This window comes from Coptis chinensis, chromosome 8, assembly GCF_015680905.1.
Source record: "Coptis chinensis isolate HL-2020 chromosome 8, ASM1568090v1, whole genome shotgun sequence".
NCBI lineage: Eukaryota > Viridiplantae > Streptophyta > Magnoliopsida > Ranunculales > Ranunculaceae > Coptis > Coptis chinensis.
This window is the reverse complement of record NC_141463.1, coordinates 94,541,517-94,646,403: the sequence shown is the minus strand read 5'-3', so window position 1 is coordinate 94,646,403 and position 104,887 is coordinate 94,541,517. Positions and strand designations below refer to the sequence as shown.

At 37.2% G+C, this 104,887-nt stretch overlaps 11 protein-coding genes and 1 pseudogene across 11 annotated transcripts in view; 1 reads left to right on the top strand and 11 right to left on the bottom strand.

The window, feature by feature from the left end:
- LOC147484637 (uncharacterized) overlaps positions 1–3,546 on the bottom strand; it is a 3,972-nt gene extending 426 nt beyond the window's left edge. Inside the window, exons 1-2 of the mRNA XM_086580367.1 lie at positions 763–3,546; positions 1–612 (exon numbers count right to left, since the gene is read on the bottom strand). The exon at positions 1–612 is cut by the window's left edge and continues 426 nt beyond it. Coding sequence (XP_086436493.1) covers positions 239–612; positions 763–3,448 — 3,060 coding nt within the window. The 5' untranslated portion in view covers positions 3,449–3,546 and the 3' untranslated portion in view covers positions 1–238. The remainder of the gene's footprint in view (positions 613–762) is intronic.
- Positions 3,547–9,969: 6,423 nt separating this feature from the next.
- LOC147484636 (uncharacterized) lies at positions 9,970–10,967 on the bottom strand. The gene has a single exon (XM_086575337.1). The coding sequence runs from the start codon at positions 10,965–10,967 to the stop codon at positions 10,296–10,298; it is 672 nt and encodes a 223-aa protein (XP_086431463.1). The 3' UTR covers positions 9,970–10,295.
- A 2,798-nt stretch (positions 10,968–13,765) lies between these two features.
- LOC147484635 (putative receptor-like protein kinase At3g47110) lies at positions 13,766–24,227 on the bottom strand. The gene is made up of 4 exons (XM_086579782.1): positions 22,578–24,227; positions 22,192–22,243; positions 15,255–16,250; positions 13,766–15,109 (listed from the first exon to the last, which is right to left on the bottom strand). The coding sequence occupies exons 1-4, from the start codon at positions 24,027–24,029 to the stop codon at positions 14,772–14,774; spliced, it is 2,838 nt and encodes a 945-aa protein (XP_086435908.1). The 5' UTR covers positions 24,030–24,227; the 3' UTR covers positions 13,766–14,771.
- Positions 24,228–32,641: 8,414 nt separating this feature from the next.
- Positions 32,642–33,726, bottom strand: LOC147484634 (uncharacterized). The gene is made up of 2 exons (XM_086579781.1): positions 33,662–33,726; positions 32,642–33,153 (listed from the first exon to the last, which is right to left on the bottom strand). The coding sequence occupies exon 2, from the start codon at positions 33,149–33,151 to the stop codon at positions 32,642–32,644; it is 510 nt and encodes a 169-aa protein (XP_086435907.1). The 5' UTR covers positions 33,152–33,153; positions 33,662–33,726.
- A 4,948-nt stretch (positions 33,727–38,674) lies between these two features.
- LOC147484633 (uncharacterized) lies at positions 38,675–42,864 on the bottom strand. The gene is made up of 2 exons (XM_086577181.1): positions 39,863–42,864; positions 38,675–39,712 (listed from the first exon to the last, which is right to left on the bottom strand). The coding sequence occupies exons 1-2, from the start codon at positions 42,546–42,548 to the stop codon at positions 39,339–39,341; spliced, it is 3,060 nt and encodes a 1,019-aa protein (XP_086433307.1). The 5' UTR covers positions 42,549–42,864; the 3' UTR covers positions 38,675–39,338.
- A 572-nt stretch (positions 42,865–43,436) lies between these two features.
- Positions 43,437–47,223, bottom strand: LOC147484632 (putative receptor-like protein kinase At3g47110). The gene is given in 4 exon segments (XM_086577182.1): positions 43,437–44,250; positions 44,382–44,621; positions 44,624–46,523; positions 46,525–47,223. Coding segments are annotated over 4 exon segments (3,051 nt in total). The 5' UTR covers positions 47,086–47,223; the 3' UTR covers positions 43,437–43,900.
- A 9,326-nt stretch (positions 47,224–56,549) lies between these two features.
- Positions 56,550–57,253, top strand: LOC147484631 (protein MIZU-KUSSEI 1 pseudogene; annotated as a pseudogene).
- Positions 57,254–63,801: 6,548 nt separating this feature from the next.
- On the bottom strand, positions 63,802–70,396 carry LOC147484630 (uncharacterized). The gene is given in 7 exon segments (XM_086579780.1): positions 63,802–64,443; positions 64,600–66,424; positions 66,427–66,951; positions 68,501–68,748; positions 68,869–69,420; positions 69,533–70,090; positions 70,393–70,396. Coding segments are annotated over 7 exon segments (4,167 nt in total). The 3' UTR covers positions 63,802–63,988.
- Positions 70,397–73,571: 3,175 nt separating this feature from the next.
- Positions 73,572–89,217, bottom strand: LOC147484628 (uncharacterized). The gene is given in 10 exon segments (XM_086579779.1): positions 73,572–74,025; positions 74,146–74,472; positions 74,475–75,365; positions 77,484–77,500; positions 78,902–79,268; positions 79,389–82,033; positions 82,539–82,642; positions 85,296–87,223; positions 88,630–88,642; positions 88,786–89,217. Coding segments are annotated over 10 exon segments (7,092 nt in total). The 3' UTR covers positions 73,572–73,657.
- LOC147484629 (putative LRR receptor-like serine/threonine-protein kinase At3g47570) lies at positions 83,658–85,263 on the bottom strand. The gene is given in 4 exon segments (XM_086577183.1): positions 83,658–83,983; positions 84,142–84,305; positions 84,307–84,496; positions 84,631–85,263. Coding segments are annotated over 4 exon segments (909 nt in total). The 5' UTR covers positions 85,169–85,263; the 3' UTR covers positions 83,658–83,966.
- Positions 89,218–89,351: 134 nt separating the features above from the next.
- On the bottom strand, positions 89,352–97,972 carry LOC147484627 (uncharacterized). The gene is made up of 3 exons (XM_086579778.1): positions 95,173–97,972; positions 94,652–95,022; positions 89,352–92,012 (listed from the first exon to the last, which is right to left on the bottom strand). The coding sequence occupies exons 1-3, from the start codon at positions 97,856–97,858 to the stop codon at positions 89,352–89,354; spliced, it is 5,718 nt and encodes a 1,905-aa protein (XP_086435904.1). The 5' UTR covers positions 97,859–97,972.
- A 766-nt stretch (positions 97,973–98,738) lies between these two features.
- Positions 98,739–102,496, bottom strand: LOC147484626 (putative receptor-like protein kinase At3g47110). Its single transcript, XM_086580023.1, has 2 exons — positions 99,690–102,496; positions 98,739–99,557 (listed from the first exon to the last, which is right to left on the bottom strand). The coding sequence occupies exons 1-2, from the start codon at positions 102,391–102,393 to the stop codon at positions 99,208–99,210; spliced, it is 3,054 nt and encodes a 1,017-aa protein (XP_086436149.1). The 5' UTR covers positions 102,394–102,496; the 3' UTR covers positions 98,739–99,207.
- Positions 102,497–104,887: the final 2,391 nt, after the last annotated feature.

Below are 104,887 nucleotides of genomic sequence, written 5' to 3'. Positions count from 1 at the left end.
TTTTTCTATAGAAATAAAACTTACCTTTGAAGTTAGTAACTGCCTTTTCCTGCTTTTCTCCATTCAAACTTGCAATAGTAGTTATTAATAAGGTTTAAACTCTTTTTTAGCAGTATGAAGAACCTCCTGTCGCTTATGAGGATACTGAACTGATAATGTTAAAATACATTATTAGTGTCATCATACTATACCATGCAACAAATTGTATGTGCTTTTATAATAAGCAGAAAGTTTATTCTTATTGCTGAGCTCCAACGGAAAGTGTTTCTTTGATTGAATGCAATTCCTTGAGGACATTTTTTATGTCCATTCTCTCATTCATTAGTTCCTCTGAACATGCTACTCCAACTCTCAATATGCGACTTAAGCAGTCAATTGTTCCATTTACTGGATTACTGCTGGAAACTTCTTTCTGAGTATCTTCCTCTAGCAAACGCATGTCGATGATGTCCATCACCTGTTGAGGTAAAGCCTTTTTCGAGAAGTCATGCAGAGTGAGTCCTTCGGTAAACATGTGATCTGTTGGCCTCTTTCCTGTGAAAATCTCTAACAAAAGTATCCCATAACTATACACATCGCCTTGTGCAGACACCTGCGCACCCATGCCATACTCTGCAGTTCATCGATAGACTTGTTACTCATAAATTGAATTGGTGAAAATTCTCCGAGCGCTTTATACAAAACTTAAAACACAATTTCTTCTCTCCGTAGTATGTAAATTAGAATCAGTGACAAATTATTGATAGTAATAAAAAAATGTACCTGGAGGAATGTACCCGATGGTGCCTCTAATAGCAATTGAATTACTTTCGTTTTTGTTGGATGTGCTAGTGCTCTTGGACAGAAACTTCGCTAACCCAAAATCCCCAACGTTAGAAGTCATGTTTTCATCGAGAAGAACATTGCTTGACTTTAGATCACAATGAACAATAGGTCTTTCACATTCGTTGTGAAGATAATCCAAAGCAGAAGCAACATCAATTGCAATATTTACTCTTTGGAAGAGGTTCAAAGTTCTCATAAGATCTTGTCCATTATTTGAACTTGTATGCAACCAGCTTTCCAGACTTCCATTAGGCATGAACTTCAAAACAAGAGCTTTAAAATCGTTACCATTAGAATCCACACTTGAACAAACTGTTAGGATCTTGAGTAGATTTCGATGACGAATTTCTCTCAAAGCTTCACATTCTGCCATGAAACTCTTAGACGCTCTAGGTTCTGTGAGGTTGAGTACCTTCACGGCAATAGGACCTTCATCTTGCTGGAGAATTCCTTTGTACACAGATCCGTAGCTTCCTGTACCAATCAAATTTTCTAAAGAAAATCCATTTGTTGCGTTATGAAGATCATAGTAAGAAACCCTCTTGATATCTCCCATAAGCTGTTCTGTTGGTGGTTTTTTGTCAGGTTTTTTCTTCAAGTAGAACATAAGGAATAAGGCCACCACTATTACCGAAAGCACAAGTACGCCAGGAACCACCTTCAAAGAAAGAGGACTTCCTTTTTTCTTGAGCACACCAGACTTTTGAATGTTGCATTTTGGTAGCTTAAGTTCAGAAATTCCCCCACAGAGCTTGTAATTTCCATCAATTGAAACTGCACTTGCATTTGAAAAGATTCCTTTGGTTGGTACCTCCCCCTCAAAGTTATTAAAAGATAGGTTCAGACTTTTTAAGACTGCGAGGTTCTCTAATTCTTTAGGAATTTTTCCAGATAAGTTGTTGCGCGAGACATCCATTACTTGAAGGCCTTTCAAAGAACTAAGAGAATTGGGAAGGGATCCTTGGAAGAAATTACCTTGAATATAAAGGTACTCCAAGCTCAAACAGTTACCAAGTTGGTTGGGTATTTGGCCAGACATTTTATTCTCAGAGACATCTAAGCCTTGAAGATTTTGAAGGTTACCCAGTTCCAATGGTATGGATCCATTGAGTGAATTATGTGATAAAGTGAGGGTAACTAATCGAGTGGATAGACCAATCTCTTGGTTAGGTATGGGGCCTGTTAAGTTGTTATAAGAAAGGTCCAGTGTTTGCAGAATTTGGTTGCCTAGACTTGAAGCAATGCTTCCTTCCAAGAAGTTGTATGACATATCAAGATAGAATAACTGAGACATGTTCCCTATGGAGGAAGGGATATACTCTGATAACCGATTCCCGTACAGATACAACATTCCTAGCTTTTGAAGATTCCCAATACCAGCCGGAATACTTCCAGTGAAGATGTTATTAGTCAAATCAAATGCAATCAAGTTTTGGAGATTCTCAATTTCAATAGGAATGTTTCCAGATAATTGGTTATCACCTATATACAATTCACTAAGAATGCTTGAGAAATTAGCTACCGATGCAGGTAGCAGGCCTCCAAATTGGTTGACGCGCACACTGAGAAATTCTAGACTGGTACAATTGGACAAAGAAGTAAAGAAATCTAAATCCCCAGAGGTCCCACTTCCAAGACGATTTTCTTCGAAATTTAGGAATTGGAGGTCTATCAGATTCCCCAGATTAATAGGAACTTCTCCAGTGAATTGGTTATTACCGAAATCAATTTTTTGGAGTTTGGAAGCATTGGACAGGGAAGTAGGAATGGGTCCAGAAAATTGATTTATCCCGATGAGAAAGTTTGTAAGACTTGGAAGCATAAAACCAATATTACTGGGAAGACTCCCACTCAGTTGATTATCTGCATTGGAAATAATCTCTAAATTTGAAAGATTATAAAGAGATGCAGGAAATATACCAGATAAATTGCATACACCAAGTCCAATAGCTTTTAGGCTTTTTAATTCGCCAAGAGTAGTTGGAATGGTTCCTCCCAAATTATTTTCAGATATTGAAAGAGACTCAAGCGATGTGAGATTCCCCAGGGAATGTGGGATCCCTCCGGTTAGTCTGTTCCGGTGAAGTGCCAAAGTAACAAGCTTTGAAAGAGACCCGAGTTCCGTGGGTATCTTTCCAACCAGATTGTTGTAACTCAGAAAAAGGTTTTTGAGGTTGGAACAGTGGGAGAGACTGTTTGGAATTTTTCCAACCAAAGAGTTATTACTCACAATAAGATGTGTGAGTCTAGACAAATGACCAAGTTCTTCTGGAATTTCACCTTGGATCCTGTTGTCATAAAGGACTAGCGTTGTCAAGAAAGAGAGATTTCCGAGGTGAGGCGACAAGGACCCTAGCAGACCATTGGAGCTAAGTTTCAAGACTGTCACTCTTTGATGTTTATGATTGCATTTGATTCCTTCCCATTCACAAAAATGAAGAGAATCATTCCATGAACTCACAACGTTATAAGGGTCCAGAGCTATTTGAGATTTGAAGGCGAGTAAAGCTAGTCTATCTGTTTCATTTCCTAATATTTTGGCTGTGGACGGCCTCACTGGAAAAGATACACAACAAACAAGAACGGAACATAATAAGATAGAAAGCCTGAATACACTCGTCATAGAAGAAGTGCAGTGAAAGCTGGATCAGAGAAAGAACGTTCAGTTTCAATTAATACTTGTCTTCAACTTTAAACTCATTTATACAATGAAACTGTGGACAAGGTGAATGCTTAAATGTGTCCACAGTTTAAATTGGACAGCAGTCACGGCACAGGTGTTATTTATAGTTTTCCAAGAACAGCATTCCCTGTTCCCTATATTGGCTTCCGATCCATTGACTTGTGCACCTTTTTTATATGGATTCATTTCCTTGAAAGTTACATTTTCATTGATGGGGAGGGGCCATGGTGGGGATATCTATCTTAGCATCCAGCTTGTAATTGTCCTACAAGTGATGTCACTCTTCTTGGTGGGGCTTCCCATAACTACTTCAAATTAGAAAAATCTTCAGACCAGGCAACTTCTCTCCGGACTCTCACCATGCCTGAGAAATTTCCAGTGAATACATGGAAAAGGCCACTTCTGTGACTCCAGGTGCACAGGCCATTAAAGTCATTAATAGGTCTACACTAAATATTCTTATTTGGGTATATATTCTTATATTTCTGCTCTGTTCCTCAACCAGCCATATATACCATGCCCATATCACTTCTTTTCTTCAGTTCACTACATACTCCCTACTCAACAAACTCCCAAGTCAAGAAAGTTGATTAGCCATTGCCAAAATATTTTACAGTACACCCCAAGACACTTCTGAAAGAATCATGCAGCTCTTGCTATTTAGCTACAAGCATGGGCAAATCTCTAACACTATTGTCTCATATGATCATATCTACATGCCTGGGGTACGTATTAAGACTTCTGCTGTATACGCCCAAGGAAGAATTTCACCGATTAAGACTTCTGCTGTAATACACGATTATTAACGATAAGTTATGTTAAATGCATTTCAATGGAGGATGAGAAAAGTCGAAAACACGTCAAGGGCATCGGTAATCTGCTCTTAAGATCAAATTCAAAGAGTCCAATTTTGTTTATAGTGTTTTCAGTTAAAATTGGAATGTCAGCATTTAGACCATTTAATATGAGGGCCCTTAATTTGATCGATATGACGATATGGATGGCGAGTGAGAATTTGGTACACAAATTTAATGAGGGCGGACAGTTCAGCATTTAAAAAAATCCGTTGGAAATTTTCAACATTTAGTTTCTCTGGTTCATGGAGCTACTACATCAGTCAACAGTTAGACCCACTTAACTGAAGTAGATGCCAAAATCCTAAAAGAGTTGGCTGACTTTGGACACCGTTATTGTAAACAATGACATGGTTTGAAATTCCAATCCAGTCTAGAACTGCAGCATCCCACTCTATACGGCTATACCTCCATCTACTCGTTCATCTTAGTTACCTTTGCAATAGTTATGGTAGTACGTCCTTAAATATGAAATTCTAGCTAGGTCTGTCGTGAAGTTTAATATGGAAGAATTACTAAAATAATATTTGAACGCTGTCAATTAGAAGCATAACCGGAATCTGGAAGTAAACTGTACGTTAGAATTTGAATGCTTCAGAAGCTGCATGTAGATAGAAATGAACTCGATTCAGGATATACCAATATATATACCACACGCTAACACGGCAGACACGCAATAGGTGTACATGGCCAATTATGCCATACATAAGCCAAATTTTGCTCTGACGTCTTTGTACTTTGAATGGCCTATTGAACTTCTATTTTGAGAAGCATCTTGCAACAAAATTGAACTTCGATACTAATATTGAAAAAATAACATTAACATTGGCAACATTCTTCCCAATCATACGACTTCAGTAGGAAAATAACCAATTTTATTGTCCAATTGATTTTCATTTGCTCCGATGAACTGAAAATGGAAGGAAAGTAAAGTAACTCGAGTCACATGACATGGAACACCCAGAAAAAAGAATAACAGGAATAGTGATAGGACTAATCATATTTAGAGTATCTAGAATACAAAAACCACACCTATATGAAACTTCATCTTTAGTCATCACTTCCTACCAGAGAGAAAATTTTGGTTGATTAAGTGCATCTCCTTGAGAACATCTTGAATCTCCATCCTCTCAGTCGTTTGATCTTCTAACATATTACTCCCATTCTGAGTATAGAACTCAGGCATTCCCTGATTCCATTTACTGAGTTAGCAGATTTGATATGACTTTCCTGGGTTACCAAGAACATATCTATGATCTTCATCACCTGGTGAGGTAAAGCCATTTTAGGAAATGTATGAAGGCTGAGACCATCCCTGAACATGTCATCGGTTAGTCTCTTCCTAGTGAACATCTCTAGCAAAAGTACACCATAATACGTAGTCACCCCTGCTCCCATGGCATACTCTGGCATCCATCCAGTTATAGATTTGTTAAGTTTACAAATCAGATTTGAGTAACAATTAAGATTGTGTCATGTATGTTTAAGGTATAAATTTTGTTTTACATTACAACTTAAAGTCATACATACTATGAAATAAATTTTCCAATGAAATTACATTGATGAATAAAAAAATACTGTATGTAGCCGATAGTTCCTCTTACAGCAATCCAATTAGTTTCATTTCTGTTGGATTCTTGGAAAGGAATTTTGCTAAGCCAAAGTCACATACATGACCAGTCAAATCACAGTTCTGAAGATATTGCAATGCAGAAGTGTAGAATTAAACAACTAATTAAAGAGACAAAACAGAATGATTTATAGTGGTTCGGTGCCAATGCGGCGACCTACATCCACGGGAGAAGAAAGAGATATTATTGCTTTGTTGGTTTTGTTTTTGTGTTACAGAGATGTTTATTTAGCACAACATGAGTGCATATTCGTGTCTATAGTTTCCAAAAGGATTGGAGACTTTCCTTTATAGAAAACATACGAATCTAGCAAATCTCTGTCAAAACCGATTAGGCCCCAGCCTTCAATTAGCCTTGCTCAAGCGAACACCGGCCGACTTGGCCTTGCCTTGACCAGCTCCTCTTCTCTTTCTTCTCCACATTCCCCTCAAGTTGGTGTGAAGATATCCAGCGAACCCAACTTGGAGAGAATATCATGGAACTTGGAAGTTGGAAGCCCCTTGGTAAAAATGTCTGCAAGCTGTTGGTCACTTCAAACAAAGGAGGTAGTGACAATGTTAGGGATCAGTACTTTTCACGACAAAATGACAATCAATTTCGATATGCTTAGTTCTCTCATGAAACACCGGATTTGCAGCAATGTGCATAACAGCTTGATTATCACAGTAAAGTGTAGTTGGCAGATGCAACCCAAAACACAAATCCTTCAAAAGAGCGTGAAGCCATATGATTTCACTGGTGGTGGAAGCCATATCCCTGTGCTCAGCTTCTGCACTAGAACGAGCCACTACATTCTGTTTCTTGCTCTTCCAAGTGACTAAATTACCTCCCACAAAGGTACAATAACCAGAAGTAGACCTCCGATCAACTGGACGTCCTGCCCAATCAGCATCTGTGTAAGCAGTAATAGATGTATACCCATTTTTCCGCATCTAAATACTTCTGCCTGGTGACCCTTTCAGATACTGCAGTATTCTAGAAACTGCATTCATATGTGGAGTCCTTGGAGCATGCATAAAACGACTAACCAAGCTCACTACATAAGAAATATCTGGTCGGGTAATAGTTAAATATATTAGTTTACCAACTAATCGCTGATACTGACCAATGTCAATAAGAAGATCACCAGTGTTGTCCAACTTGGCTCCACTGTCAGTTGGAGAATCAGATGGTTTTACCCATAGCTAGTAATTCGCCGAATTATAAGGTTTGGCGAATAAAACGAATAATTCGGTGAATTTTTGAATGATACGATTTAATTCGCGAATTGGTTGGGCCTGGCTTATAATTGCCGAATTATTCGCGAATTATAAGGTTTGGCGAATAAAATGAATAATTCGGCAAATTTTTGAATGATACGGTTTAATTCGCGAATTGGTTGGGCCGGGCCTTAGTTGGAACCAAAAATAAATGTGTTAGTAATAGTAAGTAGAACCAAAAATTTGACATTTGTATTATTTTTTCATGAATAAAATTGTAAAAATAAAAATAAAAACGTTATATACTTATATATCAAAATTTTAAATATAAAATATATAGCCGAATTTTAAAGAAATGCATTCATATTATACCCGTTTAAAACACGTATATCGTATTTTTACCATTAGCGTTTTATTGGACCGAATATTTAAAAGTATTATTGTTAAAAATTTCGAATCTTAGGCGAATAATTGCCGTATTGAACTTTTTCCGTCCACGAATTTACTAGCTATGGTTTTACCCCCCAGCTTTCCTGCTTCACTCAAAATATCCAACACATACTTTCTTTGATTTAAAAATATACCCTTTTTTGAATAAGCAATTTCGATCCCAAGAAAGTACTTCATAATACCCAGATCCTTGATGACAAACTTCTTGTGCAGTAACTCCTTGAGCTTAGAAATCTCGATAAGGTCATCACCTGTGATAACTATGTCATCAACATAAATAAGAACAATAACCAAGCCTGACCTGCTAGATTTAACAAATAAAGAAGGATCAGCATCACTTCATTTAAGGCCGGTCATAGCTAGAACAGAATTGAGTTTGGCATACCACGCTCGTGGAGATTGTTTAAGTCCATAGATAGCCTTTTTTAACTTGCATACTAATCCGACCTTAGTCTCTTTCGGATGTCCAGGTGGAATGCTCATACACACTTCTTCTTTAAGATCTCCGTGTAAGAATGCATTTTTCACATCCATCTGAAATAATTTCCAGTCTTGATTCACGGCTAGAGATACAAGAACTCTAAACGTATTCATCTTTGCAACTGATGCAAAAGTTTCCTTGTAGTCTTGACCATAAGTTTGGGTGAATCCCCTTGCAACAAGTCGAGCTTTAGATCTCTCTAAGGAACCATCATTGTTGAACTTGTTTCTGAACACCCACCGACAATCAACAGTTTTCTTTCCATACGGTAGCATAACAATATCCCAAGTGTTATTCTCGTCTAGAGCATGAAGTTCTTCTTGCATCGCCTTTCTCCATACTAAACGAGAGTTAGCTTCTCTAAAGTTCTTGGGTTCTTGCACGTCATCAACTGTACTTAAGAAAGCATGATGAGATGAAGTGATATTGGCATACATATATACTCCTGTAGAGGATATGTAACATTATGCAAAGAATAAAAATTCCTGTGAGTCACTGGAGGATGTCATTCTCTATCAGATTTATAGTAATCCTTAAGAGTTACTGGAGGTCGTCTCTCTCGTTCAGATTGTCTAGAAACTGGAGGAGCTGGAGGAGCTAGAGAAGCACCAGAGCGCGCCCCATCCTCAATATACTCAGTCTCTGAGCGCGCCCTTGCTTCAGTAAAGCTCAATTCTTCAGTGGCAGAAACTATACCTTCACCAACCATTGGGACATGAACAATGCCTTCACCAACTGCTGGGAGAGGAGCCAAATCAGCCGTAATAACAGATGGGAGAGGTGCCAAATCTGCCAAACACTCCCCCTGGGACCGATTCCCAGGCACAACTGAAGCATGAAAGAAAGCTTCAGATTCCACAAATCTTACGTCACGAGAGACAACCAGTTTCCTTGTTGCAGGATTGTAACATATGTAGCCTTTCTGTGTGGTAGAATAACCAACAAACACACATCGAGTAGCCCGAGCATCAAATTTATCTCGATGAATAGCTTGCTGATGCACATAACAGACACACCCAAACACTCGCAGATGAGAGAGATCTAGTGGCCTAGCTTTGAGCACTTCCAATGGGGATTTAAAACCAAGAACCCGACTGGGAAGACGATTAATCAAATAGGCAGCAGTTAAGACGCCATGAGACCAATAGTGCTTAGGAACATTCATGCCCAATATAAGAGCATGAGTGGTCTCCAAAAGGTCTCTGTTCTTTCTTTCAGCCACGCCATTCTGCTGAGGTGTGCCAACATAGCTAGTTTGATGAATTATCCCCTAGCTACGAAGATACTCAGGTAACATACCTTTACAAAACTCAGTGCCATTGTCAGATTTAAACGTCTTGCCATTAGCACCAAACCGGTTAGTAATCATAGTATGAAAATCCTTGAATCTGATCCACAATCTCGGTTTTTGATTTCAATAAATATAACCATGTAGCACGAGATTTATCATCAATGAACAACACAAAATACTTATAGCCATCATAAGAATTAATAGGAGCAGTCCCCATAAATCGAAATGAATTAACTCAAACAACTTATTTGACCGCGTAATTCGAAGTTTGGAAATGATAAACGAAGTTTGTTTAGAAAATTGACAAACATCACAAACATCATCGAGTTTAAAGAAACATCGCGGAAACAAATTTGACAGACATGACTAGATGGATGCCCAAGTCTTTTATGCAAAATACGACTCTCAAGTAAATCACTAGCTTGACATGCCTTCTTATGCGACTTCAGCAAATAGAGTCCATTGGAATAAATTCCTTCACCAATCGTCCTCTTCAACTTTCGATCCTGAAAGACGACAAAGTTAGGAGAAAAAATGACATCACAATTTAAAGAATTGGTAAGTTTTCCAACATATAGAAGTTGAACAGGGAATGAAGGAACAACTAGAGCATCACTCTTGAGTTTTTGATCAAAAAAATTCACTTGACCACTACCTAGAATGGGAACGGTGGAACCATTTGCTATGGAAATATTATGATTTTCAGTTTTTGACACAAAATTATGGACAGAGGCAGGGCAATTAGCCATATGATCAGTAGCCCCTGAATCAATTATCCATGAGTTACTGTTTTCTGGCATAGTAAAATAGGCATGTAAATTACCTGACACATGAGTTGAGGCAAACTGGCCTTTGCTAGAAGACATGGACTTAGTGAGTTGTTAGAGAATTTGACTCAACTGATGACTAATATCTGAGTTGGACATTGATGTCTCGGTAACAGCAGCATGCTCTTTCTTGGACAGTTCCTTTTCCTTATTAAGATGTGGATATAATTTCCAACAATGATCCTTGCCGTGCCAGTTCTTTCCACAATGATCACAGTGAGACGGTTCCCTTTTTCCCTTACCCTTTTCAAATCCCTGTGACTTCTTTCTAAAATCGTTTTCTGCAAGTAATACAGTAGATTCAGAGATTGAGGACTTTACCTCGGAGTTCATGGCTTTCTTCCTTGTTTCCTCCCTCTGAATAGTTGCACAAACAGCAGCAAGTGATGGAAGAGTGCTTTCCATTAGAATGTTGCTTTCCAGATTTTCATATTCTGGTTTAAGACTACGAAATACTGTGAAGATTTTATCCTTTTCAGCCCGTTTCAACAGAGTCTTCGCATCAGTGGTGTGTGGACGATATATGTTTAACTCATCCCACAATTTCTTCAAATTCCCAAGGTGTTCAGTAAAAGTTTTCTCACCTTGTTGCAAAGCACCAATTGCGAGTTGAAGTTCAAACACACGGGCAGAATTGTTCTGATTTCTGTATAAATCTTCAATTGAAACCCACATCTCCTTCGCAGAATCAGAGAAAGTAAAAATCCCAGTAATAGTAGACTTCATAGAATTGAGTAACCAAGATCGAACAAGCTGATCATTGGAAACCCAATTCTCATATTCGGCATCATCAATGGCAGGATACACCTTTCCACCATTAATGAACCCTAATTTTCTCTTTCCACCAAGCGATAGAGAAATCGCCCTAGACCAAGGTGTATAGTTCGTTCCATTCAAGAGAACTGATGACTGCTTCCAACCAGGATTAGAATCAGTCTCTGTTGTAACAGCAAGCTTTGGGTTTGGTTTTGGATCTGACATAGTGTATTGTGTTTATCTAGATTGATTTAGAGAGAGATTAAGTGCTCCTCTCTGATACCATGTAAAATTAAACACCTAATTAAAGAGACAAAACACAATGATTTATAGTGGTTCGGTGCCAATGCGGCGACCTACGTCCACGGGAGAAGAAAGAGATATTATTGCTTGGTTGGTTGGTTTTTGTGTTACAGAGATGTTTATATAGCACAACATAAGTGCATATTCATGTCTATAGTTTCTAAAAGGATTGGAGACTTTCCTTTATAGAAAACATACGAATCTGGAATCTGGCAAATCTCTGTCAAAACCGACTAGGGCGTGCCCCGCGCTCCAATTAGTCTTGCTCAAGGCGCGACCCTCGCTCTTGCCTTGGTCGGCCTCCAATAACTTCAGCGCAACCCGCGCTCGACTTGGCCTTGCCCAAGGCGCGACCCGCGCTCTTCTCTTTCTTCTCCCACAAAAAGCAATATCAATTGCTATGTTTAATCTTTGGTAAAGGGTTCAAACTTCTTGGTAAGTGTTGTCCATCTGAGCTTTTCCAGTTCTTTTGGTAAATATAGGCAGACTTTCTCTTAAACGGACTGTCCGTTTACAGACATGTTACATAGTGTGTTGAGCAGCTTATATACTGTCTTGCACAGCTTATATAGTGTCATATATAAGCTGCCCACGAACAAGTCAATAAGTATAAATTAAAAAGTTATTTAAGACACTATATAAGCTGCCCCACAAACATGTCCGTAACGGATATGTCAATTTAAGAGAAAGCATGTATCAGTTCAAAGTTTGTAAAACTATGAGCTTTGGTATTTTCCCAGTTATGGTGTTTTGCGATACATCCAAAACCGGAAGGCCTTCCAAATCACTAACGGAAGTGGAAAGAGTTTCTTGGAAGAAATTACCATGAAGTAAAGATACTCCAAACTCAACAACTGCCAACTATGATAGGTATTTCACTAGACAATTTGTTCTCAGAAACATCAAACATCTAAAGTCTGAAGATTTTTCAAGTTACCAACTTCCAATGGTATGGACCCACTAAATGTAAATCGAATTCAGTTGGTATGATTTCCAAATTGTTTTTTGAGAAACGGAATCGGCGTCTTCACAACTCGTCTCAAAAAAAGGGGAAAAAAAAGTCATAGAAATCGAGAGGAAGAAGATAACAATAATGGTGACTGGCTTGGCTTGGCTTGGGCTGAAAGGAACAACAAAAAAGAATTGATTTTGACTTGCCACGTGGCTAATTCGTAGTCCTTGATTTTAAGCCCATCTTAGGGTCAGCAACTTAAGTGAAACTAAGTGTCACGTATATATGTCTCTTAAGGGGTAATTTTGGTATTAGGTGAAATACCAATGGAACTTGGATGGAAATCAGACGGAACGGGGAAAAATCGTGATATTTACAAATATGGGGGTTTTATTATAAAGTGGCGACAAAAGTGGGGAGTTTGGACTAATTTCCCCAAAGATAAATGCTCCAAACTTCGCAGTTGTGCCTTGTGAAGACACGACTACACTAATTTGACTTTGTTGCTTGATATAACGTATTTCTAATTAATTATGGTACTCGCTATGGGCATCTTCTATTTTGTGTTGGGCGGATCCCAATTTTTTTTTTTTACATTTTGTGTTGGGAGGACTCCAAAAAAAAATTTATTACAAAATTACTATTGACCTAAAAAACATATTTTCCAGTTATCATTGTCAGGAAAGGAAAGTTGTTTTCGGTCGGAGAGTTTTAACTCGTTGAAGGAGAAGAAGATGGAGTTTTTCCAGTTTAACTTGTTTTTCCAGTTTTGTTAATAAATCGATTTTGGGCGTGGGGCTGTATTGGACTCTTGGTAGTGCCCAACACAATTGTAGACACCAAATTGAATCCGGATCTGCCCAACACAAAATGAGGTCCGTCAATAACAGGACCTTTTATTGTTAGGACATGACTACTTTGAAGTTTGAAATAGTTGTAATTTTAGTCAGTGCATCATATCACATAGGTCACATCTAATTTCTTTCCCTGTCCATGTCTTTTTTCTTTGGAAGACATGAAGTCACTGTCAGTTCTTTTTTCTGTTTTTAACTATTCCATGAACTCATGAAAACTAGAAAATTCGTGTAAAAAGCTGAAAAGGATTTGCTTGGTATAGTTTCTTGGCTTGGCCAGGCCAGTTGGCCGGTAGTTGATGGTTATGCTTAAAATACACTGCGAAATGCTATGCAAACTCGAGCAAAAACTCTGCTACATCAACAAAATTTTGAAATCAAAATTTAATCACATTATGCCATGACTTTGGCTGAAAGCTGGAAAGTTAGACCAACTTTGCTCTTGGAGAGTGGCCAACTTTGCTGCCGGCGTATGTGACAGTAAAGGAGCTTCAATGAATATGGACAGCAGGTAATGGTGGGACAACAGGGTTCCATTTCTCTCCAGAATTGTGGACCTAGCTAAAAACCTGCTACAGCTTTCTGAAATGATGTATATAGGGTGTTTAAACTCTAGCAGAAATGTTTTTTTTGCATTTCATTTTTTTTTTTTTGGTAACCTTATTTTGTTATTAATGCATATCACCCAAGCCTTAACTAAAAAGAAAATATATTTTTATTGATATTAATCTGAACGAAAAAAGAAAAACAATAATGACTTTCGCTAAGATATTTTATAACAGGGCATGACAAAACTTAGATCAACATATTACTTCATTGCTTGTGTCAAGAAAAGTGTCGATTAATGAATGTGCATAAAGTGAGTCCTGTCATTTATAGTAACAGGGAACCACCATTTTCACATCTAGACCATGACTATGAACAATAGACATTAGTCAATATATGTAAACTAATATCAAATGAAAGTATCTTAAAGCCTTGAATTATATATGGTGCAAAGACGAGCAAGTCAACAAATTAAGCGTACACCAGTGTCCTGTTCTCTACTTTACATTCAACACTCCATTGCCAAATTTTCTATATACATAATTACATATTGTATGCTGTGTGAAGGGAAAAAATTTCTTCCCTTTGGGGTATACAAAATTGTAAACGATATGCTCAAAAAAAAAAATTCAAGCTGATTAGGCAATGTGTGAATGACAGAGTATGCCGAATAGGTCGGCTGCTATTATATGCAAGGTGATTTTTGTAGTTTTTTTGTGCTTTTGCGAGTTAACGCTAGGGTGATTACTGAGACCTGACGATGGCAGGTTTACCAAGTTTACATCAAACCCGAATGCAGAAGAAAAGAAGATGATGTTTTGGATGGAATGCATCTCCGGCATTGAGCACGTCTTCCATTTCCATTATCTCCTTTATTAGATCCACAGAACATGCTATCCCAATTCTCATTACGGGCCTCAAGCATTCTTAGAAGTTTCTATCTACCTATGTTCAGCAGGTTTCTATCTACCTATGTCCATCACCTGCTGAACATCAGTAGTCATGAAAGGTTGAGTTCATTCTTGCCTAGGACAGTTGGAGTCTGAAAGTGCACTTTGACCCATAAAACTGTGCATGAAGTACGATTCCATAAGAAAATTCATCTTTAGTAGCTTTTATTCAAACCTGAATGCACAATTGTTTGATTGAATGCATCTCCTTGATGACATCTTTGATGTCCAGTCTTGCACTCATTAGTTCCTCTGAACATGCAACTCCTATTCTGATTATGGAACTCAAGCAATCTTTTACTGGACTTAGCTTGGAAGCTTCCTCTGGAGTTTCTTCAGATAGCAAGTGCATATCAATGATGTCCATCACTCTTTGAGGTAAAGCCATTTTAGAAATCATATGAAGGCTAACTCCATCTTTGAACATGCAATCGGTTGGTCTCTTTCCAGTGAACATCTCTAGCAAAAGTACGCCGTAACTGTAGACATCCCCTTGCTTTGACACCTCTGCACCCATACTCTGTCATATCCATAATAAAGTAGTTAGGCGTACAATCTTGATATGAGTGAAACGCAAGCTCTAAGGCATATAACAACATGCATTATCCAATGAAGGTACGGAAAATATTTTCTTTATAAATTGAAACCATACCTGGAGGAATGTACCCAATAGTTCCTCGTAAGGCAGCCGAAGTAGATTCATTTTTGTTGGAAGTGCTAGTGTGCTTTGAGAGAAATTTCGCTAATCCAAAGTCAGCAACATGGGCAGTCATGTCACTGCTTAGAAGAATATTACTCGACTTCAGATCACAATGAACGATAGCCCTTTCACAGTGGTTATGCAGGTAATCCAAAGCAGAAGCAACGTCAATTGCAATATCTACTCTTTGGAAGAGGTTCAAAGTTCTCATTAGATCTTGTCCATTTGAACTTGGATGCAACCACCTTTCAAGACTTCCATTAGGCATAAATTCGAGAACAAGAGCCTTAAAATCCAGACTTGAGCAAACAGTTAAGATCTTGAGTATGTTTCGATGTTGAACTGCTCTCAAGGCTTCACATTCAGCCATGAAAGTTTTGGAAGCTCTATGTTCAACGAGGTTGAGTACCTTCACAGCAACAGAAGCTTCATCTTGCTGCAGAACTCCCCTGTAGACAGATCCGTACTTTCCCACACCGATCAAATTTCCTGAAGAAAAGCCATTTGTTGCTTTGCGAAGATCATTGTAAGAAACTCTCCTAAGATCTCCAGGAAGTTGTTCTTTAGGAGTATTTCCTTTAGGCCTTTTCGTAAAAAAGATTACAAGAAGCAAGGCCACAACCGATAATAATGGGAAAAGTACGCCAAATGTCACTTTTAAAGTAAGAGAAATTTTCGTTCTCTTAGACTTTTTGATGTTGCATTTCGGTAACTTGAGTTTAGGAATGCCTCCACAGAGGTTGTAGTTTCCTACAACTGAAACAGCCCTTCCATTTTGAAAGATCCCTTTGTTTGGTACCTCACCCTCAAGGTTATTGAAAGATAGGTTCAAACTTTGTAAAACTGAGAGCTTCTCTAATTCTTTAGGAATTTTTCCAGTCATGTTATTGCGGGAAATATCCAAAACCTGGAGGCCTTTTAAAGAACTAAGTGAAGAGGGAACAGGCCCTTAGAAAGAATTACCTTGAATATAGATGTACTCTAAACTCAGACAACTACCAAGCCCAGAAGGAATCTCTCCTGACAATTTGCTCTCCGATACATCTAAGCGTTGAAGGTTTTTCGGCTTATCCACTTCCGTTGGTATGGGCCCAATCAATGAGTTATTTGTTAAAGTAAGCGTAATTAAATTTGAAGATAAGCCAATCTCTTGTCTGGGTATTGTTGGAATCTCCAAGTGTATTTCAAAACACTTGTGTGTTGTTTAGTCCCACATTGGTGAACCACTATAGCAAGTGAGGTATATGAGGTGATCCTCTAGCATAAGGGCGTGCACTTAGGGTAGAAAGATTTTTGTGTTAGGAGGGAGGACTCACCCAAAGCCACCCGCACCGAGTCGCGTCGGGTCGGGCTTGGGCTTGGGCTTGCTAACTAGTGGGTAGTGGATTACCAATTGCCTAATTTCTTTTTGAACAAGTGCGAGTTGGACTCTGTCTCATAGCTGTTTTGGGAGACCGACTTTTGAGGAGTCATTCTCAGGTTTGGTTACCGACTGAAGCCTCTATATAAACACTGCAGTATGTGTCTATAGAGGATCATCCATTACAGAGAGAGTGAGAGACAGAAGTCGTGCTGCTGTTGCCTCCATACACCTGCGAATTCAATCCAATCAAAGAGAGAAACAGAAATCGTGATTACCATAAAGCCTTCATCCCACTTCACAGAAACAGTAACTCACCCCTATTCTTCTCTTCTCTTTTTTTCCGTACCGCCGAGGGTTATATTGCTTTCTTCTAGGGTAGTCCGTTCTAGTGCAAAATCGGGCTATTGTTAACCATTGAATCCTGTGAGGAAGACGCCACCGTTGCCTTTACTCGCACCATTGGAAGGGGCGAAATCTTTCCTTAAGGACAGCCTAATCCGCGCCTTGGTTATTACCTTTTATTCTGTCCTTGTCTTCTATTGTTTTCTTTTATCCGCATACAACAATCTTAAGGAAAGAACAAGATGTCTATACCGCTGACACCACGCCCGATCAAAGAAACCAATGCAGAGTCATGGAAGTTACTTCGTCCATGAGAGATCTTTGCACCTCTACCTAATGCTCGCGAACTTACCCAATGTGTCAAAGATTGAATCCTTGGCGGTTCACACTTCAAGAGATGGAGAGAAAGGGGTGTTCACAGCCCTAGATGTACTCAACTATGCAAGGTATCTCATCGATCAAAGCACCCATGGAGGGTTCTAATGATTTCAAAGAAATCAAGCCGCTTGGCTCATGGGAATAAGGTATGTCGTCATGCTATTTTGAGTACCTTGTCCATGAAATTTTTGATATTTATTGTTCAAATAAGAATGCACATGATATATGGGAGAGTTTGAACAAGAAATACATAATAGAAGGATCTTTGGTACTTTCGAAATATGCTATTGGGACTTTTCTAAAGTTCCATATGAGAGAGATATAGATGTAACGCCTCAAATCCATGATTATCATGTCTTTGATTAATGATTTGAAACCGGGGTATTAATTTACCCAAACTTTTGTTCTTGGATGTTTGATTGAGAAACTCCCCGAGTCTTAGAAACACTATAAAAATAGTATGAAGCATAAGCGTAAGCCATTTGACTCTTGAGGATGTGATCATTCACATTCACATAGAGAAAAGAACAAGACTTCGGGATGAGGTGTTGTCTAAGAATTCCATTCTAAAGCCAATATCATTGAAGGTAATCCCAAAGAAATCTAACAAAACCTCTAAAAAGCGAAGTATACAACAAAATAAGAATTTCAAGGTCAAAGGGGACTTCTTTTAAAAGGAGTGGTACTTGCAATGGAAATTGTTATGTTTGTGGTAAACCCGACATAGGGCTTTTCGGTCTGGACACAAGAAAGACACCGATGATCCTCCCAATGCTAATTTAGTTGAGGAGATGATATTATTGTTTGTTGTGGTGTCACAAGTGTTCATAGCCAATCGGGAAGAGGAACCGGGTACTAGATTCGGTGCCACCATGCGCCTGTGGGTGATGTTGAAGCCTTCTCGGACTACATACTAGTGAAAGATGAAAAGGTCTATATGGGTGACTCTAGGTCCGTTCTGTTGAGGAAAGGGCAAGGTTTTCTTGAAGTTAACTTCAGGAAAACCCTTTCACTTAGTAATGTTCTTCATGTTCCCGAGATTAAATTAAATCTGATTTCTATGTCCTTACCGGGAAAAGTCGGCCAAGGTGACTTTTGAGAGTGACAAGTTTGTTCTGACAAAGAATGAGGGGTTTTGTTGGTAAAGGTTATTGTAATAACAGTGGTCTTTTCATGTTGAATGTACTTGACAACATTATTATTAATAAGAATGAATCGATACGCTTTACTTGCTTGACTTTTTAATATATGGCATGGTAGGCTAGGACATGTGAATGTTCAAGATATGAAAAGGATGAAAGCATGTGGTTTATTGTCCGATATTTCTGATTTTTCTAATGACAAATGTGAGATATGTCTTTGAGACTAAAGCCACGAAGAAACCCCCTCAGAGAATTGTTTCTAGAGATAAAACCGGATTACTAACTCTTATTCATTCGATTTGGGTGAATTCGTAGTACCATGTCTAGAGGGGAAGTTTTATTATATTACATTCATAGATGACTTCTCTAGGTACACCATGGTATATTTACTTAGAAACAAGCATGAGGCAGGTGAGATGTTTCTCAAGTACAAAGTCGAAGTTGAAAACCAGCTTAACTGTAAGATTAAAAGACTTCGGTCTGACAGGGGTGGAGAGTATGAGTCTAACCCCTTCCAGGACTTTTGTGACAAGAGTGGAATTATTCATGAGACTACTCCACCATACTCTCCTGAGTCTAATGGAGTAGCCGAACGGAAAAAACGAACACTAAAAGAGATGATGAATGCTATGCTTGTAAGTTCTGAGCTTCCAAACTTGTGGGGAAGCAATCCTATCTGCTTGCCATATACTGAGAATAGGATACCCAACAAGAAAACAGGGAATAAGACACCATATGAGTTATGGAAAGGTCATGTACCTAACCTGACATACTTAAAAATGTGGGGGTGTCTTGCTAAGGTTCTTATGAACGAACCTAAAAAGAGAAAATTGGGACCTAGAACTGTTGATTGTATGTTCATTGGTTATGCTCATAATAGTGCTGCATATAGATTTTTAGTAGTAAAATTTGATAATAACCTTGTCGATGCTAACACTATTATAGAGAGTAAAAATGCTGATTTCTTTGAGAATTTGTTTCCTTTGAAAATTGGCATTGAGAGGTTGGTTGCTCTTAGTGAACAACAATCAACAGATCCTGAAATTTCTGAACAAGAAATTCGGAAGAGTAAAAGAGACAGGAAATCCACCAATTTTGGTGATGACTTTTACACATTTCTTCTTGATAATGATCCTGTGACGTATAATGAGGCAATCAGTTCTCGAGATGCACCTTTCTGGAAGGATGCTATACACTCATAACTAGATTCGATTATAGCTAATCACACATGGGAGATAGTAGATCTACCTCCCCAGGCATGAAACCTATCGTTACAAGTGGATCTTCAAAAAGAAATTGAAACTAGATGGTTCCATTGAGAAATACAAGGCTAGACTTGTAGTCAAGGATTCTCCCGTAAAAAGGCATTGACTATTTTGATACTTATGCTCCGTGAAACTAGGATTTCTTCTATAAGAGTTCTAATGGCTCTAGCTGCTATTCATAATTTATTTATTCATCAAATGGATGTAAAAACTGCATTTTTGAATGGTGATCTTGATGAAGAAATATATATGATGCAGCCTGAGGGTACGATAGTACCAGGGAATGAGCATAAGGTATGCAAGTTAGTTAAGTCTTTATATGGGTTGAAACAAGTGCCAAAACAATGGCATGAAAAGTTTGACAGTGTCATGATGTCTAATGGATATCACATAAATGATGCTGATAAATGTATTTACTTTAAATCTTTTGATGTGAATACATATGTGATTATCTGTCTATATGTGGATGACATGTTAATCATGAGTCCTAGCCTTGATGTTGTGAGAAACACCAAGATGTTTTTATCCTCCCAATTTGAAATGAATGATTTGGGAGAAGCTGATGTAATTCTTGGAATCAAAATCATCGAAAATGATGATGGCTATAATGCTTTCAAAGAACATTATGTTGAGAAGTTTTGAAAGAAGTTTAACTTTTATGATAGTAAGCCCGTAATGACACCTTATGAGGCAAATAGTGAATTTCAGAAAAATGCTCAACATGGTGTCCTTCGATCTAGATATGCCCAAATTATTGGTAGTCTCATGTACTTGATGAATTGCACTAGACGACATTGCTTATGCAGTTAGCGTGTTAAGCAGATACACTTTCATTGTCTAGCCGGGGAACATTGGAGTGCTTTAGAGAGACTAGCCAAGTACTTGAGAGGAACAATGAATTACGGCATAATGTTTAGACAAAACTCCACCGCGATATAGGGTTATTGTGATGCAAACCGGATATCCGATTCTCATGATATCAAGTCCACTAGTGGTTATATTTTCACCCTCTAGGTGGAGGTGCGCTGGAAATCTTCTAAGCATCCTTGATAGCTCGTTCAACCATGGAGTCCGAGCTTATTGCTTTAGATAAAGCAAATGCCGAAGTGAAAGGGCTTAGAAACCTCTTGCATCTTCCTATTGGTACAAAACCGCCAAACCGTATGCCGATGCATTATGATTTGTCGGCCGCAATAGCAAAGGCAAAGAGCAAATTGTATAATGGGAAAAGCGGACATATTATTCGGCGAGACTACGATCTATAAAGCGGTTCTTTGGAATCGGAGTTGTGGCTCTAGATTATGTGAGGTCGAGTTAAATTTGGCCGATCCTCCGACAAAACCGCTTAACAGGAGACAAGTGGTTGATACGTCGAGGGGGATGATACTTTTGCCTTAGATAGAGGGCGACACCTATGTGATTGGAGATCCCATGAAGTAGGTTCAAAGGGAAAACAAGTCACCTCGTTAAATTCGGTATGCTATTGTCTTTCTTTGAGACGTCCCACCCTATGACTAGATAGCATTTTTGTATACTTTGTATAACTTGAATAGCAATGAGAAAAGGATGAGTTATTTTACTCTTAATGGAATCCATAGTCCATTATTTTTATGAGATAGTGTATTCTAACTGCTATGTACACTTGATGGATATCCACCTACGTGAATGTAGAACTGGTCGGTTTTATGAGTATTCGTGCAAGTACTCTAGAGCATTCACATAACACAAAATGAGGGCCCAAAAGTGCAACACCGAGCATCGGGCATATAATGAAGGAGCAATGTGGGTGCATGTCCTCTATTTTACTACAAGGGAATGTTGGTTCAAAGATTTTTAATCCACCACTTTCACGTATTATAAGACATGTTACCCTACATGACCGCTCAAGCCCGAAAAAGCACCAAGATTATCTTATGCATTGTTTTTTCGATTCTCTCTGGCATTTCGTTAACCCATTTCTTTTGTAATATCCTATTCCAAAATAGTGGGGGACTATTAGTATTTTGAAATAGTGGGGGATTGTTGGAATCTCCAAGTGTATTTCAAAACACTTGTGTGTTGTTTAGTCCCACATTGGTGAACCACCACTAGCAAGTGAGGTATATGAGGTGATCCTCTAGCATAAGGGCGTGCCCTTAGGGTACAAAGGCTTTTGTGTTAGGAGGGAGGACTCACCCAAAGCCACACGCGCGCGCGCCCGCCCGCCCCGTACCGAACCGAATCGAACCGCGTCGTGCTTAGGCTTAGGCTGACTAGTGGGTAGTGTCTCAGTGCGAGTTGGACTCTGTCTCATAGCTGTTTTGGGAGACCGACTTTGAGGAGTCATTCTCAGGTTTGGTTACCGACTGAAACCTCTATATAAACATTGCGGTATGTGTCTATAGAGGATCATCCATTACTGAGAGAGAGTGAGAGGCAAATCGCGTCTTCGCTAAGCATCGCCTCCATACACTGCGAATTCAATCCAATCAAAGAGAAAACAGAAATCGTGATTACCATAAAGCCTTCATCCCACTTCACGTAAAACACGAACTCACCCCTATTCTTCTCTTCTTCTTCCGCCCCGCCGGAGAGAGAGTTATATTGTTTGTTTTCTAGAGGGTAGTCCGTTCTAGTGCAAAGTCGGGCTATTGTTAACCATTGAATCCTGAGGGAGAGGAAGACTTGTTGCCTTTCTCACACATTGGAAGGGGCGAAATCTTTCCTTAAGGACAGCCTAATCCGCGCCTTGGTTATTACCTTTTATTCTGTCCTTGTCTTCTATTGTTTTCTTTTATCTGCATACAACAGGTATCTCGCCGGTAAATTTGTTATAAGAAAGGTCCAACCTCTGTAAAAATTGATTGTCTAGACTTGAAGCAATGCTTCCTTCCAAGAAGTTGTATGACAAGTCAAGACAGAATAACTGAGACATGTTCCTTACAGAAGAAGGGATGTGTCCTGTTAGTTGGTTCCCACCTAGACTCAATTTTTGCAGGTTTTGCAAATTCCCAATTCCCATAGGAATACTACCAGTGAGATAGTTTGAATACAAATCCAAATAAATCAAGTTTTGGAGATTCACAATTTGAGTAGGAATGTTTCCTGATATTCGATTGTTATCTAGAAACAATAGGCTGAGTTGGTTTGAGAAGTTAGCTATAGAGGAAGGTAGCATGCCCCCAAATTTGTTAATATTTATACCCAGTTGTTGTAGATTGCTACAGTTGGTTAGAGAATGAAGAAAATCTAAATCTCCAGGTTTCCCATTTCCAAGATAGTTACTTCCTATAGTCAGTATTTTAAGACTCTTTAAGTTTCCCAGATTAAGAGGAACATCACCGGTGAATCGGTTACTACTTATATCAATCTGTTTGAGTTTTGAAGCATTGACTAAGGAAGAAGGAATGGGTCCAGAAAATTGGTTTGCTCCGATGAAAAGTAATACAAGATTGGGAAGAGTGTGACCGATATCTAGGGGAAGATTTCCACTTAGTTGGTTCCCTGGAACAGAAATAATTTCGAGGGTTGAAAGATTATAAAAAGAGTGAGGAATCATACCAGATAACTTATTGGAATCAAGTGAAATAAACTCCAGCCTTTTTAAGCGGTCTAGAGTCCCAGGAATACTTCCACCAAAATTGTTTCCAGCTACAGCAAGAGTTTGAAGAGATGTAAGGTTCCCTAAGAAAGGCGGGATGCCACCAGTTAGCTTGTTATTCTCAAGAATCAGTTCAACAAGATGTTGAAGAGAGCCAAGTTCCATAGGAATTTTTCCAACAACAGAGTTGTAACCAATATCGAGGTTTGTGAGTTTGGAACACAGAGAGATATTCTCTGGAATTTCTCCAACCAATGAATTCTCTCTCACATTTAGTACTTGTAGCCTAGACAAAAGACCGATTTCTTGAGGAATATCACCATGGAAACTGTTGTTATGGAGATCTATCGACCTCAAGAAAGAGAGATTTCCCATATGAGGTGATATGGATCCCACTAGACCTTTGGACGTAAGATTCAAGACTGTCACCCTTTCATGTCTACGACTGCATGCAACTCCTTCCCACTCACAAAAAAGGTTAGAATCATTCCAGGAACTCGTAACCTTAAAGGGGTCATAAGTTATTTGTGATTTGAATGCAAGTAAGGCAAGTCTATCTGTTTCGTTTCCTAAGAATCTAGCTCTGGACAATCTCACTGGTAAAGAAATACAACATAGAAGCATAGAATGCAAGAGAAAATAGCTGAATGTTGTCATCAGATCACTCAAACACAGAAAGAGAGATGTACTGATTTGGAAGTGCACTGAAGACTGAAGCAGTGTATAATTGTATATAAATCAGAATCCTTAAACTAAATAAGCAAATGTTGACTGATTTTATTAAGTCAACAGGTTAGGTGTAAGACGGTGTTTTGCTGAACTGGATTTCATATTTTCATTGAAATAGACTTCTCACTTGAATTCAGATGTGCATGTACACTGACTGGCAACTGACAATTTATATTGGTATTTGTGTGGTTGACGGTTAACCGGTCAAGTCCCATTCCTACACTTCACAATCAACTTATAAAAGACAGGAAAGTATCGTATCCTGCACGGCAAAACTTCATTTTGCTAAACAATAAGGTGATTCCATTGGGCACTCATCAAATTGAATTGGGCAACCACTCAAAAAAAAAGAAATTTTACAAATTTGACATATTACAAGTTTGCCATCAAAGTCCAAGCCTAGCAACCAATTCAACCGGTATCGCCAAAACGAACCCTCCGAGTCGTTTCTGTTTACACTCAAACGACTTGGCCAAGTCGTTTGAGTGTACACTCAGACGACATGACCATGTCGTTTGAGTGTTACTTTGAGTTTGAGTTACACTCAAACTACATGGCCAAGTCGTTTGAGTGTATACTCAAACGATATGGACAAGTCGTTTGAGTGTTACTCACAACATTAAAACTACGTGTCCATATGCTTTTGAACTCAAACGACTTGGCCGCTGTAGTGTTTCGATGTTTAGTGTGAGTAACACTCAAACTACATGGCCAAGTCGTTTGAGTGTATACTTCAAACGATATGGACAAAAGTCGTTTGAGTGTTACTCACACTAACACCGAAACTACGTGTCCATGTCGTTTGAACTCAAAACGACTTGGCGCAGTAGTTTGAGTGTTAGTGTGAGTAACATCGAACTACGTGACCATGTCGTTTGAGTGTATACTCAAACTACATGACCACAGTAATTTGAGTGTACACTCAAACGACATGGCCGCGTAGTTTGAATGTACACTCAAACAACATGGCCGCGTAGTTTGAGTGTTAGTGTGAGTAACACTCAAACGACGGGTTCATGTAGTTTGAGTATACACTCAAACGACATGGCCGAGTAGTTTGAGTGTACGCTCAAACGACATGGCCGCGTAGTTTGAGTGTACACTCAAACGACATGGCCGCGAACGATATGGCCGCGTAGTTTGTGTATTAGTATAAGTAACACTCAAACGACTTGTCCATGTAGTTTTTGAGTATACACTCAAACGACTTGGACATGTAATTTGAGTATACACTCAAACGACTTGGTCACGTGTTTGAGTATACACTCAAACGACGTGGACACGCACTCAAACGATTCCAAATGCACTCAAACGATTTCAATTGAATTATAAAAATTGAAATCCGATTTAAAAAATTGGGTTAGAAACAATACAATTACATCAATAAAACTACATGCACTCTACACTCTTTATCTGTTATGACATAGTATCTTTATAACCAAGTTAAAATATGTAATCAAACATGCTATAAAATCTAAAATAATAATTTGTTTTATATCTAAACTTGTTATTATTATTATTTTACAAATTCCGTGTTAACATATTTTACTTAATTATTCAAAATAATAATTTATTTTATTTATAAACTTATTATTTTTTATTTTCTTTTTCAAATTTTGAATTATAAACTAGTTTGGGGGTTTGGGGTTTGGGTTTAGGGTTTAGGGTTTAGGGTTTAGGGTTTACAAATTTCGTACCGACATAAAAAAAAAATTAATTTCAAACATATTTCACTAAATTATCCAAATCAAAAATAATAATTTGTTTTATATCTAAACTTGTTATTTTCCATTTTTTTATTCAATTGTAAATAATAAACTAGTTTGGGGGTTTACAAATATATTTTCACTCAATTATTCAAATATATCAAAATTTCAAATATATATAGAATACTCATTCACTCCGGTTTAGAGTTTAGGGTTTACATAGAATACTCAAGTTTCTCTATATACTCAAGTTTCTCTACACTCAAATTTCTCTAAATGGAACATGAAGATGAAGAAGAAGTATTTGAGGTAATGTTTGAGGTACAACAACAAATTAGAGAAGAACAACAAATTAGAGAAGGAGAAAATAGAAGATATGTTGAAAGTGAAGAAGTGGAACAAAATGTTGAAGGTCAAGGTGAAGAATTTGAAGATCGACAAGTCGAAGCAAATGAAATTCGGAAATCGTCGACGACAAAATGCAAACCTAAATAATGAGGTAACACTTGATTAAAATGAATACAAACACTTGATTGATTGAATGAATGAATGAATGGATGCAAAATGAATGAATGCAAAACCGAGCCCAAACGACATAGGCTGGGTCGTTTGGGAATACTATCAAATGACATGGGCCCTGTAGTTTGAGAACACTACTGAAACGACATGGCGGTGTAGTTTGAGAACACTACTGAGATCGACATGGTCGGGTCGTTTCATTACACTATAGCACTACATGGCCAGTCATTTCATTACACTATAGAACTACATGGCCGGTCGTTCGGACTCTTGATGAAACTACATGGTCGGGTCGTTTGAAACTAAATGCAAATTGTTTGAGACTCTTGTTTTATTCTTCTATATGTAGAATTCTTTTGCCGCTATCCGAACCGATCTTCCGCAAACTTCGAATGATGTGGATTGTCAACCGATTTTAAGTGATACAACGTAAATTTTTACTACGGAAGAGGTATGATTGAGTAGGCATTGATTTCATTTTTTTTTTATTTTTCTAAATATAATTTTATTAGTGTATTAATAATAGTTGTTGTTTTTATGTGTTTAGGTCTTTCATACACGTGAAGGGCAATCGATTGGGCAACCGCTAGAGAAAGACAAGTTAATGTTGTTGTGGTCATTGAAAAGTCGGAGTGTGCCAAAGGAAACCGAAAGTAGCAAGATTGAATTTGGCTTATGAGTGCTCGGTGTGTATCGGTCACACAAGAAGGAAGGCTAAGAGAAAGCTAATAAGAGAAGGTCGGAACCAAGAAATCGGGATGTCCATTTAAGTTAAAAGGTGTTTTCCAACGCGGCACCGTCGATAGTTGGAAAATTGTCGATTCTTAATGATGTTCACAACCATCCATTGGCAAAGACCCTTGAAGGACATGCATTTGCTACTTTCGACTAACCGCTCCAGAGTTCGAAAGTATTTGTCGAGATGAGTAAGTGTGGAATAAAACCTAAACAAATATTGGATTCCATCAAGAATAGGTATCATGATAACATCTCTAGTATATCCCAAGTCTACACCGCAAGGCGTAAGGTGAGAAATCGATATGAACGGTCTCACACAATTACGAGATTGCGTGAGTTGTTAGCAAAAGAACATTATTTTGAGGAGTTGAGACGGGATGAGAATACCGAGGAGATAACGGATTTGTTATGGGCCCATCCAGAAGGTGTTAAGTTGGCTCGGACTTTTCCAACAGTTTTCATGTTAGACGCTACCTACAAAACTAACAGGTATCGGTGGCCTTTCGTACAGTTTGTTGGGGTGACTTCAACGTGGAAATCTTTCACCGTGTGTCAGGTGCTACTTCAGTCTGAAACAACAGTCAACTATGAGTGGGCCCTACATCATTTTAGTGGCTTGCTTGGTGACATAAGCCCATCTGTGATCGTGTCTGACAGGGACTTAGCCCTGATGAGTGCCGCTGATAGAGTTTTTCCTAACGCACACAAGCATCTATGTATATGGCATATCGCTACGTGCGTCCTTTCAAAATGTTACGATATTTTTCCAACTACAGAACTTGTAGAGAAGGCCCAGTTCTCGTGGAACACCCAGAGTCAAATCGAAGACGAGGTTATTTTCCAAATTAGATGGGATGATTTGGAAAAATATTACGTGGTTGAAGTACTCCAATTTTGTTTGTTATTTGCGAGACTTGGTTTCCTCACGGGATCGATTCGTATGTTGTTGGACTGACCAACACATTCACTTTGGGAGTACAACGACCAATAGAGTTGAAGGGTCTCATGCTCAGGTGAAGCGTGTACTAGGAAATGCAAACTGTCATGATTTTTTGAGTATGTTTAGCTTAATCCACCCGATTCTAGAGATCCAGATGTCCGAGATTAGAGCTACCTTCGAGAGAAGTATGATTGTAACTCAGCACCACCACCGATTCCTTTGTTTCGTGAACTCAGAGGCCTTGTCTCACGCAAGTGTTTAGACTTGTTATTTGAAGAAATAGATACCCGCGTAAAAAGCGTGTTAAAGATGGAGAGAAAGGTGTTGGTGCTATTTGCTCACGAGCCATGGACTGCCATGTGCTCATGAATTAATTGAGTTTGAAGAGCAAGAGCGGTCCATCCCTTTGACTGCTATCGACCCCTTTTGGAAAACATTGTCTGCTTCTCCCAATGTGTCAGTGGGTGTTGGTCCCGATGTTGCACCTTCGATGGACTTGTTCATGAATAGGTTTGCAATGGTTTTACGAAGAAGCGCAGGGTTATGATTAGGAAGCTTATGGAGATTGCCGTACCAGAAAGTACATGGCTAGTACCGCCTTGTGAGGAAGCAAAAACCAAAGGTCGGCCGAAAGGTAGCTACAGCAGAAAGCTTCAAACTAGAGATGATAACTCTTCAAAGCGAGATCCATCTCATTTTGAACATTCTCAACGTGACCATGAAGAGTGGGTCTTGTCACAACTCACAACCAAACATTACGCCCACCCAAAACACCCACACTACACCAAGAAAGAAGTCTTCTCCAAAACTACCAACCCAAAACATCCACACCACACCAACAAATAAGCCTTCTCCAAAAACACCAAAAACAACCACACCAAGAAATAAACATTCTCCCAAAACACCAAAAACAACCACACCACAAAATAAGCCTTCTCCAAAAATAGTCACACCACGAAATGTGAGAGATGGCTTAGACTTTAGAAAGACGAGGGGTCCTAAGGATTACGGGTTGGATATTCTTGAAGAAATGCATAAATACATTGTTAGAGTCCATGACCCTGTTGGCGATGGCAACTGCGGTTATAGAGCTTTCTGCATTGCATTAGGAAGAAGTCAAGAAGAATGGCCACAGATGAGAAGGGAGTTGTACGAAGAGCTTACTGACAACCTCCCCCTTTATTGTACTTTGTACAATCAAAGTGAGGTTTTTTATTCGATGAAGGAAATCCTACATGAAGAAGGTTACGCACCCTTAAATAAGTGAATGAGCATGCATTTTGCTGGATACTTATTTGCTTCAAGATTTAATGTTGTCCTTATACATTTAGGAGCTCGTCAGTGCTTCCTTCTCATGCCGCTGAGAACCCAAGCAAATCCTGAGAGAGTGACCCAAGTGTAGGGTAGTGCACATGTTGGTGGAAATCATTTTGTCAATGTTGAACTTGTTGAAGATTGTCCGGTTCCTCCAGTAATGCACCAATGGCTTAGAGCTCGATATGATATTGCTGAAAGTTGGAATTTGGCCTTGACAGTAAGGCAATTGCAATTTATGGCATTGAACATTCCCAATTTAATATGGGAAAAGGAGCTTGTTGAAGACCCAACAGTACATGTTATCGACTAAGTTGTTTGTATGTTGTCGATATGATATTTTGATGTAATTTGTATTTTGATGTAATTTGGAACAAGTGTAATTTGATTTGATTTTTATGTTATCAATGTTAGGGCTTTTATTTGATTTGATTTGGAAATCGAGTAATCGACTAAGTTGATTCGGACGGCAATCGAGTGATTTTGAAATCGAGCGATCGACTAAGTGGTATATTGATGTAATTTGATATTTTGATGTAATTTGGAACAAATGTAATTTTATTTTATTTTTGTTATTTGGAAATAATGTTAGGGCTTTTATTTGATTTGATTTGAAAATCGAAAGTGATCGATTAAGTTGATTCGACGGCAATCGAAAGTGATTTGGAAATAGAAGCGATCAACTAAGTTGATTCGACGTCAATCGAAAGTGATTTTGAAATCGAATGATCGACTAAGTTGATTCGATGGCAATCGAAAGTGATCGACTAGTTGATTCGACCGCAATCGAAAGTGATTTGAAATAATGTTCGTATGTTGTCAATAATGACCGAAACTACACGGTGAAGTCGTTTGGCTTTAATACAAAACGACCCTGGTCCGGATCGTTTGGTCTAAAGGCCAAACGATGTGGTAATGTCGTTTGCCTTTTAGACCAAACGATGTGTCGGCCGGGTTGGGACTTTTGAGATTAAAAGCGATTAAAAGCGAACGATCAGGGTCGCTTGGTATAAAGTAAAAACGATCTGGCCGAGATCGTTTGCCCTTTATGCCAAACGATGGCCGGGTCGCTTTGGAAGAAAAAAAATTTCAAAATTCGCTTTTGTTTTACAACACTTTCATATTCATCAAATTCCACTTTTCCATTCAAACATCAAATATCAAACACTCTCATTCATCAAATTCCACTTTTCCATTCAAACATCGATATCAAACACTCTCATTCATCAAATTCATCCATACATAAAATTCCATTCAAACATTAAACCCTAAACCGGAAACAAATTACATTCAAACATTAAACCCTAAACCCTAAACATTAAATTCCATTCAAACATTCATGCAAACATCATATCCATCAATTCATTCAAGTTAACAAAATTACAAACCCTAAACCTGAAACAAATTACATCCATCAAACTAAATTACAAAGTTACAAACCCTAAACTGAAAACAAATCAACTATAATACCCACCAATGTACTTGCACCTAGTCAAGTTATGCGCTGCTCGAAGGAGGACCTTGCTTCCTCCCGCATATCATATCATTTCCAGCCAATTGCAGACCTCTCTCTAGCAAACGGTCTGAAAGCGGTTTCATCGATGACGCCGCTTACGTCGAAAAGAAAAATCAAGATAAGTTACCAATCGAATGCAAAAATCACGCTTAGAGAAAACTCAATTAAAAATCACAATACTTACAATCGGTGAACAGGTTAGGCGGTGTCTCCGGGAGGGATGAATAGGAAGAAGCTCGGGTTCACTAAAACTACATGAAAATTCCTCGCATGCCAAGTCATGTAGTTTTGATGACACTCCCATGGATAAGACGCGAAATAGGTCCCTCGGTTGTAGAGAGTTGATCACGGATTCTGCCACGACTCCCAAAAAGTGGCCCAATATTTGTCCACCACCCTCCTCATACCCGTCCCCGCCACGCTTCTTGTTCTCCAATTTGGCATTGGATGATCTTTAGGTACAAGTTGCACGTGACCCAACCGACGCACCACCCTTGCGGCAACAAAGCTCGACAATGTTGAAAAAACATAGCAATCCCTCAAAAATGCAATGTCATCGATCGGGTTTGTATCTCCGATATTTTGTAGGGGATGCCAAACAACTGAAACAAAATCAAATGTGTCATTAACAACTCTAATGATCAATTACTAAAAAATAAATATAAACAAACTTAAATACCAAATTGTCATTGAATTTAATACTTACATTGAACTCATTCAAATCATCAATTATCGCCGATAAAACTGCAATGCATACGCTGTGTCGTAATAGTGTGGAGCGACGGATGTGTCTATGAGCACGCTGGCGAGACGAGATATAGTTGAAGTTTGGGGTTGTCATGAATACCGAAAAATACTCATAGATCCATGCCTAGATATACACAAATAGTTAACATATTGATAGAGTAATAAAATTAACATTAAAAAAATAAACTCTAAAATACTCAAGTTTTACCCAGTAGAAGAGTCATATAGCCCAGAACCCCTTTCACCTTCGCGACATGTGGCAGCCCCGAGACCTCTATATAAAAACGCCAAAATTGCTGCACCCCATGCATACTCTTCTATCTCATCAATTTTAACAACGGCCTCGGATAACATATAGGCACTCCAAATCCCCGACTTGTCGGAAAAAACGGCACATCCAAAGAAAAAGCAGAATAAACGCTCTAACAAATCCGTTGAACATCCCGAAACTTCGAGGCCTTCTCTACCACATTCCCAAAGAAATAATCACATATAGGGCTATCATGAACCTTGTTCGCAAAATGCTTCCGGATGAATTCTAGCCTTACTTTTGAAGTGAACTTGCTAGCTTCCATCTCCCCTAATCAAATCAATAGGGAGCCCCATACCAAGATGTAAGAGATTTATCGATTGTTGTAAGTTCACCATCGTCCCCCTTTGCACCGCTTTTCCTCTAATCAGACTCCACAGATTTGGACAACATCGTCCAAAGTCACAGATCATCTCCCCTTAACCGGCATATGGAAGGTGTTGGTCTCCGGATGCCATCTCCACAAACGCAGAGATCAATGGTGGATCCATATGCTCGTGATAACCTTCCACGAGATCAAACAACCCAGTCCTTCTCAACCGCATCGGCAAATCTCGAGACCTTTCACATTCATTTTGAAATTCCATTGGGATAACTTCGCTAAGTGTGAAACACACTTCAACGCCCACGATCCTCCCTAAAACAACCGAAAGCACGCATTAGATATATATGAACGAAACAAAAGATTTTGTAAAAAGAAAATCAAAGTACACAAGAAAAACAAAATATTACCCTTCTCCCCAAACATCATCAAGCGACATGCACCGTGATAGTCATACAACAACTTCGACTCATACGGGCCTCCCCATACACACCTCTTTGAAACTCCAAATCATCATTGGATTTTCTTACGAAATCCAATACCGGAGGTGCTTCTTCCACTGGTGGTACGTCTTCTACCACATATTCTTCAACATCATCATCCTGCTCATCCTCCTCCTCACTCTCCTCCTCACTCTCTTCCTCACTCTCCTCACTCTCCTCTTCTACTATACTCTTCCCTTTGTCTAAACCTACATCTAAACCTACATCTAAACCTACATTAGTATCACTATCTACACTATCTTCACTAAACGAATCAACCTCAGGAACCTCTTTTTCCAAATAGTCCCCTCTACGCGCTGATGCCGTTAAGCCGTCTGCCCTATGTCTTTTTCTTCCAACTGCATCACCGCTAGAGGAACCGCCACCAAACAATTTCTTAACACCCTTGAATGTAGTTTTCGCTACATTCTTCACATTCTTTGATCGAGGACCCATCGCTACAAAGAAAAATAAAACAAGTATTAGTAAACCATATTTAAATAAACAATGTACAAAGAAAACCATTAGAAAAAAAGTGATCATCTCAGTCGTAAAACTAATAGACTTATAAGCTTGCTATGATAACTCCAAGTATATATGAAGAAATAGAATGAGGCGTTACGCTATCCAAATTCTATCGAATTTTGGGGAGAGTTTCCTTTGTTAAGTCAACATTTCGTATACTTAAACCTGTCATAACCTGGAAATCAATAATAACATCCTTCCAACAACCATATGTACATATAACCTAACTTTTACACGACAGTGCAAAATGTATATATATACAAGACTGTTTCTCAGTATGAACCGGCCATTTATGTACATCAAGTATTACAACAAAATAACTGGACTCTCTCTACAACAAAATGAACTTGACTCGTCCCCTCGTCAAGCATAGAAACCACCCAAAAACCACCTTGATAACATACATTCAAGTAAGTTTGAAAACCAAAGAAAGCTTCTCACCTATAATGTTTTACCGCTTTAGTTTTGTTCCCTCAGATCCGGACCTTAAGCAAGTACTCGTGAAAAAAGCTGCATGTGATCAAGGTCATTACTCATTAGTCAAGACTCAAGAACATAAGCAAGATGAAAGGTGAGTAAAAGAATGTACGTAAACACTAATCATAAAATGGTAAAAGTATCTTCTCTTATAACATCAGCCCTAAAGGAAAATACTAGGTATGAAAGATGAGCACTACTCCTAACTCTTAGTCTTTACGCCAATAAGCACATTATCAAGCTTTTACGTTGTAGTGAATTATTGGTGGCTCACAATGCTCATGCAGAAAGAGAGCCCAATTGCAATCTGAATTGCAATCTCATACAACTTCCCCATTCTATGTTAAGGTGATTCTTGAACAAAATTTTATCGAATAATCCGTTTTCCACGTGTTCGTAAAACAAGTGCTTTCATGTTGGTATCAAAGCAATACCCATATAGTTTGATCAGGTTTTGATGGGAAGTTTTGCCCATGGTGCCCACTTCCGACGAATTGTTTCCTCATAATTTCCTTTGTGTTATTGTTGTCTTTTAGTACCTTCACCGCTATTTTGACACCATTAGGGAATTCACTGTGTAGACGCCTCCAAACCCACCAAAGACTACATTCTTCTCGAGATTTGACGTAAATCTCTTAAGTTCATCAAGTGAAAATGATTTTGGTTTCTCGCTTGTTAGTTTATACAAGAAATCATCGATTGGTTGTGAACACATCGTGTTCCATCAGTTTATCTCACAAAATATAGGTTGTAGTCCAACAAAGTAGAGTATGAAAAACAGAGTGATAACGACAACTTCTGGAAAAGAAAAGATGACAATGAGCTAGACATGAATTTCTATAGATTAGAGAATAGAAAATAGACACTGATGATATATCATTTATCCAATAAACAACTAGTTAGTTCTGTGGAGATATTTCATTCAAGGATATCTTGGAGGAGCAATAGAATAAAAGTTCTAGGATTTTTAGTGCAACAGTTCAGTGCATATATTTTTGGTATATTATCCTAAAACTACAGATGTTCCAAAATGGGGGTTTTCAATAAACTTTGGTGAATAATTACTAAATTTCTCCGGGGGCATGTTGTATATTGTATTATTTCATAATGAAGGCTTCGATACATACCAAAATGAATGGAGTCTGTGTTTTTAGATAGAAGTTGTTCTTCTCAAACTGTTGGACGAGACTAAGAGTTAGGAGTAGATACTTTGTTGGATTGAAGGATCGCGAGAGGGATTTTGTCGAGGTTTTTGGGTGAGAAATCGCAAGAGAGATGACCGGTTACAACAAGTTTTCCCGGTTTCGCGATTAGGTGGGGGGTGTACATGGGCTTTTTGTTGGGCTTTGTGATTTGGGCTTGGGCTGGAGGTTGCCTAATCCAATTCTGGTGGCGCCCAATACTGGTGATGTGGATGTTGAATTTTTTGTTGTTGCAGGTCTCTTTCTCTTCTTATGCTCATACCCTCTAGCTTTAGCTTGACCATCTTTTACTTTCCTCAAATACATACTCACAGATCTTGAAGCAAACAAATTCGTTTGAAGGCTTCTTCCACCATTCTCCTCATAAGCAGCACTCAATCGTCCAATCATAGAATCAACACTACCCTAGTAGTTGAAATGGACAATGACAAGGCCCTGGTGGATTCAGATTGCCATAATAATGACAAATTCAACAAATGCACCCTAGTATTACCAAATTGATTTAAATTGTTCAAAAAGTCAATAACTTGACCATCACTACATCTTTCCAAAACTAAAGGGGTTGATGGTTTTTCAAATACTTCAAAAAAGTATTCCAAATCTTCTTTTGTGTCTCAGAATCGACTTAGTGGAACTAGTAATAAGTCTTGTGTGGATTCTATACATAATGTAGGTGAAGGTTCTAATGTTGAGTCCGTAACTTAAAACTGCAAACACAAATGCCACATATTAAGAAACCAAATTTCTACAGTATTGGGCTTAATGTTAAAGTTGCAACTACTGCAGTCCAAATCACCCGAACTAATTTAAATCATGAACCCATATAAGTTCAAGGGTGATTCCAAATCACGTTTCTTGTTATTATTGAACCTTTTCCATAACTTGGTTTTCTTGAATCTCCTTTTTAACACCATTCTTATGCTCATACAAGTTTGATGCTGCAATAATATCTTGTTACTGCATATACCTTTGTAGGGTTCTTTTCCTTATTTTCATCTTTCATGTAGTTTCCTAGCTAGCTGCACTTGAATATTGCTACTTCAGCACTGAAGTTCATAGCATAAACGTTTTGTTTCTTCTATTGGTACTTCAATGATCATTTAACTCTTAAAGCTTATTCTATAACAACAAAGAGTCTCAGCCCTTCTTCCTCTAGTCCATTCTCCCCAAACCCACCAATTAATGAGCTCCAAGACACCAAATCAGACCTCGCAATACCATTAAAAACTCTCACCGAATCCCAAACACACCCACAACTTGCATACATACTCGCAACTCGCAATACACTCAAACGACCCTCTAAACACTCCACATTAGATTTTTCATGTTATGATATTTTTCATCATGAAACATGAACAAGAATTAGATCACTGCCTGTCCGAAAACTAGACGCGCGACCCTCTAAACACTCCACATTATTAAAAAAAAAGTAGGTAAATCCTATCCAACGTTCTTTGTGTTTCAAAGGATCCTTCAAGTTTTGGACAGACCGACTTAATCCCTGTTCAATCATCATCATATAAGAATGCTAATATGACAACTTGAGTACTTGACAAGACAAATATTCATTTATGAATTACTGATGAGTTCGTTGCCATAGAAAAAACTCGGCACTAGTACAATCAAACTAAGATTATTATTCAAGAAGTACAAATTATTCAGTTTTAGTATTAATTTTCCACATTGTTAACTAGCTTATTGTGTATATGTTCTACTTAGGTGCTGGCGGTGATGGCTTTATTGCTCGAGACATATCCTTTGTCAATATTGTCGGTCTATCTAAGGGTCAAGCGATCGCTTTTGTAGTCATTTATGCAGATAAATCACATGTTTTATCGATGTTCCATTATTGGTTACCAAGACACTTTGTACACCCTCTCGAATCGACAATTTTACAGAGACCGATATCTATGGAACTAAAACCTAGTACACTTTAGTTCACACAATCGACACTTAGTACACTTTGTACCCTTAAAAAAAAAAAAATCTTTTGTTGTTCACTTTCAATGCATTGATTCTCTTTTTTCAGTTTCTCTCGAAGAAAATATATAGGAAATTCGAGCTCATTTTCTCATACTATATAAAGATGAACAAGACAAACATCACATTCCCATAACTCATCAAATTAAAATTAAGAAGAACTAACCTGAATTAATTAAAACATCACATTCCCATAAGGAGAGACTTGCTGGTCGGGGTGTTCGACGATCGTGGTTTCTGTAGGCGAGCAGCTTGAGCCAAAAAACGTGAGCTCCCCTTTCCGCTTCTTTCTTCTTTCTGCAGCCACTCAAAGTAAAGCAAGCACTGAAATTGGCTAACTTCACATTGAAAACTCGAATTCACAACCATCCATTATCACCAAACGACCATCCATCATACATTATACATTATACACTCGAATTCACAACCATCCATCATACGTTATACACTATTCTAATTACTTATGTAAAACAGCTAATAAAGTTCGGGAATTGAAATAGGATAAAAGGGGGAACGTGTACCTGAATCAGGATGAAGAAGATTGAAACGCAAATCAAGGGCAAGCTGTTGGCGATAAACAGGTAAAGATGAAGGGCAAGCTGTTGGCGATAAACACGGCTTTCTTGCTACTAGAACAAACCCTTCCTCATAGTCGAAGGTTCAATTGGATTGCTTCAATTCGGATTTTGAATTTTTTTGGTTAGTTTCAGCGATAATTGGCGAAAGGGTTTTGGCGAGAGATGACCAAGGAACAGGTTTTTCCGTTTTGCGATTTGGTGGGGTGTCTTGGGCTTTCTTGTTTAGACTTTGTTGTTTGGGCTGGGCCGAGGTCTGCCCGATCTAATTCGATGGCGTAATCAATACAAAGACTCAACAATAATGCAACTGTACCAACTCAATCTCTCGTTGGGTTTCTCAAAACACCTAGACATTAAAAGGGTGTGATAGCCTGATAGTTCATTGTTATATATCCACGAGACCACGGCCCTGTTCTAACTCACAAACATACATTAGTATTTAGTAAACTGGTGTGCAGTGGGGCATGAGCATAGCGAGAAGATAAAGGTTTGAGAAATTGTGGAGGATTAATCGTGAGGGAGATAGAGAAATTATGAGGGAGAGTGTTCTGATGAGAAATATAGGAGAAAATATTTGGAGAAGGAGCAAACTTGTACATCTTGTTTTTCACCCATAAGGCCCTAACACAAGAGTTTGCTAACGCATGCAACAAACAACTGAATCTACTAATTATCAGTGTTCTAAAAATCGGTCAAGGCGGCCGCCTAAACGGTCTCGCACTATGCAGTGCCCAACCGACTCGCCTAGGCCCAAATTGATGGACTAATTAAGTGGGTCTAGGCAGACCGATTAAGGCCCTAGCTAGGCGGTCCAATCAATTTTTTTTTTTTTTTTGAATGATTAAATGTTGAAAATTAAAGACCCGTGTAGACTTAAGATTTGAATGAGTTTAAAAGACTAAAGTTCAATATAAATTATATGTCACTATAAGAAAAAAATATGTTTTTATATGAAGTCGATTTTCTTCAACTGTTACACATTTTGGTAATAGGTATTTTTGGTTGTGTTTATTTTTTAAGTTATGGTAAATGATATTCTTCATTTCTTGGAGTATAGGTGTGTATTACTATATATTATAAGATATATTTGGAAAAAAAAACCGCCTAGCGCTTAGCACGTCTAGACGGAGTAGACGCTATGCACTCTCCCACCGCCCGACTACCGCCTAACGTTTTTTAGAACATTTCTAATTATTATCATGCTGACCACGCTCAAATTTTAACAAAAATTCATATTATTCAGTAGAAATGTGATACAGACTTTTCCCAGCCCTCTGTGGCTTGACTAATTGATGATTAACTAAGCCCAACCCAAATTTTGATCAGTCTTTCTTTTTCCATTACCAAGCCTTACCCAAAACATAGAAATACAAGTCCAAACCCACACAAAGTCGGGTCTAGCCCATCATCGCTTGGTTTAATTCGTAGCATTCTCGAGTCTCGACAACTAGCGAAGATCCAGGGAGACTTCTACTGCTTATACAAACTCCCGAGTTCAAACTACCTACGATCTCCTTCATAGTCCTCATTCCTCAATCACTCCTGCAAGGAACTTGAGCAGCACGCTATCACATACTCCATGTAAGTTTTTTCGTGCCTTCATTTCATTCATTGGAAGCTTCTTTCCAATACGATTCTCTCTGTTTTTCTATAGAAATAAAACTTACCTTTGAAGTTCGTAACTGCCTTTTCCTGCTTTTCTCCATTCAAACTTTCAATAGTAGTTATTAATAAGGTTTAAACTCTTTTTTAGCAGTATGAAGAACCTCCTGTCGCTTATGAGGATACTGAACTGATAATGTTAAAATACATTATTAGTGTCATCATACTATACCATGCAGCAAATTGTATGTGCTTTTATAATAAGCAGAAAGTTTATTCTTATTGCTGAGTTCCAACGGAAAGTGTTTCTTTGATTGAATGCAATTCCTTGAGGACATCTTTGATGTCCATTCTCTCAATCATTAGTTCCTCTGAACATGCTACTCCAACTCTCAATATGCGACTTAAGCAGTCAATTGTTCCATTTACTGGATTACTGCTGGAAACTTCTTTCAGAGTGTCTTCCTCTAGCAAACGTGTGTCGATGATGTCCATCACCTGTTGAGGTAAAGCCTTTTTAGAGAAGTCATGCAGAGTGAGTCCTTCCTTAAACATGTGATCTGTTGGCCTCTTTCCTGTGAAAATCTCTAGCAAAAGTATCCCATAACTATACACATCGCCTTGTGCAGACACCTGCACACCCATGCCATACTCTGCAGTTCATTGATAGACTTGTTACTCATAAATTGAATTGGTGAAAATTCTCCGAGCGCTTTATACAAAACTTAAAACACAATTTCTTCTCTCCGTAGTATGTAAATTAGAATCAGTGACAAATTATTGATAGTAATAAAAAAATGTACCTGGAGGAATGTACCCGATGGTGCCTCTAATAGCAATTGAATTACTTTCGTTTTTGTTGGATGTGCTAGTGCTCTTGGACAGAAACTTTGCTAACCCAAAATCCCCAACGTTAGAAGTCATGTCTTCATCGAGAAGAACGTTGCTTGACTTTAGATCACAATGAACAATAGGTCTTTCACATTCGTTGTGAAGATAATCCAAAGCAGAAGCAACATCAATTGCAATATTTACTCTTTGGAAGAGGTTCAAAGTTCTCATCAGATCTTGTCCATTATTTGAACTTGTATGCAACCAGCTTTCCAGACTTCCATTAGGCATGAACTTCAAAACAAGAGCTTTAAAATCGTTACCATTAGAATCCACACTTGAACAAACTGTTAGGATCTTGAGTAGATTTCGATGACGAATTTCTCTCAAAGCTTCACATTCTGCCATGAAACTCTTAGACGCTCTAGGTTCTGTGAGGTTGAGTACCTTCACGGCAATAGGACCTTCATCTTGCTGGAGAATTCCTTTGTACACAGATCCGTAGCTTCCTGTACCAATCAAATTTTCTAAAGAAAATCCATTTGTTGCTTTATGAAGATCATAGTAAGAAACCCTCTTGATATCTCCCATAAGCTGTTCTGTTGGTGGTTTTTCGTCAGGTTTTTTCTTCAAGTAGAACATAAGGAATAAGGCCACCACTATTACCGAAAGCACAATTACGCCAAGAACCACCTTCAAAGAAAGAGGACTTGTTTTTTTCTTGAGCACACCAGACTTTTGAATGTTGCATTTTGGTAGCTTAAGTTCAGAAATTCCCCCACAGAGCTTGTAATTTCCATCAATTGAAACTGCACTTGCATTTGAAAAGATTCCTTTTGTTGGTACCTCCCCCTCAAAGTTATTGAAAGATAGGTTCAGACTTTTTAAGCCTGTGAGGTTCTCTAATTCTTTAGGAATTTTTTCAGATAAGTTGTTGCGCGAGACATCCATTACTTGAAGGCCTTTCAAAGAACTAAGAGAATTGGGAAGGGATCCTTGGAAGAAATTACCTTGAATATAAAGGTACTCCAAGCTCAAACAGTTACCAAGTTGGTTGGGTATTTGGCCAGACATTTTATTCTCAGAGACATCTAAGCCTTGAAGACTTTGAAGGTTACCCAGTTCCAATGGTATGGATCCATTGAGTGAATTATGTGATAAAGTGAGGGTAACTAATCGAGTGGATAAACCAATCTCTTGGTTAGGTATGGGGCCTGTTAAGTTGTTATAAGAAAGGTCCAGTGTTTGCAGAATTTGGTTGCCTAGACTTGAAGCAATGCTTCCTTCCAAGAAGTTGTATGACATATCAAGAGAGAATAACTGAGACATGTTCCTTATGGAGGAAGGGATATACTCTGATAACCGATTCCCATACAGATACAACATTCCTAGCTTTTGAAGATTCCCAATACCAGCCGGAATACTTCCGGTGAAGATGTTATTAGTCAAATCAAATGCAATCAAGTTTTGGAGATTTTCAATTTCAATAGGAATGTTTCCAGATAATTGGTTATCACCTATATACAGTTCACTAAGAATGCTTGAGAAATTAGCTACTGATGCAGGTAGCAGGCCTCCAAATTGGTTGACGCGCACACTGAGAAATTCTAGACTGGTACAATTGGACAAAGAAGTAAAGAAATCTAAATCCCCAGAGGTCCCACTTCCAAGACGATTTTCTTCGAAATTTAGGAATTGGAGGTCTATCAGATTCCCCAGATTAATAGGAACTTCTCCAGTGAATTGGTTATTACCAAAATCAATTTTTTGGAGTTTGGAAGCATTGGACAGGGAAGTAGGAATGGGTCCAGAAAATTGATTTATCCCGATGAGAAAGTCTGTAAGACTTGGAAGCATAAAACCAATATTACTGGGAAGACTCCCACTCAGTTGATTATCTGCATTGGAAATAATCTCTAAATTTGAAAGATTATAAAGAGATGCAGGAAATATACCAGATAAATTGCATGCACCAAGTCCAATAGCTTTTAGGCTTTTTAATTCGCCAAGAGTAGTTGGAATAGTTCCTCCCAAATTATTGTCGGATATTGAAAGAGACTCAAGCGATGTGAGGTTCCCCAGGGAATCTGGGATCCCTCCGGTTAGTCTGTTCCGGTGAAGTGCCAAAGTAACAAGCTTTGAAAGAGACCCGAGTTCTGTGGGTATCTTTCCAACCAGATTGTTGTAACTCAGAAAAAGGTTTTTGAGGTTGGAACAGTGGGAGAGACTGTTTGGAATTTTTCCAACCAAAAAGTTATTACTCACAATAAGATGTGTGAGTCTAGACAAATGACCAAGTTCTTCTGGAATTTCACCTTGGATCCTGTTGTCATAAAGGACTAGCGTCGTCAAGAAAGAGAGATTTCCGAGGTGAGGCGACAAGGACCCTTGCAGACCATTGGAGCTAAGTTTCAAGACTGTCACTCTTTGATGTTTATGATTGCATTTGATTCCTTCCCATTCACAAAAATGATGAGAATCATTCCATGAACTCACAACGTTGTAAGGGTCCAGTGTTATTTGAGATTTGAAGGCGAGTAAAGCTAGTCTATCTGTTTCATTTCGTAATATTTTGGCTGTGGACGGCCTCACTGGAAAAGATACACAACAAACAAGAACGGAACATAATAAGATAGAAAACCTGAATACACTCGTCATAGAAGAAGTGCAGTGAAAGCTTGATCTGAGAAAGAACGCTCAGTTTCAGTTAATACTTGTCTTCAACTTTAAACTCATTTATACAATGAAACTGTGGACAAGGTGAATGCTTAAGCTACACTACAGAAACATATAGCCATACAGGTCATGGCTGCATACAAACGTGAAAATTTTAATTTTTTTTTTTTTTTTTTCCGATAATAATTAAAATTTTAAAATTAGTATGTGCTCTTTGGGCCTGTATTGGCTGTGAAATCAAAGTAGACATGCACAGTACCCTATGAGGCCATCAACTGCGTTTGAGAACATGGTTGCAGCAGTGCAGCCAGCTTTCGTTTTAAAAATAGAAATAGGAATCCTCTAAATTGGATAAGGGAGGCTGTGACATCATAACTAAATAGTTTATGAGCTCATATATCAGCAAAGAACACTGATCAATTTTCAAAATTATATGTAGTTACTGAACCTTTTCAAGTACTTGGCTTCTTTTACAAAATTATAGGATATCACAAATGAGCAATTTCATCCAAGTTTTCAAGAAAAAGATTTAATTCAATCAGAAATACTCAAGTCAATATAAAGTTATAAACAGCTTACAGAATAAACTCATTCTAAACAATATTGAGCACCATGTGAATAACTGTTCTATCTATGAATATTAGCTAGCAAACTTGAAACTCGACACAACAAACAGTTCAAATGGATTTTAAGTGGCCAGAGATTTTATATTTTATATTTTCATAATGCGACATTATTTAATTCATGAATACATGCTTTTTTAATCCATGGTTTCCTCTATACGGTCATTCTGGGGCCCTTAACAATCAAGAGAGACATCATTTTATCCAATGTGCTAATCAAGAATTAACTCTGCAATACTTAAGATTATACAAACAGGCGATGGAAATTAGTAGACCTTTCTTTAGATTACAAATAAAGAACTCTAAGACTACAAACAGGGCCATTTTCCTTGTAGTTTCCTTACCGGCCATGCATATAGCATTAGATTAAAGAAGCCTACGCGACAGCTTCTTTGTTTCTTCGTTTGTTTCGATTACTATATTATTAACAATGTGAATTGTCTATTTCTGGACTATGCTCTTAATTTGTTTTTTAACGAGTCATAGTCATTATTCTCTTATAATAATCTATGTTTGTTGTATCGTGTAAGGAACGCAGTTACAAAATTGAAGAAATCATCCACTCCCAAAACATCAATTAGCTAGCTAGAACAATGGAGTTCCCGCCTCTTCAAATTTTGGTCGTAATTGTGTCTCTATTTGGCCTAGACTGTCAGCAGCACAGTCCCAAGTATTTGGTAAAGTAACAAAATTTCATCTTCCGTCAAGAGTTCAAGCCCGAAGATAAACTTCTTTCACTGAATGCAATTCCTTGAGAACATCTTTAATTTCCATTCTCACACTCGAAAGTTCAACTGAACATGCAACTCCGATTCTCAATATGGAACTCAAGCATTCTTCCATTGGATTTACTGATTTCAAAGCTTGTTCTTGAGTTCCTTCAGATAGCATACGCATATCGACAATGTCCATAGGTAAAGCCATTTTAGCAGAGTCATGAAGGCTTAGTCCATCGCTGAATATAGTATCCGTAGGTCTCTTTCCAGTAAACATCTCCAGCAAAAGTATCCCGTAACTGTACACATCCCCTTTAGTAGACACCTCTGCCCCCATGCCATATTCTGCAAATCAGATTCGTTAAACTTTTTTTTTTTTTTTTTTTTTTTCCTTTTACAACTTGTAGTCACATTTATCACTAGACAAAAAAAAAGGAACAAATAAAAGAAACCATGGTAGTAAATAGAAAACATACCTGGAGGAATGTAGCCAATAGTTCCTCTTAGAGCAACCGAAATAGATTCTTTATTGTCTGAAGTGCCAAGAAATTTTGCTAATCCAAAGTCACCAACATGGGCAATCATGTCATCATCAAGAAGAACATTGCTTGACTTTAGATCACAATGAACAATGGGTCTTTCACAATCATTGTGAAGATAATTCAGAGCCGTAGCAACATCGATTGCTATGTCTATTCTTTGGCGGAGGTTCAAACTTTTGGTGGATGCTCTCCGTCTGAACTAGAATGCAGCCAATTCTCTAGACTTCCATTTGTCATTAATTTAAACACAATAGCTTTAAAGTCGTTACCGTTGTTGTCCACACCTGAGCAAACAGTTAATATCTTGAGTAGATTTCGATGACGAACTCCCCTCAAGGCTTCACATTCGTACATAAAACTCTTCAAAGCACCACGTTCCATGAGCTTAAGCACCTTTACTGCAATATGGCCTTCATCTTGATGAAGAATTCCTTTATAGACAGAACCAAAATTTCCAACACCAAGCAAATTTGTCGAACAAAATTCATCCGTTGCTTTACGAAGATCATTATAAGAAACTCTCTTAAGATCTCCCAGAAATTGCTCAGAAGGAAGTTTACCCTTAGGCTTTCTCCTCAGATAGATTACAACAAACAATGCCACCACCAATAATAGCGAGACAACACCAAGTGTCGCCTTTATAGAAACAGGAATTCCTCTGTTCTTGGATTTTCTGATTTTGCATACAGGTAACTTTAGTTCACCAATGCCCCCACAAATCTTCTTGTTACCCAAAACTGAAATGGCACTTGCATTTTGAAAGACTCCGTTCTTTGGTACCTCACCCTCAAGGTTATTGAAAGACAGGTTTAAACTCTGTAAAGAGAGCTTTTCTAAGTATCTAGGAATGTTTCCAGATATGTTGTTGCGCGAAACATCCAAAACCTGAAGGCCTTTTAAAGAACTAAGAGATGAAGGAAGCGGTCCTTGGAAGAAGTTACCTTGAACAAACAAGTACTGCAAACTTGAACAACTACCGAGTGTGGTAGGAATTTCACCCAACATCTTGTTCTCAGAAACATCGAAGTGTTCAAGACTCTTCAAGTTACCCACTTCAAAAGGTATGGATCCATTCAATGAATTATGCGTTAGATTAAGACTTCTTAAAATTGAAGATAGACCAATCTCATGTATGGGTATGGTGCCTGTAAAATTGTTACAAGAAAGGTCCAATATCTGCAACATTTGGTTATCCAGACCTAAAACAATACTTCCTTCCAAAATGTTGTTCTGCAAAGCGAGAGAAAATAACTTAGACATGTTCCTTACGGACGAAGGGATTTGTCCTGATAATTGGTTGTTAAATAGATGTAATAATCCTAGGTTTTGAAGATTACCAATGCTCGGGGGAATACTACCAGTGAAAGAGTTGCCAGACAAATCTAAATGAATCAAGTTTTGGAGTTTCACAATTTCAGTAGGAATGCTCCCAGAAAATTGATTTGGTCCTAAATATATCCTAATGAGTTGGTCTGACAAATTACCAATTGAGACTGGTAACATTCCTCCAAATTGGTTGGAGCCTAGACCCAGTACTTGGAGATTGCTACAATTAGCTAAAGAAGTGATGAAATCCAAATCACCAGATTTCCCATTTCCAAGATGGTTTACATTCAGGTTCAGGTTTTTTAGATCCTTTAAGTTTCCAACATTAGGAGGAACTTTTCCAGTAAAATTGTTGAAAGTAAGTTCTAAACTTTGGAGTCCAGTAGCATTGAATAAGGAAGCAGGAATTGGTCCAGAAAATTGATTACCTCCTATAAGAAATAATCTAAGATTGGGAAGCATGAAACCGATGTCAGTTGGGAGATTTCCAGTGAGTTGGTTCAGGGGGATGGAAATTACTTCTAAACTTGAGAGATTAAAAAGAGAGGGAGGAAAGATACCATATAACTTATTTGAAGTGAGTGAAAGAATTTTGAGGCTTTTCAATTGGTCAAGAATACTTGGAATGCTTCCACCCAAACTATTTTCAGACAACGAAAGAATTTCAAGAGATGTAAGGTTCCCCAGGGAAGGTGTGATCCCTCCAGTTAGCATGTTAGAACCAAGACGCAGTTTAACAAGCTTTGAAAGGGGAGCCAAGCTCCACAGGTATCTTTCCAACCAGATTATTTCTATCCAAAAATAAGTTTTTGAGGTTAGAACATAAAGAGATATTGGAAGGAATTCCTCCTACCAAAGAATTAGAAGTCGCATTAAGTACTTCTAACCTGAATAACTGACCAAAGTTTTGTGGCATTTCTCCGTGGAAGCTGTTGTTTGTTAGGTCTAGTATCCTCAAGAAAGAGAGGTTTCCGATGTAGGGAGATATTGGCCCGACTAGACCTTTGGACTGGAGATTCAATTCGGTCACCCTTTGATGTCTACGACTGCATGCAACTCCTTCCCACTGGCAAAAATGGTGAGAATTGTTCCATGAACTTGTGACGTTGTATGGGTCCAGAGTTATTTGAGATTTGAATGCTAGTAAAGCAAATCTATCAGTTTCATTTCCTAAGATGTTTCCTCTAGACAATTTTAACAGTGCTAAAGAAATAATACAGAAAAGGATGGAATCTAAGGGAGAAAAATTGAAAACTCTCATCACTGAAGATGTGATGTTAGTTTGGAGAGAGAGAGAGAGAAATGGTACCATTTATATGTATACTCAAGTCAACATTCCACAATAACTGCATGAAAAGGTTAAAGGTTGAACTAATGTACACACTGAACCAGTACTATACACTGAATATTAACAAACTAAAATGGAGCAAAGCCTCCCTAGAAGCGAGTGAAAACTTCGCTCTTGAGGAATTTGGTCAATTTAATTTCGGTCTTTTGTCTACACCCTACAGAGCAGTGGTCAACTTTCGTTTCGTCGATAGTAGACTATTGGCTGGTCCCATCTTCAGACTAGCTAGTTGCAACCTTTGTCCAATAATTATATAGTTCATTCCAGCTGGGAGTCCTCAGTCTTTCTGTACTTGACTCCAAACCATTCATTGGAAATTTGGAACAAATATGTACATGACAAACTTGAGAAAAGTTCGTTCAATCTGGACCGCTTAACCTACAAAGAGACCAAGGTTGTCATCTTTCAACTACAAAAGTTTTCTCTAACCTCAAATCTGCATTTACACTCTTCCCTGTAGTCTGTACTTCCATACTAACAACCAGGTATTAAGTCGCCGACAGGCTACAATAATTCAAGATGGGGAAGCTAAGTACGCTTTATCAATAAATTTCTCTAGTGCGCTCTTATTATTAAAGCCAACCGGCCTATCGAGAAAATAATAATATGGATGGAACTTGGAGGTTAAAAACTATGTTCTTGACAATAATAGCTTACTTGTTCTTTACAAAATAATAATATGGATGGAACTTGGAAGTTTTCCAAAGAATCCAAGCCGCGCACCAGCCATCAGTATCATGTCTTCTTAGATAGTTAAACTACCAAAATCGTTTTCAACTAGTTTCAAGTTTCAACCCAGTATCCTAGTTAACGATTAAGTGCTTTGTCAAATTAGTAAAGAGCAAAAACATAAAAAGAGTTTTAGAGTTGTGATGCACGGAGGTATGTAGAATTGTGTATAAAACCATATATTTCCTACAGATGAGAAGCAAAAACAACCTCTATATATGCCTCACCCCTTCCAAGCGACTTGCTCTCTTTTGCTGGCATTCAGGCTTGACGCCAATTAGGACTAATTAGTTTAGTTTTCACCTCATTGTAAATTACTGAAACAGGGTTTACTCAAAATTCTTTCTCAAGATTCATAGCTACCGATTGTTTTTCAATGCTATACTGTTTGAGTTTCTGTTTTATTATATCAAGTGTAGTTACAAAGTGGATCAGTATCATGTCTTCTTATGTATTTCTACTACGATCATTTTCAATCTTTTATAATTAAGTATCCTAGTTAACGATTAAGGCTTTGTCAAATTACGGACAAGAGCCCCAACACGATTGAATCCGAACCAATAATACAAGGACTTAGACTTTATATTTAGTCTGATAAGATTATTGGGTGAGGTCTCGGCAACCGGATAATGGCCTCCACCCCTTCCAAACAATAGATTTGTGTGTTTTATAGTTAATACTAGCCAATTCCTGACTAATTAGTTTAGTTTTCACCTCATTGTTGTTTGAAACAGGGGTTTATTAAAAGAAAATTCTTTTTCAAAATGGGAAAGATATTCAATCCTATACATTTGAGTTTAGTTTTTAAATTAAAAGTACTATCCTAAAATTATTGAAAGAAATAGGTGTATTTCAATTTTAATAAAGATTTTTTAGGGAGTCTTTCTAAGTAGGCTCTCAATGGAATTAATAAATAGGAGAGATATAATTTAAATAATACAAGGACTTAGGACTTCTAAAATCTTAAAATTAGAGATTAGAAATCTCTTTGGGTTGATAATGTGGCTCCTACAAACCCTATATCATATAGTGTTTTATAGTTATTATTATTAATATATTTTAGATATATATTATAGTTATACCCTCTTAACTCTATTTTTCAAGACTTCACAAAGTCTTCAATTTTTTTTAAATTCTACTACTAATTACGAAAAAAAAAAATTCCAAATCCTTAGATATATATTATAGATATATCCTCATTAATCTATTTTTTGGAGCACTGAAAGAGACTCAAGTTTTTTCTAAACTCTATTACTAATTACGAAAAAATAAAATATAAATAAGAGTTTCATAAAGTCTCTAACTTTTTCTAAACAATATAGCTAATTACAAAAAAAAAACAGAGACAAAAAACTAAATTGCTAAAAATAATAGTTTCAACCAAAAACAATTTTCCTACAACATTTACGCTGCAAAGAATAGTTTCCACACTAATCTCAAGTGAAGTTTAACATAACAAAGTTTTTTTTATAGAAAATGACAATGAAACTTTGAAAGAACAAAGGAAAAAATAAATTGAGTTGCTTTAACATTTGTTAACCACACATGTGACTGGGAAAAAAGGAAAAAAAAAAAAGTAAACTAATCATAAAATAAGTAATATTATACACCCAAAACAAATAAAATCATAATATATGGGCCTAACAAATAAAGTTGGATTAATTTGATGTGTCATCTATTGTGGGATTTAGACATTTAGTCATAGTTAAGGATTTTAAAAACCATAATTCCGGCCACAATAATTACGACATATTCCAATTAAATTTATGAATTTTATAATTTCCAATTTTAGCGAAATAACGATATTCAGTTAAAGCGGGCGTTGGCTTAAATAAATTATATAACTATTAATTTAGTTAAAGTGGACGTTGGGTTTAAATAAATTATATACCAAACTAAAATAAAACAAATTACATGTGGAAAATTAAATTATACAAAAAATAACATCACAAAATATATAATAGAAAATGAAAAAAATAAAAAATATATATATATATATATATATATATATAATACTGCATGAAACTAACGTCAAAGAACAATTAACATGAAACAGAAAACTAAATGCAAATGTATTGAACTAACCTCAAATAATATTTAATTGGAAATCGGAAATTTGATGCACATGCAAACATTAAACTAATCTTAAAAATTAAATAATTGACAATCGACATATGGATACAATTGCATTAAACTAACATCAAAGAATAATTAACGGGAAATCAAAACTTGGATGCAAATACATCGAACTAATATAAAAAAATAATTGTCGGGAAATCAGAAATTGGATGCAAATGCATTGAACTAACCCTTATAGATTAAATTAACGGAAAATCAGAAACTATATGCAACTGTATTGAATAACTAACCTAAAAAAATTAACTATAAATTGGAAACAAGATGCAAATGAGTGAAATTAATGTTAAAAAATAATTAACTGAAAATCAAAAACCTGATGCAACTACACTTAACTAATTTCAAAAAATAAATTGGATGCAAATGCATTGAACTAACCTCAAGAAATAATTAACGGAAAATCAGAAACTAGATGCAAATTCATTGAACTAACTTCAAACAATAATTACCATGAAATTAGAAACTAGATGCAAATGCAACCTCATCGAATAATAAACGAGAAATCGGAAATTGGATCCAAATGTATTAAACTAATATCAAATAATGATTAACGGGAAATCGGAAATTGGATGCAAATGCATTGAACTGACCTCGAAAAACAATTAACAGGAAATTGGATGCAAATGCATTGAACTAATTGCAAAAAATAATTAACAAGAAATCTGAAACTGGATACAACTACATTGAATTAACCTCAAAAAATAAATAATAGAAAATCAGAAACTAGATGCAAATGCATTAAACTAACCCCAAAATATAGTTGTGTTATATGTTGTGAGAATGTCTCGATAAGTATAGTTTTGCATTTAAAACGGTGTTTATCTTATCTTTTTTCGTATGATTGGGAACATCTTGCTATTCAAGTAGTTTCAATATGAACTTCGTCTTATTAGACAATTTCACAAAACTTCAATCAAACTTCTATTATTAAACAACAAAATGAAGTTGAAGGGTTTTATCAATGGCGAGTTATTTTTTTTTAATAGAGAGTAAGTGGGGTTTTATCAATGGATAAGTGATCAATATAATATTTGTATATAATAATTATGCATTTATAGTTGCATATATTTTTATGAATAATTAATATGACATGATATGTTCGTAGATAATCTATGAAGATCCCACATAGTGAGTCAGATATAATTTAAAGTATAATTAACGGAAAATCGGGAACTGAATAATCTTTGATAATCTCATATAGTAAATCAACCATAATTTATTTTTATGTCATGTTTGTAAGAACACTACAGATGGATCAGTATAAAGTTTGTATTACACACCATATTGGATAATTAAAAGGAAATTGAAAATTAGATTCAAATACATTGAACTAAGCTTAAATAGTAATTAACGAAAAATTGTAAACTTTATGCAAATGCAATAAACTAAACTCAAAAAGTAATTAACTAGAAATCGGAAACTGGATGCAATTGCATTAAACTAACGTCAGATAATAACTAACAGGAAATTAGAAATTGGATGAAAATCCTTGAAAAATATTTAATGGGAAATCGGAAATGGTATGCAAAAATGCATTAAACAAACCTCAAATAATAATTAACGGTGAATCGAAAACTGGATGCAAATAATGCATTGAACTAACATCAAAAAATAATTAACAGGAAATCAAAAACCGAATGCAAATTGCATTGAACTAACCTCATAGAATAATTTGCGGGAAATCAGAAACTAGATGCAAATGCATTGAAATAACTTCAAAGAATAGTTAATGGGAAATCAGAAACCGGATGAAATTGCATCAAACTAACCTCAAAGCAAAGCATAAATAATGTATAAACTAGAACTAGATTAATGAGAATGTATTGAACTAACCTTTCAAAAGTTATTAAACATTGAAAAATGGATCAAAAAACTAACCTTAATGAAAATTACAAAATTTGAACTTTTCTAAAAACCTCACTAATTAATTAACTAAAAATTGAAAAATGGATCTGCATTAAACTAACCTTAATGAATAATTACCAAAAAATCATAAATTTGATCAACTATTATTGAACAAACCTCAAAAATAATTAACGAAAAAATTGAAAACTTGGATACAAAATGCATTGAACTAAAATCAAATAATTAACTATAAATCGAAATCATGCAATTGGATGAACTAACCTCAAAGAATATTTAACGGAAAATCTAAATGGATACAAATACATTAAACTAAAATCAAATTAACTATAGGTCGGAAATCGAAATGATGGATGCTTGCATCCTTTACCCTCAAAAATCAAAAATATGCAAATAATTGAAATAATCTCAAATGCAAGTTAACCTCGAAAAAATCGGGATGAATTAAGATCGAACTACCCTTGAAGCATAAATAACCTAAAATTTGAATTGAAAACTAACCTCAAAAATAATTAATGGAAAATTTGAACATGGATGCAAATGTATTGAACTAACCTCAAAAGAGTAATTAATGGAAATTTGAACATGGATGCAAATGCAATGAACTAATCTCAAATGAATAAATCATTAACATCAAAACGAAAAATCGTAAAACCTTAATGAATAACTGCATTGAACTAACATCAAAGAATAACTAACATCAAAGAAAAAAAAAAACTTGATATAACTACATTGAATTAACCTCAAAGAATAATTAATAGAAAATCAAAAACTAGATGCAATTATATTGAACTAGCATCAAAGAATAATTAACGTAAAATGAGAAACTTGATGTAAATGCATTGAACTAACCCTGTAACATAGTTGTATTATATGTAGGAGAATATAATGTCTCGGCGGGGTATAGTTTTGTATTTTAAGTAGTGTTTATTATAATTCTTTTATTATGATTAGGAATGTCTTACTATTCAAATATTTATCTTAATATATTGGACATTCTTACAAAATTTTAATCAAACTTTTATTAAACCTTAAAAAATAATAACAAAATAAGGTTTGAGTTTATTTTTTATTTAATTTTTGGGGGTTTTTTTTTTATTTTTTATTTTTAGAGCAGTTAAATTTGAATAAGTGATTAATATAATTTCCATATCTCATAGGTCTACATAGTTGCTAATATTTTTTTAGAATAATTTAATATAACGACACCGTTAAGTAGGGATCTGTTCGAAGCTAGTTTACTAATAGTATACATATAAAATTGGAAACAATATTGGTCAGTGTTGTGTTTGCCACACAAGAGATGAGGATTTGACTTTTGCTATTTACAAATTTGATTGATTTTTAGAAAAAAAAAAAAAAAAAAAAAAACAAAAAAAAAAACAAAAACAAAAAACAGTTTTCATGTATTGCTAACGGGTCTAGGTCTGGCTTGAATCCTAACTTGTCCAATAAAACCTAGACCGGGTTTGGACTCGAAAATTCATATATATTCTGGGCTGGACTTGGACCTAGGTGTGTCCTGTTCAGGTTCAGCCCGTTGATAGCCCTACTTCTATAATAGAAAATTTTAAAAAAAAAAGTGATGGTCTAAATTTTTTCCTGCCTCAACGCTTACAGAACCCCTCACACAGTGAAGGTACGCTTCCATTGCATAAACGCCTCAAACGCCTTTTAAAACAATGCTTCTATCTAGACACGATTAGGCATCTTAAAACACTGAATGTACATACACAAACCAGATTTTTCCCTGAAGTCTTTTGCATTAGGAATGGCGCAACGCATGCGTATTAAAAGAGGATAATACTGAACAGAACGACGTCAATTATCCAGCTGAATCCAGCAGAAATATATAGCATAAACTTTTCCTGTATTTTTCTTGGTAGGAACTTTTCCTATTTCTAGTGACTGAAAACTACTAAACAAATTATTATGAACCAAAGGACTTCTTTATTTTAATACAATTTCCTTGAGGACATCTGGTCCATTCCTCAGAACATGCTACTCCAATTCTCATTACGGCACTCGAGCATTCTTTAATTTGATTGATTGAATTGGAAGCTTTCTCATGAGTTTCTTCTGATAATAGGCGCACGTACACCTCTGGTGTCCATCACCTGTTGAGGTAAAGCCATTCCACAAAAGTGATGAAAGCTGTGTCCATCTTCCCAATCAAAGAGTTGTTACTTGCAAGCAAATCTTCCAGTCTGAATAATAATGAGCCAAGTTCTTTAGGAATATCACCATGGAAGCTGTTGTTTTGGAGGACTAGTGTCCTCAAAAAAGAAGGATTTCCGATGTGAGGAGATAATTGCCGTGGCTAGACCTTTGAACCCAATATCCAAGACTCTGGCCCTTTGATTTGGGTGACTGCATGCAACTCTTTCCCAGTAACAAAACATGATGATTGATGAGAATCATTCCATGAACTCATTACCTTGAAAGGGTCTTGAATTATTTGAGTTTTGAATGCTAGCAAAGCTAGTCTATCCGTTTCATTTCCTAAGATGATATGACCGCTGCGGAGAATCTCAATGACTCAATGACAGAGAACTCCAATACAAAATATAATGAGATATAGGCTACAGAAACTGAATACACTCAACATTGAGTTTAACACAGAAAGAGAGTTCCGTGGACCGTGGGAAATCGACTAGCTCTTTACTGATTATGTACAAAAGCTGTTTATAATAAGAACGCGTAAAGTAGAGGACAAAACATACGAAAACCCACCAAACCATGTTGGTACGTTTGCGAGCGAGAGTGGTGTGTAGTGTGCTTATTGCCCAGCCGGCCATTGGCTTTTCAGTTGCCGCCAAGGTATGCGTTCTTCTCACTCTGTTTAAAAAATGACTAAACGCCTAAATAAAGAAGAACAGCTAAATAAACGTGCAATCAGTGTGCGACCAAGTCTTGAATATATGTGAATTTATCAAGTACCAACTATCAGAGAAACAATGCATATACATGAACTAATTTATGTAAGATTCCACTCGAGATAAGGCAAGCACAGAAAGACAATTTTCTAACATCACTTTGATAAATTGTGATTAAACGTTTCTCCACCATGCAAAAGAAAATATATGGCACTCTAAAGCTTTTAAAGAATTTCACTAAAAAAAATATCAAAGAAAGAGGAGTTGCGAATGTAATAATGATACATTGGCAGAGTATGTAAGGTTATTAGCGATTGATTGATGTCACACTTCCCAGGCTTTGAGAATATTCTACATGTATAAATAGCCATAGGGTACCTCTATAAAATTTTAGAAGAAGTCTGAACAATTTGTAGAAATTTTTGCCTATCTGAGATTCCAAAAGTAAGGGTGGAATTTGAGCCGAGGGCTTGGCTCGTTTAAGCTCGGCTCGAGCTCGCTCGTTTACTATATAAGCCAAGCTCGAGTTCAAATTAAAGCTCGTGTAACAAATGAGCTTGATGAAGCCTAACCGACTCGTTTAGAGCAAATAGCGTATTTATAATGTAAAAATAACCCGGAATGACACGCTTAATCCGGCTTCGATTAAGCTCGGCTTCGACCGAGCTTCGGCCGTTTAACTATATGAGCCAAGCTCGAGCTCAATTTAAAGCTCGTGTAATTAGCGAGCCGAGCTTGAGCATGGTAAAGCTCGCCTTGTTTAGCACGAATTCCACCCTTATCCAAAAGCATCAATTAAGCGTATCCATTGAATAATTAACTCCAAAGTGTTAAAAATTAAAGTCAAACTAACAGACAAATTGTACAAGTCAACTTGGAGTTGACTTCGTATTGCAGTGTGTGTAACATACATGCTCACATGCCACACGCTTCCTTCCCAAATAAACATATAAAACAAAGAACATATGCCACACGCTTGTCCCCATTGAGGAACACGGCGACACGAACACATGACAGGGAGAACACATCACCTCCCAACCACTTGGAAATTATCTACACTCATTCTTGTCAACGAACTTGAGACCTAGCCCAAAACTCATTCAATATTTCAATGTGGGTTACATATCTCTACTTAATCATGTTATCGGTTATATATCTCTATCTATCTACTACCCTAAAAATGAGAAACTGGCAAAGTTGATAAAGAATAACGAAAATAAAAATAAAAATAAAAGAAACCCAAAAAATAATGGCGTCAATGCTGAGTTACTGATGTCTCAGGGTTCAAGGGAACTCCATAAAAAAACAGTTATATGTTGATAAGAAGGGTGATGGAAAAACATTTATTCCTTTTTTATTCTTACAATTTTTTTCTTGCTTCTTGGTTATCAAACATCACTGTTATTTTCTCCTATCACATAAACGTGAAATAAATCAGTAGTTATTAGAAGATAGCCAAATTCTATAAATAATAATTAATAAAACACCTTAATTGGTCATTTTTTTTCTTTGCTGGAAAAGAATTTCGATAATTCCTTTTGGTTTGTTGACTGTTTGAGGATATATAGGAAAATATGAAGAGAGAAAATAGTGAATGAAGCTAATATCTTCCCTAGGATTGCTGTACACCCCAAATATAAACAAATCTTAAAATAAGCTCTAACCATATCTCAACTGAACAAAGAAACAGCTCTTTTCCCTTAAAAAAACAAAAGACAACTAACGTGCATCCCACCACCTCTTCTTCAAAACATCCTTCAAATGTTCAAACTGCCTCCATAACCAGCCTTTGCCTCCCTAAAGGATATCCAGTCCTTCGAGTATATGGGACCACCGCCACCTCTGCCACAGCCTTGCTCAACAAGCACAGCTGCAACAGAGATGCCGTTGCAATCGCCTGCCCGACCTCAGATATCTCTTAGGAGCCATCGCCAAAAACCATCTAAATCAGGAAGGCTTTTCAGACGGGTTCGTTCAGTCTTCAGGTCATTTCCCATTATCACCCCAACATGTAAGATGCCTGTTTCTCTTCCTGGCGGCCGGCTCAATGATGGCCATATTCATGGTGGAACACGCATGACAGGAACCCTATATGGCTGCCGCAAAGCTCGAATTAATTTGTCCATCCAAGAAAATCCGAGGTGCCTTCCCATGCTTGTGCTCGAGTTAGCAATCCCCACGGCTAAGCTACTCCAGGAGATGGGATCGGGACTTGTGAGGATAGCGTTGGAGTGTGAGAAGCACCCTGCCGAAAGGACAAAGCTCCTTGAGGAACCTCTCTGGACCATGTATTGCAACGGCAAGAAAACTGGTTATGGTGTTAAAAGGATCCAAATGGTGACGACTTAAACACTATGCAATTTACTCCATGCAGTGTCAATGGGTGCTGGCGTGCTACCTAGCGACTCTGCAGACATGCCTGATGGGGAATTGACCTACATGAGGGCCTACTTCGAGCGTGTTGTTGGGTCCAAAGATTCTGAGACTTTCTATATGATGAATCAGATGGAAACAGTGGTGTTCATGCCAAATGGAAGTTTAGAGAAGTGGCTGCATCAAGAGATCAATGAACAAGATGAAGAATCGAATTTGAACCTACTTCAAAGAGTAAATGTCGCCATTGATGTTGCTTCTGCGCTTAGCTACCTTCATCACGAGTGTCACGTTTTGGTTATTCATCGTGATCTAAAACCAAGCAATGTGCTTCTTGATAATGATATGGTAGCTCATGTTGGTGATTTTGGTTTGGCAAAGCTTCTTCCAGGATCAATAAAGAACTCGCATGATAATCAAAGTACCTCAACAGGGGTAAAGGGAACAATTGGCTATGCCGCTCCAGGTAGGAATTTAAAGATCCACATATGTTGAATTGTTTATTTAAATCCTTTTTCCAATTCATAAATGCATGAAAATCAATATCTGGGTTACTACATTATTTATAATATTTATTTGCAGCGACATTTTAGTGAAACTCAACTCATTTGACTTTTTTATTTCCCATGTCAAGTTTGACACCATTAACCCTGTTACACAAAGCTAATATATGTACAGAGGGCCTTGGATAATTGGATGTTTTCAGCTCCAGAGCTTATAGCATGGTTATTTAGATCTCTTAAAAGATGAAAAAGGACTTGTTAGTTCAAAAAAAATTAAATGCGTTAGAGAATAAAAGCGTTCAACTTTTTCTAATTAATTTATTTTCAGTCCATTTTAGTTGTTTAAATTAAAAAGATCGAGGTTGAAAGAATTGTGGTTGTGGTGGTAATTAAGCTACTTTGTCTACTTCTATCAATATCTTAACGGTGATTGTAAAAGCGTTTTGAATCTCTCAGTAGTATATTTACTATCATTATCTACTATTTTTTTTTGCCAATGGCTCTAAATCTATATTTTTTGTTACATTTAAATGGTTTTATGGAACTGGCGATTGATGTATATAATGCAGAATATGGTATGGGAGCTAATGCATCCACAGAAGGTGATGTATACAGTTATGGAATTATGGTGTTGGAAATGTCCACAGGAAGGAGCCCAACCGATGAGATGTTTAAAGATGGTTTAAGCCTCCATAACTATGCTAGCAGCGGTTTGCAAGATCAACTTGTAAAGATTGTAGATCCAATACTTCTATCTGAAGGAGATGACACTTTAGGAGATACTAATAGCATGAGAATTGGTAGTCATAGAAGAACAAAACTGCTAGAGTGCATGACTGCAGTAGTCAAAATTGGGGTTGCATGTCGTTGATTCACCGTCGAGAGAATGGATATTAGAGATGTCATTAAAAAATTGCACACTATCGGAGACATATTTCTTGGTACTAGGGTTCACGGAGAATGTAATCGACTCAATGACAGTTTAATTTGATAGGTAAAATTGCATCTTTATTTTCAAAAATAAATCAATATGAATGAAAGAGATATAGAGAACGGAAAAAATCAGTTTTGCTTAGTAATTTTTCCGCTTCGTTTATTTATGTTCTTAGATATATAGAATACTGTTTAGAAACTTTTGTAACTAGGGTAAAAAGGAAAATTGAAGGCAGGTTCTTCATACATGTGTTAGAGTTTGCTACAACCAGTCATTGTCACCAAGTACGGTACGGGTTTAAAACGGTATACTTGAAAAAAACTTAGTTCGTGTTTTAAACGGAACGTCTCGGGAAAAAAACGGAAAAAAAAGCGTAAAAAAAGCGTGGGGCATAAAAACGGGTTTAAAAGCGGTAAAAGCGGGTTTTAAAACGATATATCGTAAAAAAAACGGTAAAACCGATGATAAATAATATAATAGATAAGGAGTTTGATTTTCTATAAAAGTGGGAAAAAATAGACACATAAAATAAAAATAATAATAATACAAATGAAAGAAAATTCAAATACATGAAAGTATCAAATTATCATTACTCATCCAAATACTAGAAGTTTTAGATTCAGTGCCAAAAACACTATTCAAAATAAGATACTACTAATTACCAACCATAATGGCATAATTAAGTACTACAAATAAGTTAATAACTTTAAAATTTTTAATTAATTATTAATAGTCTAAAGCAAAATAGAGCGGTCTCAATAAGTCAATCTAAGCCCACTCTTCAAAAGGTAAACTCCAAAACCCTTTTTTCTTTTCTAGCATTTTCTTTAAAAAAAAAAAAAAAAAGTTTTAAGCGGAGATTTTCAAAATCTCGGGTTTTAAGCGTTTAAAAACGGGTTTAAATCGTTTTAAAAGCGGGTTTAAAACGTTTAAAACGCATTTTGTTGAAAAACCCGGGTTTTAAACTGGAACCAGACGCCTTGGCAATATCTCGGGTTTTAAACGCGTTTTAAACCCGTATTTGGTGACAATGCAACCAGTACGTGATTCACAAGATAGTGGCCATATGCTCTACTTTTGTGAGGTGAAAGTTACTAGTGATTTTGTATCAATTTGGTTATCATGCAATCTTTGTTAAGACCAACTCAATTGGCCCCTTAATTATATATCACTGTAAAACCATGAAAACCTCCCTCCAATGGCACCCATAAATGTATTTCTCAATCAGCAAAATTGTTGAATTTCTCACTGTGTATATGCAACTAAATATGCAAGGTGGCTCATGTCTGGCCACAGAGGCGAGCAGACGCAACTCCCAATGGAACACAATCCTTATCCGGTCACTATCACTTTAGTTCGAAAAGTTTATCGTTTGAAACTTTGACTACACCAGGCGCCATTCTCATTGGCCATTCCTCCAATACCAGAAGCTATTTCGAGTGGTGCCCCATACTCAGAAGTCAGAACCATTCTAGTGCTCATTATTGCATCCCTATCCACTCTAAATTGGGAATTAGGGATGTATACACTAAAAATAACACTGGAGTTGGTCTAATTGTTAGCAAATACTAAATGTGGTCGTCCTACTTGTAGGTAACATGAGCCTTACCCCTCAGGAAAGACCTAAACATTCTGCATTTTTCTTGAATCACAAGGTGGCATAGGGCACCTTGGAAGTGGACCGCGGACTTTATTGGGTGAGTTCCTTCCAAAATTAACTATTGTTCATCTGGTCACTACGGCTACAGACTTTTAGGATGAGTTTTCTTGCTTTCTTGTATCTACATCTATAGTTTTTCCTTTCTTAAAAAGCTTGTTCACCAAGGAGTCTTTCCTTTATAGTGTGGAATGATCAGTTTTCCTTGATAATGAGATTTGAGCAGTGACAATGATACTTGCTTGTGTTTGCTTTTTCACTCCCTTGTAAAGTTGTATCTAAAGTTTGCAACTAATGTTTGGCTTTAATTTTAGACACCGCCTTTAATTTAATTGTAGCAAATTATATTTCTTTGAATTTGACTCACTATAATCATGTTATTCAATGGTTTTTGCTCTTGGGCAGTTGCAGTCCCGTTTAAAAAAATGAAAGCTTACAAGTCTTTAATTTCTTTCCTTCCCAAGATAAATGAAAGAAGAACCCGAAAGGTTACAGAGAAAATCTGAGTAGTAGTTAGAGATCAATATGTGCAATTTATTGAAATATTTATGTAAAGACGAACGCACATTGTACTAAATTTTGAATTCCATAGAGGAATATAATTATAGAAGAAACTTGAATTTGATTAAGCATGTAAGACATGTGAATTGCACAAGTGAACCAGTAGTTCTACTTAACATCATATTGAATAGGGGTAATTGGCCAAAACCCCCTATATTATGACATACATTTGTGTTTGCCCCTCAAATTTTGAATCATTACAAAAGAACCCCCACTCCATCTCGCTCTCCTCCAGAAATCATCTATATTTGCTCTATTGCCTAAAGTATTCCTAAAAACTCTAGAGGTAAACACACATGTATGTCACACTCTAAGCGAAGCAATCAGAAAAACTAACATTGCATCTCTAATTATTGCTCCGGATTTATATTTCACCTTATTGAATTTTGCATCCAACCTTGAACATGCTAATTCCTTCCATGACTTCCTTGAGTTTGTTGGCAACCGGCCTCCGACCTGATTATGGAAAACTTTGAACTTGGGATTATCTATTTATTTGCACTTGAGAAAATGACTACCCCATACAGTCCGTTTCCCGACTTAGCTTGCGCGCTTTTCACTTTTGATTGGTTTCATCCATCCCGACCCTATATGTTGCTATTAGGCAGACAAGAGTGGCCACACAATGGCGATTCATCATTTTTAGCCCCCAAGTCTGAGGTTGACAAGGAGTTGGTCTATCTCTCAAGCGAAAGAGTTCAAGAGATCTCTCTCAAGAAAAAACACGGGTGCACCAGTACACTCCTTTCCATTCCATCTCCGGTGCTCGTTTGTCTGCCATGAAATGACTAAACCAAAGCGGATCGCCCTTATCTTTAAGGTCCAGATGGAACTTTTCACCTGTTATGAACAACCATTTTTCCTCCGAATCATAATAAATTCTTTGTGTTCTTCCTAGCTTCCCTACTTGTTGAAAGAGTGAGGGGCGGTGCTATTGGACCAACGTTTACCAACCACAATGAACCGAGACCGCAAAGCTATAGACCCAATCATTGAGTAGTGAATCGATTTGGTTTTTGCCAAGAGTTGGACCTCCTTAAGTTTTGGATTCTAAACTTAACACTATCTTTAAGCATAGTCAATGAACCCTCTTACTTCCGATACATCAGACTAACAAAGCGTTGCCGCCATTGAATTGTAAGCAATTGCAAACCATAAAGAGATAAACTATGGAGCCCCGACAAAATATGGTAAGAACTAATTAAGAAGACCACTCCACCAACACTCCATTAATGAATTTTAATGGCAGAGGAAACAACAAGGGGTAGTTAATTTAGTTTGAATGGGTTCCGGGATAACACTAAAATTAATGGATGAAATATATTGAACAAAAAAGATGAAGAAATTTATTATTTATGTATCAATATGTTTGTTAATTGAAGGGTAAAATAGGCAATAAGGCAAATATGAATGATTTTGTGGAGTGGCCGAGTGGGTTCATTTCTGATGATTCAAAATTTAGAGGGTAAAAGTAAAAGTAAAACCGTAAAACACAAATTGTCATAAAATAGGAGCAAATTATTCCACACGGGCGGCCGGTAAATATTTCACCAAAGCATATGAGAATACAAAAAATTGGGGCTATAGAGCTGCTTCATAGAAAAAATTACTTTTAAAAACCTGGAAGTATTATTTTTGGGTTTTAATACCATTTTGGTTATTTTTATTACTAAAATATGTTATTTTTTAAAATGATTTTGAATTTGGGGATATGACTCGAGACTGCCTGCCAAAACTTTTTTTTTTCAAACTTTTCCATATTCTCTTTTTACCCGTTATCCGTTTTTCAAAAAAACAAAAATGACTACTTCACAATTAATGTTAACCAATCAAATAAAAGATATATAAAGAAAGTGAGAGAAACATCTACTATATGCTCAAAAATGTTTTCGAAAATATGAATTCTAATTTTGAAAATAAATGAGAATTTAATGGAAGATGCTATACTTAGGCGTTGAATTCACTACTTGCTTAATGAATTTCTATATATGATAATATTAATCTTTGTTAAAATTGGAAATAAATTTATTACATACTTTTGATCACGTTTCGCAATTGACGTCTTTTTCATTTTTGATCTCTCACAAACTTAATTTTCTCGAGAATTTAGTTGCCTAAATTGAGTAACTTTTCATATCTCAAATTTTTTATTCAGTTTCCTTTTTTTATGTGAAATTCAACTTTTGGTTTTGCCTAAACCCAGTATGTTTTTGGTAGCTAGTCGGTTATGATTGTTTCCAAGTGAGAATCTTTAAGTCTATTTTTGGTAAAATTGGGTAACATGTGTCAGTTCCATATTCTAGTCAAATTGAACTATTAATTTCTAAAAAAAAATTACTAAATATTTATAACTGACTCCTCTACCCTAATTTTCTGAATGAGAATATTTCATGGTAACATAAGATTTTTTATTATTATTATTATTTATTAATAGGCCACTTGCTGACTGACGGGCGATGGCAGTTGCAGCCTCAGAAAAACATAGTTTGTGGGAGTTTTAAGTCTGTGTGGTGCAATTTTCAAATTCATATGTTTCTTTTACTGGATCCGATCGATCTCTGCCAAATGTATCCAATCCTTGCCATAAGCCAACAAAGTCGGTCATTAACTGAAGTTCAGAACTTCAGAGACACAGTAACACTGGCAAAACCACTGGATGTTTCAGACAATCATTTGAAAAACAACCAAGCACTTATCATATGCTAATTAGCATGGCCATGTTTGGCTTGTTTTGCATTTTGTTTGTAAACCCTCTATGCTCATCTCTAGTGTATAACAACAATCAGTGTGTACTTCAGAAATCAGAATCAGTTGACCGAAATCCAGGAGTGCTTGAATTTAATAGTGATAGTAGGGGTTGTGTGTTCGATGAGGGGTACAGCAAATGGATTGTAAATCAATATATGTGTCCTGAGCACTGCCGTGGATCCTACTGGTTGTAATTTTCTGCGCGAGTAAATGGTACCTAGTGCGAATTTACTCCATTAAGGTCTTAAAACTTTTATCTTACTGAATTCATAATTTAATAATGACAAAGTTTTCAGTATATGACTTCAAGATTTCTTTTTATTCTTCTTTTTTCACTAGAAACACAAGGATGTATAGCTGTTCGTTATTTTCTTTTTCTTCCAAGGAGAGAAGATTTCTATTCACTTTAATATCTTTATTTTTGACTGACCGGATTAAATTGGTAATCAGCCTATATACTCTGAGCCTCTGAGGAAATTGGACAACTTCACCTGAACATAACTATTTGATGGAATTTTCCCTCAATAAACGTAGGCCTTATATGAATGTCAAGATACAATGAGCAGAGTTTCACACTTTCACCTCCGTTAATTACTCCAACCTGAAATAAAACTTCTTTTATCGAATGCAGCTCCCTGAGAACATCCTGAATGTCCATTCTGTCAATCATTAGTTCCTCTGAACATGCTACTCCGATTCTCATCACAGAACATACACATTCTTTCATCCGATTTAATGAATTGGCATCTTCTTCAGATAGCAAGCGCATATCCATGATGTCCAACACCCGGTCAGGTAAAGCCATCTTACAAAACACATGAAGGCTGAGTCCATCATTGAACATGTCATCTGTTGGTCTCTTTCCTGTGAACATCTCTAGCAAAAGTACACCAAAACTGTACACATCCCCTTGTGTAGAAACATCCACTCCCATCCCATACTCTGCAGTTCATTCATTGACTTGTTAAATATATGATATTTGTATGGTTGATAATTTTAATTGTGTCATGCATAATTTAAGGCCTAGCTTGTTAGAAGTTATAACAATCTTGAGAAATTAGCCTGCGGAGAAAAATTATGATGGTAAATTGAAAGTACCTGGAGGAATGTAGCCAATAGTTCCTCTTATGCCGATTGATTTGCTGTCGTTGGTGGAAGTACTGTGGCTCTTGGAAATAAATTTCGCTAAGCCAAAGTCACATACACGAGCAGTCATGTCATCGGCCAGAAGAACATTGCTTGACTTCAGATCACAGTGAACAATGGATTCTTCGCAATGATTATGTAGATAATCCAAAGCACATGCAACGTCGATTGCGAGGTTTAGTCTTTGATTAAGGTTCAAACTTCTGGGTAAATCTTGTCCATTTGAGCTGGGATACAACCAACTTTCTAGACTTCCATTCTGCATGAACTCAAAAACAAGAGCCTTAAAATCATTACCACGAGAATCCACACTTGAGCAAACAGTTAAGATTTTGAGTAAATTTCGATGTCGAATAACTCTCAGGGCTTCACATTCAGCCAAGAAGCCCTTGGAAGCTTTATGTTCTGTGAGGTTGAGTACTTTCACAGCAATTGGACCTTCATCAGGTCGAAGAATTCCTTTGTACACATATCCATGACTTCCCATACCTATCAAATTTTCTGAAGAAAAGCCACCCGTTGCTTTATGAAGATCATTGTAAGTAACCCTTCTAAGGTCTACCATATACTGTTCAGTAGCACCTTTTGCCTTGGGCTTTTTCCTTAAATAGTAGATTGTAAGGAACATTGCCACAGTGAATGATGAAGTAATAAGAACACCAAGTGATATCTTTAAGGCAAAAGAATTTTCATGTTTCTTAGACTTTTGAATTTTGCACTTAGGTAACTTAAGTTCTGGAATGCCTCCACATAACTTGTTGTTTCCAACAATTGAAATTGCAGTTGCATTTCCAAAGATTCCTGTTATTGGTACCTCACCATCAAGGTTATTGAAAGATAGGTTTAAACTTTGTAAAACTGAGAGCTTCTCCAATTCTTTCGGAATTTCTCCAGTTATGTTGTTGCCTGAAATATCCAAAACTCGAAGGCCTTTTAAAGAACCGAGTGAAAACGGAAGAGCTCCTTGAAGGAAATTGTATTGAAGAAAAAGATATTCCAAACTGTCACAACTACCAAGTGTGACAGGAACTTCTGCCGACATTTTGTTCTCAGATACATCCAAGTAACCAAGATTTTTCAAGTTTCCTACTTCCAATGGTATGGAACCACTCAACGAATTGTGTCCCAAGTTAAGGTAAAGCAATTGCAAGGATAGACTAATCTTTGGTTCTAGAATGGTGCCTGAGAAATTGTTATAGGAAAGGTCCAAAATCTGCATCTTTTGATTTCTGAGACTTAAAGCAATGTCCCCTTCTATGGAATTGTTATGCAAATCAAGATGGAACAATAGCGACAAATTCCTTAGGGAGGAAGGGATCCGTCCTGACAACTGGTTTGAATTTAGATCTAATTCTTCTAGGTTCTGAAGATCTCCAACGTTGGTGGGAATACTACCAGTGAATAAGTTAGAACTCAAATCCAAATCAATCAAACTTCTTATATTCCCAATTTCATTAGGAATATTTCCAGAAATTTGATTCTGTCCTATATACATTGTTGTAAGTTGCTTTGAGAAATTAGCAATTGAAACTGGTAATGTACCTCCAAACTGGTTAATTGCAATACTGAAACCTTGTAAATTACTACAATTGGTGAGAGAAGTAAGGAAGTCCAAATCACCAGGTTTCCCACTTCCGAGATTACTTTGACCCATAGCTAGTAATCTAAGACCCTTTAAGTTTCCTATATTCAGAGGAACTTTTCCACTAAAGTGGTTAATACCAATATCAAGTACACTAAGCCCTGAAACATTGAACAAAGATGCTGGAATTGGTCCGAAAACTGGTTCATCCCAACTAAAAAACGTTGAAGATTAGGAAGACTGAGACCAATATCATCGGGTAGATTCCCAGTTAGTTGATTATCTTCGACGCTAAATGTTACTAAAGTTGAGAGATTATACAACGAGGGAGGGATCTCACCAGATAATTTGTTAGACTCCAGTGCAAGGTTCATGATGCTTTTCAATTGGTCTAGAGTACTTGGAATACTCCCAACCAAACTATTTCGAGATAAATGAAGAACTTTAAGAGATGTAAGGTTTCCCAAGGAAGGTGGTATACTACCTTCTAGCTTGTTAACCTCAAGAGTAAAATTGACAAGTTTTGAAAGAGAACCAAGTTCCATGGGTATCTTTCCACCAAGATTATTGCTACTTAGAAAGAGACTTCTGAGGTTGGAGCATAAGGAAATACTTGCTGGAATTTCCCCTACCAAAGAATTGTTACTTAGAACAAGATATTCTAGTCTAAACAACTTACCAAAATCTGGAGGAATCGCCTTTGAAACTGTTGTTTTCGAGGACTAGTTCAAAAAAAAAGAGAGGTTTCCAATATGGGGAGATAGTATTCCCATGAGACCTTTACCTCGAAGTGTCAAGGCTGTCACCCTTTCATGCCTAGGACTGCATTGAACTCCTTCCCACTCACAGAAAGGGTTAGAATCATTCCACGAACTCATAACCATGAAAGGGTCTTGAGTTTGAGATTTGAATGCTAGTAAGGCAAGTTTATCTGTTTCATTTCCTAAGAAGTTGGCAGTGGACACTATTGGTGATGAGATGCAAAACAGAAGGATGGCATGTAAAACAGAGAAACTGAACACACTCATTACTGAAAATGTAGAGTGATTTAAACAAATTAGTCTTTGAAGCTTTTATATAGACAGAATATGTCAAAGCCTAAATGCAAAGCCAAAAGCCTAAAATCATAGGTAGGAGCAGGACAGATTGGCAGAAGACATATTTAAAAAGTGAATGAGAAAGAAGTTTTAAGATGTGGATGATTAGTGCGCGTCAAAGACCTTAATAAAGATCCATGAGTGTTGACTCTTAAAGCCGATATACGTTCACAATCAGTACACGGCAAAGACTAAAGAATAATGCCGCCTACATTAGTGATGCAATTCATGAATGCCTTACACATTGGAGAAGTTCTCACTGGTTTTCTATATCTATCCACTTAATTGTCAAAAGATTATATCCATGTGAAATTCATCTTAAAAAAATGCACTTCATTTCCACTTCGAGTATTTGCATCTTAATTATTCCCAACGCCTAACACGATAGCCATTAATTAAAGGTAAACTATAGAACTGTTCAAAGAGAATAACTTCAATGGACTCAGTAGAGCCTTGTATCTCCGAAATCACATGAAGAAATTAGTTCCTGATACTTGGGGACAACAACCTTACCTAACATAGATTGTGAAATCAATAAACCAGCTCATTTAGAAATTAATAACCTTTGATACCAAATCTACGTCACAATTTTTCTGTAAATTTTAGGCGATTTAAAAATTTTAATCATACACCGGATTCTTGAGTCTTGACTATTTGTCGGTGTCAAAAGGCTTGGGGCCGGTTATGGGCTTAGAAATTTAACGTGGTAGAAGTTCACTAAAATGTTAAGGCCCAGCCCAACCCTCAAAGCCCGAGGGCTGGTCCTGCCCTGCCCGGCCCATTTGTTTCTCATAAACTTACACAAGAAATATCTAATTGTTGTTTTGTTATCCCAAACCATGTTTATATTGATATGAGATATGGTGATTGTGTGGGGTGCATTATTTAAGTTGCCAAACTGATTTAGCAATAGCGAGAAACCGGGACCTATGTATAAGAGGAACCGTTCATATACATTCACGTACGAGTATTTAACCTTGCATCATAATAATAATATAAAAATTTACATTCTGGTACATGTATTCACATAATATGAAGGGTTTCATCTTAGTCACTAGTAGTTTATACAAGAAAGAAAAACTTTTTTGATAGAATGCATCTCGTTCAGAACATCTTGAATGTCCATTCTTTCACTAAGTAGTTCCTCTGAACATTTTACTCCGATTCTCATTACAGTACTCAAGCATTCTGTCAAATGATTTGTCACATTTGGAGCTTTGCTTTGAGTTTCTTCAGATAGCAAGCGCATATCTATGACTTCTAGCAACTTGTGAGGTAAAGCCATTTTACAAAACAGGTGAAGGCTGAATCCATCCTTGAACATGTCATCAGTTGGTCTCTTTGCTGTGAACATTTCTAGCAAAAGTACACCGTAACTATACACATCCCCTTGTGCTGACACCTCTGTACCCATGCCATACTCTGCAATTGATTTATAGATTTGTCATGCATAAGATGTCGAGTTAGTTAGGTGATAATTCATGACCATGATACGAAATGAACTTGCGGAGAACATACTTTATCTAATGAGATTTAACATACCTGGAGGAATGTAGCCAATAGTCCCTCTTATAGCGATGGAATTACTTTCAGTGTTGTTGGAAGTACTAGTACTCTTGGAGAGAAACTTCGCTAATCCAAAGTCACCAACGTGGGCGGTCATGTCATTGCTAAGAAGTACATTACTGGACTTCAGGTCACAATGAACAATAGGCCTTTCGCATTGATTATGTAGGTAATCCAAAGCAGATGCAACATCGATTGCTATGTTTAACCTTTCGTAGAAGTTCAAGAATCTTGGTAGATCTTGTTCATTTGAACTTGGGTGCAACCAGCTTTCTAGACTTCCATTGGGCATGAACTCAAAAACAAGAGCCTTAAATTTATTACCTCTGAAATCTTCACTTGAGCAAACAGTTAAAATCTTGAGTAGATTTCGATGTCGGACTGTCCTCAGGGCTTCGCACTCAGCTATGAAACTCTTGGATGCTCTACGTTCCAATAGGTTGAATACCTTCACGGCAATAGGTTCTTCATCTTGCGAGAGTATTCCTTTGTATACAGAGCCATAGCCACCCATACCAATCAGATTAGCTGAAGAAAAGCCATTGGTTGCTTTATGAAGATCATTGTACGAAACTCTCACAACACCCTGAACTTGCTCTGTTGGTGGTTTTGCTTTGGGTTTTTTATTCCAATAGATAACAAGGAACAATACCACCAGAAACAGTAATGGAATCAGTACTCCCAGTGTCACCTTTAAAGCAAGAGGAACTTCTTTTTTTCGAAGACTTTGGGATGATGCATTTAGGTAACTGTAGAGTAGAAACGCCCCCACATAGCTTGTAGTTTCCAGCAATTGAAATTGCAGTCACATTTTGAAAAATTCCATTTTGTGGTACCTCACCCTCAATGTTATTGAAAGATAGGTTTAAACTTTGTAAACGTAGGTTCTCCAATTCTTTCGGAATCATTCCAGTTATGTTGTTGCGTGAAACATCCAGAACTTGGAGGCCTTGCAAATAACTGAGCGAGTGTGGAAGAGCCCCTTGGAAGAAATTACCTTGTAAATAGAGATTTTCCAAACTCGAACAACCACCAATTGTGCTAGGAATTTCACCCGCCATCTTGTTCTCCGAAACGTTCATGTATTCCAAACTTTTCAGGCTACCCAACTCCGAAGGTATGGAGCCATTCAACGAATTATGTGACAAATCAAGAATCTGTAAGCGTGAGGACAGACCAATCTCGTGTGGAATGATACCTGTTAGTTTTGTAGGTAGCGTCTAACATGAAAACTGTTGGAAAAGTCCGAGCCAACTTAACACCTTACGGATGGGCCCATAACAATCCGTTATCTCCCGGTATTCTCATCCCCGCCTCAACTCCTCAAAATAATGTTCTTTTGCTAACAACTCACGCAATCTCAGAATTGTGTGAGACCGCTCATATCCAATTTCCTCACCTTACGCCTTGCGGTGTAGACTTGGGATATACTAGAGATGTTATCATGATACCTATTCTTGATGGAATCCAATATTTGTTTAGGTTTTATTCCACACTTACTCATCTCGACAAATACTTTCGAACTCTGGAGCGGTTAGTCGGTAGCAAATGCATGTCCTTCAAGGGTCTTCGCCAATGGATGGTTGTGAACACCATTAAGAATCGACAATTTTCCAACTATCGATCTTGGCGTTGGAAAATACCTTTTAACTTAAATGGACATCCCGATTTCTTGGTTCCCGCCTTCTCTTATTAGCCTTCTCTTAGCCTTCCTTCTTGTGTGACCGATACACACCCGAGCACTCACAAGCCAAATTCAATCTTGCTACTTTCGGTTTCCTTTGGCACACCTCCGACTTTTCAATGACCACAACAACATTAACTTGTCTTCCTCTAGCGGTTGCCCAATCGATTGCCTCGCTACGTGTATGAAAGACCTAAACACATAAAAAACAACAACTATTATTAATACACTAATAAAATTATATTTAGAAAATTTAAAAAAAAAATGAAATCAATGCCTACTCAATCATACCTCTTACGTAGTAAAAATTTGTTGTATCACTTAAAATCGGGTTGACAATCCACATCATTCGAGTTTGAGAAGATCGGGTTCGGATAGCGGCAAAGAATTCTACATATAGAAGAATAAAACAAGAGTCTCAAACAATGCATTTAGTTTCAAACGACCCAACCATGTAGTTTCATCAAGAGTCCAAACGACCCGGCCATGTAGTTCTATAGTGTAATGAAACGACCGGCCATGTAGTTCAGAAGTGTAATGAAATGACCCGACCATGTCGTTCAGTAGTGTTCTCAAACTACACCACCATGTCGTTCAGTAGTGTTCTCAAACTACACCGCCATGTCGTTCAGTAGTGTTCTCAAACCATGAGGCCCATGTCGATTTGATAGTGTTACCAAACGACCCGACCCCCATGTCGTTTGGGCTCGGGTTTTGCATTCATTCATTTTGCATCCATTCATTCATCCATTCAATCAATCAAGTGTTTTGTATTCATTTTAATCAAGTGTTACCTCATTATTTAGGTTTGCATTTTGTCGCCGACGATTTTTCGAATTTCATTTGCTTTCGACTTGTCGATCTTCAAATTCTTCACCTTGACCTTCAACATTTTGTTCCACTTCTTCACTTTCAACATATCTTCTATTTTCTCCTTCTCTAATTTGTTGTTCTTCTCTAATTTGTTGTTGTACATCAAACATTACCTCAAATACTTCTTCTTCATCTTCATGTTCCATTTAGAGAAACTTGAGTGTGTAGAGAAACTTGAGTATGTAGAGAAACTTGAGTATTCTATGTAAACCCTAAACTCTAAACTGAGTGAATGAGTATTCTATATATATTTGAAATTTTGATATATTTCGAATAATTGAGTGAAATATATTTGTAAACCCCCCAAACTAGTTTATTATTTACAATTGAATAAAAAAAATGGAAAATAACAAGTTTAGATATAAAACAGATTATTATTTTAGATTTGGATAATTTAGTGAAATATGTTTGAAATTAAATTTTTTTTATGTCGGTACGAAATTTGTAAACCCTAAACCCTAAACCCAAACCCCAAACCCCCAAACTAGATTATGATTCAAAATTTGAAAAAGAAAATAAAAAATAATAAGTTTATAAATAAAACAAATTATTATTTTGAATAATTAAGTAAAATTTGTTAGCACGAAATTTGTAAATAACTCTAAACCCTAAACCCTAAATCTCAACCTAGTTTTATGATTCACAATTTTAAAAATAAAATAAAAAATAACAAGTTTAGATATAAAACAAATTATTATTTCAAATAATTAAGTGAAATATGTTGGTACGAAATTTCTAAACCTTGAACTCTGAACTCTAAACCCCAAACTAGTTTATGATTCACAATTGAAAAAATAATAATAATAACAAGTTTAGATATAAAACAAATTATTATTTTAGATTTTATAGCATGTTTGATTACATGTTTTAACTTGGTTATAAAGATACTATGTCATAACAGATAAAGAGTGTAGAGTGCATGTAGTTTTATTGATGTAATTGTGTTGTTTCTAACCCAATTTTTTAAATCGGATTTCAATTTTTCTAATTCAATTGAAATCGTTTGAGTGCATTTGGAATCGTTTGAGTGCGTGTCCACGTCGTTTGAGTGTACACTCAAACACGTGACCAAGTCGTTTGAGTGTAAACTCAAATTACATGTCCAAGTCGTTTGAGTGTACACTCAGACGACATGACCATGTCGTTTGAGTGTTACTTTGAGTTTGAGTTACACTCAAACTAGATGGCCAAGTCGTTTGAGTGTATACTCAAACGATATGGACAAGTCGTTTGAGTGTTACTCACACTAACACTGAAACTACGCGGCCATGTAGTTTGAGTGTACACTCAAACTACGCGGTCATGTAGTTTGAGTGTAACACTGAAACTACACGGCCATGTAGTTTGAGTGTACACTCAAACGGCTTGGTCATGTAGTTTGAGTGCACACTCAAACGACATGGCCACGTAGTTTCAGTGTGTACACTCAAACTACATGGCGCGTAGTTTGAGTGTACACTCAAACGACATGGCCGCGTAGTTTCGATGTACGTACACTCAAACTACATGGCCGCGTAGTTTCAGTGTTAGTGTGAGTAACACTCAAACGACTTGGTCATGTCGCCCCGAGTGTACACTCAAACGACATGGGGCGAAGTTTCGGTGTTAGTGTGAGTAACACTCAAACGACTTGGTCATGTCGTCGAAGTAGACACTCAAACGACTTGGCGAAGTCGTTTATGTTTTCACTTAAACGACATGGTCATGTCGTTTTACGTTTTACACTCAAGCGACACCACCATGTCGTTCGCGGTCGTTTGAGTAAAAGCAGAAACGACTTCGCCAAGTCGTTTGAGTGTACACTCAGACGACATGGTCGTGTCGTTTGAGTGTAAACAGAAACGACCCGGAGGGTTCGTTTTGGCAATACCGGTTGAATTGGTTGCTGGGCTTGGGCTTTATGGCAAATTTGTAAAATTTCTTTTTTTTTGAGGGGTTGCCCAATCCAATTTGATGAGTGCCCAATGGAATCACCTTGTTGTTTTGTTATCCCAAACCATGTTTATATTGATATATGGTGATTGTGTGGGGTGCATTATTTAAGTTGCCAAACTGATTTAGCAATAGCGAGAAACCGGGACCTATGTATAAGAGGAACCGTTCATATACATTCACGTACGAGTATTTAACCTTGCATCATAATAATAATATAAAAATTTACATTCTGGTACATGTATTCACATAATATGAAGGGTTTCATCTTAGTCACTAGTAGTTTATACAAGAAAGAAAAACTTTTTTGATAGAATGCATCTCGTTCAGAACATCTTGAATGTCCATTCTTTCAGTAAGTAGTTCCTCTGAACATTTTACTCCGATTCTCATTACAGAACTCAAGCATTCTGTCAAATGATTTGTCACATTTGGAGCTTTGCTTTGAGTTTCTTCAGATAGCAAGCGCATATCTATGACTTCTAGCAACTTGTGAGGTAAAGCCATTTTACAAAACAGGTGGAGGCTGAATCCATCCTTGAACATGTCATCAGTTGGTCTCTTTGCTGTGAACATTTCTAGCAAAAGTACACCGTAACTATACACATCCCCTTGTACTGACACCTCTGTACCCATGCCATACTCTGCAATTCATTCATAGATTTGTCATGCATAAGATGTCGAGTTAGTTAGGTGATAATTCATGACCATGATACGAAATGAACTTGCGGAGAACGTACTTTATCTAATGAGATTTAACATACCTGGAGGAATGTAGCCAATAGTCCCTCTTATAGCGATCGAATTACTTTCAGTGTTGTTGGAAGTACTAGTACTCTTGGAGAGAAACTTCGCTAATCCAAAGTCACCAACGTGGGCGGTCATGTCATTGCTAAGAAGTACATTACTGGACTTCAGGTCACAATGAACAATAGGCCTTTCGCATTGATTATGTAGGTAATCCAAAGCAGATGCAACATCGATTGCTATGTTTAGCCTTTCGTAAAAGTTCAAGAATCTTGGTAGATCTTGTTCATTTGAACTTGGGTGCAACCAGCTTTCTAGACTTCCATTGGGCATGAACTCAAAACAAGAGCCTTAAATTTATTACCTCTGAAATCTTCACTTGAGCAAACAGTTAAAATCTTGAGTAGATTTCGATGTCGGACTGTCCTCAGGGCTTCACACTCAGCTATGAAACTCTTGGATGCTCTACGTTCCAATAGGTTGAATACCTTCACGGCAATAGGTTCTTCATCTTGCGAGAGTATTCCTTTGTATACAGAGCCATAGCCACCCATACCAATCAGATTAGCTGAAGAAAAGCCATTGGTTGCTTTATGAAGATCATTGTACGAAACTCTCACAACACCCTGAACTTGCTCTGTTGGTGGTTTTGCTTTGGGTTTTTTATTCCAATAGATAACAAGGAACAATACCACCAGAAACAGTAATGGAATCAGTACTCCCAGTGTCACCTTTAAAGCAAGAGGAACTTCTTTTTTCGAAGACTTTGGGATGATGCATTTAGGTAACTGTAGAGTAGAAACGCCCCCACATAGCTTGTAGTTTCCAGCAATTGAAATTGCAGTCACATTTTGAAAAATTCCATTTTGTGGTACCTCACCCTCAATGTTATTGAAAGATAGGTTTAAACTTTGTAAACGTAGGTTCTCCAATTCTTTCGGAATCATTCCAGTTATGTTGTTGCGTGAAACATCCAGAACTTGGAGGCCTTGCAAATAACTGAGCGAGTGTGGAAGAGCCCCTTGGAAGAAATTACCTTGTAAATAGAGATTTTCCAAACTCGAACAACCACCAATTGTGCTAGGAATTTCACCCGCCATCTTGTTCTCCGAAACGTTCATGTATTCCAAACTTTTCAGGCTACCCAACTCCGAAGGTATGGAGCCATTCAACGAATTATGTGACAAATCAAGAATCTGTAAGCGTGAGGACAGACCAATCTCGTGTGGAATGATACCTGTTAGTTTTGTAGGTAGCGTCTAACATGAAAACTGTTGGAAAAGTCCGAGCCAACTTAACACCTTCTGGATGGGCCCATAACAATCCCGTTATCTCCTCGGTATTCTCATCCTGTCTCAACTCCTCAAAATAATGTTCTTTTGCTAACAACTCACGCAATCTCTGTAATTGTGTGAGACCGTTCATATCCAATTTCCTCACCTTCTGCCTTGCAGTGTAGACTTGGGATATACTAGAGATGTTATCATGATACCTATTCTTGATGGAATCCAATATTTGTTTAGGTTTTATTCCACACTTACTCATCTCTGACAAATACTCGAACTCTGGAACGGTTAGTCGAGTAGCAAATGCATGTCCTTCAAGGGTCTTCGCCAATGGATGGTTGTGAACACCATTAAGAACGACAATTTTCCAACTATCGACAGTGCCGCGTTGGAAAATACCTTTTAACTTAAATGGACATCCCGATTTCTTGGTTCCCGACCTTCTCTTATTAGCCTTCTCTTCGCCTTCCTTCTTGTGTGACCGATACACACCCGAGCACTCACAAGCCAAATTCAATCTTGCTACTCGGTTTCCTTTGGCACACTCCGACTTTTCAATGACCACAACAACATTAACTTGTCTTCCTCTAGCGGTTGCCCAATCGATTGCCTCGCTACGTGTATGAAAGACCTAAACACATAAAAAACAACAACTATTATTAATACACTAATAAAATTATATTTAGAAAATTTAAAAAAAAATGAAATCAATGCCTACTCAATCATACCTCTTCTGTAGTAAAAATTTCTGTTGTATCACTTAAAATCGGTTGACAATCCACATCATTCGAGTTTCGCTGGAAGATCGGTTCGGATAGCGGCAAAGAATTCTACATATAGAAGAATAAAACAAGAGTCTCAAACAATGCATTTAGTTTCAAACGACCCAACCATGTAGTTTCATCAAGAGTCCAAACGACCCGGCCATGTAGTTCTATAGTGTAATGAAACGACCTGGCCATGTAGTTCTGTAGTGTAATGAAACGACCCAGCCATGTCGTTCCGTAGTGTTCTCAAACTACACCACCATGTCGTTCCGTAGTGTTCTCAAACTACACCGCCATGTCGTTCCGTAGTGTTCTCAAACTACAGGCCCATGTCGTTTGATAGTGTTACCAAGCGACCCGACCATGTCGTTTGGGCTCGGGTTTTGCATTCATTCATTTTGCATCCATTCATTCATTCATTCAATCAATCAAGTGTTTTGTATTCATTTTAATCAAGTGTTACCTCATTATTTAGGTTTGCATTTTGTCGTCGACGATTTCTCGAATTTCATTTGCTTTCGACTTGTCGTGATCTTCAAATTCTTCACCTTGACCTTCAACATTTTGTTCCACTTCTTCACTTTCAACATATCTTCTATTTTCTCCTTCTCTAATTTGTTGTTCTCTTCTAATTTGTTGTTGTACATCAAACATTACCTCAAATACTTCTTCTTCATCTTCATGTTCCATTTAGAGAAACTTGAGTGTGTAGAGAAACTTGAGTATGTAGAGAAACTTGAGTATTCTATGTAAACCCTAAACTCTAAACTGAGTGAATGAGTATTCTATATATATTTGAAATTTTGATATATTTCGAATAATTGAGTGAAATATATTTGTAAACCCCCCAAACTAGTTTATTATTTACAATTGAATAAAAAAATGGAAAATAACAAGTTTAGATATAAAAGCAGTTATTATTTTAGATTTGGATAATTTAGTGAAATATGTTTGAAATTAAATTTTTTTTTTTTTTTTTTTTCGGTACGAAATTTGTAAAACCCTAAACCCTAAACCCAAACCCCAAACCCCCAAACTAGATTATGATTCAAAATTTGAAAAGAAAATAAAAAATAATAAGTTTATAAATAAAACAAATTATTATTTTGAATAATTAAGTAAAATTTGTTAGCATTTAAATTTGTAAATAACTCTAAACCCTAAACCCTAAATCTCAACCTAGTTTTATGATTCACAATTTTAAAAATAAAATAAAAATAACAAGTTTAGATATAAAACAAATTATTATTTCAAATAATTAAGTGAAATATGTTGGTACGAAATTTCTAAACCTTGAACTACGAACTCTAAACCCCAAACTAGTTTATGATTCACAATTGAAAAATAATAATAATAACAAGTTTAGATATAAAACAAATTATTATTTTAGATTTTTTATAGCATGTTTGATTACATGTTTTAACTTGGTTATAAAGATACTATGTCATAAAGGATAAAGAGTGTAGAGTGCATGTAGTTTTATTGATGTAATTGTGTTGTTTCTAACCCAATTTTTAAATCGGATTTCAATTTTTCTAATTCAATTGAAATCGTTTGAGTGCATTTGGAATCGTTTGAGTGCGTGTCCCGCGCCGTTTGAGTGTACACTCAAACACGTGACTAAGTCGCTTTGAGTGTAAACTCAAATTACATGTCCAAGTCGTTTGAGTGTACACACTCGCACGACATGACCATGTCGTTTGAGTGTTACTTTGAGTTTGAGTTACACTCAAACTAGATGGCCAAGTCGTTTGAGTGTATACTCAAACGATATGGGATTAAAGTCGTTTGAGTGTTACTCACACTAACACCGAAACTACGCGGCCATGTGGTTTGAGTGTACACTCAAACCACGGTCATGTAGTTTGAGTGTAACACTGAAACTACACGGCCATGTAGTTTGAGTGCACACTCAAACGACATGGCCACGTAGTTTCAGTGTACACTCAAACTACATGGCCGCGTAGTTTGAGTGTACACTCAAACGACATGGCCGCGTAGTTTCAGTGTACACTCAAACTACATGGCCGCGTAGTTTCAGTGTTAGTGTGAGTAACACTCAAACGACTTGGTCATGTCGTCTGAGTGTACACTCAAACGACATGGCCGCGTAGTTTCAGTGTTAGTGTGAGTAACACTCAAACGACTTGGTCATGTCGTCTGAGTGTACACTCAAACGACTTGGCGAAGTCGTTTATGTTTTTTAAGCGAAATGGTCATGGGTTGTACGTTTACGTTTCACTCAAAACGACCGCACCATGTCGCTCGCGTCGTTTGAGTGTAAACGTAAACGACTTCGCCAAGTCGTTTGAGTGTACACTCGACGACATGGTCGTGTCGTTTGAGAATAAACGTAAAACGACGAGGAGGGTTCGTTTTGGCAATACGGGTTGAATTGGTTCTTTGGGCTTGGGCTTTATGGCAAATTTGTAAAATTTTTTTTGAGGGTTGCCCAATCCAATTTGATGAGTGCCCAATGGAATCACCTTGTTGTTTTGTTATCCCAAACCATGTTTATATTGATATATGGTGATTGTGTGGGGTGCATTATTTAAGTTGCCAAACTGATTTAGCAATAGCGAGAAACCGGGACCTATGTATAAGAGGAACCGTTCATATACATTCACGTACGAGTATTTAACCTTGCATCATAATAATAATATAAAATTTACATTCTGGTACATGTATTCACATAATATGAAGGGTTTCATCTTAGTCACTAGTAGTTTATACAAGAAAGAAAAACTTTTTTGATAGAATGCATCTCGTTCAGAACATCTTGAATGTCCATTCTTTCAGTAAGTAGTTCCTCTGAACATTTTACTCCGATTCTCATTACAGAACTCAAGCATTCTGTCAAATGATTTGTCACATTTGGAGCTTTGCTTTGAGTTTCTTCAGATAGCAAGCGCATATCTATGACTTCTAGCAACTTGTGAGGTAAAGCCATTTTACAAAACAGGTGGAGGCTGAATCCATCCTTGAACATGTCATCAGTTGGTCTCTTTGCTGTGAACATTTCTAGCAAAAGTACACCGTAACTATACACATCCCCTTGTACTGACACCTCTGTACCCATGCCATACTCTGCAATTCATTCATAGATTTGTCATGCATAAGATGTCGAGTTAGTTAGGTGATAATTCATGACCATGATCTGAAATGAACTTGCGGAGAACGTGCTTTATCTAATGAGATTTAACATACCTGGAGGAATGTAGCCAATAGTCCCTCTTATAGCGATCGAATTACTTTCAGTGTTGTTGGAAGTACTAGTACTCTTGGAGAGAAACTTCGCTAATCCAAAGTCACCAACGTGGGCGGTCATGTCATTGCTAAGAAGTACATTACTGGACTTCAGGTCACAATGAACAATAGGCCTTTCGCATTGATTATGTAGGTAATCCAAAGCAGATGCAACATCGATTGCTATGTTTAGCCTTTCGTAAAAGTTCAAGAATCTTGGTAGATCTTGTTCATTTGAACTTGGGTGCAACCAGCTTTCTAGACTTCCATTGGGCATGAACTCAAAAACAAGAGCCTTAAATTTATTACCTCTGAAATCTTCACTTGAGCAAACAGTTAAAATCTTGAGTAGATTTCGATGTCGGACTGTCCTCAGGGCTTCACACTCAGCTATGAAACTCTTGGATGCTCTACGTTCCAATAGGTTGAATACCTTCACGGCAATAGGTTCTTCATCTTGCGAGAGTATTCCTTTGTATACAGAGCCATAGCCACCCATACCAATCAGATTAGCTGAAGAAAAGCCATTGGTTGCTTTATGAAGATCATTGTACGAAACTCTCACAACACCCTGAACTTGCTCTGTTGGTGGTTTTGCTTTGGGTTTTTTATTCCAATAGATAACAAGGAACAATACCACCAGAAACAGTAATGGAATCAGTACTCCCAGTGTCACCTTTAAAGCAAGAGGAACTTCTTTTTTTGAAGACTTTGGGATGATGCATTTAGGTAACTGTAGAGTAGAAACGCCCCCACATAGCTTGTAGTTTCCAGCAATTGAAATTGCAGTCACATTTTGAAAAATTCCATTTTGTGGTACCTCACCCTCAATGTTATTGAAAGATAGGTTTAAACTTTGTAAACGTAGGTTCTCCAATTCTTTCGGAATCATTCCAGTTATGTTGTTGCGTGAAACATCCAAAACTTGGAGGCCTTGCAAATAACTGAGCGAGTGTGGAAGAGCTCCTTGGAAGAAATTACCTTGTAAATAGAGATTTTCCAAACTCGAACAACCACCAATTGTGCTAGGAATTTCACCCGCCATCTTGTTCTCCGAAACGTTCATGTATTCCAAACTTTTCAGGCTACCCAACTCCGAAGGTATGGAGCCAATCAACGAATTATGTGACAAATCAAGAATCTGTAAGCGTGAGGACAGACCAATCTCGTGTGGAATGATGCCTGAGAAGTTGTTATTGGAAAGATCCAACATTTGTAACATTTGATTGCCTAGACTTGAAGCAATGCTTCCTTCCAAGAAGTTGAATGACAAAGCAAGATCGAATAACTGAGACATGTTGTTCATGGAGGAAGGGATATGTCCTGATATCCGGTTACCAAATAGATACAATAATCCTAGGTTCTGAAGTTTCCCAATGCCCATTGGAATATTACCAGTGATAAAGTTATTATAAAACTTCAATAAAGTCAAGCTTTGGAGATTTCCAATTTCACTAGGAATGTTTCCAGATATTTGATTTTCATCCAAAGAAAAAAATTCAAGCTGGGTGGAGAAATTAGCTATAGTTGCAGGTAGCATACCACCAAATTGGTTGGCGCTTATACCAAGTTCTTGTAAGTTGGTACAATTGGTTAAGGAAGTAAGGAAGTCTAAATCTCCAGATTTTCCACTTCCAAGCTTGTTTTCTTGCAAAACTAGAATTGTAAGGCCCTTTAGATTTCCCATGTTCAGAGGAACTGGTCCAGTAAATTGGTTATAACCCATATCAAACTGTTCAAGTCCTGAAGCATTAGTAAAAGAAGCAGGAATGGGGCCAGAAAATTTGTTTCCCTCGATGAAAAAGATTTTAAGATTTGGAAGAAGGAGATCGAAATCAGTGGGAAGGTACCCACTAAGTTCGTTAATTTCAATGGAAATAGTTTCCAGAGAATGGTTATAAAGGTTTGGAGGAAACATACCAGACAACATACACTGACCGAGTGCAAGTTTCTTGAGACTTTTTAATTGGTCTAGAGTACTTGGAATACTACCACCCAAACTATTCTGAGATAATTGAAGAACTTCAAGAGAGGTAAGGTTCCCAAAAGAAGGTGGGATAACCCCAGTTAGATTGTTTTGCCTGAAGCTCAGTTCAACCAGCTTCAAAAGAGACCCAAGTTCCATAGGTATCTTACCAACAAGATTGTTGCGATTGAGAATGAGGGTTTTGAGGTTGGAACAACGGGAGATATTCACTGGAATATTTCCTGCCAAAGAATTGTTACTCAAAACAAGATCTTCTAGTCTGAACAAATGACCAATTTCCTTAGGAATTTCACCATGGAAGCCGTTGTTCTGTAGGACTAGTGTCTTCAAGAAAGAGAGGTTTCCAATGTGTGTAGATATTGGTCCTACTAGACCTTTGGAAGCAAGGTTCAAGACTGTCACTCGTTGATGTCTGTTACTGCATGTAACTCCTTCCCAGTCACAAAAATGGTTAGAATCATTCCATGAACTCGTAACGTTATAGAGGTCCCCCGTTATTTGAGATTTAAAGGCGAGTAAGGCAAGCCGATCTGTTTCATTTCCTATGAAGTTGGCTTTTGACAATCTCAGTACAGCTAAAGAAATAGACCAGAGAAGGGTGGCATGTAAGAAAGGGAAACTAAACACACTCATCATCACTTAAAATAGACAGATGATCTCCAAACAGGGAGAGAAAGTTCTATTGGAAAAAGAAGTTCAATGAAGTTAACTAAAAGGACGGCACAGGTGCTATTTGTAGTTTTCCAAGAACAGCATTCCCTGTTCCCTATAGTCTATATTGGCTTCCGATCCATTGACTTGTGCACCTTTTTTATATGATTAGAACTAACCCACAAGGTCCAGCACAGAAAATACCTCCGAAGTCAATTCTGATTGGTGTATTGTATTAAAATAATAAGTTAAATTCTCTCTCTCTCTTCTGTGCTGGACCATGTGTTACAGTCGCGCCCTTTTTATATGGATTCATTTCCTTGAAAGTTACATTTTCATTGGTGGGGAGGGCCGAGGGGCCATGGTGGGGCTAACTATCCTAGCATCCAGCTTGTAATTGTCCTACAAGTGATGTCACTCTTCTTGGTGGGGAAACAAGACATGGCCTGGTTTCCCACTTTCCCATAGCTTACTTCAAATTAGAAAAATCTTCAGACCAGGCAACTTCTCTCCGGACTCTCCCCATATATGCATGAGAAACTTCCAGAGTTCCAGTGAATACATGGAAAGACCACTTCTGTGACTCAAGGTGCACAGGCCATTAAAGTCATTAATAGGCCTACACTAAATATTCTTATTTGGGTATATATTCTCATATTTCTGCTCTGTTCCTCAACCAGCCATATATGCCATGCCCATATCCCTTCTTTTCTTCAGTGCACTACATACTCCCTACTCAACAAACTCCCAAGTCAAGAAAGTTGATTAGCCATTTGCCAAAATATTTTACAGTACACCCCAAGACACTTCTGAAAGAATCATGCAGCTCTTGCTATTTAGCTACAAGCATGTGCAAATCTCTAACACTATTGTCTCATATGATCATATCTACATGCCTGGGGTACGTGAGTGAAAAATACGCCCAAGGAAGAATTTCACTGATTAAGACTTCTGCTGTAATACACGATTATAAACGATAAGTTATGTTAAATGCATTTCAATGGAGGATGAGAAAACACGTCAAGGGCATCGGTAATCTGCTCTTAAGATCAAATTCAAAGAGTCCAATTTTGTTTATAGTGTTTTCAGTTAAAAGTGGTATGTCAGCATTTAGACCATTTAATATGAGGGCCCTTAATTTGATCGATATGACGATATGGATGGCGAGTGAGAATTTGGTACCCAAATTTAATGAGGGCGGACAGTTCAGCATTTGAAAATATCCGCATTTGAAAATATCCGTTGGAAATTTTCAACATTTAGTTTCTCTGGTTCATGGAGCTACTACATCAGTCAACAGTTAGACCCACTTAAGTGAAGTAGATGCCAAAATCCTAAAAGAGTTGGCTGACTTTGGACACCGTTATTGTAAACAATGACATGGTTTGAAATTCCAATCCAGTCTAGAACTGCAGCATCCCACTCTATACCTCCTTCTACTCGTTCATCTCAGTTACCTTTGCAATAGTTATAGCAGTACGTCCTTAAATATGAAATTCTAGCTCTGTCGTGAAGTTTAATATGGAAGAATTACTAAAATAATATTTGAACGCTGTCAATTAGAAGTATCTCCGGAATCTGGAAGTAAACTGTACGTTAGAATTTGAATGCTTCAGAAGCTGCATGTAAATAGAAATGAACTCGATTCAGGGTATACCAATATATATACCACACACTGACACGCAATAGGTGTACATGGCCAATTATGCCTTACATAAGCCAAAATTTGCTCTGACGTCTTTGTACTTTGAATGGCCTATTGAACTTCTATTTGAGAAGTATCTTGTCACAAAATTGAACTTCGATACTCAAATTGAAAAAATAACATTGACATTGGCAACATTCTTCCCAATCATACGACTTCAGTAGGAAAATAACCAATTTTCTTGTCCAATTGATTTTCATTTGCTCCGATGAACTGAAAATGGAAGGAAAGTAAAGTAACTCGAGTCACATGACATTGGACACCCAGAAAAAAGAATAACAGGAATAGTGATAGGACTACTCATATTTAGAGTATCTAGAATACGAAAATCACACCTATATGAAACTTCATCTTTAGTCATCACTTCCTACCAGAGAGAAAATTTTCTTTGATTAAGTGCATCTCCTTGAGAACATCTTGAATCTCCATCCTCTCAGTCATTTGATCCTCTGAACATATTACTCCGATTCTCAGTATAGAAATAAGGTATTCTCTGATTCCATTTACTGAGTTGGCAGCTTTAATTACGACTTTCCTTGGTTATCAAGTGCATATCTATGATGTTCATGACCTCGTGAGGTAAAGCCATTTTAGAAAATTTAGGAAGGCTGAGACCATCCCTGAACATGTCATCCGTTGGTCTCTTCCCTGTGAACATTTCTAGCAAAAGTACACCGTAACTGTAAACATCCCCATATGTAGTCACCTCTGCTCCCATGGCATACTCTGGAATCCACCCAGTTATAGACTTGTTAAGCATAGAAATCAGATTTGAGTAAAAATTCAGATTGTGTTATGTACGTTTAAGATATATTTTTTGTTAGAAAATAATGAAATTACAATAGCTAATGGAAACATACCCGGAGGAATGTAGCCGATAGTTCCTCTCAGAGCAATCGAATTAGTATCATTTCTGTTGGAAGTCCTATTGTTCTTAGAAAGGAATTTTGCTAAGCCAAAGTCACATACATAAGCAGTCAAGTCATTGCCAAGAAGAACGTTGCTTGCCTTGAGATCACAATGCACGATAGGTCTTTCACATTGATTGTGAAGATAATCCAAAGCAGAAGCAATATCAATTGCTATATTTAGTCTTTGGTGAAAGTTTAACCGTTCTGGCTGCATTTGTCCATCTGAACTTGGATGCAACCAACTTTCTAGACTTCCCTTAGGCATGAATGTAAAAACGAGGGCTTTGAAATCATTACCATTGAAATCTACACTAGAGCAAACTGTTATGATATTGAGAAGATTTCGATGTCGAACTCCTCTCAATGCTTCACATTCCACCATGAAACTCTTGGAAGCTCCATGTTCCCTGAGGTTAAGTACCTTCACTGCAATAGGATCTTCATTTGGACGAAGAATTCCTTTGTAGACAGATCCATAACTTCCCATACCAACCAAATTTGCAGAAGAAAATCCATCTGTTGCTTTATGGAGATCATTGTAAGAAACTCTCTTAAGATCTCCCAGTAATTGCTCAGGAAAATATTTTGTTTTGGCTTTTTCTCAAGCAGATTACAACGAACAACGCCACAAGCAATAGCGATGGTGCAAGTACACCAAGTATCACTTTCAACGAAAGAGGTATTCCATGTTTCTTAGAACTTTGATTGTAGCATATAGGTAACTGAAGTGCAGAAATGCCCCCACAGATCTTTTCATTTCCATCAACTGAAAATGCACTTGCATTTGAAAAGATTCCATCTATTGGTACCTCACCTTCAAGGTTATTGAAAGAAAGGTTTAGTTTCTGTAAGGCGAGGTTCTCTAATCCTTCAGGAATTTGACCAGTTATGTTGTTGCGTGAAACATCCATAACTTGAAGGCCTTTCAAAGTAGTAAGAGAATTGGGAAGGGGTCCTTGGAAAAAATTCCCCTGAATATAGAGGTACTCCAAACTTGAACAATCGCCCAGTTGGCTGGGTATTTCGCCAGACATTCTGTTCTCAGAAACATCTAAACCTTGAAGACTCTTCAAATTACCTACTTCGGTTGGTATGGACCCAATGAACGCATTATGTGACATATTAAGTGTACGTAATTGAGAAGATAGACCAATTTCTCGCCCTGGTATGGTGCCGGTAAAATTGTTATAAGAAAAGAGCAATGTTTGCATAGATTGAGCTAGACTTGGTGCAATAGTTCCTTCCAAAAAATTGAGCGACATATCAAGAAAGAACAATTGTGGCAGGTTCCTTAGGGAGGAAGGGAGCTGTCCTGACAGTTGGTTTTCAAATAGATATAGCTTTTGTAGTTTTTGTAGCTTTCCAATTGCCATGGGTATACTACCAGTCAAGGAGTTCCCATGCAAGTCTATAAGGGTTAAGTTTTGGAGATTTCCTATCTCCGGCGGAATGTTTCCAGATAACCGATTAGCTCCTAGATACATTTCACTGAGTTGGTTTGGCAAATTACCAATTGAGAGTGGTATAGTACCTCCAAACTGATTGGTGCTGACAAGTAGAATTTGTAGACTGGTACAATTGGATAGAGAAGTGAAGAAATCTAAATCCCCAGATTTCTCACTTCCCAGACTGTTTCCTTGCATGCCCAAATAATTAAGATTTTGTAGATTTCCCACACTCAGAGGAACTTTTCCACTAAAATTGTTAAAACCCATATCAATCCTTATGAGTTGCGATGAATTGAATAAAGAACTAGGAATGGCTCCGGAAAATTCGTTGCCCCCCATTAAAAACAATCTAAGACTGGGAAGCACAAGGCCATTTGGAAGTTCCCCAGTAAGGTAATTCAACTCAATGGAAACAATTTCTAAAGTTGAGGTATTAAAAATGGAGGGAGGAAACAAGCCAGATAACTTACATTGACCAAGTGGAATAGCTTTGAGGCTTTTCAATTGTCCTAGAGTACTCGGGACACTTCCACCAAAATTATTAACAGACATAGAAAGAAATTGAAGAGATGTTAAGTTGCCCAAGGAAGGAGGGATACCACCAGTTAGCTTGTTAGAATGAAGAGTCAAGTTAACAAGCTTTGAAAGGGACCCAAGTTCCATAGGTATCTTACCAACAAGATTGTTTTCATTTAGAAAGAGTGCCATAAGGCTGGAACAGTTGGACATACTAACTGGTATTTCTCCTACTAAAGAATTAGCACTCACAAAGAGGTCTTTCAGCCTGAACAACTTACCAAACTCTGGAGGAATTTCACCATGGAAGCTGTTGTTGTAGAGGTTTAGTGTCCTCAAGAAAGAGAGGTTTCCAATCTGGGGAGATATGGTGCCGGCTAAAGCTTTGCTGCGAATTATCAAGGCGGTCACCCTTTGATGTCGCCTACTGCATCTAACTCCTTCCCACTCACAGAAATGGTAAGAACCGTTCCATGAACGCATAGCCTCGAAAGGGTCTTGGGTTATTTGAGATTTGAATGCTAGTAAGGCAAGCTTATCTGTTTCATTTCCTAAGATGTTGACTGTGGACAATTTAACTGATAGAGAAATGCAACAGAGAAAGATTGAATGTAAGAGAAAAAATCTGAATACACTCATCATTGAACTTTTAAACTCAGGACAACTCTGTTGGAAAATCTACTTGTTGATTAAAAGACTACTTATATATTAAAGCTATAAAAGGTGAATGCTCCAAACTTTGTAGTTGTGCCTTGTGAAGACATGACTAGGGCTGAATGGGTTTCGATAACCCGATAACCGATCCGAACCAAACCGATAAAAAATAGTTTGGGTTGGATAATTTGATTTATTTTTACCGACCGAAACTGAATCGAACCGATAAAATATTTGGTTTTGGTTTTGGTTTGCCCTCCCCCGAACTGATATAAACCCGAACCGATAAGATGATATTTTAATAATATTTATGATTAATTTTGTATATGTTTATCAATTATGTGTTTGAAATTAATTTATTTAATTTAAGATTTAATTGATTTTATAGTTTTCGATTCGAGTCGGTTTGGATTCGGTTTGTAATATTTCTTACCAGTTCGTTTTGGTTTCGGATTCTCAATTTTCTTATCGGTTTGGTTTGGTTTAGATTCCTAACTTTATTATCGGTTTGGATTCGGATTTTCCAAAACTCGACCCAAACGGATCCATTGACAGCCCTAGATATAACATATTTCTAATTTGACTTTGTTGCTTGATATAACATATTTCTAATTAATTATTATTGCTAGGACATGACTACTTTGAAGTTTGAAATAGTTGTAATTTTAGTCAGTGCATCATATCATATAGGTCACATCTAATTTCTTTTCCGGTCCATGTCTTTTTTCTTTGGAAGACATGAAGTCACCGTCAGTTCTTTTTTCTGTTTTTAACTATTCCATGAACTCATGAAAACTAGAAAATTCGTGTAAAAAGCTGAAAAGGATTTGCTTGGTATAGTTTCTTGGCTTGGCCAGGCCAGTTGGCCGGTAGTTGATGGTTATGCTTAAAATACACTGCGTAATGCTATGCAAACTCGAGCAAAAACTCTGCTACATCACCAAAAATTTGAAATCAAAATTTAATCACATTATGCCATGACTTTGGCTGAAAGCTGAAAAGTTAGACCAACTTTGCTCTTGGAGAGTGGCCAACTTTGCTGCCGGCGTATGTGGCAGTAAAGGAGCTTCAATGAATATGGACAGCAGGTAATGGTGGGACAACAGGGTTCCATTTCTCTCTAGGGTGATTACTGAGACCTGACGATGGCAGGTTTACCAAGTTTACATCAAACCCGAATGCAGAAGAAAAGAAGATGATGTTTTGGATGGAGTGCATCTCCGGCATTGAGGACGTCTTCCATTTCCATTATCTCCTTTATTAGATCCACAGAACATGCTATTCCAATTCTCATTACGGGCCTCAAGCATTCTTAGAAGTTTCTATCTACCTATGTCCATCACCTGCTGAACATCAGTAGTCATGAAAGGTTGAGTTCATTCTTGCCTAGGACAGTTGGAGTCTGAAAGTGCACTTTGACCCATAAAACTGTGCATGAAGTACGATTCCATAAGAAAATTCATCTTTAGCTAGCTTTTATTCAAACCTGAATGCACAATTGTTTGATTGAATGCATCTCCTTGATGACATCTTTGATGTCCAGTCTTGCACTCATTAGTTCCTCTGAACATGCAACTCCTATTCTGATTATGGAACTCAAGCAATCTTTTACTGGACTTAGCTTGGAAGCTTCCTCTGGAGTTTCTTCAGATAGCAAGTGCATGTCAATGATGTCCATCACTCTTTGAGGTAAAGCCATTTTAGAAAACATATGAAGGCTAACTCCATCTTTGAACATGCAATCGGTTGGTCTCTTTCCAGTGAACATCTCTAGCAAAAGTACGCCGTAACTGTAGACATCCCCTTGCTTTGACACCTCTGCACCCATTCCATACTCTGTCATATCCATAATAAAGTAGTTAGCGCACAATCTTGATATGAGTGAAACGCAAGCTCTAAGGCATATAACAACATGCATTATCCAATGAAGGTACGGAAAATATTTTCTTAATAAATTGAAACCATACCTGGAGGAATGTACCCAATAGTTCCTCGTAAGGCAGCGAAGTAGATTCATTTTTGTTGGAAGTGCTAGTGTGCTTTGAGAGAAATTTAAGCTAATCCAAAGTCAGCAACATGGGCAGTCATGTCACTGCTTAGAAGAATATTACTCGACTTCAGATCACAATGAGCGATAGGCCTTTCACAGTGGTTATGCAGGTAATCCAAAGCAGAAGCAACATCAATTGCAATATCTACTCTTTGGAAGAGGTTCAAAGTTCTCATTAGATCTTGTCCATTTGAACTTGGATGCAACCACCTTTCAAGACTTCCATTAGGCATAAATTCGAGAACAAGAGCCTTAAAATCCAGACTTGAGCAAACAGTTAAGATCTTGAGTATGTTTCGATGTCGAACTGCTCTCAAGGCTTCACATTCAGCCATGAAAGTTTTGGAAGCTCTATGTTCAACGAGGTTGAGTACCTTCACAGCAACAGATGCTTCATCTTGCTGCAGAACTCCCCTGTAGACAGATCCGTACTTTCCCACACCGATCAAATTTCCTGAAGAAAAGCCATTTGTTGCTTTGCGAAGATCATTGTAAGAAACTCTCCTAAGATCTCCAGGAAGTTGTTCTTTAGGAGTATTTCCTTTAGGCCTTTTCGTAAAAAAGATTACAAGAAGCAAGGCCACAACCGATAATAATGGGAAAAGTACGCCAAATGTCACTTTTAAAGTAAGAGAAATTTTCGTTCTCTTAGACTTTTTGATGTTGCATTTCGGTAACTTGAGTTTAGGACTGCCTCCACAGAGGTTGTAGTTTCCTACAACTGAAACAGCCCTTCCATTTTGAAAGATCCCTTTGTTTGGTACCTCACCCTCAAGGTTATTGAAAGATAGGTTCAAACTTCGTAAGACTGAGAGCTTCTCTAATTCTTTAGGAATTTTTCCCGTTATGTTATTGCGGGAAATATCCAAAACCTGGAGGCCTTTTAAAGAACTAAGTGAAGAGGGAACAGGCCCTTGGAAAGAATTACCTTGAATATAGATGTACTCTAAACTCAGACAACTACCAAGCCCAGAAGGAATCTCTCCTGACAATTTGTTCTCCGATACATCTAAGCGTTGAAGGTTTTTCAGCTTATCCACTTCCGTTGGTATGGGCCCAATCAATGAGTTATTTGTTAAAGTAAGCGTAATTAAATTTGAAGATAAACCAATCTCTTGTCTGGGTATCTCGCCAGTAAATTTGTTATAAGAAAGGTCCAACCTCTGTAAAAATTGATTGTCTAGACTTGAAGCAATGCTTCCTTCCAAGAAGTTGTATGACAAGTCAAGATAGAATAACTGAGACATGTTCCTTACAGAAGAAGGGATGTGTCCTGTTAGTTGGTTCCCACCTAGACTCAATTTTTGCAGGTTTTGCAAATTCCCAATTCCCATAGGAATACTACCAGTGAGATAGTTTGAATACAAATCCAAATAAATCAAGTTTTGGAGATTCACAATTTGAGTAGGAATGTTTCCTGATATTCGATTGTTATCTAGAAACAATAGACTGAGTTGGTTTGAGAAGTTAGCTATAGAGGAAGGTAGCATGCCCCCAAATTTGTTAATATTTATACCCAGTTGTTGTAGATTGCTACAGTTGGTTAGAGAATGAAGAAAATCTAAATCTCCAGATTTCCCATTTCCAAGATAGTTACTTCCTATAGTCAGTATTTTAAGACTCTTTAAGTTTCCCAGATTAAGAGGAACATCACCAGTGAATCGGTTACTACTTATATCAATCTGTTTGAGTTTTGAAGCATTGACTAAGGAAGAAGGAATGGGTCCAGAAAATTGGTTTGCTCCGATGAAAAGTAATACAAGATTGGGAAGAGCGTGACCGATATCTAGGGGAAGATTTCCACTTAGTTGGTTCCCTGGAACAGAAATAATTTCGAGGGTTGAAAGATTATAAAAAGAGTGAGGAATCATACCAGATAACTTATTGGAATCAAGTGAAATAAACTCCAGCCTTTTTAAGCGGTCTAGAGTCCCAGGAATACTTCCACCAAAATTGTTTCCAGCCACAGCAAGAGTTTGAAGAGATGTAAGGTTCCCTAAGAAAGGCGGGATGCCACCAGTTAGCTTGTTATTCTCAAGAATCAGTTCAACAAGATGTTGAAGAGAGCCAAGTTCCATAGGAATTTTTCCAACAACAGAGTTGTAACCAATATCGAGGTTTGTGAGTTTGGAACACAGAGAGATATTCTCTGGAATTTCTCCAACTAATGAATTCTCTCTCACATTTAGTACTTCTAGCCTAGACAAAAGACCGATTTCTTGAGGAATATCACCATGGAAACTGTTGTTATGGAGATCTATCGACCTCAAGAAAGAGAGATTTCCCATATGAGGTGATATGGATCCCACTAGACCTTTGGACGTAAGATTCAAGACTGTCACCCTTTCATGTCTACGACTGCATGCAACTCCTTCCCACTCACAAAAACGGTTAGAATCATTCCAAGAACTCGTAACCTTAAAGGGGTCATAAGTTATTTGTGATTTGAATGCAAGTAAGGCAAGTCTATCTGTTTCGTTTCCTAAGAATCTAGCTCTGGACAATCTCACTGGTAAAGAAATACAACATAGAAGCATAGAATGCAAGAGAAAATAGCTGAATGTTGTCATCAGATCACTCAAACACAGAAAGAGAGATGTACTGATTTGGAAGTGCACTGAAGACTGAAGCAGTATAATTGTATATAAATCAGAATCCTTAAACTAAATAAGCAAATGTTGACTGATTTTATTAAGTCAACAGGTTAGGTGTAAGACGGTGTTTTGCTGAACTGGATTTCATATTTTCATTGAAATAGACTTCTCACTTGAATTCAGATGTGCATGTACACTGACTGGCAACTGATAATTTATATTGGTATTTGTGTGGTTGACGGTTAACCGGTCAAGTCCCATTCCTACACTTCACAATCAACTTATAAAAGACGGGAAAGTATCATATCCTGCACGGCAAAACTTCATTTTGCTGAAACAATAAGGTGATTCTATTGGGGACTCATCAAATTGGATTGGGCAACCCTAAAAAAAAAAAAAAATTTTACAAATTTGCCATATTACAAGTTTGCCATCAAAGCCCAAGCCTAGCAACCAATTCAACCGGTATCGCCAAAACGAACCCTCCGGGTTGTTTTTGTTCTATTTCAAACGGCGTGGCCACGTATGGTTTGAAATAAAATGTAAAAACTTTAAAGTCGTTGTTGAGTGACACTCGCATCGAATGACGTAAATGTCGTTTGAGTATTTCTTTGAGTTTGAGTTACACTCAAACTATACGTGGCCGAAGTCGTTTGAGTGTATCTTTCAAACGATATGACAGTCGTTTGAGTGTTACTCACACTAACATGAAACTACGTGTCCCATGTTGTTTGAGTTTCACTCAAACTACGCTGGCAAACGTCGTTTGAGTGTACAAGACTTCAAACTACGTGACCCAAGTCATTTGAGTGTACACTCAAACTACACGGTCATGTCGTTTGAGTGTATACTCAAACTAGGCGGCCATAAATGTATAATTGTATATAAATCAGAATCCTTAAACTAAATAAGCAAATGTTGACTGATTTTATTAAGTCAACCGGTTAGGTGTAAGACGGTGTTTTGCTGAAGTGGATTTCATATTTTCATTGAAAAAGACTTCTCACTTGAATTCAGATGTGCATGTACACTGACTGGCAACTGACAATTTATATTGGTATTTGTGTGGTTGACGCTTAACCGGTCAAGTCCCATTCCTACACTTCACAATCAACTTATAAAAGACAGGAAAGTATCATATCCTGCACGGCAAAACTTCATTTTGCTGAAACAATAATGCAACTGTACCAACTCAATCTCTGTGGGGTTTCTCAAAACACCTAGACATTAAAAGGGTGTGATAGCCTGATAGTTCATTGTTATATATCCACAAGACCACGGCCCTGTTCTAACTCACAAACATACATTAGTATTTAGTAAACTGGTGTGCAGTGGGGCATGAGCATAGCGAGAAGATAAAGGTTTGAGAAATTGTGGAGGATTAATCGTGAGGGAGATAGAGAAATTACGAGGGAGAGTGTTCTGATGAGAAATATAGGAGAAAATATTTGGAGAAGGAGCAAACTTGTACATCTTGTTTTTCACCCATAAGGCCCTAACACAAGAATTTGCTAAAGCATGCAACAAACAACTGAATCTACTAATTATCAGTGTTCTAAAAATCGGTCAAGGCGGCGCCTAAACGGTCTCGCGCTATGCAGTGCCCAACCGACTCGCCTAGGCCCAAATTGATGGACTAATTAAGTGGGTCTAGGCAGACCGATTAGGCGGGCTAGGCGGTCCAATCAAGTTTTTTTTTTTTTTTTTTTTTTTTTTTTTGAATGATTAAATGTTGAAAATTAAAGACCCGTGTAGACTTAAGATTTGAATGAGTTTAAAAGACTAAAGTTCAATATAAATTATATGTCACTATAAGAAAAAATATGTTTTTATATGAAGTCGATTTTCTTCAACTGTTATACATTTTGGTAATAGGTATTTTTGTTTGTGTTTATTTTTTAAGTTATGGTATAGGTGTGTATTACTATATATATTATAAGATATATTTGGAAAAAAAAAACCGCCTAGCGCTTAGCACGTCTAGACGGAGTAGATGCTAGGCACTCTCCCACCGCCCGACTACCGCCTAACGTTTTTTTAGAACATTTCTAATTATTATCATGCTGACCACGCTCAAATTTTAACAAAAATTCATATTATTCAATAGAAATGTGATACAGACTTTTCCCAGCCCTCTGTGGCTTGACTAATTGATGATTAACTAAGCCCAACCCAAATTTTGATCAGTCTTTCTTTTTCCATTACCAAGCCTTACCCAAAACATAGAAATACAAGTCCAAACCCACACAAAGTCGGGTCTAGCCCATCATCGCTTGGTTTAATTCGTAGCATTCTCGAGTCTCGACAACTAGCGAAGATCCAGGGAGACTTCTACTGATTATACAGACTCCCGAGTTCAATCACTCCTGCAAGGAACTTGGGCAGCACGCTATCACATACTCCATGTAAGTTTTTTCGTGCCTTCATTTCATTCATTGGAAGCTTCTTTCCAATACGATTCTCTCTGTTTTTCTATAGAAATAAAACTTACCTTTGAAGTTAGTAACTGCCTTTTCCTGCTTTTCTCCATTCAAACTTGCAATAGTAGTTATTAATAAGGTTTAAACTCTTTTTTAGCAGTATGAAGAACCTCCTGTCGCTTATGAGGATACTGAACTGATAATGTTAGAATACATTATTAGTGTCATCATACTATACCATGCAACAAATTGTATGTGCTTTTATAATAAGCAGAAAGTTTATTCTTATTGCTGAGCTCCAACGGAAAGTGTTTCTTTGATTGAATGCAATTCCTTGAGGACGTCTTTGATGTCCATTCTCTCAATCATTAGTTCCTCTGAACATGCTACTCCAACTCTCAATATGCGACTTAAGCAGTCAATTGTTCCATTTACTGGATTACTGCTGGAAACTTCTTTGAGAGTGTCTTCCTCTAGCAAACGCGTGTCGATGATGTCCATCACCTGTTGAGGTAAAGCCTTTTTAGAGAAGTCATGCAGAGTGAGTCCTTCCTTAAACATGTGATATGTTGGCCTCTTTCCTGTGAAAATCTCTAGTAAAAGTATCCCATAACTATACACATCGCCTTGTGCAGACACCTGCGCACCCATGCCATACTCTGCAGTTCATTGATAGACTTGTTACTCATAAATTGAATTGGTGAAAATTCTCCAAGCGCTTTATACAAAACTTAAAACACAATTTCTTCTCTCCGTAGTATGTAAATTAGAATCAGTGACAAATTATTGATAGTAATAATAAAATGTACCTGGGGGAATGTACCCGATGGTGCCTCTAATAGCAATTGAATTACTTTCGTTTTTGTTGGATGTGCTAGTGCTCTTGGACAGAAACTTTGCTAACCCAAAATCCCCAACGTTAGAAGTCATGTCTTCATCGAGAAGAACGTTGCTTGACTTTAGATCACAATGAACAATAGGTCTTTCACATTCGTTGTGAAGATAATCCAAAGCAGAAGCAACATCAATTGCAATATTTACTCTTTGGAAGAGGTTCAAAGTTCTCATCAGATCTTGTCCATTATTTGAACTTGTATGCAACCAGCTTTCCAGACTTCCATTAGGCATGAACTTCAAAACAAGAGCTTTAAAATCGTTACCATTAGAATCCACACTTGAACAAACTGTTAGGATCTTGAGTAGATTTCGATGACGAATTTCTCTCAAAGCTTCACATTCTGCCATGAAACTCTTAGACGCTCTAGGTTCTGTGAGGTTGAGTACCTTCACGGCAATAGGACCTTCATCTTGCTGGAGAATTCCTTTGTACACAGATCCGTAGCTTCCCGTACCAATCAAATTTTCTAAAGAAAATCCATTTGTTGCTTTATGAAGATCATAGTAAGAAACCCTCTTGATATCTCCCATAAGCTGTTCTGTTGGTGGTTTTTCGTCAGGTTTTTTCTTCAAGTAGAACATAAGGAATAAGGCCACCACTATTACCGAAAGCACAATTACGCCAAGAACCACCTTCAAAGAAAGAGGACTTGTTTTTTTCTTGAGCACACCAGACTTTTGAATGTTGCATTTTGGTAGCTTAAGTTCAGAAATTCCCCCACAGAGCTTGTAATTTCCATCAATTGAAACTGCACTTGCATTTGAAAAGATTCCTTTTGTTGGTACCTCCCCCTCAAAGTTATTGAAAGATAGGTTCAGACTTTTTAAGCCTGTGAGGTTCTCTAATTCTTTAGGAATTTTTTCAGATAAGTTGTTGCGCGAGACATCCATTACTTGAAGGCCTTTCAAAGAACTAAGAGAATTGGGAAGGGATCCTTGGAAGAAATTACCTTGAATATAAAGGTACTCCAAGCTCAAACAGTTACCAAGTTGGTTGGGTATTTGGCCAGACATTTTATTCTCAGAGACATCTAAGCCTTGAAGACTTTGAAGGTTACCCAGTTCCAATGGTATGGATCCATTGAGTGAATTATGTGATAAAGTGAGGGTAACTAATCGAGTGGATAGACCAATCTCTTGGTTAGGTATGGGGCCTGTTAAGTTGTTATAAGAAAGGTCCAGTGTTTGCAGAATTTGGTTGCCTAGACTTGAAGCAATGCTTCCTTCCAAGAAGTTGTATGACATATCAAGAGAGAATAACTGAGACATGTTCCTTATGGAGGAAGGGATATACTCTGATAACCGATTCCCATACAGATACAACATTCCTAGCTTTTGAAGATTCCCAATACCAGCCGGAATACTTCCGGTGAAGATGTTATTAGTCAAATCAAATGCAATCAAGTTTTGGAGATTTTCAATTTCAATAGGAATGTTTCCAGATAATTGGTTATCACCTATATACAGTTCACTAAGAATGCTTGAGAAATTAGCTACTGATGCAGGTAGCAGGCCTCCAAATTGGTTGACGCGCACACTGAGAAATTCTAGACTGGTACAATTGGACAAAGAAGTAAAGAAATCTAAATCCCCAGAGGTCCCACTTCCAAGACGATTTTCTTCGAAATTTAGGAATTGGAGGTCTATCAGATTCCCCAGATTAATAGGAACTTCTCCAGTGAATTGGTTATTACCAAAATCAATTTTTTGGAGTTTGGAAGCATTGGACAGGGAAGTAGGAATGGGTCCAGAAAATTGATTTATCCCGATGAGAAAGTCTGTAAGACTTGGAAGCATAAAACCAATATTACTGGGAAGACTCCCACTCAGTTGATTATCTGCATTGGAAATAATCTCTAAATTTGAAAGATTATAAAGAGATGCAGGAAATATACCAGATAAATTGCATGCACCAAGTCCAATAGCTTTTAGGCTTTTTAATTCGCCAAGAGTAGTTGGAATAGTTCCTCCCAAATTATTGTCGGATATTGAAAGAGACTCAAGCGATGTGAGGTTCCCCAGGGAATCTGGGATCCCTCCGGTTAGTCTGTTCCGGTGAAGTGCCAAAGTAACAAGCTTTGAAAGAGACCCGAGTTCCGTGGGTATCTTTCCAGCCAGATTGTTGTAACTCAGAAAAAGGTTTTTGAGGTTGGAACAGTGGGAGAGACTGTTTGGAATTTTTCCAACCAAAAAGTTATTACTCACAATAAGATGTGTGAGTCTAGACAAATGACCAAGTTCTTCTGGAATTTCACCTTGGATCCTGTTGTCATAAAGGACTAGCGTCGTCAAGAAAGAGAGATTTCCGAGGTGAGGCGACAAGGACCCTTGCAGACCATTGGAGCTAAGTTTCAAGACTGTCAATCTTTGATGTTTATGATTGCATTTGATTCCTTCCCATTCACAAAAATGATGAGAATCATTCCATGAACTCACAACGTTGTAAGGGTCCAGTGTTATTTGAGATTTGAAGGCGAGTAAAGCTAGTCTATCTGTTTCATTTCCTAATATTTTGGCTGTGGACGGCCTCACTGGAAAAGATACACAACAAACAAGAACGGAACATAATAAGATAGAAAACCTGAATACACTCGTCATAGAAGAAGTGCAGTGAAAGCTTGATCTGAGAAAGAAAGCTCAGTTTCAGTTAATACTTGTCTTCAACTTTAAACTCATTTATACAATGAAACTGTGGACAAGGTGAATGCTTAAGCTACACTACAGAAACATATAGCCATACAGGTCATGGCTGCATACAAACGTGAAAATTTTAATTTTTTTTTTTTTCCGATAATAATTAAAATTTTAAAATTAGTATGTGCTCTTTGGGCCAGTATTGGCTGTGAAATCAAAGTAGACATGCACAGTGCCCTATGAGGCCATCAACTGCGTTTGAGAACATGGTTGCAGCGGTGCAGCCTGCTTTCGTTTTAAAAATAGAAATAGGAATCCTCTAAATTGGATAAGGGAGGCTGTGACATAATAACTAAATAGTTTATGAGCTCATATATCAGCAAAGAACACTGATCAATTTTCAAAATTATATGTAGTTACTGAACCTTTTCAAGTACTTGGCTTCTTTTACAAAATTATAGGATATCACAAATGAGCAATTTCATCCAAGTTTTCAAGAAAAAGATTTAATTCAATCAGAAATACTCAAGTCAATATAAAGTTATAAACAGCTTACAGAATACACTCATTCTAAACAATATTGAGCACCATGTGAATAACTGTTCTATCTATGAATATTAGCTAGCAAACTTGAAACTCGACACAACAAACAGTTCAAATGGATTTTAAGTGGCCAGAGATTTTATATTTTATATTTTCATAATGCGTCATTATTTAATTCATGAATACATGCTTTTTTAATCCATGGTTTCCTCTATACGGTCATTCTGGGGCCCTTAACAATCAAGAGAGACATCATTTTATCCAATGTGCTAATCAAGAATTAACTCTGCAATACTTAAGATTATACAAACAGGGCGATGGAAATTAGTAGACCTTTCTTTAGATTACAAATAAAGAACTCTAAGACTACAAACAGGGCCATTTTCCTTGTAGTTTCCTTACCGGCCATGCATTATAGCATTAGATTAAAGAAGACTACGCGACAGCTTCTTTGTTTCTTCGTTTGTTTCGATTACTATATTATTAACAATGTGAATTGTCTATTTCTGGACTATGCTCTTAATTTGTTTTTTAACGAGTCATAGTCATTATTCTCTTATAATAATCTATGTTTGTTGTATTGTGTAAGGAACGCAGTTACAAAATTGAAGAAATCATCCACTCCCAAAACATCAATTAGCTAGCTAGAACAATGGAGTTCCCGCCTCTTCAAATTTTGGTCGTAATTTTGTCTCTATTTGGCCTAGACTGTCAGCAGCACAGTCCCAAGTATTTGGTAAAGTAACAAAATTTCATCTTCCGTCAAGAGTTCAAGCCCGAAGATAAACTTCTTTCACTGAATGCAATTCCTTGAGAACATCTTTAATTTCCATTCTCACACTCGAAAGTTCAACTGAACATGCAACTCCGATTCTCAATATGGAACTCAAGCATTCTTCCATTGGATTTACTGATTTCAAAGCTTGTTCTTGAGTTCCTTCAGATAGCATACGCATATCGACAATGTCCATAGGTAAAGCCATTTTAGCAGAGTCATGAAGGCTTAGTCCATCGCTGAATATAGTATCCGTAGGTCTCTTTCCAGTAAACATCTCCAGCAAAAGTATCCCGTAACTGTACACATCCCCTTTAGTAGACACCTCTGCCCCCATGCCATATTCTGCAAATCAGATTCGTTAAACTTTTTTTTTTTTTTTTTTTTTTCCTTTTACAACTTGTAGTCACATTTATCACTAGACAAAAACAAAAAGGAACAAATAAAAGAAACCATGGTAGTAAATAGAAAACATACCTGGAGGAATGTAGCCAATAGTTCCTCTTAGAGCAACCGAAATAGATTCTTTATTGTCTGAAGTGCCAAGAAATTTTGCTAATCCAAAGTCACCAACATGGGCAATCATGTCATCATCAAGAAGAACATTGCTTGACTTTAGATCACAATGAACAATGGGTCTTTCACAATCATTGTGAAGATAATTCAGAGCCGTAGCAACATCGATTGCTATGTCTATTCTTTGGCGGAGGTTCAAACTTTTTGGTGGATGCTCTCCGTCTGAACTAGAATGCAGCCAATTCTCTAGACTTCCATTTGTCATTAATTTAAACACAATAGCTTTAAAGTCGTTACCGTTGTTGTCCACACCTGAGCAAACAGTTAATATCTTGAGTAGATTTCGATGACGAACTCCCCTCAAGGCTTCACATTCGTACATAAAACTCTTCAAAGCACCACGTTCCATGAGCTTAAGCACCTTTACTGCAATATGGCCTTCATCTTGATGAAGAATTCCTTTATAGACAGAACCAAAATTTCCAACACCAAGCAAATTTGTCGAACAAAATCCATCTGTTGCTTTACGAAGATCATTATAAGAAACTCTCTTAAGATCTCCCAGAAATTGCTCAGAAGGAAGTTTACCCTTAGGCTTTCTCCTCAGATAGATTACAACAAACAATGCCACCACCAATAATAGCGAGACAACACCAAGTGTCGCCTTTATAGAAACAGGAATTCCTCTGTTCTTGGATTTTCTGATTTTGCATACAGGTAACTTTAGTTCACCAATGCCCCCACAAATCTTGTTGTTACCCAAAACTGAAATGGCACTTGCATTTTGAAAGACTCCGTTCTTTGGTACCTCACCCTCAAGGTTATTGAAAGACAGGTTTAAACTCTGTAAAGAGAGCTTTTCTAAGTATCTAGGAATGTTTCCAGATATGTTGTTGCGCGAAACATCCAAAACCTGAAGGCCTTTTAAAGAACTAAGAGATGAAGGAAGCGGTCCTTGGAAGAAGTTACCTTGAACAAACAAGTACTGCAAACTTGAACAACTACCGAGTGTGGTAGGAATTTCACCCAACATCTTGTTCTCAGAAACATCGAAGTGTTCAAGACTCTTCAAGTTACCCACTTCAAAAGGTATGGATCCATTCAATGAGTTATGCGTTAGATTAAGACTTCTTAAAAGCGAAGATAGACCAATCTCATGTATGGGTATGGTGCCTGTAAAATTGTTACAAGAAAGGTCCAATATCTGCAACATTTGGTTATCCAGACCTAAAACAATACTTCCTTCCAAAATGTTGTTCTGCAAAGCGAGAGAAAATAACTTAGACATGTTCCTTACGGACGAAGGGATTTGTCCTGATAATTGGTTGTTAAATAGATGTAATAATCCTAGGTTTTGAAGATTACCAATGCTCGGCGGAATACTACCAGTGAAAGAGTTGCCAGACAAATCTAAATGAATCAAGTTTTGGAGTTTCACAATTTCAGTAGGAATGCTCCCAGAAAATTGATTTGGTCCTAAATATATCCTAATGAGTTGGTCTGACAAATTACCAATTGAGACTGGTAACATTCCTCCAAATTGGTTGGAGCCTAGACCCAGTACTTGGAGATTGCTACAATTAGCTAAAGAAGTGATGAAATCCAAATCACCAGATTTCCCATTTCCAAGATGGTTTACATTCAGGTTCAGGTTTTTTAGATCCTTTAAGTTTCCAACATTAGGAGGAACTTTTCCAGTAAAATTGTTGAAAGTAAGTTCTAAACTTTGGAGTCCAGTAGCATTGAATAAGGAAGCAGGAATTGGTCCAGAAAATTGATTACCTCCTATAAGAAATAATCTAAGATTGGGAAGCATGAAACCGATGTCAGTTGGGAGATTTCCAGTGAGTTGGTTCAGGGGGATGGAAATTACTTCTAAACTTGAGAGATTAAAAAGAGAGGGAGGAAAGATACCATATAACTTATTTGAAGTGAGTGAAAGAATTTTGAGGCTTTTCAATTGGTCAAGAATACTTGGAATGCTTCCACCCAAACTATTTTCAGACAACGAAAGAATTTCAAGAGATGTAAGGTTCCCCAGGGAAGGTGTGATCCCTCCAGTTAGCATGTTAGAACCAAGACGCAGTTTAACAAGCTTTGAAAGGGAGCCAAGCTCCACAGGTATCTTTCCAACCAGATTATTTCTATCCAAAAATAAGTTTTTGAGGTTAGAACATAAAGAGATATTGGAAGGAATTCCTCCTACCAAAGAATTAGAAGTCGCATTAAGTACTTCTAACCTGAATAACTGACCAAAGTTTTGTGGCATTTCTCCGTGGAAGCTGTTGTTTGTTAGGACTAGTATCCTCAAGAAAGAGAGGTTTCCGATGTAGGGAGATATTGGCCCGACTAGACCTTTGGACTGGAGATTCAATTCGGTCACCCTTTGATGTCTACGACTGCATGCAACTCCTTCCCACTGGCAAAAATGGTGAGAATTGTTCCATGAACTTGTGACGTTGTATGGGTCCAGAGTTATTTGAGATTTGAATGCTAGTAAAGCAAATCTATCAGTTTCATTTCCTAAGATGTTTCCTCTAGACAATTTTAACAGTGCTAAAGAAATAATACAGAGAAGGATGGAATGTAAGGGAGAAAAATTGAAAACTCTCATCACTGAAGATGTGATGTTAGTTTGGAGAGAGAGAGAGAGAAATGGTACCATTTATATGTATACTCAAGTCAACATTCCACAATAACTGCATGAAAAGGTTAAAGGTTGAACTAATGTACACACTGAACCAGTACTATACACTGAATATTAACAAACTAAAATGGAGCAAAGCCTCCCTAGAAGCGAGTGAAAACTTCACTCTTGAGGAATTTGGTCAATTTAATTTCGGTCTTTTGTCTACACTCTACAGAGCAGTGGTCAACTTTCGTTTCGTCGATAGTAGACTATTGGCTGGTCCCATCTTCAGACTAGCTAGTTGCATCCTTTGTCCAATAATTATATAGTTCATTCCAGCTGGTAGTCCTCCAGTCTTTCTGTACTTGACCCCAAACCATTCATTGGAAATTTGGAACAAATATGTACATGACAAACTTGAGAAAAGTTCGTTCAATCTGGACCGCTTAACCTACAAAGAGACCAAGGTTGTCATCTTTCAACTACAAAAGTTTTCTCTAACCTTAAATCTGCATTTACACTCTTCCCTGTAGTCTGTACTTCCATACTAACAACCAGGTATTAAGTCGCCGACAGGCTACAATAATTCAAGATGGGGAAGCTAAGTACGCTTTATCAATAAATTTCTCTAGTGCGCTCTTATTATTAAAGCCAACCGGCCTATCGAGAAAATAATAATATGGATGGAACTTGGAGGTTAAAAACTATGGGTGTGTTTATGAGTTTTGCCGGCTAATTTAATAGTGAGAAAATTTCATTTTAGGTGTTTGTTTCAAAAAAATTTACAGTGGGAAAAATTAATGAAGGAGAGATAGAGATAAAGTGAGAGGAGGAGGAGATGAAGAGAGAGAGAGATGAGAGGAGAGCGAGAGAAAGAGGAGATGAGGCGAGATATTACCTCTTGAGAGCTAGGGGCTTGAGAGACTTGAAAGAGAGAGAGGAGATGGTGGCAAATTATTTTTCTTACAAAAAAATAACTCTTAAATGCAACCAAATGCATCTAGTGGGAAATTTTTTATTTGCCACCCCATTTGCCACTAAACAAACAAGCCTATGTTACGGACAATAATAATGTTCTTTACAAAATAATAATATGGATGGAACTTGGAAGTTTTCCAAAGAATCCAAGCCACGCACCAGCCATCAGTATCATGTCTTCTTAGATAGTTAAACTACGAAAATCATTTTCAACTAGTTTCAACCCAGTATCCTAGTTAACGATTAAGTGCTTTGTCAAATTAGTAAAGAGCAAAAACATAAAAAGAGTTTTAGAGTTGTGATGCACGGAGGTATGTAGAATTGTGTATAAAACCATATATTTCCTACAGATGAGAAGCAAAAACAACCTCTATATATGCCTCACCCCTTCCAAACAACTTGCTCTCTTTTGCTGGCATTCAGGCTTGACGCCAATTAGGACTAATTAGTTTAGTTTTCACCTCATTGTAAATTCCTGAAACAGGGTTTATTACTCAAAATTCTTTCTCAAGATTCATAGCTACCGATTGTTTTTCAATGCTATACTGTTTGAGTTTCTGTTTTATTATATCAAGTGTAGTTACAAAGTGGATGCAAAGTAATGATGTATTTCTACTCGATCACGGCAATCTTTTATAATTAAGTCTTTCTAAGTAGGCTCTCAATGTGACGGGACAAGCTCCCCAGCACGATTGAATCCGAACCAATAATACAAGGACTTAGACTTCATATTTAGTCTGATAAGATTATTGGGTCAGGTCTCTGCGGTCGGATAATGGCCCAGCCCGAAATCTATAGTAGATTTGTGTATTTTATAGTTAATATTATTAATATATTTTTAGATATATATTATAGTTATACCCTCTTAACTCTATTTTTCAAGACTTCACAAAGTCTTCAATTTTTTTTAAATTCTACTACTAATTACGAAAAAAAAAAATCAAATCCTTAGATATATATTATAGATATATCCTCATTAATCTATTTTTTGGAGCACTGAAAGAGACTCAAGTTTTTTCTAAACTCTATTACTAATTACGAAAAAGTAAAATATAAATAAGAGTTTCATAAAGTCTCTAACTTTTTCTAAACAATATAGCTAATTACAAAAAAAACAGAGACAAAAAACTAAATTGCTAAAAATAATAGTTTCAACCAAAAACAATTTTCCTACAACAACATTTATTTTGAAAGAATAGTTTCCACACTAATCTCAAGCGAAGTTTAACATAACAAAGTTTCTTTATAGAAAATGACAATGAAACTTTGAAAGAACAAAGGAAAAAATAAATTGAGTTACTTTAACATTTGTTAACCACACATGTGACTGGGAAAAAAGGAAAAAAAATAAATTAATCATAAAATAAGTAATAGTATACACCCAAAACAAATAAAATCATAATATATGGGCCTAACAAATAAAGTTGGATCAATTTGATGTGTCATCCACTGTGGGATTTAGACATTTAGTCATAGTTAAGGATTTTAAAAACCATAATTCCGGCCACAATAATTACGACATATTCCAATTAAATTTATGAATTTTATAATT

Bases quoted from the DNA above. Each gene is read 5' to 3' on its own strand.
- LOC147484627 (XM_086579778.1), bottom strand. From the start codon at position 97,858: ATGACGAGTGTATTCAGGTTTTCTATCTTATTATGTTCCGTTCTTGTT. The intron at 95,023-95,172 runs GTACATTTTATT...AATGAACTGCAG, and splicing joins CATCGGGTACATTCCCCCAG to AGTATGGCATGGGTGCGCAG. The intron at 92,013-94,651 runs TAAGAATAAACT...TTGCTTATTTAG, and splicing joins TTTCCGTTGGAGCTCAGCAA to TTTAAGGATTCTGATTTATA.
- LOC147484634 (XM_086579781.1), bottom strand. From the start codon at position 33,151: ATGGGTCCTCGATCAAAGAATGTGAAGAATGTAGCGAAAACTACATTC.
- LOC147484633 (XM_086577181.1), bottom strand. From the start codon at position 42,548: ATGACGAGTGTATTCAGGTTTTCTATCTTATTATGTTCCGTTCTTGTT. The intron at 39,713-39,862 runs GTACATTTTTTT...AATGAACTGCAG, and splicing joins CATCGGGTACATTCCTCCAG to AGTATGGCATGGGTGTGCAG.
- LOC147484636 (XM_086575337.1), bottom strand. From the start codon at position 10,967: ATGAAGTCTACTATTACTGGGATTTTTACTTTCTCTGATTCTGCGAAG.
- LOC147484626 (XM_086580023.1), bottom strand. From the start codon at position 102,393: ATGGTACCATTTCTCTCTCTCTCTCTCCAAACTAACATCACATCTTCA. The intron at 99,558-99,689 runs GTATGTTTTCTA...TCTGATTTGCAG, and splicing joins TATTGGCTACATTCCTCCAG to AATATGGCATGGGGGCAGAG.
- LOC147484635 (XM_086579782.1), bottom strand. From the start codon at position 24,029: ATGACAACATTCAGCTATTTTCTCTTGCATTCTATGCTTCTATGTTGT. The intron at 22,244-22,577 runs GTATGCAGATAA...TTGAATTCGCAG, and splicing joins TTACCGGCGAGATACCTGTT to TGTATGGAGGCGATGCTTAG. The intron at 16,251-22,191 runs GTAATGGATGAT...ATTCTTTCTAAG, and splicing joins TTGCCTCTCACTCTCTCTCA to GGCCTGTTCCCTCTTCACTT.